Raw genomic sequence first — 144179 nt, 5'->3', positions numbered from 1 at the left:
GAGTTTGAAGTTTGTCATTTTTGTTCCTTCAGCACTGATTCTTCTTAGTAAGGGTTATTTTTGCTATTATTTCATACGAATGTTAGGATCACTTCTGCATTGAAAAATGTTATTGGGTTTTTAACAGGTATTGACTGAAATTGTAGACAGCTTTGGGCACCATTGCCATTTTCATGTAGAGGATCACAATGACTCAATACTTACAAGCCTATGACCATATAAGAAATCCAAACAAGAGTTCTTCTTAGTGGACTGTTCGCAGCTGTTTCTCATTTTCTGTTACCCCTGCCTCCATCTTTGGTTTATTCCCTGTTGATATTGTTTCTGATTTCTGTATCCATTGTCTTGTATATAAGTTTATCTGATTTGGGTAAGGGAAGGGGAAATCACAGAAATGATGACACAAAGGGTGAACCAATGCAACAATCATAATCACTAGATATAATACAGAAAATGAAGTTGGGGGGAGGGGGGGAGGTGGGCATGAGTGAGTCCAGAGAGGAGAAAGTGAGAGGAAACCAGGGAGAGTGCAATACTGTTCAAAAAGAAATGTACTCATTACCTTACTTATGTAACTGCAACCCCTCTGAACATCACCTTTACAATATTTATTTTTTAAACCAACAGTGCTAACATATTATTCTCAAAGTAACTGGCTAAGAGTTGTTGAGGCAAAGAGGTACCCTGGCTATGAAGTCAGACATCTGAATTCCTCAAAGTGGAAAAAAAAAGTATAGCAAGGACAGGGTTATATTGAGCCAGAGGTTAGTTGTGGATGAAAAAAACATTCTTCACGTATTTTTGCAAGAATACTCTGAGGATATTAATAGACTGAAAGATGGGCTGTATTTTTTGTTTTTTTATTTCATGAATACACACTTAACTTTGCTTTGTGGATGTTCTTTTGGTAAGAAAAAAAGTCATGAGTAGTAAAACACATGATTGAATAAGCTTGATGTTTTTAGGCACACCAATGTGGTGTTTTTGCAAAATAGTTGTAAAAAATTCACTTAATTCTTGTATCGCAAATGACAAGACAATTAACAGCAACCTATATTAATATATAGTCTGTCACCAGTTGTGAATGTTATTCAAATGTGATTGCTTCAAAAACATCATGATCAGAGACTAACAGTATATATATTTGTTTTACAAATAAACACCAAACTTTATTCATAACATGTAGAAAATTCTGCTGCTTTGTTTCTTTTTTTCTTTTTGTTCATTTTTTATCAGAGAAAACTCAACCACAACATGCATACATAGCTGGAGATGTGGATAAAATTAAAACTAATTTAGCATTTTTATCTCCACAGGCATTTTTAAAAGGGTCTCCATCAGTCAAAACACAACATTCTTTGCTTGGCTTTCTTCAAGCCATGATGCTTATAATAAACCTACCCTCCAGCAATTTTCCATCTTCTTACAATACTGCTGTTTCTGATTATATATAATGGTATGCTGATGGCTATATTTAACCCTCCTACAGTTTATTGTTAAAATCAGTCATTATGAAAGTGATCATATCTTATATTGGTACATGCATGAAGCTTACTGAACAAAGACAGAAAGCAATTTCTGAATATTATATGACAAGCAAAAACATGTTTTGAAGTAAAAAAAAAATCCAACCATATTTAATCTAGAGGAAAACAAGAGACAATAAGAAAGCAAAATGTTCTTTGTAAAATTGTCAAATCATGTTGTTTATCTTCCTAGTATTACACAAAAGATCTCTGCTATGTAGTTCTTCTAACAGAAGCAATTGCTCTTAGTTTGAAAAAAAATATTTCTCTTAAAATTAGGAAGTGTACAACAATGAGACGTACAAGTCGTTATGTCAAAAACGAACTTTACAACTTTGGTGGGGGGGAAGGAGGGTTGGGTGGGAGGGTGGAGGTAGGATGGGATGGGAAGGGGAAACAAAGGAGGAGGCTACAATGCTTGATAAGAAATGTACTCATTATCTTGCTCATGTAATTGTAACCCCTCAATACAGTAGTTTCACAATAAAAAAAAAAAAAAGAATTCAGATTTGTCATCCACCAAAAAAATTAGAAAGTGTAGAATTAACATAAAAAACTGGACCCGTGTAGCATAATATGAAAAAGGACACATACTCATTGGTAAAATATTCTACCACATATTTTAAGAAAGGGATGATGAAAATATAGTGTAGTAGATGAAAGCATGCCATTAAAAAATGACTAAATGTAGTCCTTTCATATAAACAGTAGTTACTGCATGAACCAACATTGAGAACTGCATAACATTATCTAATTTTTCATTCAAATTCTGATCTATGTTTATATGTGAGAATTTTTACATATGGATAACTTCTAAGGAAATTTGAATATATATATGAGATGCTTCCAATCAGTCAATGGCATTTAGTATAAAATTGAATTTTCCTAAAGAAGAAGAATTTAACTTCACATATTGTCCTGGATTTTCCACTTACTTGAATCTTCTACACTTCAGAAATAGCAATTCTCACAAATGAAATGAAATCTTTCATACACACATGTATGTGTATAGGTACATATATGAATGTATATTTGCATATATATATTTATGCAGATATCATGATGAATAAACATACATATGAATTAGTGAACCCTCCCATTTAAACAATACTATTGTCATGTATGTGAAAAAAGAAATAATCTTGTTTACATGCATAGATATGACAATATACAATTCTATCCATCTACGTTAGCATATATGTGCATTCATTTAATATATATATGAATATATATACATATTTCTCTACTTTCTAACTTTCTCCAGATAACCCTGATTGATGCAATTTTTAAGTTTGCTTCACAAAATATATACACATATAAAATTACGTATATGTGTCATTAAGATTTTCTCTAACTTTTGTTTAAACACACAAATACAACTTAATGAACATTTAAAAAATATTTGGGGGAAATTAATTAGTAGAGATAATTTAGAATAACTTAGGAATATGGGTTTCATCAAAAGAGCATTGTATAAACGATGGAAGTTCAAAATTTTATATTTTTATTCAACTGTAAAATTCAGATGAGAGCCTAAATGCAAACTTTAATGCTATAGTTATTATTGACATAAATTAAGTACATCACTAACTCTATTATCTCTCAATATGAATATAGTTAAATATAGATATAAATATGTAGGTATATAGATACGTTTATCCACTATACACAATATAATTTAATCAGTTGTACTTTATTTAAAAACCAAGTTCCCTCCTTATATAGCTATCTATTCTTGTGTTTGGGGATGGTGGGCACTCTACCTCAGCTCTTCACCTCAAGGTTAGCCACAGCACCATTGCACCACAGTCCTCAGTTCTCATCGTCCTGAGTAGCTAGGAATACAAGCATGAGCCACCTGCACCCAGCTATCTATTCCTTTTAAAATTATCTTTGAGTAGTTTTACAAAGGAGTTGGCATTTATCAAAGCAGTTTATAAGTACAATGATGGGGTCTGGGAAGTTAGCTTAGTGGTAGAGTGTTTGCGTCGCATGCATGAGCCCCTGGGTTCAATTCCTCAGCACCTCATAAGCAGAAAAAAGCCAGAAGTGGAGCTGTAGCTCAAATGGCAGGGTGCTAGCCTTGAGCTGAGGAGCTCAGGAACAGCATCTGGGCCCAGAGTTCATCCCCCATGATGAACATAAAGAAAAAAAATACAATGAATCTTGTTCAATGTCACGCCTTCAATACTATTAGCCATAACTGCCAACCTTATCTATCTTTTTTATCTATAAATTGTAAACGTATACTTCTCCATTTCTTATATGTGCACATATATACTTATTAAATATATTTTATCACATAGCATAGTCTATCAATATATGTGTATAAATATGCACGCATGTTAGAATTTTAGTATAATTTGATTAATCTGAAATCTGAGAAGGTGTTATACAACAAAAATCAAAAAATAAAGTGCCTTATTAAAAGTATCTGGCATAAAGTCAAAGCCCAGTAAAGGTTAATTTTCTTTTATTCCATCATATGGATATTTCATGCCCATACCTTTGTTTGTAAGTGCATATTGCATAGTTTAGCATACTTAATAGATTATTATGTTTACATTTAAATCCATTTTTAAGTAATATAATACATTCCAAAACTTAAAGTGCTTTTCAGATGTTGATAGGGCTTATACAACACTAAATTAAAAGTATAGTAATACTAAATGTGGAATTATAACAATTGAGATTATGCTGTGGTTATGCGCTCAATCGTAAAACTGGAAAAAGCATAGAGAGATTTACTCAGTGTTTGAGATTTAGGAGTCAAGAGAGTTTTTCAAAAGATGTTTGCATAAAATGATGAGTATAGTCATATTTTCCATATGTTAAAATTATTTCAATTAACTTAAATAAAACTCTTTTGGGCCCCAGTAACATACTCCATAGTCTAATGCTATCTTTGAGAATATAAACTCAGATTTAGTATGGTCTTGTTTGTGATCATTTAGATAAATGCCCAAAAGTGAAATTTCTGGATCATACGAGAGCTGTATATGGAGTCTTTTGAAGAACCTCCATACTACTTTCCAAAGTGGTTGGACAAGTTTATACTCCCACCAACAATACACTAGGGTTCCCTTCTGTCCACATCCCCTCCAGCATCTGCTGTTATTAGAGTTCTTGATTATAGCCATTCTAACTGGGGTGAGGTGGAATCTCAATATTGTTTGGATTTGCATTTCTTTTATGGTTAGACAGGTTGATCATTTCTTCATGTGTCTATTGGCCATTCTTATTTCCTCTTCAGAGAAGTTTCTCTTTAAATCTTTAGCCCACTTATTTATTGGGCAGTTGTTTGTTTGAGGATTTATTGTTGGGGGATTTAATTTTTTGAGTCCCAGGTATATTTTAGATGTGAGACCCTTGTGTGTTGTATGGCTAGTGAAGATCTTCTCCCAATCTGTGGGCTTTCTATTGATCTTACTAGCTATGTCCTTTGTAAATGCAGAAGCTCTGCAGCTTCATGCAATCCCATTGGTCCAACTTTTCTTTGATTTGTTGTGTTTCTGGGTCACTATTGAGAAATTTCAGCCTGTGCCTAGAGCTACCAGCACAACTATGTTTCTTGCAGCATTTTTACCATAGCTAAGATATGGAACCAACCCAGATGCCTCTCAGTAGATGAATGGATCAAGAAAAGGTATGCACACACACACACACACACACACACACACACACACACACATAATGGAAATCTATGCCTCCCTCAGAAAGAATGAGATAACCCCATTTGTTAGGAAATGGAAAAACTTGGAAAAAATCATATTAAATGAAGTAACCCAGGTCCAAAGAAACATAGGTCCTATGATTTCCCTTTCCCTTATCTTCAAGAACTAGTAAATGTCTGGGAAAAGCAGAAAAGGTTAAAAACTATGTACATATGACCAGATAAGATGATGCTAAAGCAAAATGAATCCCAAGATATGTCCAAAATTGTTTTTTTCTTTCTTTCTATTGTTCCAAATGTATTTATAATGTACCCTGTTATTTTTTGTTGTTGTTTCCTCTACGGTGTAACCCTGTTCTCACTGTATTTGATGTCAATGCCCTGCATCTTGTATATACACTTCTATAGTTTGGGGAGGGGAAGGGAAAAATACAAAATGCTTAAATAGGGATAGAGGTTAACCCATTATAACAATGAGATGTACAAGATGCTATGTTGAAAAACGAACTTTACAATTTAAGGGAGGAGAAGAGGAGAGTGCAATTGTGGAGGTGAGAGGGAAGAGGGATGGTAGGGGAAAAACAAAGGAGGAGGTAACAATGATTGATAGGAAATGTACTCATTACCTTGCTCTTGTAACTGTAACCCATCTGTATATTATTTTTACAATAAAAAATATATTTTAAAAAAGACTGTCAACTGAGACCCGGGCACCGGTAGCTCACACCTGTAATACTAGCAACTCAGGAGGCTGAAATCTGAGGATAGCAGTTCAAAGCCATCCCGGGCAGGAAACTCTGATACTCTTACCTCCAATAAGCCATTAGAAAACCAGAAGTGGTGCTGTGACTCAAGTGGTAGAGCATTTGGCTTGAGCTGAAGAGCACAGAGAAAATGCCCAGGCCCAGAGTTCAAGCCCCATGTCTGACAAAAAAGAAAAGAAAAGAAAAAAAAAGAATGTCAACTCAGGAATCATATTTAAGTTCAAATCCTGTAGGACTTTATGGAAGGTGATGGCCACTTTTCACCCTCAGTGTCTTCATATCCAAATGTTCTTATCTGTAAAGCAGATACTAACCATCCCCATTAACTTGTTGTGTGTATTTAGTAAACTAATTTTCAAGTGTTTAAAGAAAATAGTTTAATACACATCATAATACAAAACAAACAAAAGAGATTATGATATCCAGCTTACTTGTATGAAACATTAATGTTTAGTTAAGACTTATGATGAAGAAAAATAAACTGTTCTTCCCTCAGGTATTTATTCAATAATGGTATGTTTTAGACATCAGAGTACAAATATCTATTATACTCAGCATTTAAAATATTCTACATTATGATATAATTATCCTAAATTTTAAAAGATCAAAACAAAATGATGCCATTCAAAAAGTTTTCTGTAGTATCACCTTAATTTGTTCCAGTAAATCTGTCAGTATACTTGTGTTATCCACCATCTCAAGCTCTATGAACTGAACTGTATGGATCACATTGTCTGTACAGGAGAGGATCTAGAAAGAAAGTGCTTCCCCTAGACTATGATGATCACAACACAAGTACTCTCATGAGAGAAATCAAAGATGTTACAGACACACACAGGGAAGGATCCCCTGTTGGCGACACTGGTAGAGATTTGAGCTCTGAAACCAAGATCTCAAGAATAACAGGACAGCCAAAAGAGCCAGAAGCAACAGATTTCCCCGTGGAGCCCTCAGTGGTAGATCGGGCATGTTGAATTTTAGATTTCTAATCTCCATTATGATAATTCATGATGCCTTATTTGTGGTCATGTGTTGTAGCATTCTTAGAAAACAGATATCATATACTATGGTTTCATTGCTTAAAAAAATAATAACAGGAAAGGAACTGAACACCCAATTTGCTAGGATGTATAAGTATGCAAATATCTTGATAATGAGGATATCTGGGTATCAAGTTTATAGTGTAAATGCAGCCAGGCCCTGATGGCTCCTGTGATCTGAGGATCACAGTTCAAACCAGCTGAGGCAGGAAAGTCTGTGATATTCTCATCTCCAATTAACCACCAGAAAATGAGAAGTGGCACTGTGACTGAAGTGGTAGACTGTGGCCTTCAGCTGAAGAGCTCAGGGAAAGCTCAGGGCCAAGCACCAGAACTGACAAAGTTCAAGCACCAGAACTGACAAAAAACAAACACACACCAAAGATTATAGTGTAAATGAAAGTATTTGTTGTTTACTCCTTAGTCCCATGGAAAACATTGTCCTGTTTTTGTTCACAAACTTTTACAGTGATTTACATGGTTCAGAATTGCTGGGCACTTTTCTCTTGTGCGGATCAGTGAAGCTGATTTCAGTTGAATTGGGACCTTGCTCTTGGTCTAACTTCCTGTTCTTACAGCATTCATTCAGTCCATATATAGTAGTCATAATAATGCTTTCATAACAGATTAAATATATGTGTCCTACTACTAATTTTAAAACCACCAAAACATTACTCTTAGTACAAAATGAGAACTTTCTTTATACAACCCTGATGAGAGAGGAGGCAAGTCTTTTACTACCTCATTCCATCTTCATGAAAGAGGATGCAAGTAAATTTTAACACTACCTCACAACATTTAAAACTTTTCACTACTCTCAGATTGCAATTCATTAGGATTTGTCTGTGCTTTGCTTTGTCAATCACAGAATATTTACAAAATCTTCATCAACTCATGTATGCTATCTTCACAATATTCCATGCATTCCTCACTCACTCCTTTTCTCAGCTTTCTTGCACTCCTGAAAATCTACCTGACTCTACTCATTGGTCAACATTTTATTATTTTCTTTGTTCCATGACTCTTACACTAGAATATTAACTCCAAGCACAGTAATTGTCTACCATTTTCTTTAGTATGATGTTTTGCAAGTCTCTAGAACTATGTCAAGTTCAAAAGAGAGGTTCAGTAAATATTTTTGAGATGAATAAATGAGTAAATGCAGGATTGCAATTGTGACTGCTTTGTTTTCTTCCTGAGGGAAAATAATAGTAACTTTAAATGTTAGTTGTGTTTAAAGTCAGGTATATCATCAGCTAATTGTGGGAAGCAGGAAAAATAATACAGCTTTAGTTTCTTGGCTCTGTAAACATAAATAATATGTTCTGTGCTAAGAACTTTAATGAGATTTAAAACTACTTTCTATGGTTATAAAGAAATTATGTAAGTACAGGGTATGCTGTACTTTTTTCTTGGAAAGTAAAAACAACAGGGAAAGGATAAACAACTATTTAATAAACAGCAATTCTGCTGATTGAGAAAATGTAACTTTCGAATTTCATTACTTTTCTTAAGAGTCTTACCATCTTTTTGATTTTCTATAACATAAATTTGCTTTTTCATCTTATACACATATACAAACTTAAAATACATGTTTATTAGAATTTTTCCCAAAATTTGTTATTTAGTAACTATTTCCTTAATCAGAAGAAAAATATAATTGTAAATTTATGTTGCCCAGAGGATGAGACGGTTACTTTAAGAGAAATGTTCAACACTTTGTCCTCCCATAAACATCCCCCAAAAACTTTTCTTGACAGTTTCATCAAGTTACCATTTTATGGCAAGAAGTTACCTTTTCCATCACCATATCCAATAAACTCCTTTTAAAAACCTCAGTCAACCCATGTACTCTCCTTATTTTTCTAAGTTGAGGATTTGCCGTTGAATCAGTGTTACATATGGCTCTGAAAAGTCTAAATGCTGATGCTAATAGCATAGTGAATAGATTCTGGGAAACATTTTCTGGACAGGCCACCTGGCCCTCATTTCCACTAATATAGGTATGGTTAGAGAGATTCCCTGGGTCTCACTGAATTATTTTACCACCTTCATATTATTAAGATGATCTCTGTTTTCAGATTCATTGAAAATTACCCCTGCAATTTTCAAAGACATGATCATGACTATTTCTTATATGTAAATATTTATACTATGCATGCATTATATATACTCTATGTGATTTATAAGTGTGATTTATTCACATAATTTTATACAGCTTAATACTCTATAAAATTCATAAAGGAATATGTATTTTTTTCTCTTTAGATTTTAGGAAAATGAACTAATTACCTGCGACAACACTATAAACAAAATTCATTTTTGATTGTTTCTTCAAAGTATCTGGTAAATATGAGCTATGTATCTTATTCACAAATAAAAATTCCAAAGCTTATTATTGGTATAGGTATTTCCTCTACTCATACATAAATTGAGGAATGAATAACTAATAAGATTTCATAAAAAGAAAAAAATCTAACTAATTACAATGGCCTATTGTCCATTGTCAATGAAAATTCTGACAGAATAAATCATTTTATATCTAGGCTTCAATAACTCACACACTTCTAGTTACAATTTAATGTGTATAATTAGCAACAAACTTGTTATGGATTCATATATTTCAAATATCATTTTTCCTATATTACTGACTCATCTCTATTTTCCTGTCTAGTGAAAAGGAGTCCATAGAATCACTTGCCGATCTTCAGCATTGCACAGGGCAATTTTGGGTGGTAATTACTGCATTTCTCAAAAACATAACGCAATTCTTCCAGCTCCATCTTCTAAGTCCTTAGCTCTATCCGATGATATCAAATTATACCTCCATCATGTATTAATCAGTTATATCAGAGTACACATAGCCCAAATTACTATTCAAAAACTTGACCTACCATGTGGGGAACAAGCCTTCCAAAAGCCCTCAATGTCTCAACAGTTTATCATTAAGAAGTTTAAGGCCAAAGTCTCTTCTGATTCATTTCCTATCTATGAGCCTATGTATATTTAAAAAATTTACATACACCAAACATACAGTGTTGCAAAGGTATAAGGTAAACTTTTTCAGTCCGAAAATTAAGAAAGATTGGAAGATGGATTGGAACCAAATCCAGATCAAACCACAGTAGGAAAAACATGAATTCTCATAGCTCTATATCCGGTGACATCTGGACCACAACGTTACGGACTGCAGCTCCAGTGTTTCTAGTTATCCCTGTCCCTACTGCCTTGCTAGTAATCCAAATATGGAATCTACAGAGCTTCCTATGCTCACTTCCAATAGTGTTCATTAGAAGATATTCCCAATTTACTGGGATCACAACTTCATCTTTAGTGTTACTCCTGTGAATTCTGAAATGCAAAACTAGCACAATGTAACCTGTATCAAAGGTGCTGCAGGTGGACGTAGTAGCTGATTTATTATGACCTCTGAGTGCCCAAGTTACTGAGCATGCTGAAATCAATCCTGAATCAGTAAATCAATCCAGAATCAATCTATCATGCTGCATTTCATATGCACCCCTGTGCAAGAAATATTTTCCCAACAAACTCTTGTCAGAACAAAGCATTTCAAGCTAGGTGGTGGTGTACACCACTATTGTGAGAATTTGGAAGTTGGAGGCTGGAAGCTCAAGCATTTGAGGACTGGTCTGGGATACATAGAAGACTGATGGCCAGACAGAGCTATGTTATGAAAAAAATAAAAAGAAAACAATAAAAGAAAATAAAACAACAACAACAAAAAAATCCAATACTTGGAAATGGCGCTGTGGCTCAAGTGGTAGAGTGCTCGCCTTGAACTGAAGAGCTGAGGGATAGCGCCCAAGACCAGAGTTCAAGCCCCACGACCGACCAAAAAAAAAAAATCCAATACTTTAGCTCAGTGGTACAGTTCCTGCCTAACATTAACCAAGTCCTCTGGTTTACCTTCAAACATGAAAAGAAAAAAGAAATCTTCTAAAGAATTTACATTCTTAAAATGGCCAACTTTTAAATGTCCTCACAGTATCTTTCCCACTGTCATGATTTTAAATACTTGTCTTTCATCAATTTAATAAACCCTTGTAATGATCCTCAGCAAACATATGTCCTTCTCTCCTTCCCTTCATCTTTCCTCCCTATTTTCTTTTCTTTCTCTTTCCCCTTCTCCTACTCTCTCACTTAATTCTCTATCTCTCCTCTTTTCTTGTTTTCTTCCTTTCTTGTTTTGCTTTCCTTTATCTTGTTTACTTTCCAACCTGTTCTGGAAGGCATAATTGTGCTGACACTAGCATGAGTCAAAAGAGAAGAGTGACTGATGATGGAGAAATTGGGTAGGAATTTTAATAAAGTGTGAACCTTTCACAAATATAACATGATAAATTGGTATTTGAATTGTGCTATTACTTTTATTATTACACAGCTTTGTTATGATATAGCATAAATAACTATTTTAATTTTTCTCATTTCATGTAGGATGAATACAATTTCCTTATAATTTAAAATTTATTTCTAGATGCCAGTGACAGAAGAAAAATACCAGTATTTTGATGTTCATTCCAGTTGCCATAATTTAATATTTACTTTTAAAATTGTGGTTACTCATATGACAGAATTGTTTTAATGTGATGATATTTTGGATTTTGTTGTCACAATGTGGCTAAGAGTCTTAGACATACATTGAAAATTATGTATGATATCTAGTCAACCCAGCAATGAATCTTTACATAAATATTCCCATATATTACCAAAATGTGTTCATACAATTATCCACACCTCATTAACACTTTATGGCCTAGCTCTCATAGATGTTGAACTGAAAATGTTCCCAAGACATTAAATAGTATTTCATAAACAAAAGTATTGATAAAAATGAATGTATTGAACGAATTACTGACCTCTTGAATTGCCTAAAACCAAGCAATGGCTTTGGAGACATTTTTCTGGAATGGATTGGTGGTTTTAGACTACTGGAGACATAGAATAATTACTATGCTAGGCAATTAAGAGCAGATGTGTAAATATTTTGAATTTTGCGGGTAGAATGCTTGGCTGGTGACCTGAAGTAGTTAAATCATACTTTCCTAGTACAAAAACATTTTAAAAATATAATGTAGGAAGTATAGAGAATAAGAAAATGGTAACTTTGGGGAAGATAGTTGAACTCTTCTTGGGGCTCAGGTGCCTGTCTTATTTTAGTTCAAAAAAAATAAAAAACAATCAAAATGTAAAGTGTATATGCCTTAGGTTATTTTTTTTCCAGAATTCTTTAGTCCTTTTGTCTTTCTCTTTGCTATATCCCCCAAATGTAAATGTCACAATGGGTCTGCTGCATATGTTTAAATAACAAAGAACAGCATTTTCCATTTAAGTGAAGCAGGCTCTTTTGGGCCTCTAATTCTTCCCAGGTTTCTGTTTGTACATTAAGTTGACTCTTCATATAAAATATACCACATGCACCAAAGCTCTGACGTATACTGCTACATGTGTTTCTTCAAAGACAGCACCTCACATGTTGATCCCTATGCCACTCTGATGCTGGCCCCGGATCCTCTACACTGGCCTCCTTGAACAGCCTTTGATGTGCCACATGTAACCAGAGAAAATCCTGGGACTCATCACCACATTATGAATTCCAGCTGCAAACCAGCTTCCTGTTGAAGCCTAGGGACTGGAAATAAATCACAATGTGCCATCCATCTTGACCAAAATACGAAGAAAGTTGTTAAAGGGAAAATTGGGGAGAGGTGAGTCTGAAAACAGTCATTATACTGCTACTCTAGGGAATTTCTGTTAGTGGAAGGCATTATTATCTATCATGGTTTTCTTAGGACCGAAGAAACAATGCCTGTAAATCACACCTTTTAATGCTTCTCCAGATGTTCATTCCCTTTTATTCTATAGAATCTCAGCTTACCACCAGCTTTGCTATACTTTTGGCTATAACACAGGAATATTTCTAAAAGTACTATTGAAAGTAACAAACACAACAGTTTCATAGGTTGTATATTTTAAAAAGAATCCCTGTCACCTCCAGATGAGGTAAGGTCAGCAGATAACCTAGACCTGAGCAAGGTGAAGACTATCACCTGCAAAACTGAGCTCACCAAAGGCAAGATATGTTGGAAATGTTGCCCTATTTGACCAAAGTTTAGATTATTCTGGCTCATCCTACATAAGGTATGATCAGGAATAATATGTCACTTCTTTCTGCTTTTATTCTTATTCAGGACTGCCACCATAATACCTTTTCTTTTAATTTTTTGTTTATTTTGATGATGTGTACTTGTGGTCAAATTCTTCCCATTATTCCTGAAAGTATTTTATGGTTGGAAAGGTAGCTGACACTACTTCCTACACATTTAATTTTTTTTGCCATATCCTCTCTTGTTTTAATTTTCTCATTTCCCCTATTTCTCCAGACTATTTCCCTTAAAATTAATTGGCTGAATTTTTACTTATTATCCTTTAGATATCATTCCAAATGTTCACAAAAAAACCTACATTATGCCAAATGTCTGTTGTAGAAATGTAGCTTCCCTCATTGAGGGGGAAACAGGAAATATCCTATTAACCATGCACTGATTTGATGACAAAAATGTTAACCTGGTTGTATGAGTTTCATAATTGAATTAAACATTAGCTTATATAACATCTTTCCTGGAGTGGTCTTCTTTAGCTATGTTATATATGGTTTCATGGCATAGGATTTTTTTTCTTATTTTGGAGGGCATTTATTTATTTATTATTTATTTATTTTATTTGTTTATTTATTTTGATCAGTTATGGGGCTTGAACTGTGGGTCTGGACACTATTCCTGAGCTCTTTTGCTCCAGGTAAACACTCTTAACACTTGAGCCACAGCGCCACTTCAGTTTTCTAGTGATTGATTAGAAATAAGAGTCTCAGAGTCTTTCTTGCCGGGGTTGGCTTTGAACTGCTGTCCTCAGATCCTATCCTCCTGAGTAGCTAGGATTACAGGTATGAGCCACTGGCTCCCAGCTTAGAGAGCTGAGAAAAAAGAAAAAGTTCTGAAAGAATCTCTTTGTTCAATTGGTTTGTGGTGACTCAAGGTCATCCTTATTACACTGAAAGCCTAAATATTTTTTAATAAGTTTTTTATTGTAAAAATATTGTATAGAGGGGTTACAGTTACATGAGCAAGGTAACGAGTACATTTCTTATCAAGCATTTTTTCCTCCTTTGTTTTTCCCTTAGTATCCCTTCCCTCCCACTTCCACAACTACACCCCCCCACCCTGTTCAACAGTGTCTTATATATCTCATTGTTACAATGGTCAACCTGTATCCCTATTTAAACATTTTGTTTTATCTCTTCCCCTCCCCAAATTATACCAACTTCCTTAAGATTTTTTTGTTGGAACCAAAATGTGTGTCATAAAATTTGTCATATTAGACATTTTTTGAGTGCACTTTTCAGTAGTTTCTATGTTTTTAATCAATGTTGGGAATTGCATACAAAGCATTATGTAGGCAAGACAAGCCCTCTTCTACTTAAGTTATGTTCATGAACATATTATTTAATGATTTTTAATATGCTCAAAATATTTTCAAACAGATATTTTGTACTTAAAAATTGAAACTCTTGGGGCTGGGAAGGTGGCTCAGTGGTAGAGCGCTTGCCTTGCATGCATGAGGCCCTGAGTTCAATTCCTCAGCACCACATAAGCAAAAAAAAAGCCAGAAGTGGCCGCTGTGGCTCAAGTGGTAGAGCGCTAGCCTTGAGCTGAAGAGCTGAGGGACAGCGCCCTGGCCCAGAGTTCAGGCCCCAAGACCGGACCCCCCCCACACACAAAAAATAATTGAAACTCTATAACCATCAAATACCGTTAGCATGATGACTCATAACTGTCATCCCAGAACATAGGACGTTGAAAGGTAGACCATGAGTTTCAAACTACTCAAAGCTATATGGGAAAACCTTGAATGAGGAAACAAAATAAAATAAATTTTCTCTTTTTATTCTCTTTCCTACAGACACTGATAAGAGCCATTCTTCCCAGGCATGGGTGCCTTACCCCTGTAATCCTATATACTCAGGAGGCTGAGATTTGAGGATCACGGTTCAGAGATAGCCCGGGGAGAAAAGTCTGTGAGACTCTGATCTCCAATAGAAAATTAGAAAACTGGAAGTGGTGCTGTGGCTCAACAGGTAAAGTGCTTGCCTTGAGCGGAATAGCTCAGGGACAGCGCTGAGGCCCAGAGTTCAACGACAAACTAACAAAAAAAAGAACCATTCTAATTCCTTTTTCTATGGATTTGACTAGATACATCAAATAACTTATGATATATAATTTGTCTTTTATGAAAATTTTAATCCTGAAGCACAATGTTCTTAAATTTTACTCATGAGAAAACATGAGTTTTCTTTCCAATCTACGGATATACCATATTCAGTTATGTGCATATATCATATATTATGTTGATGGATCTGCAAGTGGGTATTTTGGTTGATTCTTCCACTCATCTACTGTGAGGAGTGTTATTATGAATGTGGATATGCATGTATAATTTGGTATTGTATGGTTAATAAATTTGACCATAAGACGATTCTATTATTAATTCCTCTAATTTCATATTGATTTCCTAATCAATTCCACTGCCAGTTCACATGGATTACAATTTCTCTCTCTCTCTCTCTCTCTCTCTCTCTCTCTCTCTTTGGTTGGTCATGGGGCTTGAACTCTGGGCTTGAGCACTGTCCCTGCACTCTTAAACTCAAGACAAGCACTCTACCACTTGAACCACAGTGCCACTTCTGGCTTTCTGATGGGTAATTGGAGATAAAAGTCTCTTGGACTTTCCTGCCCGGGTGGGCTTTGAACCGTGATCCTCAGATCTCAGCCTCCTGAGTAGCTAAGATTACAGGCATGAGCCACAGGCACCCAGCTACAATTTCTTTTAAGCACTCATCAATATTTATTTTCCGTCTTGGCAGGTGGATTATCCAGCCCACTGCACATCCCTCAGGATATTATCCATTTCTTTCTTTTTTTTTTTAATTGTGAAAATGCCATACAGAGGGGATAAAATTATATGGGCAAGATAATGAGTACATTTCTTATCAAGCACTGTTGCCTCCTCCTTTGTTTCCCCTTCCTGTCCCTTCCCATCTCCCACCCTCTCCATGCCAAAGTTGTAAAGTTTGTTTTTCGACATAATGATTTGTACATCTCATTGTTGCAATGGGTCCACCTGTATCCCTATTTAAATGATTTGTTTTTTCCCTTCCCCTCCACAAATTATACCGACATCAAATACAGTGAAAGCAGGGGTTATACTGTGGGGGAGGGACATACAAAGCAACAAAGTAATCATCTTATAAATATGTTAGAAACAATTGCATGAAAGCAAAAACATTTGAATACTTATCTTGGGGTTCATTTCACCTAACATCAACTTATCTGACATTTTCTGCTTGACTCAGACATATACTAGTTATTGCAAATAAGGGAAACCATGAGACCTATGTTTCTTTGGGCCTGGCTTACTTAATATAATTTTTGCCAAGTCTTTCCATTTCTTAACAAGTGGGGCAATGTCATTCTTTCTGATTATCCCTTTCTTTTAGGTTATCTTATTTGTTGACATGCTACTATTCAAAGTACTATCATAATCATTTGGTTGCTGGTGTTTTGGTGGTATCTCTTAGAATAACTTCCTTTTTGCTCATTGCTATAGACAAGTACTAGCCCTTGTCATTTTTCAAACAGGTTTCTGTCTTTGACCTTCATTGTTTCATTGTTTTCCTAGTTTTGCAGTGCTATTTATTCATCTTGTCTTAATTTTCTCTTATGTACATTTGAAATAGATTTTACTACTGCTGCAATTGTAAGCCAAGCAGAGAATGCATTTTTTTCAAGGATGCTTCAGATTTTGCAAATATTTTCTTATATAATTATCTCTAAACTATCTGGTTACATTTTTCTACCTGTTTTCTTTGGGAGAACTAACCCAGCCTCCATAAATTAAAAAGTAAAATATTACTTTTTTATTTTTTATATTTTTCACACACTGTCTCCTCTCATGTTAGTTAATGTACTTTCTAGATCTCTCTACAGATTAAAGGTAAAGGAAGCACAAAACAGAATGAAAAAGATCATTGGCTTGTAAGGCACGTGACAAGTATTTTCCTTGAAAATCACTATCCAGGAAAATTATTTACAACAACAATGGGGCAAATATTTCTTGGCCAGCATGAACTTTTAGATATCTGGAAAATGAAGGATGTAGCCACAGAAGATTGGTTGCAAATATCTTGTGTGTGTGTGTGTGTGTGTGTGTGTGTGTGTGTGTGTGTGTGTGTGTGTGTAAATGAGTTTATTGATGAAGACACAAGATCAAGCTTCCCCCAAGCCCCTCCCTCCCCAAGAACAGATCCCAACCAAAATGGAAGAATGAGTATTCATATAACCTTTACCCACAAGTCCAGCTCTCTCCAGAGCCACAAGCTGTTTAAACAACCTATTCCTTCCAGGTCACCCATCTATATAGTACCATAACAGAGAACCCAGTGGACCCAAGCCTATGATTATAGAAGACATTTGAAATCCTCTAAAGGTCCTAGATTGATTATCAATTGCCCTTGTTTTTTTTGTTTGTTTTTTGTTTTTGTGGTTTTGTTCTTTTTCTTTTTCTTTTTTCTTTTTTTTTTTGGGTGCGGTTGTGGAGCCTTGAACTCTGGGCCTGGGCGCTGTCCCTCAGCTCTTCAGTTCAAAGTTAGCGCTCTACCACTTGAGCCACAGCACCACTTCCGGCTTTTTCCTTTTTGCTTCTAAGGTGCCAAGGAATCGAACCCAGGGCCTCAGGCATGCAAGGCAAGCACTCTACCACTGAGCCAGCTTCCCAGCCCCTGTTTTTTTTATTTTTCTGTCTAATCTGGGTCTTGAACTCAGGGATTGAGTGCTGTTCCTGAGTTTTTGTGTTTGTGTGGAGTTATGACTTGAGCCACAACTGTACTTGTGACATTTTGTGGTGGTTCATTTGAGATAAGGGTTTCACAGACTTTGCTGCCTGGGCTAGCTTTGGACTACAATCTTCAGATCTCAACCTCATGAATAGCTGAAATTATAAGTGTAAGCCACCAGCACTTGGCTTCAATTATCTATTTTTAATTTTGGAGAGCAAAGATTGTATTTAAAACTTAATCAAATAGCTGGCTATAAGGCTGGGAATGTGAGTTACTGGTAGGTTGCTTTTCCTAGCAGGCATGAAACCTAGGGTTCTATTCCTCAGTACCACACAAACAGATAAAACCAGAAGTGGCACTGTGGCACAAGTGGTAGAGCGTGACTCTTGATCAAAAGGAGTTCAGGAAAAGATCCCAGGCCCTGAGTTAAAGCCCCAGGACTGGCAAAAAAGAAAAGAGAAAAAAAATAAAGAGCTGAATGTTGGTAATCACTCATTTCTCCTTTTTCCTTAGATTAATTTATATCACAGAAGTAACATCCTAATTCTCTCCATTAACTGATTCACACTTCATGAATTCTGTCCTTTTAAAAAAAATTGCTTGTACCATTTCTAGAACAAAATCTTTACTTGATAAGTTTCCCGTGAAAAAACAGATGGCAAACTCAAACTGAATACTTTGGAGTTCAAAAACAATGTATATTTACAAAGATTTAAGCAGGATTTAGAAGAGCCACTTGGGGATTTTGTATGGCCTGTGAAAGAAGAGGGTCCACTATTACTTGCACTAACACAGGGGCACTGAGCATTGAAATAGCAATGTAAAGAGCTATATTCAGGTCCATTAAGGCTACAGTAAGGCCTTTCCAGTTAATATATAAAATTCTGGAAAAGCAAGGAAAATAGAAATTAATACTCTAAACATATGTGTCTTTTTTCCCCCTTAAAAATGGAACCTTTTTAAATTCAGGAATCCTATCTTAGTAAGGTTTTCTTGCTTAATTTATTCTTGAATTACCATACATTAATAACATGAGAAGCTTTCTTTGGGATGCTGTCATACATGCCTACCTACCAAGAACTTTGTATAATTTCATCTACTGATTTTTTCATCTACTGATTTATATTTCTATTAATCTTACCTTCCATCTTTTTCTAGAAGCATATTTGCTGATTTTCCTTATGTTGTCTTCAAATATGTATATTTTGTTTATGTATATATGTGTATATATATATATGTATATATATATATGTCAAAGCACAAGTTTGGTAGCTTGTACTTTTCAATGTTAAAGGTCAAATTAGGTTTCACTAATAAAACCAGCATGTCCATAGGCTGTGTTACATTGTAGGAACTCAGGAACAAATATTCTTTCAGCTTCTAAGTTTACCTGTAGGCCTTGGTTGTGTCCCATTTCATTTTTCTCAACACCAGCAGTATCAAATTGCATCATTTTTTGCATCCCTTATCACTACCATCTCTATGATTTTGACAGTGTTGCCTTTCATCCCTCAAGTCAGGATCCCATTGATTACATTAGACCTCCAGATATGATCTAGGATAATCTTCATCTATTAGAATCAATAGATTTGCAACTTTATTTGCATCTGTTATTTCACCACCTCATCAGACCCTTGTGGCATAAGAGAACATTTGTGATTTGAAGAGATAATACGAATATATTTGAGATACCATTGTTCCCTCCCTCACCAGTTTTGTCCTAGAGACTAAGTAGTTCAAAATATGTGGAAAAAAAACATAGGTGTCAGGAACATGAAATTTGAATTTGGTTGTTTATAGTTTGATTTTTTTCATTGGAAATTCTGTGTTGAAAAAGCCACAAAGAAGTTTACAACAAAATTATGATTAAGTAAGCTATTAATAACAGTAATTTGTAATTTGAATGTAGTACCACATTTATAGGAAGAGAATAGAGTATAGAGAATAGAATATAGAGAGTAATAGAGAGTAGAATATATCACAGCAACAATGGATTCCTGTTCTGTGATGGGGCTTTTATTTTTTCCTTAAGTCTTTTATGCAACTAATTTTTAAATATTTTTATTGTGAAAATATTGTAAAGATTTACAGTTACATGAGCAATGTAATGAGTACATTTCATATCAAGCCTTGTTGCCTCTTCCTCCACCTTTGTTTTTCCCTTACCATTCATTCCCTCCCACCTCCACAACTACACTCCCTCCCCACACCGCATAAATTGTAAAGTTCGGTTTTCAATACAGTGTCTTCTACATCCCATTATTGCAATGGGTCAAGCTTATCCCTATTTAAACAGTTTGCTTTTTCCCTTCCCCTCCCCAAATTATACATAACTAGTTTTTAAATCACATAATAGACCAAAGTTATTTGCAAGATTTTGGTAATTACAATTACAAAATTGCCCCAACAAATTACAAAATTACCTCAACAAATCATGGATATGTTTTCTCAACATGAAAAACATACCAGTATAGGTATTTTCTACATATAAGACAAAGCAAACAAAAACAATCATTCACTTAGCAATTGATTTTGGAACCCATACTGTATATAACATATTTTAGTACATATAAAGATATATTTATAAGATTTTTTTCTTACAGTATTTATTTCCATTTGGATTTAACCTACTCAAGAAAAAAACAAATCGTTTAAATAGGGATACAGGTGGACCCATAGCAACAATGAGATGTACAAATCGTTATGTCGAAAAACGAACTTTACAACTTTGACTGTAAGGGGGGATGTTAAAGGGAAACAAAGGAGGAAGCAACAATGCTTGATAAGAAATGTACTCATTATCTTGCCCATGTAATTGTAACCCCTCTGTACGGTATTTTCACGATAAAATAAAAATAAATAATAAATACCAAATATATGTTTCAATGCAGTAGTTATGCTTACATTTTTTCTTTATTATTTTTGTTCTAGTAATGGTAATTACGTTGCTGAGAAGAAAATTATCTATATCCAAAACAGTCAATTTCGTTGTGTTGATTCTCTAGTTGTAATATTGTATAATCATTTCTAGTTTAAAAATTGTCAGTACAAATATTTTAAAATCTATTATTGTAAAAGTCCACTTTCATTTTACTAGTTGACAAAGGAACATAACTAAATTAACAGAAGAACAGATTCCATCTATTTTCCTTTTTGTATTAGAGAGGAATTAAATTGAATTAGCTTTTGGTTTAGCAAATCAGTTGTTCTTCTCTTCTGCCTTGCAGAAAAAGACATAGTCTTTTGGTATTCCATACAAATCCCCACAAACCAGTTTTCAATTACTGAGCTATCAGTTATTGAAATTGAGAATAAAAAATCTCTTCCACAGGATCATCTAACAAGACATATACTATTTCTAATCTAACAAACTTGTATATCTGTTTTTCAATATAAATTATTTCTTTAATAGTGAAAATATTATTTGTTATGAATTTATCATTAATACCATTTTTACATTATCAGGTTTAATGGCCTCGAGCAGAATGTGATGTTTAAGAAAGCAATTACTGAGCAAGGGTAAAAATCACATGGTTATATCAATAGATGCAGAAAAAGCATTTGACAAGACCCAACACCCTTTTATGATGAAGGTTCTGGAAAAATTAGGAATCCATGGAACATTCCTCACTACAATAAAGGTATATATGACAAACCTACAGCCAGCATTATACTTAATGGTGAAAAACTAAAGTCATTTCCTCTTAACTCAGGAAATGAGACAAGGATGTCCACTTGCTCCACTTCTCTTCAATCTAGTATTAGAATGCCTAGCTACAGCAATTAAGAGAAGATGCAAACATAAAGGGGATCCAAATAGGGAAAAAAGATGTAAAATTCTCTCTTTGCAGATGACATGATCTTGTATTTAAATAATCTCACAGACTCCACTCCCAAATTACTCAAGCTAATTCAAAACTTTGGCAAAGTAGCAGGGTATAAAATTAACCCTCAAAAATCAATGGCTTTTCTGTATGCCAACAATGAGAAAAGTGGGGCTGAAATTAGGAAAGCAACTCCATTTGTAATAGACCCACAAAAAATAAAATACCTAAGAATTAACTTAACCAAAGAAGTGAAAGACGTCTATGATGAAAACTTTAAAAACTTGAAAAAGGAAATCAAAACAGAAATTAGTAAGTGGCAAAAACTCCCATGCTCCTGGATTGGAAAGATCAACATTGTGAAAATGGCAATACTTCCCAAGGCTATCTACAAATTCAATGCGATTCCTATCAATATTCCAACCTCATTCTCCAAGGAAATAGAAGAGGCAATCCAAAACTTTATATGGAACAATAAAAGACCCTGAATAGGAAAAACGATCCTTAACAGAAAGAACACTGCTGGAAGAATATCAATACCAAATTTCAAACTCTACAACAAAGCTATAGTACTCAAAACAACTCAGTACTGGCACAAGAACAGACCTCAGAACCAATGGAATAGAATTGAAAACCCAAAAATGAACCTACAGACCTATAGCCATCTAATCTTCGAAAAGGGAGCTAAAACAATAGAATGGAAGAAAGACAGCCTCTTCAGTAAATGGTGCTGGCAAAACTGGTTAACTACTTGTAAAAAACTAAAGCTAGATCCTTATATATCACCTTGCACCAGAATCAACTCCAAATGGATCAAAGACCTCAGAGTTAAAGCAGACACTCTGAAAACATTACAGGATGGAATAGGAGAAACCCTAGGTTTCCTTGGCACAGGACGAAATTTTCTTAATAGAGAAAACACAACAAATCAAAGAAAGGTTGGACAAATGGGATTGCATGAAATTGCAGAGCTTCCGCATGGCAAAGGACATAGCTAGCAAGATCAATAGAAAGCCCACAGATTGGGAGAAGATCTTCACTAGCCATACAACAGACAAGGGTCTCATATGTAAAATATACCTGGAACTCAAAAAATTAAATTCCCCAACAACAAATCTTCAAAGAAACAACTGCTCAATAAATAAGTGGTCTAAAGACTCACAGAGAAACTTCTCTGAAGAGGAAAGAAGGATGGCCAATAGACACATGAAGAAATGCTCAACCTGTCTAACCATAAAAGAAATGCAAATCCAAACAACATTGAGATACCACCTCACCCCAGTTAGAATGGCTATAATCAAGAACTCTAATAATAACAGTAGCTGGAAGGGATGTGGACAGAAGGGAACCTTACTGCAATGTTGGTGGGAGTGTAAACTTGTTCAACCACTTTGGAAAGTAGTATGGAGGTTCCTGAAAAGACTCCACATAGAGCTCCCCTATGACCCAGCAATCCCACTTTTGGACATTTACTCAAATGTTCACAAAGAAGACCACTCTAAAGCTACCAGCATGGCTATGTTTATTGCACCCTTATTTACCATAGCTAAGATATGGAACCAACCCAGACGCCCCTCAGTAGATGAATGGATCAAGAAAATGTGGTATATATACACAATGGAATTCTATGCCTCTGTCAGAAAAATGACATTGTCATATTTGTTAGAAAATGGAAAAACTTGGAAAAAATTATATTAAGTGAAGTAAGCCAGGCCCAAAGAAACATAGGTCCCATGGTTTCCCTTATTTGCAATATCTAGTATATGTCTGAGTCAAGCAGAAAAGGCCAGATAAGTTGATGTTAGGGAAATGAACCGTAAGTTATGTATTCAAATGATTTTTTCTTTCATGAGATTGTTTCTAACAGATTTATAAGGTTATTTCTTTATTGCTTTGTATGTCCCTCCCCACAGTATAACCCCTGCTTTCACTGTATTTGATGTTGTTATAATTTGTGGAGGGGAAGGGAAAAAACAAATTGTTTAAATAGGGATACATTTGGACCCATTGCAACAATGAGATGTACAAGTTGTTATGTCGAAAACGAACTTTATAACTTTGGTGGGGGGGGGGGTGAGGAGTGTTGGGTGGGGGAGGAGGGAGGATGGGATGGGAAGGGGAAACAAAGGAGGAGGCTACAATGCTTAATAAGAAATGTTCTCATTATCTTGCCCATGTAATTGTAACTTCTCTGTACAGTATTTTCACACTAAAAAAGAAAGCAATTACTCACAAATTTTTTCACTAATATGTATTTTTATACTTGACATACAAAGGTAACCTATATATATATATGTATATATGTTAATTAGTGTCAAGAAACTGGATATTTTCCATAAGATCCTACTGTTTATTTGAAATTATTTGAATGAAATATATATTTATAACAATTGTAAGGAAATGCTGATATCTTAATTCCAACTTTCAAACTTTTTACATTATGTTTCATTCCCACAGTCTTTTTTTTCCCCCCAGAACTGAGGACTGAACTCAAGACCTTGAACTTTCCAGGCAAGCACTCTGTTACTTAGCTAAACCCCCAACCCCATGCCCACATTTTTTATAGTCTAATTTTCATGATCTTATAACCATTACTACAGTCTTGAACATAAATTAATAAATTAATGGAGAGATTAGAGGAGACAGAAGGCAGTTATATTATTCAATGTACAGTATGTGAATATAGGAAAGTGAAAGAAGAGGTGGGGTTGGGACAGTTGAGGGGGATGATCAGGAATTAATTTCAGGGTGTCAATTTCTGAGTAAAATAAGTCATTGGTGGAACTACTTAAGGGTAATTTTAAGACCTTTTATAAGTAAAGAAAAATTAAGAAAGAAATATTTTTAATGTACTATGTGATTTCTTGCTTCTTTCTTAGATTCTTCACCCCTATGATTAATCCCTGTTGTTTATTTTGGTACCCTAGAAATTGTACATACGTTTATATGAATTAGGGAAGGGAAGGGGAATAACAAAACGGTGAGACAAAGGGAAGGGGTGAACCAATACAACAGTGAAACTCACAAGACCATATACTAGAAATACTCTGTACAACTTGGAGGTGAATGAAGGGAGGGAAAGAGAGAAAATGAGGGCCAGGGTAACAAGTTTGAGAAGAAATATACTTACTACCTTATGTATATAATTGTAACACCCCTGTATATCACTTTTTTGACAATAAAAAATATTTTTTAAAACCTGTAATAATACACTTACCATATTTTTGTGACACATATTACAAGCTTACATTTCTCACTAAAGATAGATCTCAACAAGTTTTCCGATGAATTAATAAATTACTATTTCAATATATTTACTATATGTGATAATATACTTTAATAAAATATACTTTTATATTTTATTAAAATATAAAAGTATATTTTATTAAAGTATATTTTAGAGATGGGAATTCTAATTTGGAATTACACTTAAAATATTCAATACAAAAGTTTGGATTTGGTAATTTTATCCTCTTTAGATAACCTCATTCTCCCTGAATTATGAATTCTGTCAGTTTTATACCATAAATTTGTTATATTTCCCTCTTTTTATATTACTGCATTTTGTGTTATACACATTCTTTTTCAGAATACAGAAGATATAGCACAAATATTTTGGATTGTTTTAAAACTAGGTGTTGCATTATTTTGACAAAAGGTAGAAATGGAAATTAATGTGTGAAATTTCCTTTTTTTTCTGAGGGGCGGGAGAAGGTCTATAAATTTAATTTCCCATGTTCACCTTACTATAAACTTCCCTATGTGCAGATGTGAGCTATCTTAGACTATGTGAATGAGAAACACTCTAATCCATAGAGACTATAAACTTCAATGGAGAATACACTGTACTCCAGCCGACAAATTAAGATTAATTGCCTCACCCGCACTGACACTCACATGATAAAGTTCTTTCCATTTTTAACCTACTATTCTTTAATGTCTCTTTCACATCTAGCTCCTGCTTTTTCACAACTTACTCTTCAGAAAAATATTTGCAAGCAAACAAGCAATAAAATAAATTCATACATAATATTTAATATACTTTCGTCTATGTTTGGTGGACCCGGGGCTTGAACTCAGAGCACAGGCATTAATCATCTCTGAGCTTTTGTATTCAAGGCTAATGTTCTAACACTTGAGCCGCAGTTCCAATTCCTGCTTTTTATATTTTTGTGTTTAATTGTATATAAGAGGCTTATAGACTTTCCTTCTCGGACTGGCCTTGAACCATGATCTTCAAATCTCAGCCAGGTCTTAGGTAGCTAAGATTACAAGTGTGAGCCATTAGCACCCCCTTAATATAAGGTAAGTATGATCTTTCCTCTTTGAGAGAAAAAAAACCACTCGTAATATATGAATAATGGTATATAAGACCTATCAGTTTTTATGGTCACCAAAGTAATTCTCTAAGGAAAAAAAGTGGGCACTTGTTTATTATTTCTAGCAAAATGGACAAGATAAACACATTTTATATGAATAGTACATATGATGTACATGGAGGTAGGAGTGACCCTTATTTGAAAAATGTTCGCAAATACTTCTTTGAGGGATGGAAATATAATATAATATAAAATAAAATATAATATTATGGACTTCACCTCTACAAATTTATCATCTAAAAAGGTTAAATCACACATTCTCTCTGTAAGATTAGATATGCTACAATGTTAAATAGAACTATAATTGTATGAAAAACTCCATGATTAATTTTCTGGAAAAGCATGAACACTTTTATCTCTGAATATCAAAGCCATTAATTCTTGTAATTTCTAGGATGGGTAGTTTTTTTCTGCATCTCCCCTATAATTTTCTTTTTTAGATATGTGAAGATAAATAATTATAATTTTACCATCATTAGATGAAGATGAGTCTCAACAGGACACAAAATAGGCCTAAACAAAAGGCAGTGGAGATGCACAAATAAACCATGTAAACAGTTGCAAATAATGGCAACTGTCAGAGCCTAGTAACCATCAAGAAGTGGTCAAGAGCTGTCTGAAAGGCAACCATCAGGAAAACAAGAGGAAACCCATTTCTATTAGATGGGATGGGATGTGGCAGGCAGACCAGTTGTCTGATAATACATTTTGAGAATCTAAAATACATATTTATTGTTAATGAAATGTCATAGCCACATTAAAACCACAGGCATAAGCATTACACAGTACATGAGATTCTAAAACATATAGTAAAATTGTATATGAAGCAAAAATATATATATTTACATTAGCTCTTTATTCTGGAGCAAAGTATTTCCATTATATCTAATACGGCAACCTCTAAAATGCATTTTCTGCTTCATTGCGATTCCCTGCAAATGGCCTAGATCAACACTGTGAAGTTTTAAGTAGATTTTTAGCTTCCTAATAGGATATAGCTGCATAACCTCAGCATTCAAATTTCTGCCTCACTGACCAATATCTCCGATTTAAAATATTAAATAGACTAAATATTAAACACTTTCTCCAAGGACATATATTACAGCACAAAGTACTTTGGAGAAGTAAGGAACAGAGGAGGAAAAAGAAAGAAAGATTGCCTGGTAGGCCATTAGTTTCTCTATTTTGAACACTTTTATCTGCATTGATTGCTTAAATAGGTAGTTTGTGTGTGTGTGCCTGTGCGTGTGCGTGTGTGTGTGTGTGTGTGTGTGTGTGTGTGTGTGTGTGTGTGTGTGTGTGTGTGTGCTAGTTTTGAGGCCTGAACTCAAGGTCTGGGCATTGCCCCTGATAGGTTTTATTCAAGTCTAGTGCTCTACCACTTTAGCCACAGCTCCATTTCTGGCTTTCAGGGGATTAATTGTAGATAACAATTTCAGACTTTCTTGCCTGGGCTGCTTCGTATCACAATCCTCAGATCTCAGCCTCCTGCTAGTTCAGATTGTAGGCATTAGCAACTGCTTCTCTTCATTATTAGGGATGTTTTTGTTTTATAGAAATAATATTTTAGTAGGTTAGACTCCTGACATTCATAGATAGTATGTGAAAATGACTTCCTTGCATATTCCTATTTCTTCAACGTATGCTATATATACCTGTTGTTTTAAAATGTTTACAAAGGGAGAGCCAGGAAGTTCTGTTGCAGTCTAAACATGACCCTTATGGCTGTGTCAGAGATGTCCACAAAGCTCATCTTGTAGAAGCTGTGAGTATTAGCACCAGGAAGCCTGGGCACAATTGCTTAGGAAAGCAATTTTACTTCTTTGACACTCACCAGGTTTATCTACTTAATGATAATAAAATATCATATATTTCTCATTCTTCTCCTTGAGATATAATTCTAGGTTTTATGAAGAGCCTAATATAGTGTGTGATATAGGACAGAGACCAGTGTTGCCAATATTCAATTGTTACTGCAGGGGTCAGAGAATAAAGTTACAACGTTAACATATACATTAATGTGGAGTGGAGACTTCTGTAATCCTAGCTACTCAAGAGGAAAATGTTGGAAGAACCATAGTTCAAGGCCTAAACTAGGCAATACACAAGAGCCTACCTGAAATATAACGAAGGCAAAAGAGGGGTGGAGCATGACTCAAGTGTCAGAATATTGGTCCAGCAAGCTCAAGGATCAGTAGTAGCAAATTAAGGTCTAAAACCATCAATCAATCAATACACAATAGCCAAAGCACTTAGAATTCGTTTCCCCAAAACAAGTTTTAACTCAGGAGTTTTCAGGAAGATACTTCATACTGAGACTATAATAAGTTCATTTTGGGTAGGGATTGGACAAACTCATGATCTCATTCAGTACCTCCCTCCCCCAATACTATTCTTGTCACTTCCAACACTTACTCTTTCTTATAAGTTTCTGTTCAGTACTTTTATTAATTTCTTAGTGTTGGATTTTGGTCATGAGCATGCTGAATCATTTCCTGAGGGAAAGCCAAGATATTCCCTTAGTCCAGTACATTCATTGGTATTCCTTACAAAAATAGATATATTATTTTCCAGTACTTTGGTTTACCATAATTTCATTTCAGGGCTGAGGGTGTGACTCTAGTACAAGATCATCTATCTTACAGGTGTTGCCCAAGGTTAAAAATCTGTTTTGTCTTCCTGCATTTCAAGAACTATTGAATGCAATGAAATGAGCTATAGCATATGAGGGAGAAAAGGGAGATGGAACTGTAATAATTGAAACAGAAGATGAGGGCATATGGCTATAGTGCGCACTATTCATAAGGCTGATGTGGTAGAATCATTTGAACACATAATTCAGAGCAAGCCTAGGAATCACAGTAAGACTTTGTCTCAAAAACAATTAAAATTTAAAAAGCAAATGGACAGAACACATCACTCAGCATTAAAACCTGTAACATATCTGAGCATATTTAGACCATTCCTGTAATCTTAGATACTCAGGAGTCTGAGTCTTTCCACTTTATCAGTAAAATGAGGAACTAAGAGTATGAATGAAGAAGCAGAACATCAAATATGAGAAAGAAAGCCAGGAGAGCCAGAAGCCCTGAGTTGAAATGTTTTCATTTAGTTTTGCAAGCAAAAGAAGAAAAATAAATAAAAAGGAGGAGGAAGAGAAGAGGAAGAATAAGAGGAGGAGGAGGAGGAGGAGGAGGAAAATCTGCAGCATAAATTGCAATTTTGATTGATTGAAAAGAATAGCTTGTATATTGCAACGACTTAATCTGCAATGAAGTTAATATATAAATTTGCAAGTGACAAATGTCCTAATGTGTATTAGTTTCTTGTTATGTAATGTCTCCTGTCAGTGTCATCAATATCTACTGACAGGGAACAACCTTGCAAATTGGTACTTCAACTATATTTAAATTTTACTTCATATTGTTCTGTCTCTGTCTGTCTGTCTCTATTCAAATGAACTATTGAGGTTAGTAATGAAAAATGTGTTTAGGAAACAACTATAAAAGGAGCTTGGTTTGGTCAGACAGTCAAGCATGTCCCTAAATAGATACCAGAAGGCGACAGTCTGAAAAACATGCAATTTCAGAAGTCGCCCATGAATCTATGAAAATAATAAAGAGGCCACACAACTCCCATGTCCTTCTCAGCACATACTAAGCTATAAATTAACTTCCATGAAGTTAATATCCTACTATTATTTCTTTTAATTTGCATATTTAAATTGAAATATTTAATTAAACTTTAAGACTCAGGATGAGAATTCTTTGTTATTGTCACCAGAAACTTGAAAATTAGAACCCTTATATATAGTAAAATTATGTACATACAAATATATATATATATATATATGTGTGTGTGTGCAAAAGTAATATAACTCTTGTAACTCTGAAATATTTTTATCAAGTCTAAGCTTATAAATTTCCAAAAAAATTTGAAAGCTATCATAATATATTCATAATAAATCTACAGGTACATAACAAATTAAAACCCCATGACTTGGTAATTCGGTGTGCTTATGTATGTGATCCTTATAACCTGATGAAGAAGTTGAGCTGGAATCTTCATAAAGACCCTTTGTTTCTACACTTGAACTATCAACAGTGCTGATAGTGGCCTCACAGGGCAGCATGAACAAAGCTTCAGACAACTCTTAGTTAGACTTCTTTCTTTCTTTTTTTTGTAAACATCTCTATCTTTATTCATGGAACCTTCAACTAGGATGCTATTCGTTTTGTAAAATATGAATATATTGTATATTAATCCTTTGATTAGTTATTTGTTCCAATCATATCTGAAGCCTTGTTATAAAGACCAAATTTACTAATGGAAATGTAATTAGGACATAACTAGCTGATAATTTTTACAATACTGCTGTAAAACATTATTTTTCTGAAAAATTTTAACTCTAATATCCCCCCTCAAAAAAACTTCCCATATACCTTTAATATGAAAACACAACATGAGGAAGTTAACTGAGAAAATATTGTCTTCCTCTTTAATCTTCTTAATGCGTACATCATTTAATGACTCATTTGACCATCATCCTTCCTGTAAAACGTTGAAGTGATAATTGTGGAATGGAAAGCTGCATCATGTTAATACATGTTTTTTCTATTTATGTATTTATATATTTATGTATTTATGTATGTATTTCTTTATTTATTTTGTTGGTCAAGGGGATTGAACCCTGGGCCTGAGTGCTACCTTCAGCTCTTAAGCTCAATCTAGTGCTCTACTACTTGAGCCACAGCTCCACCTCCAGTTTTCTGTAGGTTTATTGGAGATAAGAGTTTCACTGACTTTCCTGCGCGGGCTGGCTTTGAACCATGATCTTCCGATCTCAGCCTCCTGAATAACTGGGATTATAAGCATGAGCCACCAGCACCGGGCTGATACTTGGATTTTATCCGTAAAAGTGTTAGATCTTACTGTTGGTTTTTCCCAAGTTTCCAAAACTCCCCTCCCTTTTTTCCTTGGTCTGATTGAGCAAAGTAGTAAATACTACAGAAGAATAGTTTCAAAACAGTCTCTCAGGTAGTGAAATTGTGATAACATAAGAAATACATATTGCATCTCATTATCTGTGGTAGTGACACTTGATCGTTGATCCTAGCTTCTAACCTAGAGCTCCTAAACCTTCAGATTTCCTATATAGTAGAAATCTCTCCTTGGCTATCCACCAGAAGGACCCCATTGTGTTTAGAGGTTTTGCACTTGCAGCTTCCCTCATCTGTACTCTCGAAAATAAAGGGGAAGAGAATGTGTTAGTAAGCTAATGTGACTATGCTTCAAAAAATGTCTATGAGTTTCAGAAAGTTTCTCTGTCGTCGACCGTGTAGAGGCAACAAGGGAGTCTACACTCTGGAAAGAAAATAGAATCTGCGTATGTGTCTCTCCCAACTTGCCTTTGCCTTCCTCCCACCTGGCTCTTTAATTTCTCATATTTTTCACAATACAGTGGAAAGTCGATGAAGAGCCCTTTCTTCCTTGAATTCTGTGAGCCTCTCTAGCAAGTGATTGACTCTGAGGAAATAGGGAAGCCCAGGGCCCTACTTTTACCAATAGTACTTGAAATGTCAACAGGAAGTGGTTTTCAGCCCCTTACCTGTAGTCTGTTGTCATCTCCAGGAAAATAGTTCCATGATGAAATTGGATTACACCCACCTATTGTTGAAGAATTTCTGTTGGTGAAATAATGTCACATATATTTAGCATTATTTTATGTTGGAACAAAACTGGTTTGGGAGATTTTAATTCTCTACCTCAAATATGGACCACTCTGACTGTTTTATGTCTGTGTGTTTTCTGTTGTCATAAACAGAAAAAAATATAAAGTAAAATGTTACGTTTCTATATTATTTGAACTGCTTAAAATTATTCTATGCCTCTCGGTTTTTCTCCATTCAATTCATTGTTATTCCTACTATAATGCAAACTCACAAAACAAAGCCCAAACATTTGCGCACATTAACTACAGAAAATTCAGTTTTTAAAACTTAAGAAAAATCTAAGAAAACTGAGGAATAAAAACATAGCTATGTTTCTGTGGGTCTGGTTTACTTCACTTAATATGATTTTTTTCCCCAAGACTTTCCTTTCCTCACAAATGGGGTGGTGTCATTCGTTCTGATGGAAGCAGGAAGCATAGCTCCCATGGTTTCCCTTATTTGCATTAATTAGTATACATCGGAAGTCATCTTAGCATATGAGCAGAATAGCTCAATAGCTATGTACATATGACCATATAAGATGAGCTAAGCAAAATGAACTCCAAGACACAGACACAAGAAGTATTTCTTTGTTGTTGTTCTTTAATATACTATGTGATTTATTGTTCATTTTGTGTGTTCTTCCCTCTTTCGTTTATCCCCTGTTGTCACTTTATTTGTTTTTGATACCCTGGGTATTGTATATTGATTTATTTGAAGTAGGGAAGGGAAGGATAACAACACAATGGTGGGACAAAGGACAAGGGGGAACCAATGCAACAGCGACACTCATAAGGTGTTGGAAATGATCTGTACAAGTTGGGGAGGGGGTCAGGGAGCAGTTAAGTGAGAGAAAAATGAGATAGAGGGTAAGAAATTCAACAAAAAATGTACTTATTACCTTACTTATATAACTGTAATCCCTCCATATATCACCTTGACAATTAAAAAAATTAAAAATATAGCTAATAAAATATTAAATTGGAATGTCTTTTAAAACTCAGGTCAATTACATATGCACATATTTTCATAAAATGATATGAATTAAATGACAATAAATAACAATTCAAAATCAAGATAAAAGCAAAATCCCATTTAAAGATGAATGAATATTTTCAGAAATGAATATTTTCTCAGTCATTTAGCATACTGCATGTTATAATTGCAGTCAACAGGAATCATATTTAAGACCCCAAAGAACATTATGCTTTTATAAACAATAAGGTAGCATAAAGTTATGATAATGCTCAAGTATTCTTATTTACATGACATTTAATCAACTTACCACACAGAAATAATGATTCTTACTTTTTTTTTTCCAGAAAGGCATGTACCCAGAATTTGAGACCAAACAAATCCACTCAAATCTAGCCATATGGCTCAGACTTGATTACTTGGTGCCAAGCATTAATGTGACTTTGGTAAAATAACTTGGTTGTTTCATTCCATTTTGAAGGCTAATTGTTAGGATATAACATGAAAACAATGGAGTAGTTGGAATGGGAGTTCCTCATTAATCATACTGTTTTGTTATGAGATTAATATTGCTAGTTACCTCAAAAGTGAATTCACTCCATTAAAATTATACTGATATTTTGAAATATGTAACATTTGACATATTATTTATTAGTACTAAACTGTGTTTGAAATATAAAACAAGGTGATATTTTAAATATGAATACATAAATAAAAATTTAAACATTAGAATAACTTTTCCTTCCTGTATTTATAATTAAAACAAATATGTCTCATGTTAACCATATGAAACTTAACAAAGAACTTATTAGAGAATAACACTGAGAGAACAAAACCAAAAGTTCCATTAAAAGAAATTTAATATATCATTAACAGATTTCTATAATATAGAACACCCAAATAGGCCACCCCAAAACATGCCACATTGGCATAAAGTTTATTTGGGTCAGGAAGTAATTGAGAAGAAGAAATTTTATTAAAACTCTCTGTTCTCTCCCTATTTAAATAAAAGAAATACAGAAGTAAAGGTTTCCATTTTCCCTTTTCTTCCTGTATCAGGAAGAATTAATGTTGTCAATCATATAACTGACACAGCTGTCAGCCTGGGCATGGTACCAAGGAATGCTATAAAACAGGCCTTGGTACCTTACCATTTCTTTCTTTCTTTTTTTTTTTTCTTGTTGTTGGTCATGGGGCTTGAACTCTGGTCTTGAGGAGTGTCCTTCAGCTCTTCAGCTGAAAGTAAGCACTCTACCCTTTGAGCCACAGTGCAACTTCCAGTTTTCTGGTGGTTTATTGGAGATTAGAGTCTCATGGACTTTTCTGCCCAAACTGGCTTTGAACCGTGATCCTTAGATCTCAGCATCCTGAGTAGCTAGGATTGCAGGTGTGAGCCACTGGTGCTCGGCTATCTACCATTTCTTTTCTTTTTCTTTTTCTTTTATCTTTTTTTTCTGGGATTTACTGATGCTGGGCAGTCAAAATACTTTTATCTTGTCACATCTACAAAAATGTCTCAATTTTTGTTGAAAATGATTAGTAAGATTGAATTCCATATCAGAACTTTGAGCTTTATTTGTTCTCTAAGTAACTTCATTTATATATACATATATATATGTGCATATGTGTATGTATATATATGTGTATATGAATATATGTATATATAAAGTGATATGTGTGTGTGTGTGTATATATATATATAAGTGAATCTAAATTGCTGTTCTTCATTTCTTCTTTCGAGAAACTTTCGCTTATACATGGCTCTATCCTGAGAACTGTAAATGTTGGAGAGAATTTTGTTTTTACTCTCTCACAAAAATAAAAAAGTAATCCAATATATTACTCCAATTTCTGTTACTGTAATGATAATAAATATTAAAGTCCCTGAAGCAAAGTAAGCTTATAAAGGAAAGAGACTTATTTTTTTTTGCACAGATTTTAAAGTCTTACTGCCATGGGGAAAATACTGGTGTGGGGCAAAGGCTTCATGTCAAATATGGAGGTGTATTTGGGAAACATCACATCTGGATGCCAGATGCTGAGGTCGGGTTCTCACAACTTGTCTTCGTAAGAGCTTATGGATCCATGAGAAACAGCTTACTCTCTTTTGAAGGCAGCTTCCCCAATGGACTAAGGGCTTTAAATAAGGACCTACTCTTTGCAAGTCCCTGCTGTAAGTCACCTCCGACTTCTCCACTAATTGAGAGCTTGGGAAGCTGCTCCATCCATATCCAAACCACAACATCCACAAAATGCTTCACAGGCAGTTTGAATGCTAGAGATTTTAATCAAAAAATGTGTCATTTCTTAAGGCTATATGCAGAAACCCTGACATGATTGTATTAGTATATCAATTATATATTCAAATTTGAGAAGAAAAGAAAACTAGCATTCTTGAGTTTTACAATTGGACTTTAGCAATAATCACATTACAGTAATATTGAAGTTGAACCAGAGCAGTATCAAAATATATTGTGAGTGTTCTTATAATGACAAGAACATGAAGGAAATTGAATGAAATATAATTTTCCTTTATCTTTATTCTTTTGAAGAACCTCCAGACTGCTTTCCAAAGTGGTGACACAAGTTTACATTCCCACCCACAGTGTAGTAGTGCTCCCTTTTGGCCACATCTCCACCAGCAACTGTTATTAGAGTTCTTGATTATAGCCATTCTAACTGAGGTGAGGTGGAATCTCACTGTTGTTTTGATTTGCATTTCTTTTATGACCAGAGACGTTGAACCTTTCTTCATTTGTCTATTGGCCATACTCCTTTCTTCTCTGAACTCTGTAGCCCATTTATTGATTAGATTGTTGAGTTTTTTGAATGTTGTATAATTTTTGAGCTCTAAGTGTATTTTAGAAGTGTCTGATGCACAGCTAGAAAACACCTTCTCCCATTTTGTGAGCTTTCTGTTGAACTTGCTGGATGTCCTTTGCATTGCAAAACTCTTCAGTTTGATGCAATCCCACTTACCTACTCTTTCTTTGATTTATTGTGATTAAAAATCTCAGAAAGTTTCCACCTGTACCTAGAAGGTCTAGGTTTTCTCCTAACCCTTTCTGTATTTTTTTAATGATCATCTTGCCTTACATTGAGGTCTTTGATCCATTTGGAGTTGATTCTGGTGATATATAATGATCTAACTTCAGTTTTCTGACTCGTGGATAGCCAGTTTTGCCAGCATCATTTGTTGAAAAGGCTGTCTTTCTTCCACCCTGTGCCATTGGCCCCCTTATCAAATATTAGGTGGCTGTATGTTTGTGGGATTATTTCTTGGTCTTCTATGGCCTTATGAAATGAGCTCAAAGGAAAGGAAACAAGATTTTTTTTATTTAATTGATCATAGGATGTGAACTCTGGGCCTAAATCCTGTCCCTCAGCCCTTTAGCTCAAGGCTAGCTCTCTACCACTTGAGCCACTACCTAGTCTGGTAGTTTATTGGAGATAAGAATTTCATGGACTTTCGTGCCAGGGCTGGCTTTGAACTATGATCCTCAGATCTCAGCCTCCTGAGTAGATAGGATTACAGGTGTGAGCCACTGGCTCTCGGCTAAGAGATACTTTTTGATTGCTGTTGTTGCTGTTTTTATTTCCTTTTGTTATATTAGTTTGTTATGTTAGTTACTTTGTATTTTGGAGGGTAAGGAGGGCAGAAAAGTAAAAGTGGAAGAAAGGGTGCACAGAAACAACCATGGTATTCATTAGACACTATGTGGAAAATGAACTATACAATTATGGGTGGGAACAGGATCGAAAAACTGGGAGAATGCAAGGCAAGGGAAGACATGATTCACAAAGGATTACTTGATTTGGGTAACTATACCCCTCTGTAGATCAACTTTACAATAATATATGCATATATACATATATACTTATTTGCATAGATATAATATATAATATATGATATGATATATATATATATATATATATAATTTCCTAGTCTGTATTTGCTAAATCTTTTTGTGTACATTTCTATCACAAGCATTGCTATTTTTGTTTTATTTATTATAAAGATGAGGAACAGGGGAGTTACGGTTACATAAGTAAGATAATGAATACATTTGTTTTTAAACACTGTTACCCCCCCCTTCACTTTCTCCCACTTACAATTCTATATCCCCCAAGTTGTAAATTTCATTTCCAACATATTGTTTAGTTCATCCTTTGTCCTACTGGCAAACATTACTTTTAAGGAAGATACACACACACACACACACACACACACACACACACACACACACACACACATTGCTTTCCATCACATATGGTTGAGATTTACTCACATATTTTTAAACTATTCCAATTTGGCTAACCATTGTCACTTAAAGAAGGATGGTCTGACTTGCTTTCAAAGTTTTCCCTTCAGTAAGATGAAAAGGCTGTGATTTTTATGTCACCTGTAGATTATGCAAATAGTGGTTTAATAATAATGTAGGAAACTTAAAGACAGTAAACATGGATATTATATTTGGATAAAACTCAACATAACAATTTGCATTTCTGCATTTATATATGTACATAAAAATAAATATATATTACCAGCAAAATGAGACCTATTAAAAATATATATACATGCTCTTCAAATAATCTTACATATATAGAAACATTTATTTCAGCAAAGTTAACTTTACTGCTTTTCTTTGCATAGTTCTTTTATTGTTTATGCTTTTCTTTTATTGAAATATAAAATTGCTTTGATTTTCAGATAGAAAAACTACACTATAAAAATGTTCAGCATAAGATATTTAAATGAAATCAACATATGTAAATTATTTGTATGTTTGAAACATGAATATAATGTTATTATAAATAAAACATTTAATTGTTCAGAAAAATTGTTTTATATTTCCTTTCTCATATAAGTCAATTTATCAAAACTGATTCTTTGCTCTGCAGTGATTGTTATCTTCAGGCATCCTACCATATAACATAACCACAACTCTATGCTATTACTAATATGAACTGACCAAACTTCCTAACTGTCCCAATCTCTAACCACTACTTTCTCTAATCTCAAGTAAAATCCATCAAAATTATTAGGGTCTATATCTTTGTCTTTCTGTTCCTGATTTACTTCACTAGCATTATTAACTTCACTTCCATCCATGTTATAAGAAATAACAGTATTTTAACCTTTTTTTTAAAATGCCAGTAGTAAGGATTGAACTCAGGGCCTTACAAATTCACATGCCACTACATCAAAATTTTTTCTGGTTCACTGGAGTTAGTAATCTCACAAATTTGTCTGCTGTACTACCTTCAAATCTCAAGTTATATGTCAGCATCTTGAGTAGCTAGAATTATATTTGTGGGCCACAGAACCTGGCCAGGATTTTATTTTATATTTCTTGATTGAAATAGTTTAGGGCATGTAACACATTTTTAAATTCATCCATCAGCCAATGGATATCAGTTTGTTTTTATTTGTCAGTTAAAAATGGTACTTTAGCAGAGGATCACAATGGCCCAATCACTAAGTACATAGGACCATATTTAATGAAGTGTAGTAAAATGAATTCCTAGAATTGGAAACAACAGCTACTCATTAAATCCTGTATACAGTTATTTATCTTTTTTCTTTCTGTTTTAGTTTTCTGTCCTTATATATGAGCTTATCTGATTTGTGGAAGGGAAGGGAATCACAGAAAGTGCAGGATAAAGATGAACTAATGCAACAATGATAATCATTCTAGGTTGGAAAGGAAATTGGTGGAGGGGAGCATGGGGAGTGGTAAGCAGGAGAAAATGAGGGAAGGAGTAACAATGTTTAAAAAGAAATGCACTCATTTCCTTACTTATGTAACTGTAACTGTCTGTGCATCACCTTTACAATAAATTAAAGGAAAATAATGCTACAATGCACATAGGATAAGAGATATCTCTTCTATACAATTGTGTCATTCACTATAGAATACAAACACACACACATGTACATATATATATATATAGAGAGAGAGAGAGAGAGAGATAGATAGATAGATAGATAGATAGATAGATAGATAGATAGATAGATATCCTGGATATATATCTATATACATATATATAGAGAGATATATATCCAGGAATGGGATTGATAGATCACATGGTGTTTTTCAATTTTTAGAAAAATGTTCATATTGTATTTCATAATGGCTGAATTAAATTGTTTGGTACAGCTGATGAAGATATCCAACTGAATCTGTTTATAATCTGTATTGACTTTCACCATACATGATAAATTGCAAATGGAGAATATGTGATAAAAGAATAGTTCACTATTTAGAGGAAAGTAGAGGATACAGCTGACTTGAATAAAAATCTTGAACTGTGAAAGACTTTTAGTGAGATAGAACCAGAAATATTTTTATTGTTCTAATCAAGGTAACCAGATCAATAATGCATAACAACCATAAGCACAAAGTTTATTCTGTCTTTCATAAGAAATTGCTAAACCCTCTGAAATTTTATGTCAGAAATTTTGCAAAATAATGATTGAATAATCATTGTACTGATTGTTGTTATTTAGGAGATTTTTATTTATTTTTATTTGTCATTTGAAGAAAAAAAACCTAATCCCAAATCAGGAAAATATAGCAAAAAATCAATCAATATAGCAGAAAGGGTAAAATTTAGAAATATGTCAAAAGATCAGTGGAGAATAATTTTAAGAAATGCTCATTGAGGTGATCATTATTTCATTTGCTGAAAGCTTATTTAACCTATTTCACTGATTTTTCTGGTGACTTGTCTAAAGCTAATGAAATTTACAGAAAGCCAGAAGAAATTCTTAAGAGCAATGGCAGCAAAGCAGAGTGATTCTGTGGAGTAAGAGATTACATCTTGCTGAAATATAGGTCGTAATTCAATTGACATAAATCCAGATTACCTTTTCTTACTTAAAGTATTAGGCCAGGCAAGGATTAACTCTTACAAATTCTGAATACATTTGGTTTCTTTAGAACAGTACTTGTTAACTCATAAAACAAAATGTGTAAAAAATCTTCTTAATATTAAGAAAATTTACTTGTTATTGTAAATGCAATAATTAATATTTTTCAATAAACACAACATTTAATTTCTTTGTCATATAACAAATGATTGCTTTTTAGAGTTTCAGTTACCATTTAGAAGCAACATCTTTTCTAGGTGATTTTAAATCTTATCCAACACATAAAGGTGAATCTCTGAAATTCTCTAAGATAATATTATTAAAATTAAATCATTACTAATCAGTTTTATGAATTGAAAGTTATATCTAAAATAAAGACAAACCACTAATATATACAGAACATCCATTTCCATAGAAGAGCTTGAGTGTAAATCTGTAATCTCTTGATCTTTAAAACTCCTTTAGCTTCTGTCAGTCTTGCTTAGGAATGCATACAGACCAGATTTTACTAGTTGAACATCTTTATTTATAATGTTAAAGTAGATTATATATCTAAGCTTAACTGGGTTGTTTTATTTATACCAAAAGGAAATTGTTAGATGCAAAATTATGTGATAATGTTATGTTCTGGGTATGTTTCTGGCAATTTATTGAACCATTTTCATACACACTTTAGATGGAAATTTGAATATGTCCAAAAGAAACAAGGAGATGAACTTTCCATGAGGTTGAAAATGATGCAATTCATCTTTCAACATGTTATTGTTTCAAATTTACTTGAAGAATAGAGACAAGTTGTATAGACTATTTTCATAGAAATAGAAATCAGCATTCCTTTCAGGGGATTTCTGATGACAGTACACATTTCCACTGGGACTAATATTTGCATTTTGTCTTTAGCACTATATCAAAACACATAGGTAATTATTATATATCATCATAAATTATCAATTCATTATGAATTAACCATCAATTTTAATATTATTTTAATATTTTATTAATATTTTTAATATTTCTAATTATTGCAATGATAAATCTATTAAGAACTTGAACTATGAATATGAACAATCACAATTAAACCTGATTTGGGAATCTGATACTTGTATTTTCTAGGGCAAATTATTTAATGCTCTCATTGCAAAAGAAGAAAATGTAAAAAGAGAACTGACTTTAAAAAATATTACAATTCAAGAAGTTGATATATAATAACTTTTGATACTTCATGTTATGAAACTTGCTTTGTTCTAAGTAAAGTTACATTCACTTAAAACAGTTCTGTGGGTCCTTTTAAGATGGCATTTTTATGTTATTATTTTTAAAATGCATCAAATCCTTCACTTAATATTACATTGTAAGCTTGAGTTATTTTTTATTGTTTAGTTATTTGCTATTAATTTGAGGAATATTTCTATTTTTTATTGAAAGCTCTTGATAGAATACTATAGATTTTGAAGCCATAATTGATGTTTGTGTGTTTGCAGTTTATAGTTTGCTTATTGTTGGATTTCTGTGTGACCAGCACTACAGATGTGATTGTGTTGTAGGTATGCCTGTGTTAGAACATGAGTGATCAGCAGTATAAAGGTCACATAATTTCTTTTCATTACCCTCTAAGTTTTAGGAACATGCAGAAATTGTACACATTATTACTTAATTATAATTTGTGGAGGGGAAGGGAAAAAAAAAACAAATCCTTTAAATAGGGATACAAGTGGAACCATGCCAACAATGAGACATACAAGTTGTTATGTCAAAAACGAACTTTACAACTTTGGTGGGGGGGGAGGAGGGTTGGGTGGGCGCTGGGGGAGGATGGGAAACAAAGAGGAGGCTACAATGCTTGATGAGAAATGTACTCATTGTCTTGTCCATGTAATTGTAATCCCTCTGTACAGTATTTTCACAATAAAAAAAAAGAGATTAAAAAAAAAACTTGTGAAGGACATTTCTACAAATGTCTGTTGGCTTACTTTTGTTGTTGTTGTTGTTTTAATATATAGTTTTTTCAACATGGCAAATTATACTGTTCATTAGTAAGAAAGTCAAGGAAAACCAAATATTTTTTTCACTGAATAATCCTGTCTTACAATTTTAATTATATGCCAATGAAATATAATCACCCAGTTTCAACAAGTTGTTTTTCTGTAGGATCATAGGACTAGTGAGGAATTTGACTTGTACATGTATGTCTCTGTAAGTATTAATTCACTCAGAAAACCACAATAGTCTTATAGAATGCATCATGTCACTCATCAAACTACTTCTTCTAGGACACAGGTCCTAATGAGAATAACAATTAGTAACAAGAAATATCAACTGTTAATAATTTAACCTTAATTTTCCACTACAATTTTTAATTCATCAAGTTAAATTGATTTTATTTAATTAAATTTTAAATCAGTACATGTACTTACTGGTGGTTCTGCTGCATTAGAAACTGCAAAAAAAAAAACCCAAAAACAATGTTTGTATTTTAGAAAATGAAAGAAAGTAGATGTTACCTTTATTATGTAATGTCAGTATTTGATTCTTTGAATTTCTCTATTTTGTACTATCAGTGGTGATTTAAACAAAAGGTAATAAATTATAAATGTGTCACACTATGGACACAATGTGTTATAAATACCTGTCAATCATTTGTCTTCTGATTTCCTATGGAGTTAATCACATTATGAGATCTAATATGAAAACAAAGGCAGAATTGGAGATACATTGGGAGAAACTGAAAGCAATTAAAAAAAAAAACCACACAAATAGCAAAGGAAGAGCCAACAATGCTGGATAAGAAATGTACTCATTACCTTGCTCATGCAACTGTAACCATTCTGTACAGTATTTTCACAATAAAAAACTTACTTAAGAAAACACAATTAGCTAAATAAGTTAACCTTATAGTATTAACCTTTATTTTGGGTTTTTTTAAGGAATTTTAACAGATGAGCTGGGTACTTGTACTCACACCTATAAACTGAGCCACTCAGGTGGCTAAGATCTGAGGGTCATTGCTCAAAGTCAGCCTGGGAAGGAAAGTCTGTGAGACTCTTATATCCAATTACTCCAGGAAACCAGAAGTGGAGCTTTGACTCAGAGTGGTAGAGCACTAGCCTTGAGGGAAAGAGCTCAGGGACAATACCCAGGCCATGAGTTCAAGCCCCACAACTGACCAAAACAAATATATATATATATAGGTGTATATATAGGTGTATATGTAGATATATATAAATATATATATATATATATATATAACAGATAAGAAAAATTATAATAAGCCAGGCCCAAAGAAACATAAGCCCGATGGTTTCCCTTATTTGTAATAAATAGTAGATAATTAGGACAAGCAGAAAAGGTCAAAAGTGATGTACATATGACCATACAAAAGCAAAATGAACCTCAAGATAGGGACACAGTGGTTTTATCTTTCTCGCTATTATTTTTAATGTATTTATAATGTGTAATGTGATTTTTTTTTGTTTCTTTTTTGTGTTCTTCCCCCATGGTGTAACCCCTGTTTTCACTGTATTTGATTCCGGGGCCCCTGCATCTTGTATGTACATTTCTCTAATTTGGGGAGGGGAAGGGAAATAACAAAATGCTTAACTAAGGATATAGGTTGATCCATTGTAACAATGAGATGTACAAGACACTATGTTGAAAACAAACTTTATAACTTCGGGGCGGGAGGAGTTGGGGAGATGGGGAGGGAAAGATAGTAGAGGAAAATCAAAGAAGGGGTAATAATGCTTGATAGGAAATGTACTCATCACTTTATGTAACTGTAACCCCTCTGTACAGTATTTTTCAATAAAATATATTTAAAACAATTAAAGCCTTCATCTTAGTACCTGGTTATATTCTAGGTTCAAAACTAGTTTATTTCAGAAGCATTGTTATAAATAAAATATCTAAATTAACCATTTAATAGTTAATGTGTTTTAAAGTGAATTCCCAAGACTAATGGAGGTATTTAATGAGAAGCAATCTTTGAATATACCAAATAGCAACCATTGGTGTGCTTGAAGATGCATTTATATGTAAATAGTATTCTTTTATTTTGAGCATTGTTAAACTATGATCATTTGTGAGGTCTCCATTATTATGATATGGCTTGAAAAAAGGCTATTCCACATATGCAAACACCAAGTATGGTATCTACCTATAATCGGTAAAAGGTTCAACAATTATCAGCACTTTGCTTCAGCATGAATGCATTTCTTGCAGTCCCTCATAAGTGACAAATCCACTAGTACATACTTATACACAAAATTTACACTGAGTTGTGTAAGGAGATGTATGATGACTGCTAAGTTCCTCATTTAGAATAAGTATATATAGTACTATCTTGGTGGGACTAGCCTTGAAACATGCATTGTTGTACTTTCCATTTTAATAGGCTTTCCAGTTAACATACAACCTATACACAATTAATAATGTCTGAGGCCTTTCAGAAAATGCATCTGAGAATTAATCAACTCAGTTTAAAATTTCAAGATCCCCAATTATTTTCTTTGTATATTCACATTTCACATACATCTTGCAAAGATTGTCTTCTATGTAATACCTTAACTTAGATCTCTTCAACTTTACTTCTTTCCTGAAACACTCTTTACATTTATTCCATGGAGATACACAACTTGTACTTAACTCTAATAATCTAATGAAATGATAAAAAAAAAAGACCTTTAAATTCAATTATAATGAACTGTTTGTTTTGATATGATACTGACAGAACTGAGGAAAAAAGAATGCTTTATATTATGAAATTTAAGTTTTAACATGTATCTAAGCACCTACTACAATTGTAGATAGTTCAACCAATGACATTAATGACATTATTTTGACTAACTAATTTAAATGATTATAGTGATGTTGAATTGACTTTATAAATACACAAAAATGAATAATTTTGTAAACATTTGTCTTAGCTATAATAAGTATGTAATATGCAGAAAATGGAAATCACTTTCTGAGTTCAGAGATATCTTGCTATTACATATTGAAGAATAGTAATTGTTAAAAATCTAAAGAATTGAGACTCTTCACAGCACATAGATTGAAGTCAAGCATGAACAATCACAGCAGGACAAAAACAATTAGTCCTGTATAATCATTTCCATCTGCTGCATATAAATCACCAGCTTTCTGATGCTACACCTTGAGGAGACTAAATCAGGTACAGAATGCCCAGGAACTGATAGTGACAGATTAGCTCCTAAGGGAAAAGAAGGCAGCTGGAGACCATTCATCCCAACACTGATAGCCACTTGCTTGTCATGTTGCAAAATAAAGCACTTAGCTAATTTACATTCCTTCATTAACCAATAGAATAGCCAGTCATCTTTCAAGAGCAATATCCTGTTTGGGGAGTTCTTCAAATAGTTTAGTTAAAAAAAAAGATGCATAACATTTTGAGACTTCTTTCTGGCAATAAAAGTAGTTTCATTTTTTTTTTCCACTTGAAGAGGTTCATGTTAGCAAACAAGTCCATGTTAATTCTAAATAGCATTTTTATCCACAGGGAAATTATTTGAATTATCAAAATAGTTCCTCACTTTTTGACAAATCTACTTTATATTTTATCTTTTACAGTTCTAACATTAGGTTAGATATTGTAAGTTAACTATTTTATGTTTACCCCCCATTTTCTTTGATTCAAATTTATTGGTTATAAACAAAAAATTCTTAGAATTCTTAGGAAAACATGAGTAAAAGGAAGCAAATTAAGTGCTGTATGTAAATATTATTTAAAACTAAAAATAAGTCAGATTCAATTTGGAATGGGAAATTATTTTTATTTAAATATATAATACATAACAAAATGTACAGGTAATATACTATTGCTTAAAGCCAGTAACTTCTACTGTTTGTCATTTACCTTATGAAAAATTCCTTGACATAAATAATTGAAAGATTTATTTTTCTCACAGTTTCTTAGTCCCTGCTCAACTTGTTCCATTGCTTTGAGCAAGTAGACTAAAATAAGCCAAAAGGGTGTTGTAAAAGGAAGTTTTTCAAATCATGGAAACAATAAGCAGACAGAATGACCCTTTGACATTGCTTACTTTCTTCTTCTAGGTACCACATGTAAGTAGCCAGCTTCAGATATGCAGTCATCAATTTTCTAATTTATTGATAAGGGTAGTATCCTCAGTGATTCAATTTCCTCTCAATAACCCTAGCAGAGAGGGTCCATACCCTAAAATTAGGAGCCTCAGGGTAATATTCCAGAACCTAACCATAGCATACATGTTCTCAATCTATCTAATCTATATGGACTAATTTCCCTTCACATTTTCTAAAATTTGCCCTATAAATATATTAATTGCTTTTATATTTGTTTGTGAACTAGAAATGAGATGGAAATGCTATCATTTCCAATTCATGCTCATTTTAGTCTCGCTTTACTCTCAATGTGCATGTGGAAGCTCATTTATCTATTAAGAGTATTTAAGACTATAATTTTCTTGTAGTTTGAAAGTACTGTGCATGCCTTTGGTGGGAATATGTCACAGATTAAGTTATATCATGCAAACTTAATTCAAATATGATTGTATTTGTTTGAAGTCATGGCCTTAGGAACTAGCTCATTGAAGAATTCACAGCTGAAAAGGATCTTAGAAAGCACAGCCTATGTGTATGAAGTAGGTGAGCAGGGGATGTGCCTTTGCAGAATATCTATTTGCTGGACTTCTTCTTACCACTCTCTCTGCCTCCTAGCTGCCTTCAGTTCAGTAGCATTGTTTTGCCATGCTTTCTGCTATGATGTACTGTTGGGTTCCAGCCCCATAGCAATAGAGCAGCTGATCTTGAGTAAAATCTCATTGAAGTTTAAATAAGTTCTGAAGAGAGGAAGCAGATGCAGAAGGGTTATTGCTTATAGACTTGCATGGGAAGTCTAAAAAAATCAAACCAAAAGAAAACATAAGAATAAAACATGGAATTGTGTTTATCAGTGGCAGTAATCGGGAAGAAATCAAGAAATGTAAACCAAAGTCACAAACTTTTAGCTCAGCATGATTTATAACCTCAGATCTTGAAAACTTGCAATTTAATATAAAGCATGAGGATAGAAGTTAATGATGTCATATCCTAGACTGAAAAGTTGCTGAGTGTACATTTTCACCTTATTTTCAATTTATTTTATTTTATTTTATTTTTGCATAGCTGAGGGTCTAACTCAAGACCTTCAATATGCCAGGCAAATGTTCTTCAAGTCAGCTAAATAGCCAACAAGTGAGTGTACATTTTAACAGCTTGATCCGTAAAGAGAGAAAAATATCTATGAGATGATAGCAGTATTAATTGGTTTGATAGTGGTAGCTATATAAAAATATGATTGTCCCAGACATATATACCTTAAATAAATGTATAATAAATATACATTTATAAATACATGTAAAGAAGGAAAAGACAAAAAGGAAAGAAGGGATACTAGTCACAAGACTGAGGCTCAATAGTAAAAGTTCACATAGTTGTCATATTGCTAACGGTAATGACTGTGTGTAACCTCTACAAGCTGAAAATATCAGGAGACAGGATATCCTCTAGAACCATCAAGAAGGAATGACTCAGCTTTGACAGGGCCTTGGTTTTAACCAAGGTGGTTCATCTGAATCACTAACTTAGAAAAGTGTTGAGAAACAAATTTGCATTTTGGAAGAATTAAATAATAAAATTAACTGATTTGTGTTATAAAATAATGAATGAACATAGATGGGATGATGGTCTCTTTATGAAACAAATGGTTTCTAAAAGTAGTATGAATTGAAAAGTATTTCAGGAATAATTGCAATGAGATATTGTTGGTGAAGGAAATGGTTGTGTGTTACTTTGGGCTGTTTTAGTAAGTTTTATGCAAATCACTTTTACCGTAAAATTATTTATGATTAGACATATTACCATTTGTCTAAACCCACATAATAATTATATTTTTTCATTTTTACCTGGAAGTAGTTTAAATAGACTTTCTCATTCAAATTGCATTTGTAATATATCAACTCAAAAGCAAGATTAAAAATGATTTTGTTCTCTTAGAGAAAAAGAAAAATTTAACAAACCTGAATTAATCATAGGGAAATCAAATAGAAAATAATCCATTATGAGACATAAACCGACAATTAAAATTTATTATGGATTAATTAGAATTTTTGTATCTATTTATAATATAAAAATAATACAAATTAAAGAAAAATATTATTAAAATATCTTTTTCAGGGAGTAGAAAAAAACTAGTAAAATTTAGTCATTAAAATCAAATTGTAAAAAAAAAAGCATCATCTATCATAGAGATTAAAAATAAGCTTTATTTAATAGTCTGTACTTATGCTATAATAGTGTTCCAAAAATTAATTGAAATGAGTTTAAAGGATATGTGCATATCTTCCTTTACAAGACATACTTTAGGAATAAAATTCAACTGTCCAAAGAAGCCTGGGAAAATATATTTTTCCTTGTATAAAATATTAAAATAGAAACAATCTTTTGTTTAAGAAGATCTTTTTATTTTAAAGGATCATGAATAGGATGTACAGGAAACTTTGCTTTCTTCATTGAACTTTGTTTGGCCTTATATAGAATTCTATTTAAAGTTAGTATGACCTCTATGTTCAGAGTGGTCCCACAGGGTGGCAGAACAAAACGAATAATGAACACAGTGATATCTGACTAGCTATGTCGCAGTTTGTCAAACTACAAATTAACTGGAAAATGAGGAATTCATAGAAACACTTTATTTGAGTTATGTGTGACAGTCTCTTATTTTTGTAGGACTGAAAATCCATAAAATATCAAATGCAATAGGCAAGATCTAAATGTAAGTTAAAGTTTGCCTTTAAAGACTTTACAGGATTTTACCCAACATTTATATATATATGATATATATATATATATATATATATCATATATATATATGATATATATATATATCATATATATATATATATCATCAGTGGGCAAAATGTAAGTAATTCTTTCAAAAGAATACAATGATGGCACACCTATTTCTTTAAGTATATGTCATGGAAAATCCATAGGCCATGCAGTTAGTGATGCAAATATATGGGTGAAAATAAAATTGTGGATTGTTACTTGCTCTATGCCACTGGCCCATGTATTCAGATAAATATTGTGTATATTTGATTGAAATTTTGTTTTTAATTGACTATGGGATCTTTAAATTTTCATTATATGATGTAACTTAAACAAAAAGTAATCATTTTACTAAATACATCACGAGAGAGAAAGAGAAAAAGAGAGAAAAGAGAGAGATGGAAACAAATCAAGTGAGAAAGAAAATAACAGAGTACTCAATATTATTTTTACATGAATATGACAACAAGGAATATTTTTGTCTACTCCTGCATAAGCAAGAATCACTTAGTCTTTATCCAGTTAAAAGAACATATTCTTCCGTATTAAAACACTTACTTTTGAAATATATCATGTAAACTATATTTAAAGGCAGATGAAAACATTACTAATATAATAGTAAACTACTGTTTCTTTATTTCTTGTTATACAATAATCATAACCATAATGAAACAAAACCAGCAAAACTCAGAAAAGTACCTAAGTGTGGTGATTTCACATTTAAACTGTGTTGTTATAAATGTATTGTTTAAATGCAATCCTAACTTAGTAAACACAATCTGTTTGGGGGGAGGACGTTCATAGTTTATAGAAACTAAGAGAACTATAAAATAAAATAGCTCTTCTATTTTTAGACAATTGCTTCCAAGCTCTTGTTCAGAAAACCAAAAACATTTGCTGTGACCTACATTTACAGAGCATTTATAACTGGAGGAATGTTTTCTGCATTACTCAAAAGTATAAATATACTGTTTTCAACCTTTGGGGCTTCCTGTTGAAGACAAACTTAAGTTATATGCAGTTTTGGAAATATTTTTTTCTTTGTTTATGGGTTTTTTGCTTGTTTGCCTTATTGTCCTTCAAGGGGCTTGAACTCAGGGCCTGGGCCAGGTCCCTAAGCTTTTTCGCTCTAGGCTGGTTCTCTCCCACTTTGAACCACAGTATCACTTCCTTGTGTTTTGTTTTGTTTTGTTTTACTCTCATATGTTAAGGTCTCGTCATTTACTTGAATAGTGACTAAGATGCGATTCTTAAGACCATGTATTAAAAGATAATGCAATCACATGAGCTGGGATTTCATAATTCTGGAGACAGAAAATTTCCAGAGAGATAAAGAATAGAAATACATTGAAAACTGGTCATGACCACAGATTCTATTCTTTTAAAAATAGATTCTAAATTATAAATATACAAAGTATGAACCAACATCCATTATATAGTAAAATACTATATAATTTTTAAAATAGTTTATCCTATTATACATCTCATTTATAGTTACAAATAATTGAACAGTATTGAATATACACACATCATTATAATTATAATTATGATGATGGATAATATTTTTCATTGCTGATGGCTAAGTGGAAGCATGTACTTGACTGATGATCATTTTGACCTCTGCGGATATTTTTGGGAAACTTATCACATGTAACATAGTAATAGTACTTAAAATGAAGTTTATTTTATATATATATGTATACATACATATACATATATATATGTATATGTATATATATATATATATATATTGTGTTGTTGTTAGTCATGGGGCTTGAACTCTGGGCCTGGGACTGTCCCTCAGCTCTTCAGCTCAAGACTAGCGTTCTACCACTTGAGCCACAATGCCACTTCTGGCTTTCTGAGTAGTTTGTTTGAGATAAGAGTCTTGCAGACTTTCCTGCCCAGGCTGGCCTTAAACCATTACCCTCAAAACTCAGCCTCCTTAGTAGCTAGGATTACAGGCATGAGCCACGGATACCTGAACTCAGTTCATATTATTTATCATGTTTATTGTACTTCCTTTCCTCCTTTTCTTATTTTTAATTCCTCTCATTTTGCTTATTTTTCTTCCTCCTCAAATTAACCACAAATTTCCTGGGGTCTCATGCTTTTTGTTTGTTGTTGTTATTGTTGTTTTATTTTATGTAAATAATGTATTAAAATACTAATACATACAAACATCATTTGATTAAACATGTAGATACTCAGCCTAATAATATGTTTAAAATGTTTATGTGGTTATTGTTACAACTTTTGATTTTAATTTATTGTCAAGGTGATGTACAGACGAGTGACAATAACAAGTAAGGTAGTGAATACATATCTTGTCTAATTTGTTACCCCTCCCTCCCTTTTTCCCTCTTTGCCTCCCCCTACCTACTCCCCAAGGTTATATAAATCATTTCCAACATACTGTCTTGAGTATCACTGTTGCATATATCCCCACTTTGTCCTTTGTCTGAACATTTGGATGCTCCTCTTCCCTTCCCTAGTTTAAATAAATGTATATTCAATGTCCAAGGAATCAAAATCAAATGCAGAATACAGTAACAACAGAGGATAAATCATGAAGTGTGAGGGAGACACAAAAGAAAAATCATGTTGAGAGCAACAACAACAAAGAAAAGACTCTTGTGTCCATGTCTTGAAGTTTATTTTGCTTAACATCATCTTATATGATCATATGTACATAACTATTGACCTATTCTGGTCACCTGATATGATTATCCTATATAAATATACATATATATATATACACTAATTATTACAAATAAAGGAAACCATGGGACCTATGTTTCATTAGGTCTGGCTTATTACACTGACTATGTTTTTTTCCAAGTCCTTCCATTTTCTCACAAATGGGACAGTGACATTCTTTCTGAAGGAAGCATAGAATTTATACACACACACACACACACACACACACACACACATACATATATATATATATATATATATATATATATATATATATATATATATATGTCACATTTTCTTGATCCATACATATACTGAAGTGCATCTGGGTTGGTTCCATATCTTAGCTATGGTAAATAATACTGCAACAAACATATTTGTTTTGGTAGCTTTATTGTGGCCTTGTTTGTGGTCATTTGGGTAACTGCCCGGAAGTGGGATTGCTAGATCATAGAGAAGCTCTATGTGCAGTCTTTTGAGGAACCTCCATTCTGATTTCCAGAATCTTGAACAAGTTTACACTCCCACCAACAGTGCAGTAGCATTCCCTTTTTGTCACATGCCCTCCAGCATCTGTTGCTATTCAATTTCTTTATTATAGTCATTCTAATGGTACAACTTTATTATTTAGCCAACACATTGTATAGTTTCATCATCTAGTGATCTTAAAAGTGATAGCATACTTGTATGAATAGTTTCAACAGAAGAAGTATTTCTGCAGTGGAAGATTCATGATCTCCAAAAATTTCATTTTCCTTGAAAACAGTAAGACTTTAAAGCCATGCACCAATGGTTGATGCCTTCAATCCTTTCTATTCAGGAAGCTGAAATGGAGGATTAGGGTTCAAAACGAACTGGAGCAGAAAAGTCTATGAGACTCTTATCTCCAATAAATTACCAAAAAGCTGTGACTCATATAGGAGAATAATAGTATTGAGCAAAATAAATTTGGGATGAGTGCCCTTCTTCCCTGAGTTCAAGCCTTAGGACTGGTACACACAAAGCCAACAAACAAAAGGCAGTAAGACATTGGTGAATATCATCAAAACAACTGTTTTTCGATCCTGAAAATTAAGCAAATGTTTCAAGCTTTGTGGGGAACAGTCTTTTAAAAACAGTGGCTGAACTCAATAATCACAGACATTTCAGGAATGTCTAACAATAGCATCAATCTCCTAGCATTTAAACTTGCTCCACCCCAGTCTGACTTTCCTCAGTTCTGTGGTGCCCTTAATACCCAGCAATCCTGCAAGGAAGGTAAATATAAAGACCATCATCTTCAGGGTCACTGGAAAAGAGTACATTTGGACATATTCCAGAACTGTCCAAATATTATCTACATTAAGCTCCAGCAAGTGTTTGCTCCTTATATAATCCAACTCAGAAACTGCACAGTAGGAAATACTTTATCTGAAGAAGCTTTGAAAAATATAATTTTAAATATGCCTAAGCATCACAGCTGGCTAGGTAGGATTAAAAATAGTAATAGTCATGTGGTTAGCTAAAAGAAAATTAAAAGAAATGTTGAAAGAACGCTCTCTATAATACCAGTGAATAGTTGGACATAAAGAAATTGATATAAAATAAAGACTCTGGACATTTAGACAATCACACCCATGTACCAGTCTCTGGCCATTTCCAGCAAGACATGGGAAAAGTTTCCATATCTCATTTCTAACAGCCATCGTTTCCCTGCCACCCCCCAGGCAGAAATGAAGGTATATAGTTTGATGCTGAATGAGATGGATATAAGGATTGACACTCCCAAAGCACTTTTGGTCCAGAGCAAAGTATGAGAAAATAATGATAGAGCAATTTTAGAGGCTACTACATCATCTTAACAATTGGGCTTTGTTGGGTCTATCCAAGAGAACATCCCCTCTCCCTTTCCTCTTCACCTTCCTGAAACCTGAATCACCTGACTGTGAGTCAGCAAATGATTCCAGGCTCTGAGGTCACTTCCTCATGGCCTGAGGTTATTTCCTGAACCACCTGGGTCATGCCTCCCTCAGATGGTGAGAGGTTCCCCAGTCATCACTTCAGTATCTGCTCTAATCCAGCCTCCTGCCTTTCCCTATATAATCTGGTTTAACATGAGTCAGTCCCTCTCTCTTTATCTTCTTCCTTCTCTCTTTCCTCTTGCAGGCTCACAGTTTGTTTTTCCCAAAATAAATTATTTTTTCTTCCTGATTCATGTGGTGGTTTCCTTTCCAGTGAACCTTACAGTCTCCATTATATGATTTCCTTTTAACATTTACAGCTAAGATGCTGATGTCCAGGAAGATATGATGTCCTAATAGCTCTTAAACCCTTCCCTGCTGCCTAGCTGTTATCATTCAAGTAACTGACCTAACAGTCCTCATTACAGCTCAGCTACTTGAACACTGCCTGGATGCTGGAGAAGCCACAGCTGCTTGCTGCAGCCATATCTACAAAAGACATTGTCCCACTCTCCCAGCCACAATTGATTTAAATGTTTGTCCTGGACTCCTTTTCCATCAGAAGACTTTGTAAACTCCAGTAGTTCATTTAGACTACAGGGATAAACTCTCCCTGATGGACCCTCAGGTCTGTGAATGGTGGGAGAAAAAAAAAGAAAGAAAGAAAGAAAGAAAAGACAGTTCCATGGTTGAATAAAAACAATGATTGCTGCAAAACATCTGTGTGTGTGTGTGTGTGTGTGTGCGTGCGTGCGCGCGCACTAGTCCTGAACTACAAATAGGGCCTCTCTGAATTATTGTTTTGTCCTTATTGTTTTCCTCAAGTCTAGTGCTCTACCACTTGAGCCATAACTCCACTTTTGGCATTTGGGTAGTTTATTGGAGATAAAGAGAATGACAAATCATCCTGACCTGTCTGGCTTAGAACTGCTATCCTCCTTATATGAAGGAGAAATGTTAAGGCATATCTATAGAAGGCTTGTGATGGCTTCAAAAATAAAGCTATTGGCACTCTTCAAGTATGAGTAGAGGGAAAATTTATCCATTTTAATAGGAAGGAGCTGACCTTCTTTACTGATCGATAATGTTTAGTGAAATATCAAAATTAAGAACTTCAAAATGCATCAAGCCACATGTCTATACAAAATACCAAGGTCTTACTCTTTCTCAATAATGGCACTGACCTTTGCTCATCAGAAATGACACAAGCTCAAAGGTCAACAATTTTAGAGTTCTGCTAAACTTGTGATTAAATCATAAGGCCAACTTCCAGCTGCTCTGACCTCTGGCTGCACAAATATCTTTATTGGAATTAGGAAAAGTTTTCTTTTTGGGGGACTGAAGGTTGGTCCTATTGGGATTTGAAACTCGGGGTTCATACTTGCTAGTTCATTACTATTGTCTCTTAAGAGACATCTCTGTTCTTCTTTGGAAATTTTATCAAAGAATGGACAGTGTTTGTCAGTATCTGTTTGGTACTTAAATTAATGACTATGCAGTTTCAATGTTTTACTTCAGAGACAGGGTCCCAGGTTGTTCCTGCTACAAGGGTTAGTTGCCATGAGAAACATACTATGAAGAAGTGATTTAGGTTGTATATATTTATTAGATAAATGTTTACATTAGTGTAAACCAGTGAGGTGGAGAGAAAAGCCAGATAGAAAGAAATGGAAGTGCAGTGTAGTTGTAATACAGAAGCTCATGGGAAAACCATCTTTGCTGACTGTTCAAAGTTATCCTGAGTCCTAGTAATTTTGAGGAATGGGATTTTACCATTGACTTCAGAGTCTCACACAGGGCAAATCAGTTACAGTTTTTTGCAATTAGAAATCAAAGCTGCTGAAAGTGCAGAGCTAATGAAACAGGACACATTTACTTTCTTTCAAACATGGAAGTGTTTTGATATGCTTTTAATAAATCCAATAACATTCCATGGTGTTCTTATCCCAGAACCAATATTCAAGTCTTTATTAACTACAGAATAATAAATTACGTCTCAAATGATTTAATATATCTGATTTTATTCAGTGCATTTGCTTTCCACGCAAATGTTAGGAAACTGAGTCATGAGGGTATTAGAATAAAGAAAGAGCAGAAAGCAAACTCAACAGTTCAAATTTAATGGAAAGTTGAAGAGCGATGTCCTGGTGACCTGAGGAAATTCAGGATACATGATGCATGACGTAATGGGAACAGGGTGGAAGGACTTTAGGGTTTGCGGTTCCTGGAGGATACACAATACTTCGGGAGGTGCTCTGCAAGTTTGTGGTTTTGCCTGAAGTACTTTACACAGGTCTGGTTCCAGTAGCCTATTGTGCAAAGCCATAAAGCAGGTCCTAGTTCAGCCAGGACTTGTTTAGGCACATGCTAACTGGAGGGTGGGAGAGTGGACTTTCACATTTTGGGGACTGCAGATTCCCATCATTATACACCTTGAAGATATATAAATTGTTAACAGGTGTTGTGGTCTTCTCTGGCTATGGTTATTTCCTTCTGACGTAGGAATGTTGAGGCATCACTGAGGCTGCGGTCTTCAGGGCTTGGGTCTGCACTGACAAGATGATGTAAAGGAAGCCTGCAATATAGGATGGCCTTGACTTGATCCTAGATGGTGGCCTGGGTTATCATGTTGAAGGGAAACTTTTGAAGAAGTTTAGATTGGCCAGCCAGGGGACCACTGTAAGAAGATATTCCACCAGGATGTCTATTTGTATGATTCCTATCATTGATGGAGATGTTCTTACAATTGAGTTAGGGTAACAGAAACAACACTTTTTTTTTTTCAAAAGCTCCCCTTGTGAGTAAGTCAAACCCACATCTCTTTTACAAGATAACTGTGGCCATTGAGTTGAGGTTTTTTGTTTTTTTGGTGGGGGCTATGGATGACTGGATAAGGGTAGAGCATGGTAGACTAGTTAGGAAAAAAAAAATAGATGTTGTATTGGACCTGATTGTTTTTGTTTTGTTTTCAAATCCAGCAGTCAGAAGCTAGGGCTGGATTCAAGTGGTTAAGAGCCTGGTGAGAGGCTTTACATATTTCCTGTAACTGCTACAGATGTTGGCTGAGTATGGATGGGAGACACAGGAAGGTCCAAAGGCAAACTATACTGACTGAAAGAGGTATATAGGGATGCACATTAGATAAGCATCCTTATGAATTATTTTCTTTGACCTCCTGGCTTTAGTTCCTTCTGAAGGGAGAAGCAGAAGTGAATCCATTCAGGATCTGACACCATCCTCTCTTTTCTTAACAGTTCATCCCAATTGCTTCTGAGTGGTCCCTTGTGGCCAGGAGAAGCTTTTTGTCTCATAGTTCTGTTAGGCCTCTTCTTGAGAGGATAATGCCCCAGTTGGCTGTTTTTCTCATTGCTGGGATGAGATATCCCAGCTGGTGTAATCCCATTAGTGGGAGGTGACTGACAGTCATTTACAATAGACCCTTTCTGTTGAAACAATAAGGAAATCAATAGAAATAGTCTTAATGCAAGGTGTATCTTGGACTTATTAATAATAAAAGGTAAAGCCAGGTGCTCATGGTTCAAGCCTGTAATCCTAGCTACTCAGGGGGCTGAGATCTATGGATTGTAGTTCAAAACCAGCCCAGGCAGTAAAGTCTGTGAGATTGTTATTTCCAATTAACCAAAAGGAAACCAGAGAGCACTTGCCTTGAGCTTAAGATCTGAGGGACAGTGCCCAGGCCCAGATTTCAAGCCCCATGACCAACAAAAAGGAAAAGAAAAAAGAAAAAAAAACAATAAAAGTTAAATTAAACCAATAAATATTTTTAATAGTTCTTTAGTCAGCTGTGGGTCTTACTGTAAATGCCAGAGGGAATCACATCTAGAATAACAAAAGACTTAATAGTGTTATTATGAAAGTTTTAAAGTAGTAACTGTTTAACTAATTTTTTAAATTATATATAGCACTTTTGGACACTAGGATTGAATCTATTGTAGATGTATCTAAGCCTTTGTGATTACAATGAAGAATACAAAAAACACAAATTTGCTTGTTGTCTTAGTTCTATATACTAGGAATCTTAAGTATTTGGGAACAGAAATATTAGAAAACAAAGAATAGTATTTTAGTTTTGCATACATATTTAAAAGGTGATCATTTGAAGGAGCTTGACATAAATACTTAAAAATTACTTTTCTTTTATATAATGAACATAAAGAAAAAGATGTTGGTTTTATATCAGAATTAATCTTAACCTTAAGTAAAATCTTTAAATCAGTTTTCAAGTAATAGCCAACTAGTTACATACTAATGTCTTTAACTTTACCACCAAACAGAGTCTTATAAGAATTCAAGACATACTCATACCATCTACTGTGTAATTGAACATTCTTGGATTAGTCTTAATTTCTTTTTTCCATTCTGAAACAAACATTTCAGACCAGTTTAACCTCCCATATCCTTTCTTTTTCAAAGGGAAATAAAAAAAACCCCAAAACATTTTTTTTGTTTCCTCAATTCCGTTTCCAAGACTTTCTTTACTAATTTCCATCTTTCTTTACATTTCCTTATCTCCTCCTAAATTTTACACCAATTGTATTTTGAATTAACACTTAGAAAACTTTTGAATGCATTTTTTCCTTAAAGTAACATAATTTCTCTTAGACACATTTGTTTGCATCTAAATCTGAAGATTTTTTTTTGTAGATGAAGCATAAAACTGCCTGTATTTTCCTTTGGCTGGTGGAGCCAGTTAACTCTTTGTTACCATTGTTAGAGTTGCACAACAACTCTCTGGTGTCAGAAATGAATAGCTACAAAAGAAATAGATATACAGGAAATTTCCTCAAGAAAATTTTGCCCAAAAAGTGTGCAGTACTGTCACTCTACACAGAGCTAGGCAGGCACACTTGGCAGAGCAGTTTGTTAGATTTTATCCCAATCCAAACTGACCTTCCTCCTTAAGGAGTTAGGTATATAGTCTAAGTATAGTTAATTACCACAGTTAGAAAAGGGGCTATTAAAGATTTATTTTCCTAACTTGGGATGCTGGTCGCAAACAGCACATATAATAGTTACAGTTGAAGTCAAAATGCAAACAATTTCAAGAGTTACAGAAAACAACAAAACTGTACATAGAAGACAGAGCACTTTAGTTTCCAAAAGACTCAAACCATGATGACAGATTTTTTTCTAATGAGTTTATTTTGAACATACTTGCACACACACAAACACACACACACACACACACACACACACACACACACACACACACGCAATTTTAAGTTGTACTTAGGTTTAAAAAATGAAAGTCATAAATTTTCTGCAATTCCAGTGGCAAATGATAATTTATCCCATTGTCATTGTTAGAAAAACAGACAAGAGAAAAAATACAAGACAAATGTAAAACACAATACTTTTGCCAAAAACAAACCATTTAACAAAATCTGCACAGTTAATCACATAGATTACCAAGAACAATATTCATTTACAGCAGCTGCACTAAAAAGGCACATGAGCATACACATTGGCTTAGGTTGGTATCAATCTCTGGAGCCAGTAGGGGTGGTGTATACTGTATTTTCAACAGGTTTTAGACCACAACACTTTTTTTTAATAAAGGTACAGAAAGAAAGGTTCAGAAAGGGAATGTCTGAAGACTTACATAGCTGCAATTAGGAAAGAGATTAGAGGAAAGCGTCCCTTTTGCATCGTCCTAGAGGAGTGTTTCCTTAAGGGAGAAATCAAGAATTCAGATCCTGGATTAGAGACTAAGGAAAGAGCAAAAGGACAGATTATTGTCTGAATCCCAATACAAAAGAGGACCGGTTTGTTTTGAGCATGCTGTCTAACTGCTCCCATTATTATTTGTGGGTTTGGGAAGAGGAGTTGGCTATTTAAGTAAGAGAGAGAGTTACTGTCCCTAGTGTTCACTGTCCAGCTACAGTCAGTGATAGGTTAGTGGATGAACCAGAAGTCTGCTTTGACAGTGGTCTGAAATAGGGAGGCTCATTTTGAGGCTGTGTGGCAGTAGGCAACAGTTGGTGTTTGATTTAAGGAAGTCTCCTTTTTATCTCTTTTTCTTCTTCATCCTGATTGTTAAAGATGTTGAAGCTCACATCTTGTAGAGATGTTTGGAGGCCACTCTAGCTTTCAGAGTTCAAGCAGGGCTATTAGCTTTTTGCTATGACTACGTTTCCAAGACAAAGTAGCCTTACCTTTCCAGAGAAGCTGGCTATGAAGGAGGTTAATGCCTACCCCAAATTTGTGTCAGCTACACAGGCCTGACAGAAGAACAGAGACAAGGTTGGCAGAGGGAGTATGCTCAGAGAGGATAGGCAGATTCAGCTAAGGGAATCTGGAGTCCAGAGAGGAAGAATGAGGAAGAATGCAGTTACAGTCTGACGGGAGGAAACTAAAAGGAATCACTTGCCATTTGCCATTTCATTGTAAGATGTTGTTTAGAGTCTGGGGAATGTCTGGATCAAAGATCGTGAATTCAGACCATCGGTGTTCATTGTCCAATTGCTACTGAGGCCAAATAAAGGCAGACAGAGGAATTAGTCTCTTTTGTTTGATATCTGGAGTTAAAGGCTTATCTATTGGACAGCCAAAGACAGAGTCTATGAGGAACCCATTTGGGAACCCATTTTGTTGAGGAAAACACCAAGACTGAAATTCTGCTTTAGCTATCCCCCAATCTGAGTATGCAGTGAAAGCAAAGCGGGAATGTTTTAGTCAATAAAGGGACCTCTTCACTTTATTTCCTTAGGGGATGTCCTTGGGTCCTGGACCTTCTCTGAGTTGAGGGCACTGTTAGATAGAAACCCAGATGACAGTAAGGTCCTCTCCAGGTTGACAAAGTGGGAATTCTTAACCATTTTGATGAGAGTTGAGTTGAAATGATTGGTGGTACATGCAGGAAACAAAATGGCTGATGGCCTTGGCTTGTCGTTTGTGATAGAAGTCAGGTAGCAGAAGGAAGAGTAGAACAATGGACTTAATGGCAAATAGCCTCTGGTCTGCTGATCTGAAAAGAGTATAGTCAGAGTGAAGAAAAGAAGAGAGATTTTCCCAGTGGTCTTACAACTGAGTTTACCAGTCAAGTCAATATAGGCCTAAGGTCAAGATCTAGTATCCCTTATTTAGCAATCAGGTAGAAAAGCCTAGAGCTCCAGGTGTGTTTCTACAAGCATTGAGCCTTAGTAAACTGGAAGGAGTGACTGGCTCTCAGAAAGCTGCTGAGTTGGAACGATAAAGAGGAGTACAAGGAGACAGAGAGAAAAGAGAGATTTCTGCACCACCGGTTAACAAACTGTATCATGAAGATATTAAAGAACAGAAATCAAACTCAACAGATCAGTTCAACTTTAATGAAAATTGAAGAGAGAAGCCATGATGACTTGAGGAGAGTCTGGAGATATAGGATATGGTGTAATGGGGGCAGGATGAAAGGACTTTAGGGCTGAAGGTGACTGGAGGGCACAAAATGTTTTGGGATGTGCACTGCACATTTGTGGTATTGGCCTGAAGTCATCTATGCAGGCCTGGTTCCAGGAATTGTGCAAACCCACTGAGGAGGTCCTGTGGCCTGCTTCAGGGAATTCAGGTACCTGTTAACATGGAAGGGAGGAAGTGCGGACTTTCACATTTTTGGGATTATAGATTCCCATCAGTGAAAGCATAGTTTCACTCTATAAAATAACTCACAGATCTTTTGATTAGCTGTATTCAAATTTTTTTCCTGATATTCCAATTTATATGATTTGTGAGCACTTTTAATTTCCTCTGCCTAGTCACACTGTCTTCTCAATCTTTCATAATTGAGTAAGGAAAAATCTATTCCTTGTTTGACATTTAAAAAATGTTTCTCTAATAATTGTTATTCCATTAAATTATATAGCTATTGTATAAAACATGATTACTACCAAGAAAGTGATGTTTTAATTAAGTACTACTTAGAATTAATAGTAATATAGATCAAAATATGACTTAGATGTACATATTTTGAAATCTTTCCCTTTTTAGCTCTCAGAGCAAAGAAACAATTATGTCAATAATTTGAAATCTTGGGTAAACAGGAATCATTTTTTACCTAGATATATACCCATATACTTTGTACTAGATCATGATACAACACATGTAAAATATTTTAGAAAATAAGATTTTGAACTAACACTGAGTCTAATGGAAAAGATCAATGAAACCATATCAAATAGCTACCGAATTTTAAAAATTCAAACACCATACATGTTATTGTGTTTTACTATGTCACATTCAGGTGAGGAAGTAATGACTAAATCACTAGAATTGTGTTTATAATTTATCAACAATGTTGTAGTCATTGAGATATTTAAATGCAAATGTGATAAAAGAATCAGGGAAATAATTTCTATGTAGTATGCTTATTATGTATTCCAAAATTGTTAGATATATGATTACTGTTATTACATCATCAAAATAGATAATATTTACATCTCACATTATGCTATACTGTAAGCATAATGCTTATAGTGCTGCAGTCATAATTGATAAAATATGAAACTACATAAATTGAATGTAGGTTTATAACAAATCATTTGTGATAAGCATTTCTTATGCACAGAATGTTCTTCTTTGTCTGTGTTTTGTCAACATGCATTCTTTTTCCCCACAAAGCGTTTGAGTAATTGCTGTGTCAAATCATCTTCCCTTATGTTTTTCTTTTGGCTTTATTTTTCTTGACATCTTGGTGGTAAGCTTATATTATATTCTATATAATTTTAGGAAAGAATTTTGCAATCATTATTCTGTGGTTCTGAGCACATAAGTTACTTTTAAGAATTATCACACCAGTCTCTTTCTCTCCTCATTTAGTTTACATTCTTCTTGACTGCTTAAAAATATGTTCTTTATTTTTGGACTTTGGTAAGTTAGTAAAAAGTGCCATGTTCATGAACATTCCATTTCAATAATATTTTGTGTTACAAATTCAACCGTTTTCCCTCAAAATTACATGTCAATAATAAAGGCCAAAATGTTCACTAACCAAGGAAACATTTAAGATGCTTCAAATATTTTAACTTATTTTTAATGGATTTTATATTAAATAAAGGGTTTTATATGTTAATACTTTTCTTTCCATCAATCTAGCTTTAATCACTTGATCTCCATATGAATTGTTTTATAGTTTAATAAAGGCCCAACACATCTTCCTTTGCTTTGCTTTTACATGAAATCATTTTCCATTCTAGTATGGAGAAAAAAATCTTGTATATAATGACAAAAAATATACAATGAATAATGGATACCTATTTTGGCTTAACTATTTTGTTTTCTGTTTTTTCTGTAGCATACATCCCTGTGAAGGAGACATAATTACTGTAAGGTTCACCAAAAAGATATTGCTACATTCAGGCAGAAAAGAACTTAGTGAGGGGAGAGCAAACTCCTGACATGCACAAGATGGAGGCATCCACAGAGAAAAGAGAAAGAGACTCATGGGTGCGTGGGGTTATATAAAGAAAGTTTAGAGGTGTGACCTCAACAGATGAGGAAGTAACCTCACAGTGTGGGATCCTTTGCTGACTCACAATCAGGTGATTGACAGTCAGGTGATTACTGGTTTCAGGCAGGTGATTTTTGGTGAAACTACGTGATGTCTTTTCATGAAGAGGAAGCAGGGAGAGGACTGTTCTCCTGGGCACAACTAACAGTATCCCTCTCTAGTACCTCTGTTCCTGAACAAGGACTTTCCAGCAGCCATTTTGCCTGATTGTGCCTAAGGCTGTCCATTGGAATGTGGGTTTGGGGCAGATTAGGTGGGGCTACATAGATCAATAACAGAAAGTCTACAAGGTAAATTGGAAGTTGCCTACCTGGCCTGGAGTTGAGGTTACTGCCCTGACCTATGCTTATCTATTAATGCGTGATTTTGCTTTTATCAAACTCAGTGTCTCCTCTCTCGCCATCTTATCTCTTTCTAGCACTAGCCTAGTTTGGGTTGCTGGCAATAAACTCCTTTATTTTCTCTAGAGTGGTCTTGATCTTTGCTGTTTCAGGTTGCTGTAACAATGCAATTCTTATATAATAGTGTTGTAGACTGAATTCAGTGAGAGATAGAGAGACAAATTTTGACAGGTTGAATTGGAAGTTTCTATTGGAAAGCTGGAGAATGCAGGCAGACTATTGTCACTAAGATCTGTCCCCTGGAAAACACATTTAATAGTGTTAGAAAACTGAGCCATGAAAGGAAAGAAAGAGCAGAAAAATAATATGAACAACCACCACATAAACCCTAATGGACAGCTGAAATGGAACATCATACTGAACAAAGCAGGGCCAGGAGACCAGACACAGTGCAAAAGGCCTGGCCTAAAAGTCAATGCACCATCTCACCCTAAAAGTCCAACCCAGGGGCAGAGTTACAGGGGCATAGGACTGATGGGTCCAGTAATCTCTAGTCCAAGTCCCTGCCCTGCCACACAGTGGGATTTCACTAGGACTAAACAACACAATGCATTTGCATGTCTGCTTTGAGTCTAAACTTCAAGGTTTATCTGTGATTCCAAGGATGGCTTGTCTCACCTATAGGCCTAGGAAGCTGGGAAGACAACTCACATCACCCGGTTAGGTACCAGGGTGTCTTTGACAACAAAGTGACTTACTTAGGTTAGTCTTTCTCTTACTTCATTAGTGAATAGACTGTTAACTTATTGACAAATTAGGAAACCATGCCATTTATGTAACATGATACTTGAAAATATGCAGAAGAGACAATCTTTTTCTTTGATGCTCTTTCTAACCCAAACTAGCAAATGAAAAGGAATACTATTTACAAGTTTTTACTTTTTACATTTTGCTATCAGTATTTTAGCAACACTCATTCTGATTGAAGCTACTTTGCTTGAAATTACTAATTTCACAAAAAAAAAATTGTAGTTTCAACAGTAATGGTTTTCTAAAGACAAACTATGAGATCACTGTTTGATTGCTGTGTAAGCAAATTATTTCTTTTGTACACTGAGGTTTTGTTTGTGTACATATGAAAAATATTTTCAAAACTGGGTTTCAAGTATCATCCCCATACCAAATGTGGATTTTATAATAAAAATGTGGTTCACTTTGGATTTGAGGATGGATTTTAAGTATACCATTCTTGTTTTTCACATTTGGTGTTTGTTTTTTTGCTGGAAAGATAATTCTGCTGAGTTACATTTTTACATTATAACTGGCTTTTATGCCCTATCCTTTTTTATTCATGTACCTCTCCTAAATTACTCAAAATCAAAGACATTTGCACGGAAAATACTCATGCCACTCCCAGTCACCAGAGTTCCCTCCCAGGGTCTATGTTAATACTAAGTGCCTCCTATGCAGCTCTTCTACTTCAGATCTTAATGTCCTACCACCCACATTGACAACTGTTACAGACTTCTACTACCACATCTTTCTCAGTGTTTATGATCTTTCTAAATGAGATTGCATACCAAATTTTAAGGATTTAATGCACTGTAACTTCAGTAAACCAATCATTTAATTGAATTTCCTTGATTAAAAATAAATGAAAACCAATAGTAAAAGAAATAAAGGAAAGAAAAAGGATGCTTCATAATTCCAAGTTTTAAATCTGATAGTTGCTGAACTTTTAAAGCTTTTGTACATGATTCAATTGGTAGAGCTCTACCTACCATATATAGCAAATATGTGTCCATGCATTCAAAAGTCAGACAGATAAAAAGACAGAAAGTTGATGAATAGTGTCTAAACTTCACATTCATAAAACTCTAAGTATGTGAAGTGACATTTTAATTGGCTTGATTGTGGTGATCATTTCACAAAGTATATAAATATCCAAGGATTAGGTTGTATATGTTAAAATACATACAATGGTTTTTTTTGATAAATATACCTAAGGCAGAATAGATTATGGAAATAATGTCTGAGAAGCAGAAATAAGGTATTTGAAAATGAACATTGTAATAATAGTCTAGGAATGCACAGTACCATTTGATTGTTTCTAACCATCATGTGTATTGCAGCTGCTGAGCTATAATAAGTAGTTTAAAAAAATATAACCTCTTCCCTTCTCCTTGTAGTTGCAGATTATTGTTATATGCTAAGGATTAAGCATTCAGACCTTCTGAGCAGCTACTTGGTACCCTTCCTTCCTGTGATCTGAATGGTGATTATGTTATATGTGAACTTGATTTCAAGATTCAGAGAAGCCACATTTTGAAAGGTTGAATTGGATGTCTTTATTAGAAAGTCAGTGATTAGGAGCAGAGATATCTACCCTAGAACTTGCATTCTGGGGAGATCTGGACTGACTAGTGACATCTTGGCCACATGGTGGATGGTAAGGTCCTGCATCCTGTCTTCACGGTGGGGGAAGGTGACGACTTCTGCTTCCCAGGTGAGGGGTGTGGCCCAAATTCCTAAAGGTGGGGAATTGGATGATAGGTTATTAAACCTGTCAGTCCAGTACCTGGGACTTGAATTTTCTGTGACCCTGGCCCAGGATTTGACCATATTTAGACCCAGACCAGCTCAGGTATCATTATGCCATGCCATGTATCTCCCTGTTCATGCTCTGTCTCCTGTCTCCTGGCTCTTCTTTGGTCAGAATGGCATCCTACTTCAGCTCTCCATTAGAGGTAAATTCGGTTGTTGGTATTGTTTCTATTCTTCCCCTCCCTCCCGGCCCCCTTCAGCATTCATAGCTAAGTTAAATGTGTGAAATTTATTTTCTGGCTGTTGGTCTTTGAGACAGAAGTCCACCATTTAGTCATTGGCCTTTAAATAAAGACTCCCAATTGAAACTCTATAAATGTGGCTTCCCTGTTTTCTTCCTGTACAAGTACTGTTAGAAAACTTACCCATGAGAGCAGTAAAGCAAAAAAGAGCAGAAAAATAGTCTCAACAACTCAGGTCAACTCTAATGGAGAGGTGAAGAGGGATGGCATGGTGACCTGAAAGAGTTAGAAGACACAAGCATGGCAACAAATGGTGGCTGAGCTGCTTGTGGCCTAAATAGGGTCATAGTTATGAGTCTACAGTACAGGTATGGAAGGTCCAGTAACCTATTGTTCAAGTCCCTGCTCATGCCTGTAGGAATTCTGGCACTCACATGACATGGGGTGAGACTTTACCTTCATCCACCAAGGAAGCCAAGATGGTGCCAGTTAGATTCAATTCCCTATCATCCACCACATTACCAAGATGGCACTATATAGATGCAATCTCCTTATTTCAATCATAAAAAGTAATTACAAACAGAGGTCTATGTTAGCAGCACTTGGAATTCACTAACTTACTAAAGGCTCCAGGATAAATAGATAAAGTCAACACATAAAGCCAGAAGGAAAAACTGATATATAAGATCCCTGGAACAAAGCTGACCATCTATCCAGTGGAGTGTTTAATGGGACTTTAGTCTCATTCTCTTTAGGATGTTTACTCTGGTATGTTCTTACTATATACCTTTGCTTTGATGTGTGATTGTTGGTACTTTGATTTTCTTAATCTTGAATCTCAAAAATACTTTTATTGCAATCTGAGATTCTAAAATGAATGAATTGTAGTTTTCCATTTTCCTCTAAGGGATGATCTGCCTAAGACCTTCACCAAAAGAGGAAGATTTCGATATTCAGTTTGCAAAATTTTATCTAAAATTATTAGCTTTTATTTACAAAATATAGACAAATCACTTATAAAAATACCTGGTAAAATCTACCAAACTTTTTCCTTGTAATTTGACTGACCTGTTCCTAAATGTATGTAGATATTTGTATAAAAACATATCATTTTCAGAATGCATGATCTTTGTATGCATTTCAGTCATATCAATCATTTATTTAAATTGAGCTGGTGAAGTGATTAAATATTATTTTCTTTCAGTGTAATGTATGTGTCTCATTTCTGAGACATTCAAAGTCTCACTGCTAATGAAGAAGACAAAAATTGTAGTTTGTGTCTTAATTCTAAATATAATATTTTCTGAGAAATTTAATTAATGAAGATATTATGAATTTTAAGAAAGTACTCTGCTACTGTGTTCCATACTCAGTTTTGTGTGAAAATATAAGAACTGGATTTTGTTTTTGAATTAAATATGATCTTTTAAAGAAGTTATTGTAATAACACAATGAATTTCTGAAAAAAATATGAATTGCATACATTTGTGTTACCTATAAATTATATTCACATAGAAAAAAATGAACATTTTTTATTCAATTTAAAGGAGAAATGTTTATGATTCCTGGAATAATATGAAATTGTAATTATAGTAAATGATTAATCTGAAAAATATTACTTGTAGAAAATCAAGAATTGAGTGGTTATTTATTACCCAAATTAAACTTAAATATTACAGATGACTAACTGTATATTGAGAAAATTGTGGTGATTGACTGAAGTATAAACTGTGGTATACATAGCATAATTGACATTTCCTTACATTTCAAGCAACTAATAATTATAGTAATATTTGCCTTTGGGAATTTAAGTTATACTTTCTTTTTGGATATAAATTTCCTCAAAAAATTGCAGCAAAATAATATTTATAATAACAAAGTTAAAATAAAAATCACTAGGTTCTAAGAGATATATGATTTTATTTTACTTATATATATTCATAATTGCTTCATTTATTAATAAGCATAATTTATGAAAATTGAATTACAACTGTCATTTGATAGCTATAAAGTGCACTTTTCTAAATGAGATGTTTATTTAATTCCATATTAATCTTTATGTTCTTGAACTTTGAATAAAATTAGACAATCTCAAAGAAGATATTTAAATGTCTAAAATACTAATATTCATAAAATGTTTGTTAATAGTTTACCAAATATGTGTTTTCCTTTTCCCACTAATTGTTCACCTAGTGAAACAAAGATCTTCAGATTATGCTGTATTTATTTGTGCTTATATGTAAATAGTTACCTGACAGGTTCTACTTTATCTAAGATGGAGGCATGTGCATAAATATATGTAAACATGTGGAGATATATATGTGCCTCTGTGAACTAGGATTTGTTGCAGTATAAGTGTGAAAAGTTTGAGACTGATTATATTTCCTTAGGGTGAATGGCTATATTATAAAAGGTTATCTGACTAACCTATGGAATTCATGAAAGCATGTTAAGAACCACTTTGATTTTGTATCTTCATAAAATAATATAAAAAAGAAAATTCTCTTAGAAATAACTTTTATTTTGCACAATATCTCATATTTTGGGAGACTGGTATGAGTTCTGCTATAGCTGCTGTCTTATGAAATTAATGCATCAAGACACTATGCCACCTGAATTTCTCAACTCTTGAGATCCCTGTCTCTGAGTTTCAATGTCACAGTTCCAAATTTATTTGCTTTCATTTTCCCTTCATATTGTAACAGAAATGATCTGAATCCCTTACTGAGAGTAGTTTGCTTCCTATATTTCAAGAACATATTTCTTCACAAATTTAGTTCATATCACTTTGTAATTATTTTGTGTTTATTTAAGCCCATGTCTAATTAAAATACACAGGATAGAGGCTAATTCCATTCAAAATCATGACTAATGGAACAAAAGTTACTGAATTATTAAAATTTTACAGCTTTTTCACTCATATTCTTAATCAGACAGTGATACACATTTAATAGAGCTGAACACAACACCAAGTGCACTTTGTTTTCCTTTCACCTGTCCTCAGAAGAAGATATGTTCCCAGGAATAATGGCATGATTGTTTTACCTTCTGGTCCCACAATTTACAATTTATATTACGTTCACCTTGGTTGTGTGACTTTCCCAAATGATGCAATTTATCCAAAGGAGAATGAATTTTTACCTGGAAGTTTTGTGTTTTAAGGCTATATCACAGTTTGCAATGATGAAGCATTATCCAAAGTTATGAGTAAAACATGATTTATTATAATTCTGACTTGTGAGATTTCCAAAGGAATGCTTATAGACTATTAAGTGTTCTCTTCACCTTGAACAATGATACTTGACCATAAAAGTCCTTCCACAAAATTTTTATTTCTTTCTCAGAGTAAAATGATCATTGCAAGACTCCCATTTTTTATTGCTCCCACACTGAAATATATAAGCTAATTGAAATTCACAAATGAGTTTTTTTCATTGTTTTTTTTCCACCAGCAGCTCAATTTTGTGAGTCAATGACAAATATATAATTTTAGTAGCTTAAACCTGGAAGCACTTTTGAAATTTGGCTTTATTTATTTAAAATAAATCACCCTCAAAACATACCAATTTTAATCACTTTTATTGCTCACAACATATCACTCAAATCTATTATAATCTCTCCCCTGGATTACTATAATTATTCTAATATTTCTACTTCAATTTTGTCCAGCCATTTCCCAAATCTGAGTCAGCGGGCCACTACACATTTGTGGCATCTCTCACTGCATGTATTGTAGGTGAGAACAAAAGATTCACTCAGTGGCACAAAGCTTCTGACTCCCCCTCATGTTCTATTTTGATATCCTGTCATTGTTATACTCCAAACACAGTATCCACTATATCATGTCATAAAAATGAACGCATGTTACACTGACCTTTTATCTTTTTTATGCCATTTTTCTTTAAGATTCTCCATCTCACATCCTATAATCCTTTGCAAAATTACTCTTCATTAACTCTTTTATCCATTTTGAACTTGGATCAGCTCCCATCAACCAAGACTATCTTCTGTCATGTTCTGCTTGTTTCTGTGAGTAACACCAACTTAACCTCTCTCTAAATGAGTGTTCTACCTTTTTTAGTCTCCTTCACCTGGAATTCAATTGTTATGAGAATTGGGAATTTTATTTCTTTGATTTGCTGCTATATACCTAAGAGGTTTCTATTTAGGACTTGAAAAAGGCATATATTATCAAATGAGGTGTTGCCACTCATTTTGGGGGGACTAGGGAGAAAAGGGTATAGTCTGAGGCTCTGAATTTTTTTCCCTCATTCTTCAGAACAAAAGTTGATAAAAAGGTTCAGAATAATGTCCCTGTTTAGATTAGTTTTATTTTAAGTGCATTTCTGTAATTAGTTATTATTCCATATTCCTCTTTGTATTTAGGAATATAAGCAAACGATAGTTATGTATGCAGAGATAAGGAACATTAATGCCCTGTTTGGTGGGTGGGCTAAGTCTGAAACACATTATTTATTGATTTTTGAATACATTGAGTTAACTGGAAATCCACAGAAAATCAACACATATTTAAGCATTTTGTTTTTACCTTTCCCCTTCCCAAGCTACAGAAGTATATATACAAGATGCAGGGCACCGACATCAAATACCGTGAAAACAGGGGTTATGCCATGGGGGAGGAACATATAAAGAAACAAAAATACATGTTACCTTAAAAATACATTAGGAACAATAGCAAGAAAGAACAAAAAAACACTTGTGTCCCTATCTTGGGGTTCATTTTGATTAACATCATCTTATCTGGTCATATGTACATAGCTTTTGACCTTTGGATTAAACAGGGATAAGGGATACAGGTTGACCCATTGTAACAATGACACATAAAAGACACTATGTTGAAAAACAAACTTTACAATTTAGGTGGGGAGGGGAGAGTGGAAGAAGGGGGAATTGGTTGTGAATGTGGGAGGGTAGGGGAAAACAAAGGAGGAAGTAACAATGCTTGATCGGAAATGTACTCATTACCTTGCTCATGTAACTGTAACCTCTCTGTACAGTATTTTTACAATAGAAAACATTTTTTAAAAAAGAAAATCAACACAAATACTTCCTTCAGGGAAAATAAGCTTTGTGTGTCAACTGGAAAACAACAGCAATATTTACTTATGAAAACATAAATATGACATTTTGTAAAAAATCTTGAAGTAGTAAGCCAATTAACTCTAAACTGAAAATGTCTTACTTATCGGAGGAAAAATGTAAAAAAAATGTGTAAATGAGATGGACTCTCCTTGTCATAATTTTTATTTGACCCAATTAGAAATCTTTGGTAACACAGGTTTGTTCTATATGTATATATATACAATATTACTTAGCAAAAAAGTTTCATTTAATTTTTCCTGGAAGCTCATGTAAAAATGGTTTAGGAAAGTGAACTTTCCTTTGAAGCTCTATGCTCTATTTTATTTTATTGGAAAGTTGTAATGCCAAATTTCAAGATTTTCATAAAATATAAATACGAAGTTTTGTGCACTATAATAGTTTATACATTTTGCTGGCTGGGTACAATGGCTCACATGTGCAATTTCAGCTATTCAAAAGGTAAAGCTTGTGTTTCAAGACCATCCTATGCAAAATTGAGACATAAATTAAAAAAAATAAAGATAAAAGGGATGAAGTGTGATTCAAGCAGCAGAGTACCTGCCTAGCAAATGTGAGGCCCAAAATCTAAACCTTATACCACCAAAAATAAATATAATTAAAAATATGTCATTATTAAAATATAATTTATTAGTACTACAACAAACCAATCTAACATATTTTTAGGCAAATCATGTTATATCATTTCATTTTATGTCTGTTTTAGACATGGCTCAGATTTACAGTGTCCATTAATCATAGCCTAGAACATGCTACTTTTTAAAACAAAGGCAAAAAGAACAAATTCCAACTGCAATCCTGTTATATGTGAGTCCTTTCATTCAAACCATTCATCATATGTTGAAACATCTGCTGTTACAAATAGAATGTGCCTTTTAATTTTATTTAGAGTTGCAAAGAAAGAATTATAGAAGTTTCACCAGGAATTATAAGTTGAAATTATATATAAAAGAGGCAAATGTCATATCTATTAATATTGGACATAAAATGTGAGCATGTGTTCATATTGGACAGAAATTGTACTCATTGTTTCACTATATTAATACTTTTTCAGTAAATGTGTGAGTTACTATCATTAAAAATGAATTGCTCTGTTTTATTGGTATAGCACAGGACGACTCTTTTAGTGTATGTAAAGACCACATCTATACACATTCTGCCTTACTTTGGTCATCATTCAGTTATTACAGAAAGTTGCATGATACTTATTAGGGTACATGTGCATGGGTGTTTTGGGCAGTTAAAAGAAAATCAAATGGAAAATGAGTGGCAAAATTGCATATACTTAGTTTATATAGAGTTAGATTTTTTTGTCTATTCAATTGTCATTGATAAATGGAACAATGAAGCAATCTCATATTCCTTGAAAATCTAAGTGGAGAAGACACATACCTTTAAACTGACAGTATCAGACTGTCTCTACTTAGTTTTCCAATTGGCCATCTGTGATTCTCTTAATGTAAAGCACTGAACTTTGCACTTGGAAACTGGTGATCAGAGCACACTTGTACATACATTATGTGCACAACATTCCTATACTTAAATTCTTGCTACGCAGTGTTAAATTATTTCTGTAGGAAAAGAAAATAGTAATAATGCTTTTAATACAAGTTGTATGCTCTATGTTTATTTTATTGCAGAAACTGTTTCAGAATTTAAAGAGCTAAAGCAACTCTGATAAAATCTAATAATATTATTAAGGAGAGACCGTTACTAGTAGAAAGCATTGGTGTAATTTTATTGCATGTGTTATGAACTAAAGCCATTTTTACATTTATCAACTAGGAGACAGACTGTTCTGGTAAATCCAAAATAATTTCCCTGGTAATCCACAACCTGACAAAGGCAGCAGTACATCTGCACTCAGCTTGTTGTTTTCAACTCTTGTTGAAATGCTCACTTAGGAAAATGTCTAACATGGTAAATTCAAAGGTTTGGCTTCTTCTGTGGTTCTTATATGGTTTCACAATGATTATGTTCTATATTTTCCCTTAAGTTTGAATCTTGAAAATTTTTATTTCTCTCATGAATTCAAGGAAAACAACTGAGAGAGGGTAACAGGAAACTAGCCTATGCCTTGGCCCATACTCTGTAATATTCTATGGGAGTCATAATAGCACTCCTAATAGGTCTCCTGGAAGATTCATCAAGCTGGCATAATGTCATTTCTACCGCTCTCCAACCCTTACACTCTGCCTTTGCTCTTTTTTTATAGTGTTGATACTCAACAAGTACCTTTTATTCCACAAATAAGCATTTAGTTCCAGAGAAATCAACCTACAAAAAAATATATCAGCTTACATATTGGAGCTCTTCTATAACAAATCAAGAAAATACAGATACAAAATAAATATAGATCATACATTCCATAGCAATCACAATACTGACCATGATCGACCAGTTAATGTATTAAGAGCTTTTTGTGGAAAAGTAAATGTATAAACTTCTTTTCATTTGTATAAAGAAATAATAACAAAACGATATTCATTCTGTTTCTCAATCAACCCTTGTCATAAAGATGTCCCTTAGGAAGTGGTGCTGTGGCTCAAACTGGTAGAGCTGTATCTAGCCTTTAGTCAAAGAACTCAGGGACAGCTCTCAGGCCCTGAGTTCAAGCCCCAAGAGTGACAAGATGTTCTCAAATATCTAGAAGGTTAAAACAAATGTATTGTAGGCAATTTTGTGAAAAAGTTAATATTTTATTGACACTTCAGGAAAAAATATAAGATGTAATTTAAATTCTGGAAGTGAGTTGCAATTTGTGAATTTTCTTTTTTATTATTCTAAGTAACATTCTTAATTTAAGCATGCCTAGAAAATCACAGGCAAAGTCTGTAAGTATTGACACAATTTATTATCTTATTTTTCTTACAGAGAATGAAAGAATCCAGGTGCAGGTGGCTTAGACCTGTAATCCTAGCTACTCAGGAGCCTGGATCTGAGATTGGAGATCTGAGATTTGTGGTGAGAAGCCAGCTTGAGCAGGACAGTCTGTGAAACTTTTTATCTCCAGTTATTCACACACACACACACACACACACACACACACACACACACACACACACACACACACACACACACACACACACACACAAAGCCAGAAGTGGGCATGTGGCTCAAGTGAGAGAACGTTATTCCTGAGAAAAAGGAGGTTAGGACAGTGGCCCAGCTCAGTGCTCAAGACCCAGGACCGGCAGGAGAGAAAGAGACAGAGAGAGACAGAGACAGACAGAGATAGAAAGCGAGAGAGAGGAAGAGAGGAAGAGGAAGAGAGAGAGAGAGGAAGAGGAAGAGAGAGAGAGAGGAAGAGAGGAGAGAGAGAATGTGTGAAGTGTCAAGCCTCATTAGAAGATAAACCCTGTTTTCACTGTATTTGATGTTGGTATAATTTGGGGAGCAGAAGGGAAAAAATTGTTTAAATAGCGATACAGGTTGACCCATTCCAACAATGAGATGTACAAGACGCTATACCGAAAAACGAACTTTACAATTTAAGTGGGGGAGGGGAGGGGGAAGAAATGTAGTTGTAGAGATGGAAGGGAAGGGATGGTAGGGGGAAAACAAAGGAGGCAACAATGCTTGATAAGACCCCTCTGTACAGTATTTTCACAATAAAAAACATATTTTAAAAAAAGAAGACAGCAGTAATTTTATAAAGTAGTATAACTTGGGACAGTATTAACAGAAAAGATACATAGAAAATAACTGAACAAATTTTATAAATTTACAATGTTATAAGGAAACAAATCTTCAATAAAATATTTAAGTAAATTTAGAGTAGAAAATTTTTCAGTATTCATTCTTTATACCTGAAACATGTGCAAGGAATCACACTGAAATATGTAATATTGAATGACAGTCTAATAAGAAAAAAAGTATATCTGGATGAAAAATGGAGAAATTCTATTTAGACTAATGAAATGTACCAATGAACAGAGGATTGAGATTAAATTTTGCCAAAATTGGTGGCTGGGAAGTTGGCTCAGTGGTAGAGTGCTTGCCTTGCATGCATGAGGCCCTGAGATCAATTCCTTAGCACCACATATGCAGAAAAAGCCAAAAGTGGCACTGTGGCTCAAGTAGTAGAACGCTAGCCTTGAGCTGAAAAACTGAGGGATAGAGCCTAAGTCCAGAGTTCAGGCCCCACAACCAACCCCCTCCCACACACACACACACAAATCCTGCCAAAATGAAAAGCCAAACAACCCACCATATTTTTTAAATGATTGAAAAATGTCAGTGTTAAGAACTTCTGTAAATGGTGTTGTGGCTCAGGTGAGCAAATGAAGCTCAGGGACAGTGCCCAAGCCCCAGGACTGCAAAAAAAAAAAGAGAAAGAAAGAAAGAAAGAAAGAAAGAAAGAAAGAAAGAAAGAAAGAAAGAAAGAAAGAAAGAAAGAAAGAAAGAAAGAAAGAAAGAGAACTTCTCTATACTATCAATAAAATAATTGGAAATAAATTATAAACTGAATTTACTTCATTTAAATAGAATTCTATGCACTTAGGACTTTTTATCTTTTTCTTTTTTTAAAAATTTGATTTTCTTGCAAAGATGCAGTACAGAGAAGTTACAGTTACATGAGTAAGGAAATGAGTGCATTTCTTGTCAGCATTGTTATCCCCTCCCTTGTTTTTCTCCCACTAGCCCTTCCCTCTCCTTCCCCCACTCCCCTCCCCAAAGTTGTAAAGTTCATTTCCAACATAGTCTTGTGAGTATCACTGTGGCAATGTCATCCCAAGTCACAAAGGGCTGATTATGAAGTAGCCTTTTACATTTTCCTTTAAATAAAAACAGAATTAACAAAAATAAGTTTGTTTAAAAAATATATCTTCTTTAGTGAGTTAGTTTTAAAATAAGTCTCTGTGCATAAAATCAAGTCATGTTCTCTTTTAGGATGCATTCTCTATATTTTAACAAAATTCCTGCCAACACAAATACAACAAAATGTGCAGACTGTAACAAGAGAAGATAGATCATAGAAATTTAAAACACACAAGAAAAAGCAGAATTATTGCAATAATTATTTTTCAATATCTTCCATGCTTTATATTATCCAGGAAAAAATGGTATTTTCAATGAACACATCTGCATAGATTTTAAATTTGAATAACTTTATATTATTTAAAATAATGAGTATATATTATTACATAATGGAAAATCCTGAATAAACTCTGAATATATGCTAGCTTTTGTAAAACTCAAATTTAGGTTTAAAAGGATGAGAAATAATGAGGTGTGGCAATGTAAACCTATAATTCCAGCACTTGGAATATGTTAAATAAGATTATTATAGGCTTTATCAATCAATCAATATAAAATGGAAAGGAAAATAAAGAAAGAATTGTTTCCAGGAAACCTTGCTTTTTGGAAGGCTTTATTTTCAGAAAGAATCTTCTGAATATATTCATTTAACATTCTGAGAGAAAAAATAATAATGTTTTTCTCTATTTTTACATGAGCAAGTAAAATGTTAAGAACCAAGGTTGTATGATGGAATAAAATGAAACACATTGCAGTGTTCAGGAAAACAAAACACTTCATCTATTTTCTGAAAATAAAAGGCCACGCCACAGCAGGAGCCCTATAACTCACACATTAACAAATGCATTTCAATGAAATAACGTGGATTTTCAAAGGTTATTTGAAGATTTTTGTTGCTGCTGCTTCTTTTTCTTTTCTTTGCTTTTCTTTTTTTTAACAGAAGAATTAGAGATTATGTGGTAAATCCATGTTCACCTCTGATGAAGTTCAGCTCATTTCATCAGGATTTTCAAGGCTAAATCCCCTACTTAAGGAAGACCATTTTACTCTAATCCATTTGAAATGTTGAAGCAAAACATGTAATTAAAATTTGACTGTGTGAGGGGTGAAGTGTGTGTGTTTTTTCCCTGCCATTTGAAAGCAGAAAGAAGGTAATTCTTCGGCACAGGCAATTTGATTCCATTTGATACATATGCCATCTTAGTTTATATTTAGCAATCATATTGACTTTAAAGCTAACAAATATATTCTAGCTAGCTAGACTTTGTGAAATTGTTAGAACTTTCTATTTGAAATTTTAGCATGATATCATTCAATAGTCATATTTAAAGGTCAAGCAAAATATGATGTAGGCACACACACAAAAATGAAGGAAAACATTTTTTTTTCTTATTTGATCAACAAATTTTATTCTAATGCTTTACTGAAGATTTATATGTTTATGTAAATTGTTTTAATGTTTTTATTTTCTAAGAAGTAAAAAGGGACAATAAGAAGTTACATAGTCTCAACTTTAGAAATGTATATATGAGATTAAAATGGATGTAAACATGGAAAAAGTCATTTATTTACAAATTGCATTGATCTTATACACAATGACATGTATTTTCCTGTTGTCTCCCTTTTTTACAATTTTAAGCAGATTCAAAATTCTAGACCAGAACAATGTAGCTAATGTTGAATTCTGAAATTATGTTACATACAATAAGCAATTTTATAGTCAAGTACCAGAAATGAAAATATCCTACTCAAATATATTAATTTTATTTATAATAGTCAAATTATTTTTATTCCAGTCGCAGTTTACTACTTCAGTTCATCTGTATATTAATGTTACTGGAGTCATATTTATACAGATTTAGTTGTATACATCAACTTTTTGGCTAAATTTGTTAAATCATTATGATTTGATTATTTTATGTTCAGATTATTTGAATCAGCTATGATAAAGTATACTTCTATGCTGTTCTAGAAATTAAGAATACAACTTGATAGTGTGTGCTTTGTGTTTCTTTAACAGAAAACAAAACAAAAAAAACTACTCTTATCTTCACAAATTGATGTATTTCCAGAAATCCCAACCTACATATAGTGTCTTGAATTTCACCTCTTTAACAATTGGTGATTTGGAAGTGCAGAAAGAAAGTACCATTATGTCAAGTGTCTCAGTGCTTTTGGGGTAGTTACTACATCATAAAGCAAGGATCCTGTAAATTTTTGCATAAAAATTTCTAATTGTGTATTACTTCAACTTGTCCTGTTCTCTGACTGGATCAGAGATGCTCTAACATCTCAACAATAGCTGATCATTTTCATAATACCTTAACATTGGACTCTGCTCATGTGACTGTCATAAGTCCTCTTGTTGAAAGCCGTATGGAGGTTCCTCAAAAGACTCCACATAGAGCTCCTGTATGACCCAACAATCCCACTTTTGAGCATTTACCCAAATGTTTACAAACAAGACCACATTATAGCTACCAGCATGACTACGTTTATTGCAGTATTATTTACTATAGCTAAGATATGGAACCAACCCAGATGCCCCTCCGTAGATGAATGGATCAAGAAACTGTGGTATATATACACAATGGAATTCTATGCCTCCATCAGAAAGAATGGCATTGCCACATTTGTTAGGAAATGGAAAGGCTTGGAAAAAATTATATTAAGTGAAGTAAGCTAGGCCCAAAGAAACATAGGTCCCATGGTTTCCCTTATTTGCAATATCTAGTATATGTCTGAGTCAAGCAGAAAAGGTCAGATAAGGTGATGTTAGGGAAATGAACCCTAAGATATGTATTCAAATGTTTTTTTTTTCTTTCATGCGATTGTTTCTAACACATTTATAAGATTATTTATTTGTTGCTTTGTATGTCCCTCCCCCACAGTATAACCCCTGCTTTCACTGTATTTGTTGTCAGGATAATTTGTGGAGGGGAAGGGGAAAAACAAATTGTTTAAATAGGGATTCAGGTGGGCCCATTGCAACAATGAGATGTACAAGTCCTTATGTTGAAAAAACAACTTTACAACTTTGCAGGGGATGGGGAGGGTGGGAAGGTGGGAGATGGAAAGTTATGGGAAGGGGAAACAAAAGAGGAGGCTACAATGCTTGATAAGAACTGTACTCATTATCTTGCCCATGTAATTGAAACCCCTCTGTACAGTATTTTCACAATAAAAATAATAATAATAGTAGTAGATTGTATAGCTACTGAAACAGTACCTGGAATTCTGGAACCAAATTATTTACATATATAAAAAGCAAAAAGATTATTTACTTGCCGGAGATTAAATCATGGCCTTCTTGTGAGTTTTGTACAGTAAACTTTACTGCAATATGTACCTAATAAAGTATTGTACTATAACAATATATTGTATTGTGAAGTGAGTATAGTTCAAGAGAAAGATACTTGTGTGCTACTTGTTGTGAAATTTAATTGCTGTAATTATGGTAGTTATAAAATTTATGAGACTTCTTGTGACATCTAGAAGTTATCAGGTTCAACCATAAAATATGTTTTTTGAGGTTTCTAGGTCCAGCCCCAAACACAACTGAAAAGTACAAAAACATGTTAATTTTACAAGTCCACCTCATTTACTTGTAAGGAACATGTGTTTAGGACTGAGACCAAACTATGCTAAAAAATATTTGGTATTATTAAAATATTAATGGGGTAGAAAATGGCAAAAATATTGGAAAATTTTTGTTCAAATTCTGATGAGCTCTAGAACTTTCTCCATGGAATATCTTCCTGCTGAGAGCAGAAACAGCTACTGACTTCTGAGCTGTTTTCTGATTTTGATGCATGGGCCTTGCCAACTTGTACCAAATGGTTTCATGACCAAAGGAAAATGAATGTTTTTAGAATCAAACCAAATTATTCCACATGACACTCATGTACCTAATAATAATTACACTCCAGTGGGGTTTAAATGGAGAAGTGCAAGTCTGGTCCAGAAATATATATATTTTTACTGAGAATTCATCATGGGGTGTCATCAGCTTGGACTAAAAAGAAAGTGTAAAGAATGTATGCAAATGAATTCTGAAAATGATTGTGGAGGTGGTATATATTATATGATGTGCATAGATGTATGGATATGAGGGGAATTGTATTAAGTAGACTGAGTAAAAAAAATATAGACTGCTAGTGTAGTTAAAGGGACTCAGTGATTGTCTAGACACAATAGATGTGAGACGCTGGACCTTCCCTACACATTGTGTGGAAAGTTATTTGAAATCTCAGAAAAATGAGAATAGAAGATTGGATGTGGTTTATCATATATAACCAGTTTATCCAGTCTTAAAATGTAACTTGAAGATGGCATAACGACTGCTATCTCACAAACATTTAAGAGAAGTTTCTATTAAATTCTTTGAAGTGTTCTAAGTGACTCTTCTCTTCTCATTAGATAACAGAAATGGTAGCTATCTTGACATTTGATTACCTATTTTTTGATACTATAATGGTAGCAGTGACATTTGCTAGTCTCATGTGTGTGTGTGTGTGTGTGTGTGTGTGTGTGTGTGTGTGTGTGTGCTTCTGTGTGTGTGTGCGCTCACCAGTCTTTGGGCCTAGACTCAGAGCCAGGACAATGCCCCTGAGGATTTTTTTGTTTGCTTGCTTGCTTTTTTTTTTTTACTCCAGGCTAGTAGTCTACTATTTGAGTCATGACTATACTTCCAGTTTTTTGCTTGTCAATTGAAGGTAAGAGTGTCACAGGACTTTCTGGTCTTGGCTCAAGTTGAACCTTGATTCTAGGATCTCAGTCTTTTGAATATCTTTTGATAGGCATGAGCCACCAGCTCCCAGCTTGATATCTTATTTTATAATGGAAGTACTTAAATCTCAGAGATATCACAGGATGGCAATGCTCTGATGTCTTAGTAGCACTAGACATAAACACTAAAATAGTCCATACTAGCAAAACCTAATAAAGTATTTCAACCTGTTCAAACCTATGGATATGACCTGCTAATCAGAGAAAACTTATGAGTAAAAATAGATGATCTCTATGTAGTAGAAAAAAAATAACAGACAGTTTCTGGGACGTGGGGTAGAAAGCCTGATGGGAGCCATAACCAACTCAGAAGTAGCAGCACTCAGTTGAGGTGAGACCCCAATAGTTCCAGTGAATGACTCAGAACATAACCAAAGTGAACACTTATTCAAACACACTCCATAAGTCTTTGTTGTTGTTTTTAATGTACTGTTATTTTTTTGTTTCCTTTGTATGTTCTTCTCCCTGTAGCATATCACCTGTTGTCACTGTATTTGATTTTGGAACCTTGCATCTTGTCTATACATTTATCTAATTTGGGGAGGGGAAGGGGAATAACAAAACGCTGCAACAAGGACACAGGATGACCCATTGCTACAATGATACCCACAAGACATTATGTTGGAAATGAACTTTACAACTTGGGGGGAGTGAGGGAGGTGGGGAAGGGAAGAGATAATGGGAAAATTACAAAGCAGGGGTAGCAATGCTTGATAAGAAATGTACTCACCGGCTGGGAAGGTGGCTCAGTGGTAGATCACTTGCCTTGCATGCCTGAGGCCCTGGGTTCGATTCCTCAGCACCACATGAGAAAAAAAAAAAAAGCCGGAAGTGGCCCTGTGGCTCAAGTGGTAGAGCGCTAGCCTTGAGCTGAAGAGCTGAGGGACAGCGCCCAGGCCCAGAGTTCCGGCCCCACGACCTGACCCAAAAAAACAATTAAAAAAAAAAAAAAAAAGAAATGTACTCACTATCTTACTCAGGTAACTGTATCCCCTCTGTACAGTATATTTTACAATAAAATAAAAATTTTTAAAAAGATATGTAAAGCTCTTTACCTTTTCATACTTTTACTTTTCTACAGTGCTCTTCCTTTCTTTAATGTTAACCTGAAGATTTGTTATCGTGTGGTTCTTCAGTGAAGGGATTCAGCACAAGGCTTCTACTTACGCTATCCTCCCAGTCCTTATACATTTGTTACTTGCTTTGGAGATAAGTTCTAACACTTTTGCCCAGGCTGGCTTCAGACTGTGCTCCTTTGTCTCCTGTGTAACTATGATCATAGTCAGGTGCAACCACACTCAAACCAAGTTTATATGCTGTATATTTTCTTTATTTTTGGCTTTTTTAATTTTATTTTTTATTGTGAAAATACCATACAGAGGGGTTACAATTACAAGAGCAAGGTAATGAGTACATTTTTATCAAACATTATTGCATAGTCCTTTGTTTCCCCTTCCCATTCCTTCCCATCCCCTCCCTCCCCCTTCCATCAGGGCCAAAGTTGTAAAGTTCGTTTTTTGACATAACGTCTTTTACATCTCATTGTTGCAATGCGTCCACCTGAATCCCTATTTAAACGTTTGAGCATATCTTAAAAGCAGTTGTACTGTCAAATTAAATCAGGGTTTCACTGAGAAAAATCTCTACTTGTCTTTTACTAACAAAGGATGCTTTTGCTGTATACAGAATCTTAAATTGGAGGAATTTCTCTCTCCAACTTTTATAAATAGTTTATGTTGGGTAAAAGCCTCATTAAGGCAAACAGAATGCTTTGTGTGTATTTCAAAAATAGCTATTATTCGACTCTTTTAGCATGGAAAAGGCTGAAATGTTTCCTGCTTATTCAATGTAAGAAACTTGTGAGACTCATAGATGGAAATTTTCAATTATAGGAATCTCATTCACTAGCCAGATTCCTATTGTATTTTAACTGTCAAGTTTGTCCCAATTCGAATTTCAGATTTTTTTTCTCACAACCGAAATTCTCCCAGAATGCTGATTGTTCCAAGGGTGGGCTCTCTTTCTGCCTTCTGTCTTATGAACTTGTGCCTTTCTAGATCTGTATGCCTTTCTGACTCTTCATCTTCACAGACAGCTGTGTTGTTTCACACTTTAAGCCAGCATTCATTTTATTTTATAATGCAATTGTATCTGTAGTGTATCAATGCAAAGTCAGTCTTAAGTTGCTCAATCCTGACTCCAATAATACTTTAGTATTAGTAGCTAAACACTTTTGAGTGTAAGGATAAAAACAATTGCTTGATCTTTTTCATCACAGTTTTATCCTGATATATATAAATATATATATATATATATATAGTTTATGTCTCACTGGGTATGAAAAAATGAAGATTTTTTTATTGAATTCAAATAATTAAAAATCAAACTCAAGCATACAAAATGGCATTTTGTATTCATAAATGAAGTTATATTTTATTCAATATATGTTGCTATCTTTAAATTTCAGTAACTATGAGTGCAAATACATTTTTTTATTTTATCGATAGACAATTATATTTCCAAAGAAAAGTACAAAACACTTACAGTGAAGTAAGTATTTGACATTCTATAGTTTCACTTGAATGAAAATTTTTTTCTGTTTTTTTTGGGCCAGAATGAATTGTCTTAAAATTCCTATAAAATGTGAGATTTTACTGGTGACACCATGAGTGAAGTGAGGGTGTATGAAGTGACTGGAGCCATTGGCTTCTAGAACTATAGAACTTAAGAAAATAGTTTTCATTAACAAAACCCCTACAAAATGTTTTAGTAACAGGCAACACAATCTCAGTAAGGCATGTACCAAGAAAAATAATGAATTAAAACCTTCCACTTCTCTGACAATAAAACTTATCTGTGTTACCTTGGAGAATCTTTATATGTCTTAACTTAGATAAGATATATGGACATTTTATAGATGTATGACTATCTTTTCTTTGTAAAATTTATTAAAGATACTGAATTTTGGTGTGTGATTGCATAATTTTTGTATGTGTTTATTATAATGATAGTCTCTGCTCAATCATGTATAAGGACAAAATGTTACCATTCTGTTTTATTTTTTATGATATATATTTCATTGTAAAATTGATTAAAATCTGAAGCCCAGAGTTTTAAACCAAACTGTTTTCATTTTCATGAGGAAAGTGTATATAAATATTCTTGTCTACTGTAGATTTCTATCCAGTATATTTTATGATGACATTCAGATTCTATTTAAGAAAATCAATAAACATTAATTCATAGCCTTAAGTATTTTAATTTATTGTGACTTTTAATAAGATTCAATTTTCTATGTAAAATTCAATGTGGATGGAAAGCAACTGTGTTTCATCCATATCATTTATTTTATTTATTTGTTTTAAGGATAGTACCTTATTGCATTATAATGGATTTCTTAGAAGCAAAATATTACTTTAGAGGCAATATCTAATATAAACTTACACAATGCTGCTCTTCCCTCAGATGGCTTTGTTATTGTGCTTTTTGGAGAAAACAAACATTTCAATTGACCACATTTTCATTGTTTGTATAATTTCCTAGGATCCATGCATGGGCTTCAGCTCAACTTAAATGTGAACTAAATGAACTATTTTGTTGAACATTCAATCTCATGTAGCAATTTAAGCTGAGGAAGCTCACTATTAAGATGATGAATAGTTTGGGTTTGGTTTTGTTTTTTAAATATAAGAAACTGAAATAAGAGTATATTTTCTCAGTTTTGCTTTTGTAAATTGTGGAATAAAGTGACTCTACTGCTAATCTAAGTGTTTGTGTGTTTATATGTTTCATGACTACAATCCAAATGTTTACATTTCATTCAAGTTTTCCATTGATCTTGGTCTGTCTTGAAGAGACCATGAATTTTGCAGGGAAATATTATTCTGGAAATAGCTATGGGAAAAATATTCCTTTCATATACCATTAAAGTGTTTACCATTTAATAGTGCTAATACTGTGTCTCAAAGCTCTCTGTGATAGGAATGGATGGTAGACATGCATATATAAAAATATAATTTAGGTCTTCATAATTGTTTGAGGCCAGATGATTGACATACTTGGGGACTCACTATGCCACTTCTTAGTTTTTCAATATTAAAAATTATCATAATAAACATAAAAGAGAACAAAAAGTCAGAAACAAGAACATTTCTATTCTGCTGTATCCATTTAATGAGAAATGTATTGTCCAACACCTCTTTTTCAGTTCATATGAAATTGTGCTTATTCAAAAATTTTAGATGATTAAATATATGTATTATATTCAGAAAATATTAATGATAAGAAATTTATGATTTTATGTTCATAAATCAATCTACTACACAAGGGATTGATACAGTTTTCATAGGATATTTTCAAATTGTTCCCTTTAATTGACTTTATTGTCCAGATACACACAGAGCCTTAGGTGGGTCAGAAGAGGTTAGGTAGAAATTATTTGATCACTTTGAAGATGAAAAATCAGTGTGAAGTGGAACACCGTCAATCATATATATATACATATATATAATCTTAATTTGTCTAATTTTATTTTAAACCAATTCACAGTAAAACACTTGTCATTTTACATATTTTTAAATTACGTATACCACAAAGAACATATACATTTTATTGTAAATATTTTAGAAGTGTGCCACTATCTGTAACCATTTAAAACTTTCCTTAATTATGTTTATTTCTATTCAATATTTCTCTCTACCTATCTGTGGATAGTTGCATTTTGTAGAGACAAGAAATTGTAATTTATGTAACATAATCTAAATACAGGTAGATTGGTTTGGGAGACACATTTGTAACTTTTAGGCTCTTAGGAATGCATCATTTTTCTTCTTTAGGCAAAGTTCATCAACAGATATTTATAGGAAAAAAAAACTCCAAGCTTTAATTAAAGGCACTACTTTATAATTCTAGTGAGCTATAACTCCAATCCTGTTAAAGACATTAAATGTAGCATCTTTAAGATTACTGCAGTAATATATATGATTTATCATTTGGTCATGTTAATGAACATCTTATCTTTTAAAGACTGAAATTAAAATCACTTTAATTTATTTGTAAGACTATAAGAAAGCAAGATCTGCATGAAATTAGGAAGAAATAGGAGTTCTAAATTAGGTCTTTTCAAACAAACATACGAAATGGAAATGTGTTTTTTAGTGAAGGAATGTTAGAAAGAAAAGGTAAAAAAATTTAAAATTACTGAAAGTCACCCAGCAGGATAAGTTCCAGATAATTAAGACATGTTAATGTTAACATTGCATAGAATTGTTAAGTTGTTCTTGCCTTACCATATTTATCAGATAAAATATAGAAAAGTTTAGTTTTCATTTTTTTATCATATGACATAGTTCTAGTGAATGTATCAACATTCCTGAGATTTTCTGAAAGTAAAATATTTTAAGTATGAAATATCTTTACCATGATTATGACTAGAAGTAAGTAAACTAACTCATCTGCTAATAGCTATAAATAATCTCTAAAATAATTACAGATGTATGAAAGACCAATGAAATATTAAAGTTCATAAGAAACATAGATGTTTGATTCTTTAAGAGTCTTCCATATTGGGTTTTTTTTGTTATTGTTGTTGTTCCAGTCGTGGAGCCTGAACTGAACTCTGGGCCTGGACGCTGTCCCTCAGCTCTTCAGCTCAAGACTAGCACTCTACCACTTGAACCACAGTGCCACTTCCGGTTTTATTTCTTTTTTTGCTTATGTGGTGCTGAGGAATCGAACCGAGGGCCTAAGACATGCAAGGCAACCGGTCTACCACTGAAACACTTTCCTAGCAACTTCCATGTTGTTTTTTTTAAAGCCAACTTCAAATATGGACTTGAGTGTTTAATGTAATACAGGTTTCAAAAATGTATATTTGTATTTGTTGAATTGAAGCTCGTATTCTAAAATGAATGTATATTTTCAGAATATAGACTGAAGACTTTGCTTGGAACAATGTCAATATTTTCTGTAGGCAAGAGAAATCCTATAATGCTACTTAAAATATAATTATATACCATTCATTAAGTTTCTAACATACCTTATTTAATCTTCATTTCTACTTATGATTTCACCAAATATAGATATGAAATTTGAATATCAGGCAAGTGGAACAAATCAGGCACTTGGGAAAATCGTGAGATTAATATTAATTTGGGCATAAGATAATATTGAGTTATTATTTTTATTATTTATTTCATTTTATTTATTTTATTATTTATTTATTTTATTATATTCAATCATATAACTAAACTTTTCATTACAATGATTACTGCTGTGAATATTTTATGAGGTGGAAGTTACCTCCAACACTGAATATTAATTAGAAGGATTAACAAATAGTATAATATGATTATCATAGTATTAGTAAGTACTTAAATTATAGCATAAGCAATTGAAAAAGTGGCTTCCATGATACCTACCATAGTATCTGCCTTTGATGTTCGTGAATAATATAATTCAGCTCCTTCCAATGAGTAGCTGGTATTTGTTTCTAGGACAAGGGAAATAGCATTAGGTATAACTCCGTGTTGCTCTCTGATGCACCTGAGACATTTCTTTTGTCTGGCTAAATAGATTTGTGGACAAAACACTGCCAAAATTCATAAAACTATGAGCAAATGAATACTCTTAATGATCTATAGATCTTTGTAAAATATGGGAAACAAAGCCTGGTCTGGCTGAATTCTGTGGATTATAAAGAGAGTGTGGAAGAATGAATCAAGAATTCATGGAGAAGCTGACATTCTTCCATCTTAATTTTTGGCTCCCATATGGAAGATTAGGTGACCATAGATCTGAGATTTCATTTCTGGGTCTGGGTCTTCTGGAAACATAGGCTCCATGGTTTCCCCCATTTGTAATAATTAGTATATATGTAGGATATTCCTAATGATGAACAGAATAGGTCAATAGCTATGTACATATGACCATATAAGATGGTGCTGAGCGATATGAACTCCAACATATGGAAACAAGAGTTTGTTTTCTTTTTCCTTTTTTGTTGTTTTTTCAATGGTTTATGTAATTTGTGTCTCTTTTGAATATTCTGACCCCTATATCCCCTGTTGTCACTGTATTTCATTTTGGTACCCAGTGTCTTGTATATACATTTACCTGAATTAGGGAAGGGAAGGGGAACAACAAAATGTTGAGACAAAGAACTAAGGGTGAACCAATGTAACAGCGATACTCAAAAGACAGTATGTTGAAAAAGAACTGTAAAAATGGGGGAGTTGGGATACAGGTGGACCCATTGCAACAATGGATGTACAAGTCATTATATCAAAAAATGAACTTTACAACTTTGGCCAGGGGGTGGGGCGGAGGTGGTGGGATAGGAAAGGGAAACAAAGGAGGAGGCAACAATGCTTCATAAGAAAAGTACTCATTATCTTGCCATGTAATTGTAACCCCTCTATACGGTATTTTCACAATAAAAAATGTTAAAAAAAAAAAAAAGGGGAGAGTTGGCAGAGTTGGTAAAGGGGAGAAAAATGAGGGAGAATGTAACAAGTTCAAAAGGAAATGTACTTACTACCTTACATACGTTACTGTAACCCCTCTGTACATTACCTTCACAATAAAATTAAATTTAAAAATGATTTTTGGAATCCTGATACTAAATGAGTATTCTGTTAAGTTACTGTGTTTTTTCTTAATTTATTATGGCATGTCTGAAGCAAATATAGATGGTAGGATATAAGATGAAAAATGTTTGTTCTAGACTAAAACCTACATTGTTTTCATGGCAGAGAAGAGGGATACTATTCAGGTATTTTGTCAGCAAAAGCTGACATGGAGAAAGTTGTAAAGTTGTAAAGTGGGATTCAAATGTCTCTTTAGCTCAGGCCATAGGTGATCATGTGGTTGCTATGGGTAACCTCCACAACTACCAATTTATGTTTTACTTTAATGGTGCTAAAAAACCCTGTTTCAAGTAACTTAAGTGTCAGGTGAATCAAGTACCAGTATGACTTAGAACCTCAAACAAGATACTCTTGCTAAGTAATGACAAAAATTACTAATGTTTCTATGGAACAGTGGTAATGTGAGAAAATCCTAAATAAAATTATGTCCAAAGCTGAGCTGCTGTAAAAATCATTTTACAGAAAAAAAAAAAAGTTTTACAAAAGTCACAGATTCTGAAAAGACCAGACTCAGGACAAAAGCTTGTGAATAGTACAAAGGATAAGAGGAGAAGGAAGATAAATAGGAAAAAAAAAAGATATTTGCCAGCATGAATCCACTATTAACTCACTGTTTTTAAAGGTATAGAGAAGATCCATTAAATGCATGAGAAAGAAGTAGTAGATAAAATACAGAGTGTATGCTGATTTAAACTATTTGAACCAATGTTTTTTCAGTGTTTAGGTTGCTTTAGGTTGAAAGGTATTAATGAGTTGTGTTGTGCCACCTTAACTGCAAGCAGAATTTTGCCACACAATCTTGCTTCAGCCATGTACAGTCCAGTCTGCTTTGAATAAGGTACTGGAGAAAGATGGCAAAACAACTCTGTGGCACAAAGACTACCTTCGCTGTTACTCTGTTAACTAGATTAACTACACACAGCAGTCCTCAGCCAAACCACTGCTGACCTGGCATTTCCCTCCCTGCACCATCCTAAAGATGAAGACTAGGTTAATAATCGGTAGTTAATGGAGATCATCAGCCAATAGTATTACTTTATTTTTCTCTCAAAGATCCATATAATTGACACTTAAATTACAATTAATTTCCAAGGGGGAGGGGACTTATTATCATATGCAAACCTGAATTATGAAAAGACTACAGTGATTAGATGTTCAGGAGGCAATAGATTGCATATTCTGTGATAATGTGTTTTGGTTTGGTCTGGTTTTTTTTTTTTTTTTTCAAAGACTCAATTTTGAAAGAAAGGCAAGACAGGGAATTTTAATTTCAGTGATTTGCCAAATTTCAGCAAAGTCATACCAGCATGCTAGGGTAGGATATGTGAGTGTTAATTTGATTGCAATAGAATATTTGGGAGCTCTCTTAGAAAGATAATTTGTACTATTTGCTTTAGGTTTTGGGAATAGATTGAGGCTATGACCTATAAAAGAGGTCCTAGAGTTAAGAGACAAGTTAGACAGGCTAATCAATTGAAAGACTATACTATAGATTAAGCAAAATACTATAGAGGCTGTGGACAGTAGGAAATATGGACTGGGTAAGAATATTACATGAAGAGACAAACAGCTCATGCTTGGTTAATTGTGAGAGCATGAGAGAAAATGAAGAAGTGAAGAGTGATTTTATTATCTTGTGTGAATAATTGGGTATAATGTGAAGCTAGAAGATGCTTTATAGTAAGACATGAATTTGGTGGAGATAAAAATGTCTGAATTTATGGGCTTAGTTTTAAAATTGAAATATAATTTAAGCATTCAATTACACATGCAAAATTATAGTAGTATATTCTGGCAGGGCTTAGTGTTACAAATCAAATAATTGGTATATATTAGTTTTTTATAACTCTGATCTGGACTGAATTATGGAGGAAGAGAATGTATATGAAGAAAATTAGCAGATTTTTGGAGGACTCACACACAAGACAAAAAGATAAAGCAAATCATAAGACATTGCCTTCGTTGTTTCCTAATACAAATAGCCAAATATCCATAAAAGGCAAAAATAAAAATAAACTCAAATTGATGCTCAAAAATAGCTATTACATTCCCATTATTGGAACTCAAATTTGAAATATTGGAAATATTCAAATTATTATTTTACTTAAATGATTCTTTACTATTCCAAGAACTATAGTTTTGCCATTGATAAGTTTTTCAGACAAATGGAACTAATTCTGATATTCAAAATGAAATGCGCAATTATGCAGTACTTTAGTAATCATTATTTAGACTCTCAAACATCAAAAATAAATATAAATTTCACAAATACACTGCACAATAAGTACAGATAATCTACATTAACATTCAAGATAATTAAAAGAGCATGACCCTATGGAATGGAGAAATCCAGGAATTAAAATGTGACATAGATTCAATTTTACCTAATTGTTCAACATATATTTAACTGTAATGAAGATTGATTGCTTTGTTACTGATAATAGTTTTGCTACTTGTGATAGCTCTATATTCCTTTAGCAAGTTATATATCATAACTTAAAACACTTAGAAAATTTAAGAGAACAATGATTTTCCATGTTTAATAAAAGTTGAAGGGTTTGTTTTGTTGCCAGATGCTGGAAAGTTCTCAGGAGCTTGTCAGTCTTGCACACTGGAAAGTGAGGAACAATGGCAGGCCTTGTTAGGTCTATGTATTGTAAGTGGCCTAAGAAAATAGTCCATTCTCTTTCTTTAATAGGGATGTTGTTTCCACATGAGATCCATGTAAAATCACCTGTATTTGAAATGGCTTATTTCTTCCTTCAAATGTCAGGTTATTAAATTTCCTTTCTCTTTCTTTATGGAACATTCTGATTTTTCATTGTGTAAAAATGTCACGGAACAGCTGTGACCTTATGTGTGGAGATGACGGGCACAGTGAAGTGTCAGAGCCAGCAAAAATGTCATCCTCTGATGAAAGGAGTTGCTTTATATCACATTAATCATGTGTTTATAATCACTAACACAGGTGTAGGCTATTGGTTATAGGCTAATAACATGACTATTTACCATAATACTCTTCATTAACAGCAATTAGAAATGAAATTGAAGATGTAGTTAGAGCTCCATATGTCGCAGAAGTGTGAGACCTACTTTTAAACATCGATTAGAATCAGGGACTAATTCTAAGCCAGAATCTAATTTTTATCATGCCTGGAAATTTGAGATATTTTCATTCCTTGATATTTTATGTTTATTCTTACCTTTGAGTTTGATTTTTAATGTCTAGATATTTACTGCATGAACAAGCACAAGCACTACAGGAAAGCAGCACCTAGGACTATATTTCAGCATAGAGAGTTAAGAATATACATTGGAATATACTTCCACAAGAGTATTTCTTTCCTTTTATTCTAAACTGTTTCTCAAATCTGTGTACTCATCCTTCCTATTTGTCTATTAGTTTAAGTTCATTTAGCTATTACGTTATTTGTAAGCCTCATTTTCAACCAATCTCTTGAGAAAATGTAATTAATAGGTTTAGAAGCTCAGTATCAATACTTGCTTTAGGAGTGATATTCTCTGTTTTCCATTAAAAAATGTAAATTACATCAGCTGCCTTACAATAGCTATACTTATAGCTACTTACAAATCATTCCTTGTAATTGTTAAAACTATAATGAAACTAGGATACATACACACACACACACACACACACACACACACACACACACACACACACACACACACACACACACACAAGCTATAACCCCACTTACAAAACAGGAGACCAAATGACCCAATCAACTCTAAAAGACACCATTTCCTATCCCTAACACATTGACCAATACAAGTAAATATATAAATTTTCTATGGGACCTACACAAGCCATCTCTTATCTAAGTACTTCCATAAGTATATGAACATTATTTATTAAATGATCTCATGGTTTTTATAGCTACTTTAGTCACAACAACCCAAAACTACTTTGGTTGGTGAATTTGTCAACAATCTACAGCAATTCATGAAACAAAATGTTAAATAGATGATGCGGGTCATGAAAACTACATGTCATATTGCCTTCTTTTGTCTTCTTTTCTATGTCCTATTCCATTTTCCTTACTAACAATGTCTTTATTCTCCCTCTACAACTAGCCAATAAAAACATGTATATAATAAATTCTTGCTTTGTCCCCATAGATATGATACCTTTATTTGAGAAAATATACTTCTAAGTGAATTACAGTTGAATTTTTAAATGATGGTTAAAGTTGAATATAGAAGAAGATGGTGAACAACTGATATGCACATATGTTGGATTAGATAGCATCACATATTGCAGTCTTATGTATTGATTGTCTTCCTTAAAATAGACATCTAAAACAGGTGATGGTAGCTCGTATTTACTTTCCTAGATACTTGACAGAATTCAAAGATACCTCCGGGAGAACATGGATATGGTGCCAGATTTTGTGATCCTGGTAACACAGGTAGATTATGTCTGGATGGAACATGAGATCCTATCTCAAAAATAACCAATGAATAACATGGTTGGAAGGGAGACTGACATAGTAGAGCAGCAGCCTACCAATTTCCACGTTTGAGTTCAAGACCCAGAAATATCAATTAAAAATGAAGAAAGGTATATGTGAATATTTTTGATCAGGTAATTCCTGTATTCCTAAAGGTAACATCTTTTATGAACAATAATATTTATAAAAATACTAATAAGCATATTTTATATTACCTTTTAGTGGCTGTACAATGTAGTTGCCATTTAACAAAGCAGTTAAGAATACAAAGCATGCCTTTAAACATCCATTTCAGTATTCTCACCCATCCCTCCCCCACTCACCACATCCTTTATTCTTCTTCATTTTTGTAGGGTACACATTGAATTCTTGACTGCATTGTCACCCTTTTCTCCTCTTCATTTGTCTACCCCTTTCCTCTTAACTGCCACCCCACCTCTTTCAAAGACCTGCTTGCTGGAATTTGTGTTGTAACAAGCACATTTTAATAGCAGTCCATTAAGAGGCAAAGAGAGGTATTGCATTTACATATAGGGATATTCAAGATTAAAATGAGTGAATATTGTACTTGGAACAGGAGACATGAATCTCAACATCATAATGTAGATTGAAAGAAACTACATAAATTTTAATATTCATGATTTGGTATATATAGTTATTATATATATATGATACTATATAACAAAGAAATATATATGATAATATATAACAAAAGAAAGCAGATCTTTAATTGCTTGTAAACTAGATCAGAGGGAGGTATGCACACATTGATTCTCATAAAAAAAATTAGGAGAGTTTAGAAGCTACGTGATCTTGTAAGCAATTTGTCAGATTTTAAATCAACTGACTGCAACCTGCATCCTGCAATTCCTGATTTCCAGCCAGCTCAGTGTGGTGTACAGGGCAATAGGACCACTTAGGCCTGAGACCTAAGTATGATGACCCTGTAAATATTGTTCCAAAAAATATATAAGAATCTAGTTTTAGTTTTCTACAAGTGATTATCCAATTTGGCCAGCACCATTTACTGAAGAGGCTGTCTTTCTTCCATTCTATGTTTTTAGCTCCCTTATCAAAGATTAGGTGGCTATAGGTCTGTGGGTTCATTTCTGCGTTTTCAATTCTATTCCATTGGTCCTGAGTGGTGGGAGTGTAAGCTTGTTCAAACACTTTGGAAAGTAGTATGGAGGTTCCTCAAAAGACTCCACATAGGGCTCCCCTATGACCCAGCAATCCCACGTTTGGGCATTTACCCAAATGATCACAAACAAGACCATACTAAAACTACCAGCACAACTATGTTTATTGCAGCATTATGTACCATAGCTAAGATATGGAACCAACCCAGATGCCCTTCAGTAGATGAATGGATCAAGAAAATGTGGTATATATACACAATGGAATTCTGTGCCTCCATCAGAAAAAAATGGCATTACCCTATTTGTTAGGAAATGGAAAGACTTGGAAAAAATTATAATAAGTGAAGTAAGCCAGGCCCAAAGAAACATAGGTCCCATGCTCTCCCTTATTTTCAATAACTAGTATATGTCTGCGACAAGCAGAAATGGTCAGATAAGTTGATGTTAGTCAAAATGAACCCCAAGATAACGACTCAAATGTTTTTTTTTCTTTCTTGCTATTGTTTCTAACATATTTATAAGATGATTTCTTTGTTGCTTTGTATGTCCCTCCCCCACAGTATAACCCCTGCTTTCACTGTATTTGATGTTGGTATAATTTGGGGAGGGGAAGGGAAAAAAAAACAAATTGTTTAAATAGGGATACAGGTAGACCCATTGCAACAATGAGATGTACAAGACCTTATGTCGAAAAGTGAACTTTACAACGTTGGTGGGAGAGGCATAAGGGGTGTGTGTGGAAATGGGAGGGCAGGGATGATAAGGGTAAACGAAGGAGGAGGCAACAATGCTTGATAAGAAATGTACTCATTACCTTGCTCATGTAATTGTAACCCCTCTATATGATATTTTCACAATAAGAATCCATATTAATAAAAAATATTGTAGATGACACACTTATCCATAAATAAGAAACATTATGTGGTACCTATACTCAAAGGAACTTTACACAGTCATTAGAAATAATAATATTATGTCATTAGCAGGGAAATAGATGGACCTAGAAAAAAATCATGTTGAATGAGGTAAACCAAGCTCAGAGACAGGATTTTTCTCATATGCAGAAGCTAGATCGAAAATACACTGGAACATAATAAATTATGCAGCTCTCTATGCATTCATACACTTTGAGACCAAAGAAGGATACTCTTGGAGGAACAGAAAGGCACAATGCCTATGTGCAGCTGATCATACAAAGTATTTATCAAAATCAATTGCAGAAATGAAAACAAGAGTTATTTTTTCCTTTTGTGCTGTTTTTGTTTACTTTTATCTTTGTCTCATTTGTTTGTGTATGAGTCTTTGTGAGTGTAAGAGGAGGTACAGACATGAAGGGACAAAGGGGGAAAAAACGTAACAATGGTACTTACTGGACACTGTGTTGAAAATGAACTATGCAACTTGTAGTTTGGGGATGGGCAGGAAAAAATGGGAGTGACTAAGGAAAGGAGTGACATTGTCCAAAAAAGAAATATATTCTTTACCAGACTTATTTAACTATAACCCCTTTGTATATCATCTTTATAATAACAATAAAATATTTTTTCAAAAGAAAATGTTTGTTAGAAGTGGTGCTGTAGCTCGCTCAAGGAGTAGAGTGCTAACCTTGAGCAAAAGAAGCTCAGGGAGGGACAGTTCCCAAGCCCTGAGTTCAAGTCCCAGGACTGGCCAAAAAAAAAAAAAAGAAAGGAAAGAAAATGTTTGTTTCTGAAAGTAACAAAAGTATATTACCCATTTTAAATTCTATGTTTTAAAATTTTATTTCTTGGAATAGTTTATACTATTTGCTTAGACATTTCTTTTGAAAAGAGAAAGCTAGATTTTATTGATAGTTTGATTTTTAATTGCAGTTTAAAACCTTATCTCTGTACATGTAAAATGAAACAGACCAAAGTATCATTGTCTACCTTACTGTTGCTATTTCAAGTAGAAACAATACCATAATTAATTCAGTATGTTTACTAAACAAAACATAGCTGCTAAGTGGATTTTCTACTTCTACACTATTCCCCTTTTCATATTTTCTCTAAAAAACAGAATTTTACCAACTGTGGAGTAGATAAATTCTCACCATTGGGTCTCTGTGTTAAAATCCTTTATTTATAATCCCTTATTTTTCAAAGAGTGTACATTTTATCATCTTGCTGAGATCTAACCAGCAGCAAATATGTACAAATCCCCCATTACAGCAAGAGTAGCCAAGATTTTTGAAAGTGAAGAGCTGTACTCTGCATTTCAGCTAGACCAAATGAAGGACAAGGATACCAGTTATTAATTCTGCTTAAATGTGTAGACCTTGAGATGCTAGTGCTTTAAGTTGAATAGTATTTTTAGTAATATGAAAGCCAAAGTAACTTAACCTTGTAAAAAGCAGTGAAGGCAGGATAACAAATCATTAAAAATAAATAGGATAGTTTGAGAGAGGCAACTGAGAAAAAAAAGTCTTTGGGAAGTAAAAACCCTGTGTTATTATGTCCTATTTTCAAAGAATTTAAGAATCACAACCAAGAATAATATATATGTGTGTCTCTGTGCTCTTTCTAAGTGAAATTGTACTTTCAAGAATGGATATGTTTATTGCTATATTTAATAAGATTCTGAACAGTAAGTAGAATATTTAATTGGTTAAATCTATGCTATGGTAAGATATTTTCCACATGCATGAGCATCTACTTATTTTCTTATATAAGAACTCATTCATTGAATAAAGATGTGTATTGAGAGTTGATGAAGAATTAGGAAAATTCTGATAAGGGGAATTGGTTCCCTTGAATAAAATACAGCTGTTAAAGATATTGTATCATTTTTAAAGTCAAAACATGTTTTTCTAACCTGTGGCAATTTAATACATTGAATAATTTGTTCATTATTGTAAATCAACAAGAGCCACAGACCTTGATTAGAAGCTTTTCTCCTTCATCCCTTGCTTACACATCTTGGAGAGATAACTCAGCTAGAAAAAGGAAATGCAAAGATACGTAAATATAGGTAGCACTAATCAATATTCATAAAACTATATTCCCTAGCTGGAAAGGTGGCTCAGTGGTAGAGTGCTTGTCTTGTATGCATGAGGACCTGGATTCGATTCCTCATAAGCAGAAAAAGCTGGAAGTGCACTGTGGCTCAAGTGGTAGAGCACTAGCCTTGAGCTGAAGAGCTAAGACAGAGCACCCAGGCCCAGAGTTCAGGTCCCAAAACCAGAAAAAATATATATATATTCCCTTACTAATGCATATTTTCCTGTTGATGTCAATTGTGGAATACAAAGAATAATTCAGTTTCCGATAAAAAAAAATATTTAAAATGATTTTAAAGTCATTTACCCTCAATTGTCTACCATTGAAATACTTGTAGATTTTCTTAGTTTATTTGAATCTGAGATTTCTTAATGGATTATGATAATTGGAATATAAACATATAATTTCATAGATTAACAGAAAAATGTGTGTGTGTGTGCACGCACACACATGTGTGTGTGTGCGTCCAGTGTGCCTATAGCTTGGAGCTAGAACTCAACGTCTGTCCAGGAGCTTTTATCACTTCTGACGTCTTGCTGGTTAATTAGAGATTAGAGTTTCATGGACTTGCATGCATGGGCTGGGTTTGAATCATGTTCCTCAGGTCTCAGTCTCCTGAAAGATTAGATTAGTCATGAGCCACAGGCACCTTGCTTTCAACTTATATTTTTTACACTGCTTATATTCCAATTCCTTGTGATCATAGAAACCTGAATATAATAAAAGAAAATCTTATATTCAAAAAGCCTGAATAAAAGATACAGGAAAAAGAAATAAGAAAAACTGATTTCTTAGATAAAATGTTGTGACATTTAAAATCAGTTGAAGCTAGGAAATCTTAAGACTGGATAAAAAAGGTAAAAAAAAATTCAAAGCAGATATGGTGGCTCATGAGTGCAATTTAGGTTTCTTTTTTTTTAATCTAGTAAATATCTTTAATTGAGTTGTGTTCAATGTACATATTAAATGAGATCTAGTGTGATATTTCCAAACATACTTAAAACCTCTTTGGCTTTCAAACAAGCTTATGTCATAAAATTTGTTTTTAGTATGAAGCACCCCACTCAACTGAAATTGGCCTTCCCCTCCTGAAATCCGTTACTGGGGAGACAGTGATCATGGTGTTGTCAGTTCTTTGTCTGCACAAAATATTAGTGAGACTTTTCTCATTTAACAGCTATGTAAGATGTCCTAGGTAAGACAATCATGGTCCTACTGACTCCACACTTGAAAATTTTAAAAGTAGCTCTTAGGTAAGTGTTGTTTACCTTGCCTTTATTTTAAAGTAGATAGCAAGAAGCAGTTGAGGATTGTGATAAATAGTGTTGGCAGAAATTTACTTGGTTCCTTTAGTGTATTTTACATAAACATATTCTTCTTAATCTTTAGGGGATTGATCTAAAACCATAGTTCAAAGAAAAACCAAGACTAGGAAAACAAAAGTGAGGGAAGGGGAAACAAGTTTGACAAGAAATGTAATTATTACCTTAGGTATGTAACTATAACCCTTCCATATATCACATTAACAATTAAAAATATTAATCGTACACAATTAGTGAATAAACTGGGCTGGGAAGGTGGCTCAGTTGTAAAGTGATGGCCTTCCATGCATGAGGCCCTGGATTTGATTCCTCAGCACCACATAAGCAGAATAAAACAAAAGTGGCACTGTGGCTCAACTGGTAGAGCACTAGCCTTGAGCTGAATTGCTGAGGGACAGCTCCCAGGCTCAGAGTTCAGGCCCCACGACCAACAAAAAAAAGAAAGAAAAATTGAGTCAACTACCAATTTAAAGAGTATTTAAACACCTGCTTGAACATATCCCAATTAGAGAAATGAATGTAGACATAAAAAAATGGAAGCCACTATTCCTATATCTTAGAGGATGTCATCATTTAGCGATAAGTGAAAGAATGAATGAAGGAGAGTTAGAATGCCTACCTTATGAAGTAGAAGAAGAGGTAAATGAAATAAGGCAAGCAGAAGGTGATGACACAGAGTGTCAGAAGTTTAGCAGAGATATAAACCATGAGGACTGAGAACGGATCACTTGGAAAGCATCCTCTAGAATCAACAAAGGTGTAGACATCTTACATAATTATATCAAAAGCATCACTCTCGATATTTCATTTTGTAAAGTGTAGGAAATGATTTGGACATTTCAGTAGGACAAAAGAGCCAGTGGCTCTAAGGAACTGGAGCAGAAAACAATCTGAAAAGAGAGGTGACAATGAGATTTTAACAACTGGGAAACAGCATGAGGACTAAAATATAAGATGGCTTTGATAGAGAACATAATTTTGTATTTATCCAGGAAATATAATTAAAATCAATGATACATGAACATGGAAAACTCCATTCCAAAGGAAAAGAAAGATGTGGGAAAAAAATAAGTGAAGTAGGTCAGTCCTATAAAAACAAAAGATGCAATTTTCACTTATATGTAGAAACTAGATTTAGTATATCATACTAATATATTGACTTTTACTATGTATTTACTTGCAACTAAGTACATTGGGTGTTATATAAGTATATAATTGGGTGTTACATAAGTGTATGAAAATATTTTAACTGAAGTACAGAGTGAATTCAAGAGAGATATCAAATAGTGTAATTCCTTAGAAAATCAAAATCAAAGTTCAGCAAGATAAAGCACCAGGAAGCAGGTATTTCAAAAGGGGTAGAGTGGGGTCATGGGAAAAGAAATTGGCAAATGAAGAGAAGAGAAAGAATGCAGTCAAGTATCCAATGTATATCCTACACAATTAGGAAGACTGAGGGATGTGGTGGGTAGGAAAAATGGGTGGTGATATTCAGAAGGGTGACAATGAACAAAACATATTCATAAAGTGACTTGTTAAATGGAAACTCCTCAAACTACTACTTAAAGATAATTTAAAACAAAGAAGAGACATAAAAAAGAGGGATTAGAATGATGTATAAAAGAAGAGGTAAAAATAGGTCCCAGTTTAAAAAGAAGGTTAATAAGCACAACATAAATGTTACATGAACTAGTAACCATAAAATAACCTAAAAATGATATATCACTTCCTCCATTAAGATAGGAAGATACCTCATGGGAGGTATCTTGAAATGCAGTTACTTAAAATTGTCTGAAAAGGGGCTGGGAAGGTGGCTCAGTGATAGAGTGCTTGCCTTACATGCCTGAGGCCCTGGGTTCGATTCCTCAGCACCACATAAGCAAAAAGAAAAATGCCCGAAGTGGCGCTGTGGCTCAAGTGGTAGAGCGCTAGCCTTGAGCTGAAGAGCTGAGAGACAGCACCCAGCCCAGAGTTCAGGCCCCACGACTGGACCCAAAAAAAAAAAAAAAGTCTGACAATATTTTTAATGACATCTATTCCACTGATAGCAATCAATATTAAATATATCTCACACGTACTAAATTTACACATTTAGTTTTAAATTTATTCATGAGAAAAATTTACATTACAAACAATGTGGAAGTTTTCAGAAGTGAGTTATAAAATAGATTTTATTGTGTTTTCAGAGCGCACAAACACTGAGATTTATAATATTTTTCTCTATTTAAACTAGGTAAACTCTAGTGTTCAAATTCCAGTCAGAAATACCTGACATTTCTCTATGACTAGGATGTAGAATTGGATCATTTCCAGTCTCTGCTTGTTCACAAAGAATAGTAGCTTCAACCAATGTAAGAGGAACAGCATCTCCTATGGAGAATATTCATCAGAGTGTCCTACTATTTCTCATGTATTGGCTCAACTTGGAGACTTCAGAGTATATGAATAATCACAATTAATTTTGAAATATGTTATGTTTCCAACCATCATTTAATTAAGAAATAACTCATTGATAATAAAAATAATTCTTATGTGAACAGCTTTATTCAACACCATACTAGAGATTCTACCTGCATCAATTAGATCGTGTATAATTTCAGAGACCTTGTAATTGTTATCATTTCTATTGAATTAATTTGTTATATAGATTTTTGAAGAATTTACTCATTTTTAAATTAATTTGTTCCAGGATAAAAGCCATTGTATTAACTTAAAAATATACATTTGTTTATTTTCAGTCATATGGTTCTTATTTATTTTCCTATTCTTTTTATTATTTTTAAGTAGTTACAGCGGTGTCAATTTAACATATCAGTTTGAGTACTTCTTTTACAATTTTTAGCACTCTCCCCCTTCTATTCCATCCCCAGTCATGTTCTCAAATTTTGTAGCTAACTTTCACATATGCACATTGTCTATTATGGTCACGTTTTCCTAACCTTTCTTCTACTTCTCTATTCTTTCTGCTTGACTTCACTCCAATAAAACAAGTACAGCTTCCTGATACTCATTTTGCTAGGCTAAAAGTTGGTTGATCAAAAGTATTGTGGCATTGGAATTCTCCTCTGCACAAACTATAACTTAATTAATACATTTGGGTAGATGTACGGATGAACTTGTATACATACATATATAATAATAAATTAGATCTAAATGTCTCATATGAAAGAAAACGTACGGCCATTGTTTTTCCTCTAGTCTGACTTACTTCCCTTTACATACTTTCCCTTAGGTCTATATTTTTCTTTGTGAATGATGTAATATTATTTTTTCCGACGGATGAGTGAAATTCCACCATTGTGTTTTTGTGTGTATGTGTGTATGTGCCTGTCACATTGCCTTAATCTATTTGCCCTTCTTCAACAGACAAATAGATTATGAAAATTGTATTAAAGAAGCCTCTCAGATACTGCATGTTTTGGAGATCAAGATACTTCTAACATCACTGAAGTCACTTTGGAACATTTATTTAGTGTTTACGTCTTTCCTTCTTTCCTGTCTATATCAAGGACAGAGACTGGTTATTTCTTCAATCTTAGGATGTACCAACAGGACATGCATTCAAATACCTTCACCTCAAGGCAGTTCATGAAAGAATACTCCATTTACAAGCCAATGTACATGTAAGGAGAAAGTGAATTCAGACTCATTTGTTTCATTCCTGGTTAGTATTATTTTTTCCAATAAATAAGTCCATGAAAGCATTGAAAGAGAAATTCATAATTTGTTAAACATTTTTTCAAATCCTTTAAAAATTCTATAAACATAATGTCACTAATTTTCAATTCCTTTAAACTTAATTCCACCCAAATTACAGTCATCTACATAATAAGTACTTAAGAATACAATATCTCTGAAGTCTGTCAGGTTGATCTGTAAAATGCTTTGTTCCTCAGTTTAGACCCTGCCATTACTGCCCATCATGTAACCTTTTTGTCTTTTACTCACCTTGTGTGGCAGAATAAACCTAAATTTAGGTGAAAGTGTGTAGTTTAAAGGGTAAATAATTAAAAAGTATGTTGCCAACTCATCAGCTGCAGCATATTATTTTGTCAAGGTTTTAAACACAAATCTTTTGTTTTCTTTAAGAAAAAATAATAATCAGCAACTGTAACAATCAGATGTAAGGCATTCTATTTAAAGAACAGTTTAGAAAGAGCCAGTCACATCCATTTTGAGACTAAATTGATGAAGCAGGTTTCTTGACAGCAAGGCCAATGGATTGCTTTAGAGAAACAAGCATATGACACAAATTTATAAACTTAAAACCTCAATTTGACCATTCTTCTGCCTGTGAATACCATAGACTTATGCCAATGATTATTCATAGAATTAACATTCTTTGTGCTATTTGATATGGAGCCACAATGTCAGTGAGGTGGTGATTTGAAAGTACGTTTTTAACCCCCATTTCCCCTTATTATGAGCAGAACTGAGAGTTGCTTTTGTAACAGACATTATTAAAGGAATCAAAGTTTCTGGGTGTTTGAGTGTTTCCTTAGACCTGTTGATTGCCTGTATCCTCATCTCAGAGTAGCTCAGATGTTATGATTTCATTGCTGTTTTCATAAGCAAAGATCTTCAGAAGCAGTCGTAAATTCGTTTTTCTGTTACTAAGTAACAAAACTCTAGAGCAGTCCACTGACAATAATAATAATAACTAACCATGTTCTTTATATTATAGGCATATCATTTAAAGGTATTTTAATACTATGGAATGAGTCTTTAAAAGTTTAGTAGAATAAAGTTGCTAGAAGAGTTATCATTTTCAAAAAAATATAGTTCTTAGAATATAATTGAAATTAGAATTTGTCATAGCTATAATTCATCATCATGTGAATAAATAGTGCAAACACTCATCAGATCTTTCTTTTTTCTTATATATTTGTGTTAACAGTTATTGAATTTTAAACATTCTATCCCATTGAAAACTTTGTTTTTTATTGTGAAAATACCATATAGAGGGGTTACAATTAAAATACAGAAACTGTTTTAATTTTCTAATGCCAATTGTGTGTTCTTGAAAATAACTGATTTTCAAAATGGAAAAAATATTACACAATATTTCTATATATATCTTTAAATTTATTTTAGTCTATTTCAGATTTTTTTCTAAGTATGATACACATCAGACTTTCTTAGGATTAAACTATTGAGTACATATCAAATAATAAATTGATTAAAATCAATGTTCCTTTCTTGCCCCCCACTAACTTATGCTATTTTTTCATACTTATGAATACTTGAATATTTGCTACTGAGTTGAACTGCGAACTAGTCAAAGGGATGAAAAAATTTTGGAACCAATTATAGCATTAAAAGAAGGGCAAAAAAGTTTGCTTCATTCACAAAACTTCATTGATAGTTTTTTTTTTTGGGGGGGGGTTCAGTCGTGGGGCCTGAACTCTGGGCCTGGACACTGTCCCTCAGCTCTTCAGCTCAAGGCTAGCACACTACCACTTGAGCCACAGCACCATTTCCGGCTTTTTTTTCTGCTTATGTGGTGCTGAGGAATCGAATCCAGGGCCTCATGCATGCAAGGCAAGCATTCTACCACTGAGCCATCTTCTCAGCCCTCATTAATAGTTTTATACCTGTTTCCATAAATAGATAATTTAAATCAAAGCTAAAATTAAAACATAAAAAGTAAGGCAACACATATCTGGTTTGAAATGTATGGAACCATCTTACATGATCAAGTACAGCCTAATTGCTTTTGAGAAGTTATGTTTTTCTTCTGGTAAAATAAACCAACTTGTTCCTATGATACACAGCACTTGGAAAAATGTGAATTCAAACTAGGAAATAAGCATCAAAATTGTGAAATGCTATCTTAAAAGTAAAGATGAAACTTAAAACAAGCCTCTGAACCTGGCTAAGCCTCTAATCTAAGCTACTGAGAAGGTGAAACTCATCTGTAGGAAAGGCTGTAGGCGTGGCTGTCTGTAGGAAAAAGTTAACAAACTGTCTACTTCAACCAATAATTAAGTATAGTAGATAGTGGCTGTCGGGAGATAGAGGCAAAAGGATTATCTTGGAGGTCATCTCCAGACACAACTATGAGACACTATTCAGAAAATAACTGAAGAGAAAAATGAAAGATTATGCAATTACCCTCAGACCTATCACATCAGTTACATGATGCTAAAATTAGGCACTTAACCTACAGTGACTTATATTACTTATTGAGCATGCAAAGAATAATGTTTAAATGCTTATTTGATGCAAGATATATGCTGCTAAACCAATTCCAAGCATATAAAGAAAATCATAATCTAGTATTAGAGATAATTAAGGAAATCTGACCATTAATTCTACTCCTGCTCTTTCCAGGGCTACATGCTTTGACTAATTTAGGTATGTAATAATGGAACTTTAGATAACAAAGTAAACCATTCATGTACAGTGCCATTACCATTTTAAATTGGAAATTTTACATGATTAAATTTGTTCAGATACTAAGATTTATTATCATCAATGAATTATTTTAGTATGGCATACATATGCAAAATATTATTTACATTCAAAGAAACCCTCAAATTTTACAATAATCTCTGTACTTCTATGAAACGATATTGTTCTGAAAGTACAAGCATTACATGCAACACATTAAGTAAATTGCAGCTTTCATCCAGTTTTTATCCAGCAAACATAGTGCAGGATGTTTTCAGAGATTTTCAAGATGTTTATAAACAATGTATTAGTTCTGCACTGTATAAAAAAAACAGGATGTACTAAATCCATGGCTTTTGAAATATATACACTATTTACTTTGCTTGCCCTTTGGAAAGTTTCTGTTTAAAATTTATGGTTTATGGGATGGAGGATAAGAGAGTATTAGACTCCGGGGCTCTGTGATATGTAGTTTTGTGTTGTGTATTGACAAGCAGGAAGGAGGTTCATGAGAGACTGGCTCAGGCTTGAGTGTTTTGACTGTGTAATGAATGAGTACAACAACATTCGTAAGAAATCGTTCATATCTCTGAAAATTCCCCTGATTATTCAGGGATGATTCATCGGATTCTAAAATGGTCAAATGGTCATCATGTACTGGTGTAAAAAATTTAAAAAAATCAAAATGACAGGTCTTGCAAATGATGTTCGAATTCCTGTTTAGCAAACCTAAGTGATAACCATTACTACTTCATCCCTGAACTTAGGCAATGAAAGTTTTGCTGAAATTGTTTTCAGCATTGCGATATTTTGACTAAAAATACAATTTTTGTAATCAATTTTGGAATACTATATAATGTATTTCTTCCAAAATAATGTTTTACAGTCCATAATTACCAAGAATTTTCCTTATAAAGGCATTAAATTTATGCTTACCCATGTTTTTTTAATTTAATTTTATTGTCAAGGTGATATACAAAGGGGTTACAGTTACATACACAGGATGTGAGTACATTTCTTGTCTTACATTGTTACCCCCCTCCCTTATTTTTCTCCTACTTTTCTTCCCTCCTCAACCCTTCCTCAAGTTGTAAAGTTCATTTACAACTTATTGTCTTGTGAGTGCCATTGTTGCATTGGTTTACCCTTTGTCTATTACAATTCCAATGCATAAGAAATATCTCTTTTTTTCCTAGTTTGTGTGTTTGTGTGTGTCTGTGTGTTTGTGTGTGTAGGTGTGTGGTTAATTTCCTACACATATCACTTTATTTTTAAGGGATCTCATGTTTATGTTTGCCTTTTCCTTTTCAGGCTGTTTCTAATTTCAGTGGTTTGCTCTCACAGAAGTTATTTCATTTGCTTGTTACTTATTTACAGTTCTTTATGTAAAAAAATAGTATATGTATATCCAGAAAGAAGGAAAAGGGGAAGGAAAAAGAAAGAAGTAAGGAAAGGAGGAAAAGAGGAAAGGAAGAAGGATGGGAGGGAGGGAGGAAGGGAGGGAGGAAGAAGGAAAGAAGGAAGGAAGGAAGGAAGGGAGGGAGGGAGACAACGAGGTAGGGAGGGAGATAGGGAGGAAGGAAGGAGCTTATATCTTTTGATACTTCTTTTTAAATATACTTTGAAAATTTCACCATATTTATTATATTTTCGTATCTTCTCTCTCCATTTTACGTAGGTTTAATGATTATACTTTATAAATATATGGGACTTGGATAATACTCATTTAATATAATTTCCTAATTTTGTTGTTTGTCCTATTAGCTTGGAAACATTTTTCAATATACACAGACACACCCACACACATATATACATATGTACATTTTGTGTGTATATATAAAATGCCCATATTTTTTATATATATATATATATATATATATATATATATATAAGTGTATACGTTTACATTTATTTACTGCTTTAACTTTATTTCATGACTTTTAAATGATTTTGTTTGTTTTTATTTTAACCCATATTACCATTTCCATAGAAACTTTATTTCTGATTTATATGATATTTAGAAGTGTGTCAATTTTCAATATTTACTAATAATTCATATGAATTGCCACATTATAAAATGAAGATTTTTCATTGTTTAGCAACCAAGTAAATGATAAATCTGAAAGCACAGAGGACAGGGAGTAGTTTCTCCTTCTCTCTATCCCAGATTGAAAACAGAAAGAAGGTTAGAATAGTTCTTTTGATATTGATTACATGTTGAAAACACTGTACTTCCTTTAGTAAAGCAGACTATAAAGATAGAACAGATGATAAAGAAATAGATTATAAAGAAAATAGTAGACTATAAAGAAATAAAAGTCAAATTATTCCTCTGTTATTTATAAGGACATCAACAGCCTTCCTAGTTCCATCAATAGGGGAAAAATAAAATTGAGGTAAGTATATCCAAGACACAAATGGCAAATACTTGATCAGATATAATATATATATTATAATATCATATATAGATATAATGTTATATGTTATAATATAATATATAGATATATTATAATATAATATATATAGATATAATATAATCAGATAACATTATGTTTACTGATTCGGTTCTCACTAACCAGCAGAAAGAATCAAGCAAGCCCCAGCCCTATGTCACAGCATACCAGGAGTTAAGGTAGGCATGCTGTGCCAATTGGTCATGTCAAAGACAGATTTACAATGTCATTTACAGAAGACCATGTGACAGACACTTCAAGTGGAACTAACATCCAATACGTGGACTGTCACGGGCTCATACATTAATAATTTGATTTTCAAAAAAAAAAATTGTACAATCATATTGTATATACAGCATCTCCTAAAGGTGAAGACTATATGCCACCATTCCATACTTTGCTTGATTGATTAACCTCCAAAAACTCATGCAGATCTAATTAGGTTAGACTTAAATTACATTTCGTTTATATTCATAATTATAATCACATCTGAATCACAGAGCACAAAATGTTTTATCATCCATTAGTAAACTAGCTTCTCATATTCTTTTTATGTATTTCTACTGTTCAATATCAATCTTTTAGTTTATTGTTAGCAACAGAAATAAGAAAATAATAAATCCATATACTCAAGAAATGATTATTCTTTAAGTAACACATGTTTAAAAGGGTATAAGAATATATATAGTCAAAGCAAAACAGAAGATGATTTTGAGATTATTCTTTATGAATGAAGAATCTTCCTTAAAAATGCAAATAGAAAAAAATTTGATTCTATTTTTATTGTCTTTAACTTTTTCCCTCCCTCCCTCCCTTTCCTCTTTCATTCTTTTTATTTTTCATTCCTTCCTCCTTCTTGTCTTCTCTTGGTTTTATTTTCTCTTTATTTTCTCCTCTCTCTCTCTCTCTCTGCTTTGCTGGCTTCCTCCCTTTCCTCCTAACATACACATAAAAGAAAAGATAAAATAATATTAATATACATCTATTTCAGACACATAAATAGGAAAATAAATTTCTAATATCAAAACTAATTATCCTATTAAAATCAGTGTAAGAGGGCTGGGAAGGTGGCTCAGTTCTAGTGTGCTGGCCTTGCATGCATGAGGCCCTGGGTTTGATTCCTCAGCACCACATAAGCAGAAAAAAACGGAAGTGGTATTGTGGCTCAAGTGGTAGAGCACTAGCCTTGAGCTGAAGAGCTGAGGGACAGCACCCAGGCTCAGAGTTCAGGCCCCACGACCAACAAAATAAATCGTGTAGGATAAAAAGAAGGAAAATAATTTTCTTTACCAACTTTTACTGACAAGATAAAAGCTGTATTGAACAGTAGTTCCTAATTTGAACTTACCTTTCTCTAATTGAAATACATATTATATGCAAGAAATATTGCATTTATTTTTCACCTTCAAATGAAAGTTTATTGTGTGCATACCCTGGGTTCAGGAAACTAGTCTTTGAATAAAATACATAAATTCTTATTTTTATAGCATCAATCCTAGAACAATATGACATAAAACAAGCATCAAGTACATAAGCAATCCAAATAATTCAGGTAAGCAATTGAAGTACTTATATATAATCATAAGAATTATGAAAAATGTAAATTGCTGATTTTGTGTTTGATTTGCATGGAGGGGCTTGTAGGATTAACTTTTAGTAAATTATACATGGTCTCATTAGGAAAGTGTCAGTGAGTAGAGAATTAACGAGAGAAGGAAAACCCACTGAGGTGACAATCCTAGAAAATGTTTCCTGAGTAGACCGAACATCTGGCAGTAATACGGAAAAGTACACAACTCTGCTATGACTGACAACCAATAAACACAGGGCCAGCATGCTGTAGACACAGGAAGAAACTGAGGGAGATGGTAGTAGACAGTAGCAAGTGAACAGGAGGCCCACATGAGACTGGCATCTTGGAGAAGGAGAAAAATGAGTGGAGGGTCAGTGAAATTCATAACTTAGTAGAAGGAAAAATCAAGCTATTTTCCTTCAGTTACACCTCTTGAAATGTTTTCTGTATCTGAATCATTAGCAAAGAAAACTTAACATTTCCTGTCATCTGGAAGGCTTACTATTCTTCATACTATTTCTGTTTTTTTTTTTTTTTGTAGTCTTGAGGTTTGAACTCTGAGCTTGGGCGCTGTCCCTGCACTCTTCAGCTCAAGGCCAGTGTTCTACCGCTCGAGCCACAGCGCCACTTTCAGTTTTCTAGTGGTTTTTTGGAGATGAGTATCACTGACTTTCCTGCCTGGCCTGGTTTTGAACCGCCATCCTCAGATTTCAGCCTCTTGAGTAGCTAGGATTACAGGCATGAGCCACCGGTGCCTGGCTTCTTCATACTATTTTGGATTGATAAAATCTCTGATATTTTAGGAAACACTGTAGTTTGTAGCTAAGTACATAGTTCCTAGAGTCATTCAGCCTTTTGTTACGTTATCAAGAATACTAAAATATGTCTTATTTTTGTTTAGCAGGAAAGAAAGGGTTTAGTGACATTGGTGTAACATAGACTTGGCAAAAATTCATTATTATTATTTGTTGGGAGTGTAAATTTGTTCAACCACTCTGGAAAGCAGTATGGAGGATCCTCAAAAGACTACACATACAGCTCCCCTTTGACCCAGAAATCCCACTTCTGAGCATTTACCCAAACGATCACAAACAGGACCATACTAAGGCTACCAGAACAACTATGTTTATTACAGCATTATTTACCATAGCTAAGATATGGAACCAACCCAGATGCCCCTCAGTAGATGAATGGATCAAGAAAATGTGGCATATATATACATACATACATACATACACACATATATATGTGTGTATATGTGTGGATATATATATATACATACATATACATATATGAATTCTATACTTCTATCAGAAATAATGACACATACCACCCCATTTGTTAGTAAATGGAAAGACTTGGCAAAAAATCACATTAAGTGAAATAATTAGTATATATCTAGGATAATATCAGATGAGCAGAAAAGCTCCAAAGCTATGTACATACAACAAATAAGATGATGCTAAGCTAAATGAACCCCAAGATATGGACACAAGAGGTTTTTCTTTGTCGTTGTTGTTTTTAATGTACTATGAGATTTTTTTTGTTTCTTTTGTATGTTCTTCCCTCCTATAGTATATCCCCTGTTGTCAGTATATTTGATTTTAGTACCCTGAAACTTGTATATCCATTTATCTAATTTGGGGAGGGGAAGGGGAATAATAAAATTCTGAAACAAGGACACAGGATGACTCATTGCAACAATGAGACTCACATGACACTATGTTAGAAATAAATTTTACATCTTGGGTGGTGGAGGAGTAGAGGAAGTGGGGGAGGGAAGGTATAATGAGAGAAAAACAAAGGAGGGGGTAAGTATGCTCAACAAGAAATGTACTCAATACCTTACTCACTTAACTGTAACCCCTCTGTACAGTATCCTTACAATAAAGTACAATTAAAAAAAGAATTTTCAAAGATTTCAATAACTCCCTGTAACACCTGTGATATATAACTAAAAACAAGACCCTGTATTTTAAAAATATGTTATTGAAATGGCGATATACAGAGGGGTTACAGTTGCATAAGTAAGGTAATGAATATATTTTTTGAACAGTGTCACCCTTCCCTTGTTCTCTCCCAGTTTTTCACCACCTGACATCATCCCTGTCACCACACCTGCCCGAGTTGAATAGTTCATTTCCCTCATAGTGTCTAGTAAGTGTCACTGCTGAATTGGGTCACCCTTTATCCCACCATTTCTGTGCTTACTCTTTGTTAGATTATTTTAGACTTTGCCAGAAAACCACACAGACATCCAGATACAGAGAACAAAGAAAGGTTTGTTGCCAGGAAAGGGGCTCACAAGGGAGAAGTGAGAAGAAGCACCAGCTATTGTTTGAGGTGACCTATATAATCTAGGAGGTCTAGAAGAGGCTAGAAGGGCCTAGGAGATGGAGACCGTGGTGTGGACATGAAGGCCAGGGGCTTTGCCTTGGGGGACTAGGATTTATGGCTGCTGCCCAAGTAGTAGATAAGGGGCCCTGCAGCTGCCCAGACAAAAGTTCCAGAAATCAAAAACTGTGGAAGAAGGGCAAAAACCTAAGGGGGAAAAAGAACTGCAAACAGTTCTCTCTCTCTGTATATATATATATATACACACACACACATATATACATATATGTATATATGTATATACATATGTGTATATATATGTATATATACATGTATATATACATATACATATATATCTTCCATTTCTTGGGGCTCATTTTGAAACGCATCAATTTATATGATCTTATGCACAAAGCTATTGAGCCCTTGGGATCCTCTCCTAAGAATATCCTTCTTTGTTTTCACTGTGTGAATGTTTAGACTGCTGCTTAATTAATCATGTCCAAATGTCATTTTCCCCCTATCCATTGCATTTACTTGTAGATTTATAGACACATTATAATTAGTTCAAATGATGGAAAACATGCAGCCTTTGTTCTTTGGGTCTGGCTTACTTCATTTCATATAAATTTTTCAAGTCTTTTCATTTCCTTATGAATGGACTAATGCCATTTTTTTCTGATAGGATCATATTATTCCATTGTGTGTTTTTACCACATTTTTGTTCCATTGTCCACTGAGTAGCATCTGGGTTGATTTCATATCTTAACTATGAATACCCTGTATTTTTAATTGCTCATCAGATCAAGTAGTATACAACAGTAATTGCTGTACATAGTCCAAAAGAAGATTTATGTCGAATTTCCAAATCATAAGTTACCTTAAAGTGAGCGATAATATCAGCAAAGCTGAGTGCGAATGATACTGATTTTGACAAGCTTTTAACAGTGTTGTGAGAGAAGAGACACCTGCATTTGCTGATTTTTCTGTCAATTTTTAGTGGCAATTAGGCTTCTCCATAAATATTACCCATAAATGCAATCATAGCAGAGTCATATAATACGAGTTTACTGTGCTATCACCATAAATATAATTCAAAGATAATAAAAAGAGATAGGACATTAAGTTAAAGTTCCATTACTAATTGTAAAATTTATCAAATTTAATGCACAGCACCATCTAGTGAGAATGGAAGGAAATGTATGGTGAAAAAAAACTGCAAATAAGAGATATTTCCTATTGATTATATATTTAACATTCTCAGAAAACTTTCCCAATGAATGAATAGAATGCTATATATAGAGAGAGATTAAGACAAGACTAGGAAGATATATATATATGTATATATGTATGTATATATAGTTAGACATATCTTAGTTAAATTTTGCTTTTATTACTATTATTTGGTTAAAATCATGGCAAATGTCTATTATATACACAATGATAAACAAAATATTTTATTCAGTTCTTCAATCACATCCCATAATTGTTTGCACATCTGAACTGATTTCTGTGAATAATTTATTGTCTCTTGTCTTCTGACCGCAAACTTGAAATCATTCTAACAATCAGTCTTAACTCACCATCATCATAAGGAAGACTCCCCAAATATTAATTTCTGTGGATCTTCATTAGTGCTCCCTTCAGTGCTATGTAAATAGAAGAATTGCTCATTTCTTCTAAGTTATCATACAATTTGAGTCCAGAAGTATGGTAGATACCACTATCTATCTAATCTATCTATCTGTCTGTCTGTCTGTCTGTCTGTCTGTCTGTCTTTTTGAACCTCATTTATGTTTTTAAGTTTGGTCCAACCTTCTTTCTGCCTATATTTACTGAAAATTCTCTTCTCCTGAGCTGTAAACTTTTATTTAAACTCCAAATGTCATATCCAAGTGGCATTACTCTAAGAAAACTCATACTCTCAATACATAAAATGTACTTACTAACTCATTTTTATCACATAAAACGGGCTAATGTATCTACCCCTACCCACTTAAATCTTTTCTCCTCTCTTCTTTTCTCTTTTCTCTTTGGGTGAGGGTAATGATGTATGTTGCAGTGTGTGTGTGTGTGTGTGTGTGTGTGTGTGTGTGTGTGTGTGTGTGTGTGTGTGTGTGTAAGAGAGAGACAGAGAGACAGACAGAGAGACAGAGACAGAGGTGTTTTTAATGTGTCATTGCCAAATTGTCATATCAGGATTTTAATACCTAAATCCATTGTTGCTTGAATTTGTAGCTGGGACTTTTAGCATATAATTAGCATTAGATCAAGGCTTTAGGGCCAGATTCAGATCATGGAATTACTTTACAAGGGGAAGTCTGGGCATGTGCTGTCTTGCCAGATGATCTTTCACCACTTTATGATTCAACATGAATTCCTCGCAGGTAGAGCAGCTGTGTATTGGACTTCTGTTTCTTACACACTGAAACAAACAAGTGTCTTTCTTTTGTAACTTCAGATTTGCATTATTTTTAGTATAAAACAGAATAGGACACATACTTCTTCACACACTTGCTAATTCCACTTCTTTTTTTAATTTAAGGAACAACACTATTCTACATATTACACTGGACATAGGCCTACGGCTTATTCTAGAATATTCCCTATTCTTGGAATACTGTATTTTTCTTACATATCTACCTTATTATTATCACAGACATTTCCTTAGAAATTGAGTTTTTTACCCCCTGCACTTCATTGCTTCAGTGACTTTAATATGACTTGCCTATAAATGGCATGGTTGGCCTGGTCCAGGGCCAAGAATTCCAAATAGTCTCAAACCTGCCCATTCTCTTTTCTCTTCCTCCTTCCCTCATCTTTTGTCTTGATATCCCAAACAGGAATGTCACAATGCAGGGATATTTTTCACTACTTTCTTTTATATCTTGTTCCCTTCTGACATACAACACACTCAAATCACAAAATTCAGTTTATATTCATTTGATACTTCCTCTGGAAAAATTAGTCACAGTATTTAAATTCTACAATTGAGGACAATTTCTCTCCTATTCATTATTTCTTCTCTAATAAGAATCTCATAATCAATTGATTAAAGACTGGTAAATGCTAAAATCCCTCAATTTTTTTTTTAATTTAAGATTTGAAATTCCATTTATAGTTATTAAGATAAAATAATTTAATCAATCAATAAAGGCATACCAGAAAAGACCCAAGATAAAGCATATGTTAAATAACAAAGAGGAAATAAATTTAATTAATGCATAGATAAGATTTTGAATTTTATGATGTTGCTCAGAGGATATGAGCATAATGTAATAATAAACAAATACATTAAACATCCAGTATTTTTTAACATTATAAAAGGAATACTAACAAACATATATAGAACAAACTGCAATCTATGCCATTAATATTTGAAAAGTATTTACTAATTCTGTTTGAATATCATCTACTGTAAGAGAGGGAGGCAATGAGGAACAACTGAAAGTATCACCTTAGTGTACCAATAGTAAACTCCAGCAGTGGGACACATAAGCATCACATATGGTAGCATTGTATATGGGTGCTGTATTTTGTTATTCTCTTTGTGTCTATCTACTTCATTAAGGAATAAATTTTAAGATGTCCTTTTATTTGCTAAAAAAAAGTAAAAGAAAAAGAAAAAGAAAATGAATTGATATTGGATAGGTAACAATGTTATCAGAAAGGGAAACCAGGCCTAGAGCTCTGTCTTGATGAGGCAAGCTGCAAGGTTGTCAGGTGAGAGCATGTCTCTTCACTAGTAAAGTGACAAATGGACAGGAATGGATCCTATACACATTTAAGTGGTAAAAGTGGCAATACAAAATAAGAGTTGAGGTTTCAAATAGAAATAAAAAAATGGCTGTATTATAAATGCTGTTTGCTAGATTGACAGAATCAGTTGAACAGTGTTATAATTGACTTAAGTAACAGAAGAAAAGTTCTTTTGATAACAAGATAGTTTTCATGTACTAAATAGAATTATTGCTTTAGGAAAGAGTTCTGATGCTATGTTGTAGTCTTTAAAGTAATTAAATACAGGGAATAACACTTTGGATTACACATAGTAGATAAAAATCAATCTCAGTAATTGCTATTATCAGATATTTTTAGTAGCTTCAAAAAGACATTTAATGCTTGAGGAGGATACTAGAGAAAATTGTAATTTGAAGCACAGCTAATTGCAATATCTCATTTTACTTTTGCTACTCTCCAATATAATACATGATCATAAAAGAAAGCAATTTTTCCTATTATCAACATTTCTCATGCATAAAGATGTTCTGAACCCTTGAAAAATGTTTGCAAATATAGTTATTGTTATGATTTTACCTATTTTGAGGTACAAACTGAGGTACAAATAGTGAGTCTGTGCTGTCCCCTGCTGGAATGTATGGAAAACTGTATTTGAAAACAACCATAGTGATAGATATGCCCTGTATAATGTTTTAAACATATGAACATCCCAATAGTGGGTTAAGAAACTTGGGGGTAATTTGAAAAAACAATCTAGACGTAAGAAATGCATATACATGGAGAACATTTATTAGGTACTAATTTTATATCACAATTATGTCACAATTCTATGGTCTTTTAAAATCACTTAATATTGATTACATTTTTACTTCTCTATAATAATTTATACTATTAAATTACTTTTGATGAATAAAAAATTAAAAAGATGAAAGCGTGCACTCAAACAGAAATTGATATTTCAATAATAATCATTTGAAGTACTAAACCATTCATTAGCCCAGTGCTCTCATAAACCAATCATTTTTCAAAACCATATCAGGTGGCAAACAAGTTCCACAAACATAAGCTTTTGGGGAACATTAAATTTCAAACCATTATATACATAGTAGTTATATGTGTGTAAGAATATATATGTGTGTGTGAGTATGTATGACCCACATGAATAATGATGTGTGTGTGTGTGTGTGTGTGTGTGTGTGTGTGCCAGCAAAGCTTCTCTTAAGGTATAATCCAACTAATATGTTTAAACTAGTTACCATTTTTCAATTATATTACGATTCAATATTTGAAAGGAAGTGTATGCCCTTTTCTATGTAATCATCATTCTATTAATGATTAAAAGCAATCCCCTTGACTTGGTTATTATTCACTGTAGCAAACTCTATTTTCAGGACTCAGTTGTTACCATACAGTTAAAATATAGATTTCAAGAAATTGATTTCAACTTAAAAGACAAAAGGTGTACGCATTGTAAGTACAGTTAATGTATTGAAGTAGACACAATTTTTATTTTATTTTTTTTATTTTTGCTTATGTGGTGCTGAGGAATCAGACCCAGGGCCTCAGGCATGCAAGGCAAGCGCTCTACCACTGAGCCACCTTCCCAGCCCCACAATTTTTATTTTAAAGCTCTAAATATCATGTTCTAAATCTTTTTTGAGGTAAAGAACATTGTATCTACTTTACCACAAATTTGGTATAGAAATGATAGGTACAAAATAATAGATTCAGTATGTGTGATTGATGTAATTAGAATTGGTCCATATATTTTTTGAAAAATTCAGGCATTGTAGCAATAAGAATTAAAAATAATTTATAAGAAAAATCATATTTAATCTCTAAGTCTATAATAACTAAATACTATTATATAAATAAAGCTAAGTTTCGTTTCCAGTGAGTTTTTTGTGGGTTTTTTGGTAGTTTTGAAGTCTACTCTTTGAATAGGAATTGGAATATGAAGAGTTGTATATTGTATGATTTTTTGGCATAAAGTTCAATATGTTTAGAATTTTGTTTTAATAGTATCTGACTCTTTTGTAGAACATTTAAAGATAATAAAATTACAAATAAATAATAAGGTTACTAACTTTAAATTTTGGACCCAAATTTGTTGTTGTTGTTGTTGTTGTTGTTTGTTTTTTGTTTTTTTCAAATATCCTCTTCTGTGAAGTGTTAATATTTAGACTGGAACCAATAAAGTGGCTTTAAAGATCAATGGTTTATGTTCTTAAATACTGTGTTTACTATTTGGATAATTATAAAACATATTTAATGAATTACTATTAAGAAAGAGAATATGTCAATTTTCTTTTCTTCAATAGACTATACACTCAACGAGATTAGGTATGCATTGTATTTACCTCAGCCAAGGTTTCCCCAAACCTGGACTTGGGAAAATGCATTAGGATGGTTATTTCCTTCATAATTTACAAAAACTACACAAAGTTAAAACAATAATTTTATTTGTTTTTTACTCAGTGCACAATGGAAAAAGCAAAGATTCAAAATTGTACCTAAATAAACAGTTATTTAATGCCACTGCAAGTATTAGAATACATTTTAAATGGATTTTGTCATACTTTCAAGTACATATATTATACATTTATATATATGTATACATATACATGTACATGTACATATATGTATACACACTAAGTACAATTTGTACCATTTCGATTGGTTATCTTTAGTAGATTACGTTTCTGTTCTCATTATATAAGGCATGGATCTAATGCCTTTGAAGTGAGTAAAGGAGTAATTGTGGCCCAATGTAACTACCCAGAAACTAAGTTTTTCTTTTGCTGGTTTCTGTGTGTTTGAACTTTTTTTTGTAATATAATCTCAAGTAAAATATTTTCCATATTTTGTCACATCATATATACAGAAAAATGATCCCTTAATCATTTATTTCCTTAACATATGAAATCTTTCTCTACTTAATATCCTGTTATAATAAAATGCTGATCTAAATAAAAAGGCATAAAAATGCCATAAATATGTTTAGATCTCACTAGGATTACGTGGATGGCAGAACAGCAGCCTTTGAAATCTCAGTGTTTCTAGAAGCACAAATTTAATGAAGCATCATTTTGTTAAATCATCTTTATTCATACCTGTTGCCTCTTCTTATAACTGTTGAGTTGATGGAGAGGGTAAGACAATGTGTGCTTCGTGCTTCATCTTAGATGATGTGTTATTTATATTAGTATACTTTTTTCTTGAAAACCAAGACTGTATTATTCCATTAACTATGCTAACCCTTGAAGCATTTACACATTTTTCATTCTTACTGATCATCATATTTTTATGCTCCTGATTATTCCTGATCACAGTAAATTCCATCAGTATCCTTACTATAGAAATTTTAAAACTGGTTACTGTATCCACATACTAATTCAAAATATTTTTCCACTGTTGCTTTATGATGCATTTCCAATATTCTTGCTTAGGGCTTATTTAAAACTTCCTTTCATGTTTAATTGACACTCCATATCATCTGCATATTGAACAGCTGCAACATTTGCACTTCTGTAACAACAGAAAATTTCATATGACCTTTCATCTCTATTGTCTGGACATTAACAGTTTGGACTTCCAGGACTCATATGCAAGGTACTGCATTGGGATCAAAGTTTGGACATCAATTATTCAGCTCTGTCGTGAGATTGCATACCTAGATTTCATGATTGCCTTACAACAGAAGTACTGATTTTTGAATTCTTACTCTAATACTCGTTTCTTTTTGTTTGTTTTTATTTTTTCTTTTTTCCACCTGGTTAAGCACAGTAAATCTACAAGCCTACTCAAAAAGAACACTCAGGTCAGCTTTATCTCATGGAATCCAAGTACGCTTGTTTCATTTGTCTAGTCTTCTCTTTAATTCATATATATATATATATATATATATATATATATATATATATATATTGCAACCATGGCTTCAACTCCAGACCTCATATTTAATATAAGCTTGCTTGCTTGACTGATGCTCTGGCACTTGAAACACAACAGAAATATCTCTAGACCAACTTTATGCTGGTTACTTTGAAGATGGAGTCTCAGATACTTTTCTCCCCAGGATAGCTTTGAATTTCATCCAACAGGAATGTGATACGAATGTGATTCATGTCAAGATGAGTTTTAAAATGCAAAGTGCTAGCCTTGGGATTTTGCTTGTATGGTTTTGTTTTTATTTTGTCAGTCCTGGGGTTTGACCTCTGGGCCTGAGATCTGTCCCTCAACTCTTCACCTCAAGGCTAGCAGACTACCACTTGAGCTGCAGCAACACTTCTGGTTTTCTGGTGGTCAGTTGGGGATAAGACAACAACTAAGACAAACCTCTTGTGCCCATATCTTGGGGTTGACTTCATTTGCATCAAATTATATGATCATATGCACATAAGGATTGAGCTTTTCAGCTCATCTGATAAGATTATTCTACATTTATATTAATTATTGCAAATAAGGAAAACCATGGGGCCTAAATTTTTGGGTATGTCTAACTTCACTTAACATGAATTTTTTCGAATCGTTCCATTTCCTAACAAATGAGGCAGTGTTCTTTCTGACAGAAGCATAGAATTCCACTACTTATATATATATATATATATATATATATATATATGTATATATGTACATATATATGTGTGTATATATATACATATACGTGTGTGTGTGTGTGTGTGTATATATATATATATATATAATGTCACATCACATTTTCTTTATCCACTCATCGACTGAGGAGCATGTGGATTGGTTCCATATCTTATCTATGGTGAATAATACTGCAATAAACATTGTTGGGCTGATAGCTTTGTAATTGTATGGGTAAATATCCAAAAATGGGATTGCTGAGTCATAGGGGAGCTCTATGTGGAGTCTTTTGAGGAACCTCCATACTTCTTTTCAGAGGGGTTGAACAAGTTTATACTCCCACCAACAATGAAGTAGTGTTCCTTATTGGCCACATCCCCTCCTGTATCTGTCGTTATTAGAGTTTCTGATTATAGTCATTCTAACTGGGGTGAGGTGGAATCTCAATATTGTTTTGATTCACATTTCTTTTATGGCTAGAGTAGTTGAGCATTTCTTCATGTGCCTATTGGCCATTCTTATTTCCTCTTCAGAGAAGTCTCTCTTTAAGTCTTTGGCCCACATGATGATAGAGTGGTTGTTTCTTTGAGGATTCGTTTTTGGAGAATTTAATTTTTTCAATTCTAATATAAATTAGATATGAGGTCCTTCTCTGTTGTATGGCTGGTGAAGAACTTTTCCCAGTCCCTGGGCTTTCTATTGATCTTGCTATCTATGTCCTTTGCCATGCAGAAGCTCTGCAGTTCATGCAATCCAATTTGTCTAACCTTTCTTTGATTTTTTTTGGTTCATTTCCTTCGTTTGTTCCTCCTCCTATGGTATATCGCCTGTTGTCACTGTACTTGATTTTGGTACCTTGCATCTAGTATATACATTATATAATAATCTGGGGAGGAAAAGGGTAATAACAAAACTCTGAAACAAGCACACAGGATAACCCATTGCAACAATGAGCCCCATAAGACAGTGTATTGGAAACGAACTTTACAACTTCTTGCAGGGTGGTGTAGGGTGGGGAGGAATGTGGGATGTTGGAGAAGGAAGAGTTAGTGCAACAACAGCAAGGGGAGGGGTAACCATGATCTACAAGTGATGTACTCACTGCCTTACTGTAGCCCCTATGTACAGCATCTTTCCAATAAAATGTAAAAGATAAAAAAAATTGGAGATAAGAGTCGCAAGGACATTTCTGACCTGGCATGTCAGGAATGAACCATGATCCTCAGATCTCAGCCTCCTGAGTAGCTAGGATTATAGGCATGAGCCACTGCTTGGTTTTTTGTTATTGTTTGCTGGCTCTAGAGCTTGAACTCAGGGCTTGAGCTCTGTCTCCAAGCCTCTTCGTGCTCAAGATTAGTATTCTACCACTTGAACCACAGCAACACTTTTTCTGAGTAGTTTATTAAAGGTAAGAGTCTCAGAGAGTTTTCTCACCTGGCAGGCTTCAATGATCCTCAGATGTCAGCCTTGTGAGTAGCTAGGATTGTATCGGTGTGAACCACCAGTGCCGGGTTAACCTTGTTCTTGTTTTAACAATAGTGTGTAATCAGCAGATACTTCTACAGATAGCCAATATTTTTTAATCTATTACTTTCCATTCGTTTTAGCTAACTTACTACATGACATTTTAATGATCAATGGAGAACGCATTTTGTGACTAGTAATTTGCCTTTTTCCTTCTGACTGAGGAGCTGATTAAAATTTTACAAGTCATTCACACATAATTCTAGAATTACTGTTCTTCCAAACTGATTATAACGTTTTATTTCATCTTTGATCACTGTAGGAACTTCAAAATATGCTCATGTTAAAAAAAAAAAACAACAAAAAAACCAGCATCTCCTTTCATTACAAAATTGAACAGGATGTGTTTTGCTCAGCTGTGTTAGAGCTCCAAATGGGAAAAATAAAATAAAGCAAAAAGCTCTGGTTGCTTTCCCAACAGGAGTTATCTTCTTGTGAGGACAAGGTCTTCCACATATATAGGGCAGAAAAAAGAGATATGTGTGTTGTGTGTGTGTGTGTGTGTGTGTGTGTGTGTGTGTCAGCCATTTATTTAACTGTTGTAAATGTATTTATGTGCATATAGTATGTTTTACATATATATTGTATATCATATATAGTACCTTTTCATTCATTTGAAGAAAATTGCCTCCCAACTCTTCAACTATCAACCGAAGTTGATAGTGATTGTATTCCTAAATGCATGGACACAAATTCACAGTTCTAGTAAATAAAGATTAAAAATTCTGGGAAAATGCGCTAATATTTGTAGGTCTGGATGAAACTGTAAGCATTATGCCCACCTTTGGTCCTCAGTTCCACCCAAACCTGAGCTTCTTCCTGCCCTGGAGTTCTCGCCCAACTGGCCCCTCCCTCTCTCCTCCCAGGCCCAACTGAACTCCCATCTGCCTCACTTCCTACCCCCCAGACCCTGATGCTACCTAGATAGCAGAGGCTGCCGTGCCCTCTCTCTCTGGGGCAAATAATGGCTCCTCTAAGAAAGCTTGTAATAATCTTTCTCCTCTGCCTGCCTGCCTCCGTGTGGTCCCTTGGGATGAATGTGACCGATCTTTTCAAAAATAACAGAGAATAAAGTGTAATGTATACTCAAGAATGAAGGGACATTCACAACTGATTTTCCAGGACCATTTTCATAGCCCATCTTCCTTCTATGGTAAATTTTTGAATGCATACTTACTTCAAAATTCTGTTTTGGTATAGTACATTGAGCGTTTCGTCAAGAGTTGAAATTTTTTGGAAAGCAGTATGGAGGCTCCTGAAAAGACTCCACATAGAGCTCCCCTATGACCCAGTAATCCCATTTTTGGGCATTTACCCAAATGTTTACAAACAAGACCACACTAAAGCTACCAGCACAACTATGTTTATTGCAGCATTATTTACCATAGCTAAGATATGGAACCAACCCAGATGCCCCTCAGTAGATGAATGGATCAAGAAAATGTGGTATATATACACAATGGAATTCTATGCCTCCATCAGAAAGAATGACACTGCCCCATTTGTTAGGAAATGGAAAAACTTGGAAAAAATTACATTAAGTGAAGTAAGCCAGGCCCAAAGAAACATAGGTCCCATGGTTTCCCTTATTTGCAATATCTAGTATGAGTCAAGTGGAAAAGGTCAGATAATGTGATGTTAGGAAAATGAACCCTTAGATATGTATTTTAATACTTTTTTATTTCATGCATTTGTTTCGAACGCATTTATAAGATTATCTCTTTGTTTCTTTGTATGTCCCTCCCCCACAGTATAACCCCTGCTTTCACTATATTTGATGTATAACTTGTGGAGGAGATGGGGAAAAACAGTACAAGTTGTCATGTCGAAAACAAGCTTTACAACGTTGGTGGGGGGGAGGGGGGAGGATTGGGTGGGGGGGGGTAGGGGGGAGGTAGGGAAGGGATGTGAAGGGTAAACAAAGGAGGAGGCTGCAATGCTTGGTAAGAAATGTATGCATTATCCTGCCCATGTAATTGTAACCCCTCTGTACAATATGTTCACAAAAATAATAAAATAAAATTTTAAAAAAAGAGTTGAAATTTGTGGGAATGTAAATGTTTTCATTTAAAAAACACATAAAATAAATAATTCCTTTTTTTTTCTCTTGTGATAGAGTTCTTTCTACTTAAAAGCCGGTTTTATTTCTTTTGTAGATTCACAGTACAAAACTGATTCTAAATATAGTAATTAATGTTTTACATTTATTGAAAGGTTTCCAATTTCATTTACTTCCATTTGAAAGGTATTATTCCAATGTATAATTTAACTCATATGTACAATGTATGCCATTTGAGTGAGAGAAAATACATAGTACCCCATTCTTTAGATGATTTTTCAAGTCATCCATCATTCCCTTAAGAAAACTTCCAGATAGGTTCAGCATATGGTCTTTTCTTTGCTACTACTGGTGTAATCTATGTTTAATTGTTTATATACTCAAAATGAGGTTGAATCTACCATTATGTGTTTGGGATATGATGATTCTGTGTGTTTGTGTGTGTTCTTTTTTTAGCTTTGCTTTTCTATTCATTCACATGCAGCCAGTGCCTGCCTTCCAGGCATTTGCATTGCAATGCCACCAAGTGGTAGGCACTGGACTGGAGCCAAAGAAGCCAAGCTGTCCCAGGCTTCCTTGTGCTTTCATTACTCCTTCAATGGACCTTTGGTGTCATTTGAAAAAAGGTGCAATAAATCAGGCTGCTTCTTTGGTTGAGATACTGTGATGGAAATAAAGGGCATTTTAATATTTTATAGGAATCTCAGAACGTCTGTTAAAAGCTAGCTGGATGTGCCACCGTCCACTGGACTGAGAATACATTTTGTGACTGTCCAGTGCAGCACTTTTCTCAGACGCTGCTTTTTATGAATGTGTTAGCAACTGTATTATGTATCAATGAGTGGTCAGAGTAATGTTTGCTCTCAAGTCTGGAGATAGTTATCTTCTTTTACTTTTCTTTATTAACTCTACCTGGCTTTTTTTTTTTTAAGTAGTGAATTTATATTACTACTTTCTTCTTAAAGGCCTTTAACTGTAGACTGATGTGAAGTTGTTGGATACACTTTCACCAAATAGGAATTTGAAACAAGCAAACAAAAGAGAATATTATCAGTTATTTGAAAATCCACTTAAGAATTCACATAAACATATACAGCAGAGTTTTTAGTAAAGAATTGAAAACTAAAGAAAATTATTTAGAAAATTTCTCTCTCACACGGAATTTAATCTCATCCTTTCAAAAAGAAATGCATGAAATTAAATGTTGAAGTCTGATTTCATAATTTTTACAATTCAAAGATTAATCTAAACCTGATTATTAACCTAAATATATTTGTATAAACCTGTTATTGACTACCTGATGCATTTTAGCAAGTATGTAAGGATCTCCTTAATAACTCAATTTTTATCTCTGAGAAAGCAGTCTTCTTAAATTAATTTTATCTTGTGCACTCTTGCTCATAATGTTTATTAGGCAGATATAAGATAGCTTGTGATAGATGTCACAAATATTCTGAAATTATGAAGAATATAGAGATGGTTTTCAAATCACCACAAATGTATGCTTGTGTATAGAGGTACATAAATGCTCTTGGAATTCATTTTCTCAAATTGTCTATAATACGGTAGTTACAGTCATACATATAAACACACACTTATATCTATACCTGAAGTTTCATGCCATTTTCTTGTATTTGGTTTTCTATAAATTCTTGTGTACTTGAATTTTCATGTGATTATTATTTAGTTATTCTGTTTTTCTTTTCAGTGTATAATAATGTTTTCTTAAAACTTAAATGATCAAAAATTTTGGAGGAATGAATTTAATTTCCAAAATAAAAAAAATACTTTAGCTCTGCATCAAGTAAATCTTACGTTTCAAAGTTTCAAAATTTGTAGATTTCTTCACTTTGCTATCTACTGCTGTTTTGAAGGAGCTAGAGTGGAATTAATGTAAAGTGGATGATTTCAAGCTTTTAGTTATTTCTTGATTAGCCCTAATTCCATCCATTTTCCTGCAAACTGCACAATTTCTTCCTACTTTCATTTCTTTCTGCTTTCTTTTGTCATGACTGAAATTTGAACTCTGGGCCATACCCATGGTAGGTAAGTGCACTGCCATTTGAGTAAAGGCCCCATCACTTTCTACTTTAGTTTTCAGTGACAAAGACTCATTCTTTTTGCCTGTAGTCATATTCCTCCTAACTCTACTTTTCTACATAACTGGAAATATAGGCATGCCTTAGCAAATCTAGTTTGTTCTACGAAGTAATATCTTCTTATTTTTTTTAACTAACCTGACTTCAAACTGCAATATTACTATCTCTACTTTTCAAGCATCTGGAATTATACATATGAGTTACCACTCCAGATATTTTTTTTTACTCTTTATGGTTAACCATTTCTATGTTGAGTAGAAATCATGACTACTATATAGCCAAAGCAGCAATCATACTCTTCTCCAAAGTTGTTACAATTCAAATTCTAAATTGCAAAGCTGTAGTTAATGTTACAGCCAAAGTTTGGTCACCATACCTTAAACCAACATCAATCTATTCTTCTTGGTACTAGTCATGGAACTCTATGGTGGTGTATGACATTTCCATATTTTTTTCAGTTGGCCTTGAAAAAGAAATGTATTTGAAATTCCACAGAGAAATAATGGATACTAAAGACAACATCCATTATTGTCTAGTTCTGATGTGACTGACATTACCACAATGGAAAATGTGAACCAGTAAGTTGGTGGAAGTATCAATTTATCTTTCTTTTACAATCCTAAAGTTATAAGACAATGGATGTGTTGGTTCAGGGTAAATGTGTTTTTTATTGCCATTTCAGGATAGTAAGCATTTTTGTTTCAATGATTTTCTGTCATTATGTGAGAGTGATAGAGTCTCTAAGTCATAAAATGTGGAGATAAAAGGTTTTCTTGATACGTTAAGTACCATAGCAAATCAGTACTCAGTTTCTTCATGAGGAGGAAAGTGTTTAGTAGCATCTACAGAAAACTCATCTTCATCAAATCTGATGGCATTCCATGAAGAATTCTGGCACAGAATTATCTTTCTCCTCACCACAGGTACTTGCTTCAGTTTTGAGAGGGGAAAAAGTTTTCTCACAACAAGATGAAGTAGTTTATGTTTAACAACTACAAATATGAAATAGTCCTGAAAAATGCAGTGATTTTATTAATTATATTTCTTGAGTGTAATTTCACAGCTTTAGTAATAGAGTTTTCTAAAATATCACTAAGTTACTTCTTAGGAGGTTAATTAGCTGCTTCTGTTTAGAAATATAAATTTTGGGGCTTGTTTTCTGAATTGCCATGTAATATTGATTCATTTTGCCTCAATGCATGATATTGGGCTACACAAAAGTAAATGCAAATGATATACATTTTTCTTCAATCCTAACTTTCCAGGTCTTCATAGTTAGCTACATCATTATATAGATGGATATAAAATACTGTAAACTATTAAAGTGGAAACACTGTATGGAAGATCTTAACTTATCATACAATTGTAGCTGCCACCTTATTAATAGACTGTGCTTGATAGCAATTCTATGTCTAATGGTCAGTTAATATATTGTAAACTACATACAGATGCTTCAACATATATTTACTGAAATTTTTAAGCCTGAAGATTCTTAGTATTATTTCTGAGTATTAGTTATATGTGTGTTAAAAATCCTGTATGTTTCTTTGAACCTCTGTTTGAAAAAAAAAATAATTGTTCTCACAATATCCGTTACACTCAAACTTGGCTTGAAATAGAATCTGTCAAGCTTCTTTTTTGTCCAGGTTGGCCTTGATCCTGATATCCTTGTCTCCCAAATAGCTAATTTTTCATCCTTAATGAGATTGGAATATAAATCCGTTTAAATTTATCTGAGTTGTAGTTAATTAAAACATTGGAGGAATTTTTAATACATCAATACTGTTCAGAATGCTTTCAACAATTCACTATTATTTTTGTACTGTTTTCTTCTTCAGGCAGTCACTCCACTCAAATGAACATAGCGTGAGTGAATATAGACTCATTTCTCTGAGATACTGCTTTTCTTCATGATTTTTTTCTTTGTTACTTATAACGTGTCATTGCTAACACCAAGTTTGATCAATGAAATCTGCATCATATTACTATTAATTCAAGGATTCTCCATTTAAAAATGTTTCTTCCGAGTTAAAATGTAATATTTTGTGAGAATGCCACTCATCATAGGCATTAGTTCTTAGGAATCTTTTTAATTATGTCTATGAAAATAATAAGCGCTTCCAAATCTTTCTCTTTTAAGTCTTACAAGGGTGAACATAGACTTTTCACAAAATTACTTGTGAAATTACATGGTATAGTGCACTTCTTTTTCTAAGCATGGTCATTATCCTCCTTGTTGAATGTAATATATTTGCTATTATTGAGAATGGAAGTTAGGTAATACATGGTGCAAACTGTAAGAACTGGTCTCTCTTCTGCTTAGGGATTACTGCCTATCTGGTCTCGTAAGTCTGTCTCCTTTGACATTAACTGTATACCATTATTAAGTGCACTATTTAGATAGGGGCGCAGTACTTCTGGCTGTCAGAGTTGAGGCAGAACCTGCATCTTCCAAATGGGAGCTGGGTAGAAGAGAAGTCAGGGCCTGGTCTAAACTCATGTGGAGTCACTTTCTGAAACCTTGAACTGAGGGGTTTGAGAAACGATAACTTTTTTCTCTTTTTCTCTTTCCCTGTAACCCTTGATTGGGAGAACAGGGCAGTGAGAATCATAGCAAGCTTTCATGATACAAAGCCGTGTTGTCACCTGTAATGGAGACTTTAATCTTGCCATTCTCCACCCCAATTGCGGCTCAATCCATAAACACTCACAGTTGTTACCCAAAATTAGTACATTTGCTAGAGCAAATATTTCATTTGCTGCACGTATTTAGGGTAATTGTAAACATGCTTACCACTAGTATCTTTACTTAGTTGTTCTGATTACAAAGAAAGAGAACCTCTACTATTTCATCACCTATTCTGAAAATATTTCCCAGTAGCACACATTTAGGTTGAATAATTTAGAATTATTTATGAACTAAATGAGCAAAAATAATAGGATTTAAGCAATTCCACATTATTAAATGATTTGCAATAGATGTATATAACATTTCCCCTCACTTTATATTTTATAAAAGAAACAAAAATAAGTCTTCTAGTTCAGCTAAAATTACCTCACAAACTAAAATGGGTAGAATATTAACTCCATATGGGATAGAGTTGAAAAATGGTAATTTATATCAGGGCAATTAAATATGCATTATAAAAGATTTGCTGTTACTTTCATCTTTGAAAGTTTATGAGCATTTCCTTTCATCATGACTACAGTCTAGGAAGGCAGTCACTTGAGTTCACAGTCGTTTCAGTACATACAATTGCTTTGAAGTGAAATTCCATGCTAATATATAATGTGACATTAGTTCATTGGTGATAAAAAGGAAAGAAATTGCTCTTTGCTGTAAATTATTTTTATATAATCTTCAAGCAAACATACTCCTGAGAAGTAAATAAAGAATGTACTTGGAATAACTTAAAAATAGCTAAGTCTCTTACTTGTATTTTAGTGTAAAAGTTAGTATATTTTTTAAGTCTCCCGTTTAGCAGGTGATTTATTCTTTTCTTGCCTTAGAGCTCCCCTGTGTGGCTGATGTACTGTAACACAGTGTTTAATGCTAAAGTATTAAGACAAACAAAACAAGAGAAAAACTTCCAAATATCTAACAATAAAAAATATACTGATGTAATCGGGACTCATATAAACTACCTTTTTGTGGTAGGAATTAAAAATTGGCAGAAGAATTTAAATATATTTTTAAAGAGAGAAAAATATTTGAGATCTAACATAGATGAAATAAACACATTTATGCCTAAAATGATATGCAGCATTTTCTAATACTATATAAGCCACTTACATTTGAAGTAATTTATTCAGTGATAATAATGAAAATTTTATTTTTCTATTCATTTAATGGACTTATCTTTAACAAATTAAGATGTGTACTTTTAAAGATAAAGAAAACATAAGAAATGAAAAAAAAAAAAAGAAATGGACTAGCACTGACAATTTAGTAGGGGATATAATTCTGGTAAAGAGAAGTTATATACTTCAACTAAGAAAGTATATTTTTTTGGCAAATTTTGTCAGAGTTCTGAGCTTCTTTCAGGCCTATTTATGCAAAGCCTTTTGAAGTTTAAGTTTTTATATTTATATGTTTATTTATTTACTTGGCTTTGAATTTATTTATTTTTTCTGTTAGTCCTGGGGATGGAACATAGTGCTGGATGCTGTCCCTGAGCTTTTGTGTTCAAGGGTGGTGTTCTACAGTTTGACTTGAAGCTCTACTTCATGCCTTCTGTTACTTAAATAAAGATTGTTTTATGAACTTTTCTGCCTGGTCTAGCTTCAAATCATAGCGATCTTCAAATCTCTGCTTCCTGAGTAGACAGGATTACAGGGGACAACCACCAGCATCCAACTTCAAGTTCAGTTTTATAATAAAATGCTACAGATCTCAATGAAATTATACAAAAAATACTATGAGAGTTTCACTAAATTGTGTGAGGAACAGGGTATATTGAACAAGGTATATTGAAATCTTAACTAAATGAATCCCTGATTCAAACATAGCAAGACAAAATAATATATAAAACTTAGAAGGGTTTGTCTATCAGTTAAAATTGTTGTTTTCAGTTATTATTACTTTTAATATCTTTAAGTAGTTGTTGCTTTTAACAACAAAAAGAAAGTAATGTTCTTTTTTCAGAAAGCATTCTGGCTTGGAGCCAGTGGGTCATGCCTCTAATCTTAGCTATCAGCTATTGAGATCTGACGTTCCCTGTTCAAGCCAGCCTGGGCAGGAAAGTGGGTGAAACTCTTTCCAATTAACCACCAGAAAATGGAAGTTGAACTGTGGCTCACAATGGTAGAGTACTAGCATTCAACAAAAAGAGATCAGGCCAAGGCCTTGAGTTCAAGCCCCACAACTAACTATATATATATATATATAGAGAGAGAGAGATATTCCTGATAATGATTTCAATTCCAACCATTTCTATCTTTCTTCCTGCTGATGTTTCTTCCTTGTAATTTTTCCAACCTCTAACAGCCACACTTTTTTTGGTCTCTCTCTTTTTTGACTTCCAATTGTTGATGAGCTAAATCTCGCTCCATCTCTGTCACTTCAGTTCTTTGCAGTTAGTCCAGCCTGCATAAACTCTATACTCACAGACACACTGTTTTGTAAACCAATTTTCATTTATGTAAAACATTAGGGTTACTTTTTCTGCAGCTCTAAACCCAGCATAGTAATTTATGGCTTAATGAAATTATAAACACATTTAATCTATTCATCCTCTATGGAATTTTTATATAAGAAAAATAAATTACTGTGTAATAATTTAAAGCAATCAATAAATGTCCTGTGAAAGTATCATTAAATACTTTCTATAAATACATAAATCAGTAGACCTGAATATATATTCATGGGGTAAAGACTTTTTAAAGAGAATAAGTGAAGGGTTGAAAAGTACTGCAGTTACTTCAGTGTTTGAACTTTAGTTGCTTTTAAAAAAATATTGTAAAGGTGATGTACAGAAGGGTTACAGTTACATAAGTGAGTTAATGAGTATATTTTCTTTTGAACAGTGTGATCCCTCCTTCATTCTCTCTCTGTTTTCCCCCTCCCAAGTTAGTTCTTTTTATCAACAAAAATGTATTTTAATTTATAGTTTTTAATATTTTTCCATTTTCTGTAGTTGTACAAAGGAGTCACCATTCACCAATGCAGTTTATGAACACAGTGCATCTTGTTCAGTGTCACCCTTTCAACATTCTTACCCATCCCTACCCACCCAGTCTTTTCCTTACTTAGCTTATTGAATTGTCATTATTATTATTATTACCAGTATTATTTTATTTTTACTTATGCATTGAATTATTTGGCCACTTAACAAAACAGTTTATGTGTACTTTTGAGTTTTGCTAACTCTATGGATCAAAAGGCAAGAGGAAATAATGTCACCAGAAAGAATGACAAAGGCATTTTGTATGAAATAATTTTGATTCTTTGATTACTGAACAAATAAATTAAATGCTATAAATATTAAGTCATAGTGGTTTTAAATAAAACAAACCAAAAGGGACAGAAAAATCACTGAAATTAAATGTAGAGAGACAAATTAGTAAAGCTATAGTTAAATGGACCACCATGAGTCACATTGGTGACTCTTGAGCTTCTAGCCAGCAAATATTGGCTGTACAATTTCAGAAGTAATTTCATATAATTAAAAAGAATATCTTGTAAAAAATAAACAATGGCAATCCAGTATCTCTTGAGTAACATAAGAAATTTACCTATAAAAGTTCTACAATAACAGTGAAAACAGTACAAATTTTCAGTGCTAAATTTTGTAAAGAAGTGCACACAAAAAGTACATACACCATCAGTTATCATTCAGTCCTGCAACTAAAATAAATCCAATTGTATTATCAATCTTTAATAAGTCTTTGAAGATAGATACCAGATATGGTTTCTGTAAAATATACATGCATTTTAATTGTTTAATACAGTTGCAAATATATGTGAACTAGTATGTTAAAAAAAATTTTAAAGAAGCTTTATAAATTTTATTAATTGTACTTGCTATTTGTAAATAGTGATTTGTAAGCTATTATTTTATTCATTTTCATTTTCTGGAAAAATATTTATTAAATATTTATTTATAAATATTTATTTATTATTATGAAATATTTATTAAGTATAATATTAAACATAATAGGAACACTGTTCTTAACTTATATTAGATGATTTTCACATGTACACAGCATTAAATAATATTTGCCCACAGTTCTAGAAAGCCTGTTCTCTGTGAATGCATTATTTTAAGATACCTTCTTATTGTATTTGCTGCCAATTATTTAAGTGTTTCATGTCCCTTTGTAAATTGTTGACTTCTGAGGTTTCGATGCTTGCTTGCCTTTGATCATCTTTTACCCTTGTGGAAAGTAAATTGCTCATAGCTGTCTCCATTCAGGTTTCCATAACTCTGTGCTATACTTTGAGTTCATATGAAATGTTTCCATTATAAACAGTACAAGATATGTCTATATAATAGATGTACAATACAGAACTCCTACACAAACTTCAAAACACATTTATCCGTAGAAACCCAAGAACAGCATATGGCGTGGGAAAACATAGCCATCAAATAGGATTTATACAAAATACTTTCAAGTTGGACAAACACCAGAACTTCTTTTACATATTGACTTCTCATTCCACAGGGACAACTACTTGTCTGAACTGAACATCAATCAAAATTCCAGGAAGAGCCTAATCCTTAGTAAATCACCTGTTAGAATACAGGGAAACAATTACATATCTAAACATCCAGGTGACCACAGAGCTTTTTGGCAGAGGAGAAACATCAAAGAAAAAATAAAGTACGTGTGTGGGGGGGGGTGTGAGGAGGGCTCATTTTTATCAGTGGACATTTTGTGCAATATCCCCTGACTGATTCATGTAATTTTTTCCCCCCAAATGAACATGTACTACATGGCAATAAGCCACAATTACCAGTCTTTGTAGCAGGATTTCTTGCAGGAATATTCAGCACCCTTCCTGGTTCTATGGTTTCATCTATATCCCAGCCATGTTCCTTCTCTTTGTGAGATTGTGGGTGGAAATACTTGGCAAAATTCTTCAAAGACACATCGTTTTTCTCATCACAGTAATTAAGGTACGAGAGGTAGATAATTCCCATGGACATCTGCCATTATCTCACTGGCTCTTCTGAGAAGAGAGCAAGGTCTGATGGCTATGAGCAGCCTTCCAAGTTTGAGCTAAGGCTCTGGGTTCAGGTCAAGTAGTGTTGAAGCATGAAGACCACACTGACTGTAAAGAACATCTGACCTTAAGTTTTCTTTTTTATGGGGACTACAACTTTAAGCTCATTTTACATATCCCGAAACCTGCATTACCTAAGTGTTCTGCCATTTGTCATTTTGAATCAAGATTTATGGGTCTTGCCTGGCCTTTTCTTCTACAGTTCACTGCCTGAGAACTAAATCACCATAAAGCTCGGCCCAAAGCTTACAGTTGAATAGACCTGTCATCTCTTCCTGGAAACAAACCTTCCCCTGGAAAGAAAATCTACAGCACCTGACTTGCCGGCTTTCTCTCATTCCCATTTATTCCTTGGCATGATAACGCTTTCATTTGAAGGCATAAGTTACGAGTGTAAGGAATACAACTATGCTTTATAGGAACACCATCCAGGGGAGGAAAAGTGGCCGTTATGAGTCCTTACCGTATAAATCAGGAATTATAGACAATATCAAAAGCATGTTCAGAAGGAATAATTTCCCTCACGTATTGGAAGAAAATGTAAAATCTGATATTTCTTTATGTCTCAACCTTGCTGAAGTTATTATCTAAAAGAGTACAGCATGAAACATTTTGAAGCTGGTTAAGGAAAAGTGAAAACTGATAAATTACTAAGAGCAAGTATGACAAATAATCATAAATCTGAGTGATATAAGAAGGAACCGGATTCCGGTACCCTGCATCTTGTATATACATTATTTTTCTAATTTGGGGAGAGGGAGGGAAATAACAAAATGCTGAAATAAGGATACAGGTTGACCCATTGTAACAATGAGATGTACAAAACACTATGTTAAAAACCAACTTTACAACTTTGGCAGGGGAGAGGGAGTGTCAGGGATTGAAGGAAGCAGTTGGTGAGGTAAGGAGGGAAGGGATGGTAGGGGAAAACAAAGGAGAGGTTAACAGTGCTTGATAGAAAATGTATTCATTACCTTACTCATGTAACTGTAACCCCAATGTACAACATCTTTACAACAAAATATATATTAAAATAGAAAAAGAAGGAAGCGGAACCTTAACACATTTTCTAGTCAACTCTACCAGCACTAGAACAACAACAGTCTCAACATAAGCATATGGACTAGTCAATTTTAATGGTAAGCAACATTTTAGAGATCTTGATCCTTATAAACTGTATCTCAGAGAATATTCCACGGTACGATGTCTATTTCCCTGCACAAAAGGTTCATTACCTACTACATAAACAGTTTTCAGCCATTTTCCATATTTACATATAAAATAATAGTCCATATGTATGCTAACTTCAGATATTTATATTACATGTGTAGTACTTCAAATTATCTTTTTCTGAATATATATTTTATTTCGGTCAGATTTTTACTATTTTGCTCTCTGATATCTTGTAATAGAGTCTTAGAAACATTAAAATTAAATAGTAATTAATATTAATATGTCAGGAAAATAACATAACAAAAACTGCACAAGAAATATGTGTAATAATAATAGATAATTCAACAAAAGATCTATCTGCTCATTTATATAGATTTACCAAAGTAAGAATTTTATCAAATTATATTTTAATTATATAAATAAATGTTTCATCTAAGAAATGAATAGGAAGGCGGAGGCCCGGTGGCTCACGCCTGTAATTCTAGCTACTCAGGGGCTGAGATCTGAGTATCGTGGTTCAAAGCCAGCCCAGGCAAGAAAGTCCGTGAGACTCTTATGTCCAATAAAAAACACCAGAAAACCGGAAGTAGCGCTGTGGATCAAGCGGTAGAGTGCTGGCCTTGAGCTGAAGAGAGCAACGACAACGCCCAAGCCCAGAGTTCAAGCCCCATGACCGACAGAAAAAAAAAAAAGAAAGAAATGTATAGGAAGAATTTTTTTATTTATTTCATATCTATTTCGATATTTGTCCCTCATTTAAAGTACATCAAAGTCAGATTACATCTAACGAGTATTCTTTTCAGCAGACTGTTAGCAGATTACCTTTAGCATCAGTTGATTCCATTCAAATTCTGCTACCAGTAACTACTAGGGCCATATATTCTTACATGCAAAGGAGGCTAAATTTATTGTAACAATCAAGCAAGTTTATACATATAACCTTCTTGATGTATATAAGAGCAAGCAACTCGTTTTACACTAAAATAATAAAGGAAAACATAATAATGCTGACATTTAAATTCTTAAAAATCAGTTTAAATTCATTATTGAAAATAACATATTTATAGTATATTTATATGTTTTATTTAATATTTTAAATATAAGTGTTTTAATGCATTTTCCAGTAAAATGTGTAATTAAGGTTTATTCAAAAAAGTGTACATATATATAAATAATTTGTACTTATACTAATATCTGTGTTTTTGAAGTGTACTTTTGTTCAATTCTAATTGTAAAAATACTGTATTTTCATCACCAACTAGAATTAGATCTTATATTTAAAAGTAGTCTTTACTGATCAATTCTGCTAATTGTGGTGCTTCATTATATAACTTGACTACAACAGAAACAGAATTTACATTGTTATATTACTGAAAGCAAATTGATTTATTTTAAAAATAATTTAGAACTATTATCAACATATTAGATCAACATATTAGGACAACATATTAGGTCTAAACTTGGCCTATAAGAGATATTCAGTTATGAAAGCATTTTATATTTGAATTCATTATTAAATTACAACTCTATTTTCTAGTAAAACAAAAGCAAATTAAAATAACAACATTGTTACATAATGATTAACATATTTTTACAAATAAATATCTAAGTTCAGAATTTTATTATAAAACTAAAACTTAAATTCCTATGAACACCTAGAATATAGAGCAAACACGTACATATGTAATTTGGTAAACATGGTAGATAAAGAGCAAAAATCTATATAGTAATATTATTGAAATCTACAATCAAATAAACATATTTAACTCAACTATACTATTTTTATTAAAAAATGAATAACTTTAAGACTTTTTAATAAAGAAATTAGCATAACATCACTGTGTTCTGAATATGTTCCTATCAACAAATAAACTTCAAAGAAAGACAAATCTCATTTTCCAGCAACTCTGTCATTTCTGTTTGATTTTGCTTTTAATCAGCTTTGGGAAGGATGGACTGCTGTTTGATTAGGTGAACAATGAAGTGGTATTTTTCAAAGTAAGCTGAAGAGCAGCATGGTAATAGCCTAACCCTAGAAGGGCAAATGCTTCTCTAGGGGGAATTTGAGAAGTTAATTCAGTGTATCTGTATTAGTCAGGTCTCTGAGACTATGACAAAATACTTGAGATATTTGCTTTTAAAGAATGAAGTATTAGGGGTTCAGTGCCTTGCATCCATGAGGCCCTGAGTTTGATTCCTCAGCACCACATAAGCCGAAAAAGCTGGAAGTGGTACTGTGGCTTGAGTGCCAGTACACTAGCTTGGTATTTTTATGTCTGCATATGGGGGAAAATACATTCTAACATTATTTTAGTAAGTACTAAAATAAATATCTTCAAATCTTAAAATGTCTGATGTATTTTATATTTGATTCTTATTGCAACATATTTATGATGTTCAAAAATAAAGCAAAAACAATTTTCAAGGATTTACACACAGTACTCACGCAACAAACCTCTATTATTATTGCAAACCTCTATTAGCTGTATTTATCATGAAGAATTTTTATTAATTTTTATACTACATCATGCACACAGTAAGAAAATAATGATTCTAGTTAGAAGGAGGTAGAAGCACATTTATCAGCTCCACATGAATAGAAAATAATAAAGACATGAACAGTTTACATAATCAAAATGTGAGGTTGGCAATTTAAACCTACTTTAGTAACTAAAGAAAAATTTATAATGAATAAAGATCAGGGACATTTTTTTCACTCAAGTGTTTTTAAATTGGTTAGTCTACAAACATATGCATAATATCAAACTTCCACACATTTCTCGTTGCTGTCAGGCCACTCAGAAAAGGCATCAGGCTCCCAGTAGGATACCCAATAATTGAATGAGCCCGACCCTTTATATTGTTACTGAATACTCTTGGGACAAGAGAAGTCAAAAAAAAAATGGTATACTGGTTCTGAATACTCTGAGCTAGTCTTAATTGTAAAGGAATCACATTTCACTGCTTTTTGTTTGTCTAAATTGGTTAATTTCCATGGAGAAATGCGGAGCTCAGCAACTCTTGCAGCGTGATATTTTTCATTGTAATGTAAAGAAGCCAAGTTTTCACACTCTAGAGGAAACTCCTTGATCCATGGAGAAACACATTAGTGTTTTGATGTTTTCACTGTGCTTTGCTCAGATATATTCTGTTTGGAGTCTATGTGCATTGAAATTGTGGCATACAGTTGGTTTTGCTCAGGATTTATTTTATTTCTATTCGAGAAGTTCATAATTTTATTGAAAAGATTCCTTGATTTCATAGTCTTTTCCATCAACCTTACAGATAAATATATAAATTCATAGGCCCTGTGAAGTTCTCCATTTTATCTGAATCAAAAATTTCTGCCATTGTTGATTGATTCTTATTTATATTTATGTATACTAACTTCTATTCCAAATCACATAAAAAGAAAAAAAAATATGTTCAAAGTGACCCATGACATGTGGGTCTGCTTTTAACAAGTAACTTTAAATACCTCTGAAGACTTTTTAATATATACATCTATTTTTGGCTTAGGAAAGAAAATCATGAACAAATCTTCCTGAAACATCAGTTCTTTCTCCCAATAGTAAAATTTCCCAAATTTGTAAATGTTACAAAATTTACAGGTACCTCATGTAATAGGATGAGACATGATAATTCTAAGATACATGCAAATTACAACTTTGTGTTATTTTGAGTCTACAATCTGAAACGTGTCACTCAGGACTGCAGATCCAATTGCTTCTAGACATTGCAAGGGCATCAAGATGTGTACAAGTTAAGCTCAGCCACTACTGGGGTAAGCTAGGCTTAGTAGGATCAGTTTTGCCTTTTTTTTCTCAAGGTTACAGTTACATAAGTAATGAGTACATTTCTTATCAAACATTATACTCTTCCCTCATTTTCTCCCATTTTCCTTCTCCCTATTCCACCCAGTTATACAGATCATTTCCAACATATTGTCTTGTGAGTATCGCTGTGGCATTGGTTCACCCTTAGTCCTTTTGTCTCACCATTCTGTTGTTTCCCTTCCTTTCGCTAATTCAGATAAACACATACAATATTCAGGGTAACAAAATCAAATACATTGACAGCAGGGAATCATAGGGGAAAAATTATACAAAAGAAACAAAAAAACCTACATAGTACATAAAAAACAACAACAAAGAAAAACCTCTGTGTCCATGTCTTGGAGTTCATTTTGCTTAGCATCATCTTGTATGGTCATTGACACATAGCTACTGAGCTATTCTGCTCTTTTGCAGGGCTCTAATAGATACATACTAATTATTACAAATGGGGGAAACCATGGGACCTATATTTCTTTGGACCTGGCTTACTTCACTTAATATGATTTCTCCAAGTCTTTCCATTTTCTAACAAATGGGGCAGTGTCATTCTTTCTGATGGAATTGTATATATATGAATTCATCTATAAATATATATTTCTTTTTTTATTGTGAAAAAACTGTACAGAGGGGTTACAATAACATGGGCAAGATAATGAGTACATTTCTTATCAAGCATTGTAGCCTCCTCCTTTGTTTCCCCTTCCCATCCCTTCCAAGCCTCCCCCCCCAATCCTCTCCACTCCCCCACCAAAGTTGTAAAGTAAGTTTTCGACAGGACAACTTGTACTTCTCATTGTTGCAATGGGTCCACCTGTATCCTTATTTAAACGACTTGTTTTTCCCCTTACCCTCCACAAATTATACTAACATCAAATACAGTGAAAGCGGGGGTTATACTATAGAGGAGGGACATAAAAAGCAACAAAGAAATAATCATATAAATGCATTAGAAACAAATGCAAAATCAATTAATATTATTCATCACATCAACAGGAGCAAGGATAAAAACCACATGGTTATCTCAATAGATGCAGAAAAAGCATTTGACAAGATCCAACACCCCTTTATGATGAAGGTTTTGGAAAAATTAGGAGTCCATGGATCATTCCTCAATACAATAAAGGCTGTATATGACAAACCTACAGCCAGCATTATACTTAATGGTGAAAAAGTAAAGCCATTTCCTCTTAACTCAGGAACAAGACAAGGATGTCCACTATCTCCACTTCTCTTCAATCTAGTATTAGAATACCTAGCTACAGCAATAAGACAAGATGCAAACATAAAGGGGATCCAAATAGGGAAAGAAGAAATAAAACTCTCCCTCTTTGCAGATGACATGATCTTGTATTTAAAGAATCCCATAGACTCCACTCCCAAATTACTCAAGCTGATAAATATGTATTTCTTGATCCATTCATCTACTGAAGGGCATCTAGGTTGGTTCCAAAACAGCTGTGGTAAATAAGGCCTTGTTTGTGGTCACACAGGTAAATGCCTGGATTGCTGGAATAGGGCAGCTCTAATTTAGACTCAGAAACACCACAAATCAAAGAAAGGTTGGAAAAATGGGATTGTATGAAACTGCAGCAAAGGACATAGCTAACAAGATCAATAGAAAGCCCACCGATTGGGAGAAGACTTAGTAGCCGTAAAAGAGACAAAGGTCTCATATCTAAAATATATTAGAACTCAAAAAAATCCCTCAAAAACAAAATCCTAAAATAAGCAAGCATCCCATTAATAAGGAGAAATAAGAATAGTCAATAGACACATGGAGAAATGCTCAATATATCTGGCCATAAAACTATTGCAAATCAAAACAACATTAAGATCCCACCTCACTGCAGTTTAATTGCCGTTATCAAGAAATCTAATAACAACAGATGCTGGAGAGGATGTGTCTAAAAGGGAACACTACTACAATGTTGGTGGGAGTGTCAACTTTTTCTACTGTTTGGCTTTGATAACGTGAATTAACTTTTCGGTTCTGTGACCCAGAGTTGTTTGTGTTTCTAGGGATTGTTGCCATGGGTAATAGGGCAGAACACAATGCTAGATTGCATGGGGCAGAGAAGAGAAATGGTTGGTTATGGACTTACACTTTTTCTCCCATAAGAAAACACATATATGGACACTAGACAAATATGTAAAAATGGATCCAGAATATATCAGAAAAAGGCAAAGAAATATTCAGTTATCAGAATTTTTGGGGGGAGAGGATCCAGTTGCGGGGCCTGAACTCTGAGCCTAGGCATTGTCCCTCAGCTCTTCAGCTCAAGGCTAGCACTCTACTACTTGAGCCACAGTGCCACTTCCAGGTTTTTTCTTTTTGCTTATGTAGTGCTGAGGAATCGAACCCAGGGCCTTATGAATGCAAGGCAAGCGCTCTACCACTGAGCCACTTTCCCAGTCCGTTATCAGAATTTTTAACTGACAATATGTTGCTTATCTTGATGTGATTGCTACTATGTCCATAGTTCCATCATACATGGTTTCTTGTGCACATCTACAAAACAAAGAGCAAAATCCTTAACTGGGCAATGGCTCAAATGACAGAGCAAAGAACTATAAGTAACAAAGCTGAGATACAGAGACATTGAATTCAAGTATGGAGCCAGGAAATGAAAGAGAGACAGACAGACAGACAGACAGAGACAAAAAGACAGAGAGAAACAGATATAAACAGACAGAGACAGAGAGATAGATACAGAGATAGAGACAGAAGTAAAGAGATATGTATGAGAAGAAAGCATTTCCTTGAACTATGCAAGATATATACAATACATGTATTTTAATGAAAGACAATTTATGTCTATCTGCATTTTCCAAATACTTAAATTCATTCTAGGCTTTACACAGATGATTGTGATTTTTTTTCCTCAAAGATAGCACTGTACCACTTTAGCCAGAGTGCCACTTCAGGCTTTTTCTGTTTATGTCATACTGAGAAATCAAATTCAGAGCTTCATGCATGTAGATAAGCACTCTATCACTAAGTCACTTTCCTCACTCTCCCCAACCCTTCACAGATAATTGAAAAATGTACATCATATATCTAAAATACCACACTCTAACTACACCTAATTCTTAATTGTGTGTTGTATTTACATTTATTCATTATTTTAACCCAAATATTATTACAGTGCTTTTCATCCAAATCACTTACATTTTTTTTAATTTACTTAAATGCATTACTAAAATCAAAAAAAGATGGAACCATTTTTCAGTTAGAAATAATAATTTTCAATCATAACGTTATCCTCATTCTAGTTTCTATCTTTACAATACAGATTGACAATTACTCTCATTTAAAGCCTACAAAGTTGACACAAGTCACAATCCTTCTTCATGTGGATTTAAAATTTTTTACTTTGATTCAAATTTCTTCATTTAAAATATTTTCATTACTCCATGTAATATGTGTATATTAAATCAAGGAAATATTTTTCTATTTTTATTTTTCTATTATCTCCCATTTTTAGCCAAAACATTATATACTTTGTTTTAAGAGTCTGAATCATCATGATTTGTCCTGACAAAGTCTGACTTTTCCTTTGTGATCTTCTAGGTTGATACACCTATACTACCCAATTTCTTATTGGACAAACAAGAGCTTTGCAATGATAAAATTTTTCAGTTTGTGAATGTCTGTAACAGAAATGATCCCCCCACCCAAGGCCTCATAAAACTTACTATCTTATAAGAAAATTTATTAGAGGTCAATTTTTCATAGGAAATGCCTTTAGAAACCAAGTTCAAGTTGTATTCTACCTCAACTCAGAGCATTCCAACCCTATATCTTGCTTCATTTAGTGTTTTGCAACATGTATTGGATGTCTATTTCTTCCATCACAATTTACCATGAAGTTACTGATGTAAAACAATGCATGTTTTTAAGCTATCACTCTGTTGGCAGAAAGTCCACCACCAGCTTCACTTGACTAAGATCAAAGTGTTGGCAGGGACATGTAATTCTCCAAAGTTTTTAGTGGGTGTTTTACTTTCTAAATCTTTTACATTTTTGGTAAAATTCAGTTCCTTCTAGGGGCAGGGACCACATATTTTCTTGTTGGCTATAGTCTGTGGGTCATTCCCATCATTCTTTGTCTTCTCTACTCCATCTTCAAATCCAGCAAATTTGAGGTTGAATTCTCCTAGATGGAGTCTCTCAGCTCTCCAATTTTTGTCATGTAATTCCTGACTAGAGTCTAGAAATATTCTCTTCTTTTAAAAGCCATTTTTGAGTGCACTAGGCCTACCTGAATACTCAGTCTCTAAATATTTCCAGTCTCTAAATATTTAAATTTTACAACACTGTGAAATGCCTCTTACTATGTAAAATACTACTGTACTATATAAGTTAATGGGGTTAGAGTGTAGATATCTTTGGGATGATGAATAATATACCTACAGCACACTAGCTTATTAAATATTTATAAAGTTCTTTATGCTTTTTCCTCTCATTAACATAATGTTATTGAAAAGCATTTTTATTATTATTGTTATATCTTAGAACCAAAACCATGACTATATCCTTGCATATATATTAAGCAAACATGTTTATAAATGAATATTTATAAATAGAATGAAGTGGTAAATACTTCTTTCTCTTTTATTTCAATTGAATATATACAAAACATTCCAGAAGTGACTTTTTAAAATTTCTAAAATAATATATTATTATAAAATATTCTTTTCTTTTTATCTAAATTTCATTCACTACTCTTACATATGTACAAAGGAAAATTTAAAATATGAACAGATTTGAGTGTTATTTTCAGAAAAATACTTTACTATCCAATGAGAAAATGAGATTGAGTCTGTTTTTTTCAAATAGATAATATTAGAGGGCCCATTTTTTCCTTGTGTTATTAAAAATATGTTGAAACCTTTCTGATAAATGGACCAAATACATTTTTATCTAGCTCTAAGTTTAAAGGTTCCACTTTATATTTTGTAGTATCTTAAAATAGTGCAATAAGCCGACAGATAGCATCTTTATCTAAGTACACAAGTCTCCACTATACAATTCTGTTTACAGTGAAGGCCATATTCTGAAAAAAAAAATAAGTCAGTGTTTGACTATAGTGTACCATTTTTATTTCCCATTTCCTTTTCATTAAAATATTTAAAATTAACCTAAATGTTATATGCTAATTTCAATCTAGTCAAGTAACCTCAATTAGGAATAGAGGTTTGAGAAAAACTGATTATCACAGCTCTGATATTTTTGATAATTAATTTTAGCTTTCCAAAGTATGTTCTTTTTAATGTGAGAGAAATTTTGTTTTTAATCATCTGTGAGATTCAGGGGAATAATAATAAGAAGGAAGCCAAAAATTTTTTAAAGAAATAGATAATTGAATCCTCAACAATAAATTTTTATTCATTGCAATAAATATCCCTATATCAAATATAAATGACAGGAGCATGTGTTTGATATCATGGAACATTTTTAATCTGAGAAACATAATACTGAGAATGTAGATATGAAACAAAAACACAGAAGTCATCCTGGTCTAGTTTAATACTTGCTCTTTGTACTCACAGCAAAATTAAATCTGTTTTCCTAAGATCATTGAAGATTTTCATGTTCTAAACCATGACTTCCAAGTTCCAGTTGTTCTTGCTGTTGTTTCCATCTCAAGTGGAAGTAGTTGAATATGATAACATCTCTAAAAAGTCACTTTCCAATACACTGGATCTGAAGGTTGTTTCTTGCATAGGAAGATTGCTGAGATTCCTGATTTTATTGTTGGTTTTATTTTCTTTTTTCATCTTGAAAAGAATAGCATCCTGTAACCTCTGGCAGGTCAGACTACAAAGGGATGACTGATGATGACTAAGGGGAGTCAACGCACAGCAGCAGCAGTGAAGAGGGCGGAGAGAATGATGGTGTTTTAAGGTACCAAGGATGCATTCCTCTTTACTTTCTTTACAATACTTCACACTGTGTGCATCCATCCTCCAACAGTGTTGATCCTATCCAAACTTACACACTTTTGAAGCTACTCCTTTCCTTTCCTTTCCTTTCCTTTCCTTTTTTTTTTCCTTTCCTTTTTTCTTTTCTTTTCCCAATACTGGGGCTTGAAGTCAGGACCTGGATGTTATCCTCGAGTTTCTTTTGCTCAAGGCTAGCGCTCTATCACTTGACCCATAGAGCCACTTACGGCTTTTTCTGAATAATATTTATTGGAGATAAGTGTTCATGGCCTTTCCTGCTTAGGCTGTCTTTGAAATCTCAAATGTCAGCCTCCTGAGTAGCTAGGATTACAGTTGTGAGCCACTGGCACTAGGCTGCTACTGCATTTATAAAACTTCATATTCTCATCCCTCTAAATACTATTCTTCTTCATTTGTGGTTAGATATCAACAATTTTATTGCTCCATTAATTCACTTAGAGGAACCAGCTCATATATTCATCAATGGACAAATGGATCAAGACAATGTGGTGTATATGCATAATGAAATTCTGCTTATCCATCAGAAAGAATGATATTGTATCATTCATAAAGAAAGGAAAGACTTGGAAAAAAAAAGTATATGAAATGAAGTAAGCCAGACTGAGCGAAACACAGTTTGCATGGTTT

Source organism: Dipodomys spectabilis, unplaced genomic scaffold (assembly GCF_019054845.1).
Source record: "Dipodomys spectabilis isolate Male_0828 unplaced genomic scaffold, ASM1905484v1 ptg000075l, whole genome shotgun sequence".
Taxonomy (NCBI): Eukaryota; Metazoa; Chordata; class Mammalia; order Rodentia; family Heteromyidae; genus Dipodomys; species Dipodomys spectabilis.
Note: the sequence above shows the minus strand (reverse complement) of the source record.